The sequence below is a fragment of the Pelophylax lessonae genome, assembly GCF_965119305.1.
Source record: "Pelophylax lessonae genome assembly, chromosome: 2".
Taxonomy (NCBI): domain Eukaryota; kingdom Metazoa; phylum Chordata; class Amphibia; order Anura; family Ranidae; genus Pelophylax; species Pelophylax lessonae.
In genome coordinates, this window is record NC_138769.1 from 567,690,187 (window position 1) to 567,834,365 (window position 144,179).

At 42.9% G+C, this 144,179-nt stretch overlaps 1 protein-coding gene across 1 annotated transcript; it reads right to left on the minus strand.

Moving 5' to 3' along the window:
• Positions 1 to 13,687: 13,687 nt before the first annotated feature.
• Positions 13,688 to 117,857, minus strand: LOC309548187 (uncharacterized protein; the record flags this gene model as incomplete). The annotated part of the gene is made up of 8 exons (XM_082248143.1): positions 117,522 to 117,857; positions 114,617 to 114,875; positions 99,896 to 100,059; positions 89,351 to 89,564; positions 31,822 to 32,141; positions 28,899 to 29,157; positions 19,886 to 20,049; positions 13,688 to 13,905 (listed from the first exon to the last, which is right to left on the minus strand). Exons 1-8 carry the CDS (start codon positions 117,832 to 117,834, stop codon positions 13,688 to 13,690), a joined length of 1,911 nt encoding a protein of 636 aa, XP_082104269.1. The 5' UTR covers positions 117,835 to 117,857.
• Positions 117,858 to 144,179: the final 26,322 nt, after the last annotated feature.

Consider the following 144,179-nt stretch of genomic DNA (forward strand, 5'->3'; position numbering starts at 1 on the left):
CAGCTCCGTCCCCTCGAAAGAAGAGACAGAGCATCTACTGTATATATCCGGTTCATTCGAGTTTCATAAGAGGACACCACCGCAGCCTTAGCTGCTGTGGCTGCATTGTTTAGCTGAGGGAAAAGCCACCAATGCATATACACTAATTGGGAGGCATAGTAATAAAGGAGCAAATTTTGCAAGGCCAGGCCTCCATTCTATATTGGCTGTTGGAGTGTGGCAATGGAGAGTCTTGGCATCTACTATAAAAATGAGGAGAGGACAGAGTATATTTTCTTAAAAATCTTATTAGGGATAAATACGGGAGGGTTAGCCAGGATATATAAGAACATGGACAACATAACCATTTTGAACAGATTCACCCTCCCGGCCAGAGTCAATGGCAAATGTTTCCAGTTATCTATTTTAGACTTAAATAGGGTTATACAAGGCAGAAGTTTATTATCAATATACATAGAAAGAGGTTGCTGTACCTGGACTCCTAGGTATCTGAAGGACGTGGTGATCTGCAGTGGGCATTCCGCTGGTAGGGAAAGAGGGGTGTCCAAGTCCACTGGAAATAAACTCTACTTGGACCAGTTAACCCTAGGCCTGAGAAAGATCCGAAGTCCTGGATAATTTTAAATACCTTCATAATTTAATTTTGTGGATCCAACAAAAAGAGCAGCATGTCGTCTGCATAAAGGGAGACACGCTCCTCTAAGGTTCCGATCCGCATACCCCCTACCTCTATGGTGTGTCTGAGCAGTTGTGTTAGGGGTTCTATAGCAAGCACGAATAGTAATGGGGATAATGGACATCCCTGCCGTGTACCCCGATAGATATGTAAGGGTTTGGATATATTGCCATTTATACGCAGATGAGCTATGGGCTTGTCATATAAGATTTTGATCCAGGAAAGAAAAACTCTACCAAAGCCAAACTTCTCCAACACGTAGAACAGATAGGGCCACTCGACTGAATCAAAGGCCTTCTGTGTGTCACCACTGCCCTAGGCAAGGAGAGAGCATTCTGAGCCTGGATGTTAGTAAACAGTCTATTATATATTAATGTATGTTGATCGACCCAAAATAAAACCTGTTTGGTCTACTCCGATTATAACCGTAATCACCTTATTCAGCCTCAATGCAAGAATTTTGGAAAGGATTTTGAGGTCTACATTGATTAGTGAAATTGGCCTATACGAATCACAATACATTAAGTCCTTATTTGGTTTGGTAATCAAGACAATGAGGGCCTCTCGTAATGAGTCTGGCAGTTGTCCTGTTTCATAAATAGATTTGTACAGTGCCTTGAAAAAGTATTCATACCCCTTGAAACTTTCCACATTTTGTCATTTTACAACCAAAATTGTAAATGTATTTTATTGGGATTTTATGTGATAGACCAACACAAAGTGGCACATAATTGTGAAGTTAAAGGAAAATGATAAATGTTTTTCAACATTTTTTACAAATAAATATGTGAAAAGTGGGGTGTGCATTTGTATTCACCCCCCTGAGTCAATACTTTGTAGAACCACCTTTCCCTGCAATTACAGCTGCAAGTCTTTTTGGGGATGTCTCTACCAGCTTTGCACATCTAGAGAGTGAAATTTTTGCCCATTCTTCTTTATGAAAGAGCTCAAGCTCTGTCAGATTGGATGGAGAGCGTCTGTGAACAGCAATTTAGGTCTGGACTTTGACTGGGCCATTCTAACACATGAATGCTCGCAGTTTAGGTAAAAAAATCAATGAACTTGGGTCAATAATGGAATCTGAGAATGTAGATTTAGTGGCTGTTACGGAGACATGGTTTAATGAAAGAAATGACTGGGACATAACCATACCAGGGTACTCTTTATACAGAAGAGACAGAGTAGGCAAGAAAGGAGGAGGAGTGGCCCTGTATGTGAAAGATAGCATTAAATCTAACCTAATACAAGTTGGTGAGGCCAACATAGAGTCAGTTTGGGTTACGTTGCAGTTTGCTAATCATGCAGTAACTCGTGTAGGTGTGATATATAGACCACCTGGTCAAGTTAAAGAACTAGATGATCTACTAGTTGAAGAAATAGCTAAAATGACAATGAAAGGAGAAGTTATCATTATGGGAGATTTCAATCTTCCAGATATAAACTGGAAAACCAAAATAGCAAGTTCTACCAGGAGTACAGATATTCTAAATTCCCTACTGGGGTTGTCTCTGCAACAAGTGGTTGAGGAGCCAACCCGGAGGGAGGCCATTTTGGATCTGGTATTCACAAATGGGGATTCGGTATATGATGTCATTGTAGGCGAAACCTTGGGATCTAGTGATCACCAGTCAGTGTGGTTTAATATAAGAACTGTGAAAGAGTCACACCACACAAAAACAAAAGTTTTAGATTTTAGAAAAACAGACTTTTCAAAAATGAAATTAGTCATAAATGAGTCCTTATCAGACTGGAACGGATTACATGGAGTCCAGGAGAAATGGGACTACTTAAAAGGTGCATTATTGAAGGCAACAGAAAATTGCATTAGACTTGTCAGTAAAAGCAAAAAAAGGAAGAGACCACTGTGGTACTCAGCAGAAGTGGCCCAAATCATTAAAAATAAAAAGCTAGCATTTTGTAATTATAAAAAAACCCAGAGCAATGAAGATAAGGAAATCTACAAGATTAGGCAGAAAGAGGCCAAGCAAGTTATAAGAACTTCTAAAGCGCAGGCAGAAGAAAAACTAGCTCAGTCTATGAAAAAGGGGGATAAGACATTCTTCAGATATATAAATGAAAAAAGGAAATTAAAACAAGGAATAACTAAATTAAAAACAAAGGACGGAAGGTATGTAGAAGAAAATAAAGGGCTAGCTGACTGCCTTAATGAATACTTCTGTTCAGTTTTTACAGAAGAAAAAGAAGGAGAAGGACCTCCACTTGAAAGGATGACTAATGAATCATTTGATGCATGTGTCTTTACAGAGGAAGACATTCTAAGATTGCTGTCTAAAGTGAAGACAAATAAGTCACAGGGTCCTGATGGGATACACCCAAGATTATTAAAAGAGCTTAGTGGTGAGCTGGCAAAACCATTAACAGATCTATTTAACCAATCATTAGTAACAGGAGTCGTCCCGGAAGATTGGAAATTGGCAAATGTCGTGCCCATTCACAAGAAAGGTAGTAGGGAGGAATCGAGCAACTATAGACCAGTGAGTCTGACATCAATAGTAGGCAAATTAATGGAAACCCTATTAAAGGATAGGATTGTGGAACATCTTAAATCCCATGGATTGCAAGATGAAAAACAACATGGGTTTACTTCAGGGAGATCATGTCAAACAAATCTTATAGATTTTTTTGACTGGGTGACTAAAATAATAGACGGTGGAGGTGCAGTAGACATTGCATATCTAGATTTTAGTAAGGCTTTTGACACTGTCCCACATAGAAGACTTATCAATAAACTGCAGTCATTGAGCATGGACTCCCATATTGTTGAGTGGATTAGGCAGTGGCTGAGTGACAGACAACAGAGGGTTGTAGTCAATGGAGAACATTCAGAACAAGGTCATGTTACCAGTGGGGTACCTCAGGGATCTGTACTGGGACCAATTTTGTTTAATATCTTCATAAGTGATATTGCAAAAGGCCTCGATGGTAAGGTTTGTCTTTTTGCTGATGACACAAAGATATGTAACAGGGTTGATGTTCCTGGAGGGAAACGCCAAATGGAAAAGGATTTAGGAAAACTAGAAGAATGGTCAGAACTCTGGCAACTGAAATTTAATGTGGATAAGTGCAAGATAATGCACCTGGGGCGTAAAAACCCAAGGGCAGAATATAGAATATTTGACACAGTCCTGACCTCAGTATCTGAGGAAAGGGATTTAGGAGTAATTATTTCAGAAGACTTAAAGGTGGGAAGACAATGTAATAGAGCAGCACGAAATGCCAGCAGAATGCTTGGATGTATAGGGAGAGGTATAAGCAGTAGAAAGAGAGAAGTGCTTATGCCGCTGTACAGAACACTGGTGAGACCTCACTTGGAGTATTGTGCGCAGTACTGGAGGCCATATCTCCAGAAGGATATAGATACTCTAGAGAGAGTTCAGAGAAGAGCTACTAAACTAGTACATGGATTGCAGGAAAAAACTTACCAGGAAAGGATAAAGGACCTTAACATGTATAGCTTGGAAGAAAGAAGAGACAGAGGGGATATGATAGAAACATTTAAATACATAAAGGGAATCAACTCGGTAAAGGAGGAGAGCATATTTAAAAGAAGAAAAACTACCACAAGAGGACACAGTTTTAAATTAGAGGGGCAAAGGTTTAAAAGTAATATGAGGAAGTATTACTTTACTGAGAGAGTAGTGGATGCATGGAATAACCTTCCTGCAGAAGTGGTAGCTGCAAATACAGTGAAGGAGTTTAAGCATGCATGGGATAGGCATAAGGCTATCCTTCATACAAGATAGGGCCAGGGACTATTCATAGGATTCAGATATATTGGGCAGACTAGATGGGCCAAATGGTTCTTATCTGCCGACACATTCTATGTTTCTATGTTTCTATGAATATGCTTTGATCTAAACCATTGCATTGCAGCTCTGGTTGTTTGTTTAGGGTCGTTGTCCTGCTGGAAGGTGAACCTCCGCCCCAATCTTAAGTCTTTTGCAGACTCTAACAGGTTTAGGATTGCCCTGTATTTGGCTCCATTCATCTTCCCATCAACTCTGACCAGCTCCTCTGTCCCTGCTGAAGAAAAGCATCCCCACAACATGATGCTGTTCCACAATGGGGATGGTGTGTTCAGGGTGATGTGCAGTGTTTGTTTTCTGCCACACATAACGTTTTGCTTTTAGACCAAAAAGTTGAATTTTGGTCTCATCTGACCAGAGCACCTTCTTCCACGTTTTCTGTGTGCCTCACATTGCTTCTCCTAAACTGAAAATGGGACTTCCTATGTCCTATTGTCTTTCAACAATGGCTTTCTTCTTACCACTCTTCCATTAAGGGCAGATTTGTGGAGTGCATGACTAATAGTTGTCCTGTGAACAGATTCTTCCACCTGAGCTGTGGATCTCTGCAGCTCCTCCAGAGTTACCATGGGCCTCTTGGCTGCTTCTCTGATTAATGCTCTCCTTGCCCGGCCTTTCAATTTAGGTGGACGGCCATGTCTTGGTGGGTTTGCAATTGTGCCATACTCTTTCCATTTTCGGATGGTGGATTGAACAGTGCTCTGTGGGATGTTCAAAGCTTGGGATATTTTTTTTAAAACCTATCTCTGCTTTAAACTTCTCCACAACTAAAACCCTGACCTGTCTGGTGTGTTCCTTGGCCTTCACGATGCTATTATTTCACTAGGGTTCTCTAACAAACCTCTGGGCGCTTCATAGAACAGCCATATTTATGCTGAGATAAAATTACACACAGGTGGACTCTATTTACTAATTAGGTGATTTTTAAAGGCAATTGGTTCCACTAGATTTTAGTTAGGGGTATCGGAGTAAAGGGGGCTGAATACAAATGTATGCCACACTTTTCACATATTTATTTTTAAAAACATTTGAAAACCATTTATCATTTTCCTTCCACTTTACAATTATGTACCACTTTGTGTTGGTCTATCACATAAAATGTGGACAATTTCAAGGGGTATGAATACTTTTTCAAGGCACTGTATATAGCCAGCAAACGGGGCAGTAGAAGGTCCCTATAGATCAAGTACCATTCCACCGGAAAGCCATCCAGCCCCGGGGTTTTATGTTTGGGGAAAGTTTTGAGTGCTAACTATTTTTTCCACTGTAATCGGTTCCTCCAGAAGGGCGCTCTGAGTCTGAGTAAGCTTACGAAATGGAATGGTGTCCACATACTCATACAACTCCAGAGGAGTATAATGGGCCTGAGATGCATAAACGTTAGTATAAAACTGTAAGAAAGATTGCATTATTCCCTCCTGCAATGAATGAGGTTTCTTATCGTGGTCATAAATAGTGACAATGGCTATAGGGTCCGGAATGGGCTTCGCCAGGAAGGCCAGCAGCCACCCAGTCCTATCTCCAGATTCAAAAATTCTTTGTGACTGATACAGAAGTCTCTTCTGGGTCTTACCCACTAGGGCTAATTCATAGTCTCTTTGCATTGATTTCCAACTCCGATAGTTGTCGGGGGTGAGATCTAGGATATATGACCTTTCGGCTTGGTTCAGAGCATCCGCCATCTCTTCTATTTTGGCAGTGTTAGCCTTTTTAAGAGCTGTAACCCCTCTCATATAAGCTCCTCTCATTACTGCTTTAAAGGCATCCCATTGGACCTGATCAGAATCCTCCCCCTCATTTTCAACCCAAAAGTGTGAGATGGCTTCAATGCATGTACTCAAAACCATAGGTCCCACCAACCAATACAGGCTCATGCACCACACCTCCCGTGACGCGGGTCTGGCCACCAGCAGATCCATCTCCAGGGGTGAATTATCAGAGATTGCTCTGGGTAAATATTTCACTTCAGTGATTTTAGGAAGTAAATCTGGGGTTGTAAAGAACATTTCCAGCCTGGAAAAGGATCTATGAGAGTCAGAGTAACAGAAATATTCTCTACGCGTGGGGTATTTCCAGCGCCATGTCTCCACTAAATTGTATGCTGCTGCCCAATCTGCCAGGCCCCTCTGAGAACGCATCGTGCAGTGTAGCCTGTCCAGGACAGGATCCAACACAGCGTTGAAATTCCCACCTATGATAATGGCCCCCTGAGCAATTGAGAGGACTGCGAGCATAAAATCAGGGAGACGCTGCATCTCAACAAGTGGAGGAAGATACAAGTTTACAATTGTGAATAATTGATTCATATACAGTAGGTTAGCACTGTTATAACATAGCATCCAGAGCGGTCAGTTTTCACCACAATCTGCACCGGGCAATCTTTAGTAATCAGCGTGGACAACCCCCTGGAGTATGTCGAGTACTGAGCGTGAAACGCATGAGCAATGCGAGGTCTCTTCAACGCCCTCGTTTTGGAGTACATCAACTGGGTCTCCTGCAGAAGGAAGATGTTAGCTTTCGTGTGTTTAAAATATTCTAGTATCAAGGACCTTTTGATTTTTGAATTTAGACCCCAGACGTTCCCGGTTAGCAATTTAAGACTTATGACACAGCTTATTCAAACAATGGCTTAAAGACAGGCCCCGACCCATGATGAACAAAAATACACTTGGAGGGAGGGAACGTGTGAGCAAAAATTGTTTCATGACCTCATACCTGGAGTGCCCTGCCGCTGTCAGAAACCAAAAAATAGAAGAGACCACTTCTGTAAAGTTCTTAGCTGTTAAGAAAGAACAAATAAGAACAACAATTAACTTTCCCGCCTTCCCACCGGGCCCTCTGCTAAAAAAAAGTGCAGAGAGCTTTTTCCCATAAACTCCTACATCCCTTAGGGGCATAGTTCCTAGTCTGCAGAAAGGTTAAACAGTCCAGCATTCTATGAGTGCCCCTAATTATCAAGCAGGTAAAACCAATGCAGTGGTCAGAGTCTGCAATACCTCTGCTTACCACCAATTCTAACATGTTAGCCATACACAGGTGGATACAAATCATACATGCAATCTGGTACACTTTGGGAGCAGGCAGGCAATGGAAGTCACTGTTCCACCTCGCCACATTGTCAAATCAGAGAAGGTCTTGCATTCGTTGAGAAAAATGCAAGGTGTTTTCAGGAGGTAGGATTGCCACAGCTGGGCAAGGAACACAAGTTGACTGCTAGTGTCCCCTCCCACAGTGTCAATGCCTAAGCGGATTCACCCAACGCTACTCCCACTCACAGTGCCCATGACTCCCCTGCTTGGCCTGAGACCTCAGGTGCCTCCCTGGCCAATTCTCTCCTGCTGCAGGCACTGAGAGATATACAAGCCAGACTGGCCTCCCTGCCCCCAAGTCTGAGCTGGAGTAATGAGCTACCCAGATTGAAGTCTCACTGAAAGAGGAGGTTGAGGCCATAAAATTGCAAGTAACCACTAATGAAGCCAAAAATCCAGCTGTGGACACTGCTCAGGCTGCACATGGATCTCGTATCACAGCTCTGGAATCAGCCGCCAAACACATTTAAGGGTGACTTATCCATCTCCAGCTGGGAACTGAGGACAGCAAAAATAGGAACCAGGGGGATAACAATAATGTATGAGGTATCCCAAAGGCCACTTCTGTGGCAGACCTGAAACATACATTGATCGCAATTCTGAACAGGTACCTTGATTGGGATCCTACATCAGATATGGTGCTAGGCCGGGTACATGGGGTTGCTGGTCTGAAGAGTCCTCGTCTGGACTTCCCTCAAGACGTGTCATGAAGAGTACACTTCTTTGTGATAAAGGAAGAGATAATGCAAAGAGCCTGGTGCCATGGCCCCTTGGAATTTGATGGGGCCACTGCTCAGCTGCTGCCTGATGTCTCTCGCCTCACTATAGCAGTGCATAGATCCATTAAGCTGCTTGTGGATCTTTTGAGGGACATTAGAGTGACATATGGATGGGGCCACCTATTCCTCATTATCGTCAAGAAGGAGAACAACCGATCCTTGCTTCATATGCTAGAACAGCTAGTGTTTTGTTTTGTTTTTTGAACTACCTGGAAACCAACCCTGTTCAGGTCTCAAACTGGCTGACTTTTTATTTGTATCTGGAGTGGTTGTGGCTGCCACAGGATGTAAGTTTGTTTCTCAGACCATGAGTGCTCCTAGGTGTGAGTGCTGTGGTCGTTGGGGGTCATGATATAGCTCCTCACCCTGTTTTCTTTCCCATCGGTTGAGACATATCGGTGTTACAAGGACTTTAGTGAGGCCTGGTAACATCATGTGCAGTGGGCCGTGTGATGGGCAGAGTGGCTCCATCTCCCAGCACCAGGTTGACTAATGGTAAATGTTTGCCCTATGCAATTACTCTATATTTTCAACAGCTCCATCAGTTCATATGCAGGGTTAAAGTGATTGTAAAGTCTCGTTTTTTTTTTTCTATTAAAATAACAAACATGTTATACTTCCCTCCTCTCTGCAGTGGTTTTGCACAGAGCAGCCCAGATCCTCCCCTTCACGGGTCTCTCTTCGATGCTCCTGGCCCCTCCCTCCTGTTGAGTGCCCCCACAGCAAGCAGCTTGCTATGGGGGCACCTGAGCTGAGCTTCAGCTCCGTGTATCCATTCAGACACAGTGCTGCCGTTTGGACCCGCCCCCTCTCTCCTGATTGGCTGAGTTTGATTGACAGCAGCGGGATCCAATGTCTCAGTCAATCAGGAGAGAGTCCCGGATGGCTGAGGCACTCGTTGAGATTGCTGGATAGAGATGGGGCTCAGGGGGGTTGCTGCACACAAAAGACTTTTTATCCTAATGCATAGGTTGCATTAAGATAAAAAAAACCTTCTGACTTTACATCCCCTTTAAATTACTGATAGTTTGTGTTTTCTTGGCTGTGCTCATTAAGCTGGGGGTGATGAGGGATTTTTTTCCTATTGAACTGATCTTTGCCAACCTCCTGAGTCACAAGGCCCTGCTCATTGAGGGGTCATATGGTGAAGGACCCTCTTCGAGGCATCCTGTTCCCTCTGCAGTCCCCACTTTCTCCCCAGATAGGCTTTGCTCTCACCTAAGGTTGTATGGTGGGTTGAGAGCATGTATTCGGCATTGCCTTTCTCTTTTCTTTCATTCCTTTTGTTGTCTTCTACTCTTCTTATTTTTTATTGTCCCCCCTCTATTCTCCTTACCCTCCTTTTTGTGTGGCTGGTTTCTCCCCGCCCTCCTCTCTTTTTTCTCTCTAGCCTGTGGTTTAGGCCACTTGTTAGAATTATTTTTGGTATCATGCCTGACATAAAATTCCTGATATATAACATGCAGATACCTCATCCTATCAAAGGTGACCAAGTGGGCTTTATACCTGATAGAAATGCCAAGGGTTTTACTACTAGCATTGGTGTGCGCAGCCTATTGCATTAGGGTGTGCACCCCAGAGTACAAACACACATGCATGTATATCAGCAGAACAGTGAACAGAGTCAGTAGAGCAAAGATTGATGTCAGTAGGGCAGTGGATGGCGTAAGTCGTTTTTTTATTTTTATTATTTTTACTAATTTCTTTCCAATTTTATTAATTTTTTACAATTTTTTTTCAGCCCTCTTGAGAGGCTTTGGTGAAATAGCAAGGGTCCAAATTGACCCCTGATGTCTCACTTTTGAGACAGAGAAAGAAACTGAGGACATAGATTCCCCCAGTCCCTTTCTCTGCGACCTGCAGTAAACACAGTTTACTATGCTTCAGTTAAGAATGAAGACAGGAATAATCGGTACAGATAAATCACTGTGTTCATTCAGAAAAGGAAGGATGGTTAACAAAATATTTATCAGCCCCTTCTCCCTTTCTTGGAGGAGGAAAGCTGGTAGCACTGCAAAGGGGAGACAGGAAGCAGGGGGAATAAGCACTGCACAGGGTGATTAGGGTGTGCCCAGGCACACCCTGTGCGTACGCCTATGACTTCTAGGGTCCAGAGATGTCCCAACTCTGCTGATTTCAGAGTTCCTAAAGGGCATACTGCAACATATTGATCTTGGGGTGAATATGTGCAGGTAGATTCATGCACTGTACTCCCATCTTTCTGCAGCTGTTAAAGTTAATGAGGCACTCTTCCTCTACATTTAGAACCCCTTCTGTATCATGCAAGGGTGAAATTAAGGTTCTAGATTCCGGCAGAGATTCTCACAAAGTCGCAGCTTACGTCGATGACCCGATGTTCTTTGTTACACAATACCCATTATACCGCAAGAACTTTGACAGTATACATCTCTCTCGACCTATATGATTAATGTAGGGAAGTCAGAAGCAATAAATGTAAATGTCCCTCCATCCAGACTGGGGCCCATTTGAGAAAACTTCCTGTTCATAAGGGCAGCCACCAAAATCAAGTATTTAGATGTTAACATTATGCCATCTATAGCACAATTTTTTAAAGAAAATGTCCCACCCTAATTGGCAATTATTTGCTTGATTTAAAACAATGGCACTCCCAAACCTTTATTTGGTTTGGAAGGAATAACTTTAAAATGTATTATTCTGCCCAGGCTTTTGTACCTTGTACAAACCCTCCTGGTTCATATGCCTAAGACCATTTAGTCAAGACAGAGTTCATTTATTTACTCTGGTCCTAGGGGGCCAGAAGGATCTTTTATTGATTTACGATCTCTTCCTAAGACTTGGAGAGGCATGGAATTTCCTAACCCCTTTAAATACCACCAAGCAGTTCACATGAGTAGAGTTCTTTATTGGATCAAACACAGTGACATTGGCATTGGGTGGGGCTGAAGCAGGAAATGGCTTCACTACTCCTGCAAACTTTACCTCGGCAATACTCTACACTCCCCTCTGCAGTTAAACTTAATCTATTAATAGTTAATACTCTGGCAGTGCTAACTTCACCTTTTTGAATACTTTTTCAGGAAAAAATCCATGCATTTAATATATATATTATATTTTGTCAGGGGCTTGCAGAGCATGGCACCCATGATTAGTAGATCACAGGTGCAATGTCAGGCTTCTGCAGACACTGCCTCCAGCTTTTTTATGCCCGTACTTCCATACGGGTTATCAGTTTGAAATCTTGAAGAAGTGTCAAGGAACTACGAAAGCACTTATCAGTGCCCTAGCAGCGTATTGAGAACTACAAGTTCTGCTATGTTGAGACTTGTAGTTTCTTCATTCACAGATCCATGTAAGTGAGTGATAGGCTCCACCTATAAAGCCACATACTGTCCGGGGGGTTGGAAATCAGACGGTGCGATTCGGAGCTGAAGCATATTACAGTGCCTACCACATGCCTGAAGCATGTTACACGTTACACCCTAAATATATACTTAAGCCCTTAACCACTTAAGCCCCGGAAGATTTTACCCCCATTCCGACCAGGGGGTATTTTGCGATTCGGCACTGCGTGACTTTAACGGACAATTGCGCGGTCGTGCGACGCTGTGCCTAAACAAATTTGGCGTCCTTTTTTTCCCACAAACAGAGCTTTCTTTTGGTGGTATTTGATCACCTGTGCGATTTTTTGATCACGCGCTATAAACAAAAAAAGAGCGTCAATTTTGCAAAAATAGCAATATTTTTCACATTTTTTTATATGAAATTCCCCCCAAAAAAAATGTAAAAATCAAAATTTTTTAACATTTTTGGCCAATTTGTTTTATGCTACCTATGTTTGGTAAAAAAAAATCGCAAAAAGCGTATTTTGATTGGTTTGCGCAAAAGTTATCTCGTTTACTAACAAAGGGAAAGATTTTTGTAATTTTTGTTGTTTTTTTTTTTAACGCGTAATGGCGGCGATCTGCGATTTTTTTGCGGGACTGCGACATTGTGGCGGACAGATCGGACCCTTGACTGACATTTTTGACACTTTTGGGGTTACCAGTGACATTTCTACAGTAATCAGTGCTATACATATGCACTGTTACTGTAAAAATACACTGGTAGTGAAGGGGTTAACTTTATTTGGGAGGGAGGGGCTGTGTGTGTCCCTAGGGGCGTGCTTTCTACTGTGATTGGCTGTGGCTTCAGCTGTAAGGACACTGATCAACGGATCTACATAGTAGATCCGTGGGATCAGTGTCCTTACACCGAGGAGAATGACAGGTGGCTTGTTTACACAAGCTGCCTGCCTTTCTCCCTCTCCCCCTCCGATCGCCGAGTGACCGGCGGACATCGGGTCCACTGGTCACACGCGCGGGGGGGTCCGTGACCACGCGGGAGCGCGCCTCCGGAGGCGCGCGCTCGCTCCCTAGACCCTCACAAGCTAGTGACGTAGCCCTACGTCACTTTGCCTGTGAGGGGCTGACTGCCGACGTAGATCGGCGTTAGGCAGTCGGCAAGTGGTTAAAGCACATATCCAGGAAATTCCTAAAGCAGAAACTATACAACCATAAAGTCATGCTAATGTTTTTGCAACTTTAGACCACTGTACAGAAAAAAAATATTTACCCATTTTATTTTGTAACCATCTAGCTGTTCATGTGCTTAATAGGAAGTGATGACTTTACATTTATAGGCATTTCACTTTTCTCGTTCCATTCAAACACTTTTATACAACTTTATTCTCAAATAAAATACAAATTTCAGTAACACTATTTTACTGATTGTTTATTACCCACAAAAGTATTTGGTAACAAATGAAAACAAAATTAGTTTATTAAGAGTAACTAAACTCTGAAAATTGTACAGGAAAAATGCTAACAGAAAGATGTTTTGCTGTCAGACTCCCTGTGGATGATTTTTCCTTATTACTGACTTACTATGCCTTGTTCTGCACTGTAAAGGTTGCCATCTTGGTAGAAGCAGGAATTTGCTTCTTTATATCAGATCCTCTAGCATGGAGAAAAGTCAGCAGCACATACAGTAGTAATATCACCAAATTCCACTCCAATCTTTTGAGACTAGTAGAGACATGCTGCTGATAAACAACTATGAGGCCTAGGCAGTTACATGCTACAAAGCGCTCTGCTAGTTTTCAGGAGTTCAAGACAAAATATATGCATTTTTTTGTTTTTTTTTTGTTGCTGCTTCGGCACAATTAACATTTATAAATGTTCCCTATAATATAGAAAATCTTTAATTTTTGAGTTCAGTTCCACTTTGAAAAGAACTTCCAAGAACTATGGAATGCCCTTCTTGGCAGACTGATAGAAAAACATCACATTAGATAGATCACTTTGCTTGGGCTGGTTTAGGCTGTGCAAGGGTTAGGAGAAAGTCTGTGATAAATGTGGGAAAATAGGACAAGGGCAAATATAGGAGTGTAGCATCCCAGCCTACAGAATATCGTGTCCATGGATAAACAGCGGTCAGAGCATGTTCTACTGCTTGTGGGACCAGATGCACATTTTTGTTGACAACGTGTTTAACTTGTTCAGAAGCCTTGAGGGCTAAAATAAAAATATAACATAACATAGGTCAAAAAGGTTGCATCAAGTGGGTAAGCAAAAAACGTCAATGAAGTTTAACCAAAAAACAAAAACAAATTAGCTAGGCATCATATAATGGTTCTTATTCTAAATTTTTTGCATTTCATGTGGCAGCATACTTTATTCATAGAAGTTAAAGTGTTACTAAACCGACAACAGTAAAATCAGTCTGTATATGCAGTAAAGCATGCTTGTTATACTCACTGTGCAACCAAGGGGTTAATCCTCCGCATTGTGTAAAAATGATCCTGTCTTTTCTGGCCCACCCCTTTTACTGTCCCCAATCCATCTACTGATATAACAGAGCCCTAGGAGGCACTCTGAACATGCTCAGTTTGGTGTATATTGCTAGAGAGTTTTCAGCTGTCATATAAATTTCTCTGGCGAAAGCAACTGAAACCACTGAGGGGATTCTGCGAGTATCTATGAAGAAAAGTTGGCACAACACACTTTAAGGAAGACCTTAGGAACCAGTAACTGACCATCGGTGCACCTGGAAATATCACCACTAACTGCCAAAGTAGGAATCTCATTGTGAACAACAAAATGAAGCAGCAGCAGAATCCAAGTTGTATGAGGTCCAGTGTGAAGTTTCCATAGTCAGTGATGATTTGGGGAGCCATGTCATCTGCTGGTGTTGGTCTACTGTGTTTTATCAAGTCCAAAGTCCTCTACTAGAAAATTCTAGAGCACTTGATGCTTCCCTCTGCTGACCAGATTTATGGAGATGCTGATTTCATTTTCCAGCAGGACTCGGCACCAGTCTACACTGCCAAAAGTACCAATACCTGATTTAATGATCATGGTATCACTGTGCTTGATTGTCCAGCAAACTCGTCTGACCTAAACCCCATAGAGAATCTGTGGGGCATTGTCAAGAGGAAGATGAGAGACAGCAGACCCAACAATGTAGATGAGCTGAAGGCTCGTGCCACCACAGCAGTGCCACAGGCTGATTGCCTCCATGCCACGCCGCATTGATGCAGTAATGCAAAAGGAGCCCTGACCAAGTATTGGTATATTGCATACTATACTGTACATAGACACTTTTCAGTAAGCCAACATTTCTGTATTAAAAATCCTTTTTTTTTATTGGTCTTATGTAATATTCTAATTTTCTCAGATACTAAATTTTGGATTTTCACTAGCTGTAAGCCATAATCATCAAAATTAAAAAAAAAAAAAAATGCTTGAAATATATCACTCTGTGTGTGATGCATCTATTTAAAAATATAAGAGTTTCACTTTTTGAATTGAATTACTGAAATAAATTAACTTTTTGATGTTTATCTAATTTTTTGAGATGCGCCTGTACAGTTTTTAACGTGTATTATATGGCTGTTTAATATTCATAATACTTCTAGAGTGAGTTAGTAATTCTGGAGTGAACTTCCACTTTCAGTGAACAGAACAAGGAGTCCTGGAGATTATATGACCCCCACATAACCCTAATCTCAACATCATTGATTGATGCTGGGAATTGATGCTCTTTTAAAAGCAAATGATGTACACACCAATAATTGCTTTGATTTCGGGTTTTTTTCATTTTTTTTTTAGGTTGTTAATTGATAAAAGAAAAACAAACAGTCATCGCATTTTTTGAAAGAATCCCTACTTTACAGCATTTTTTCACAATTGTTGAAACCTTTTGCGCTGTACCATATGTGATAAAAAAATAGACTATGCTCATGATCTATTCTATGATATATTCTTCCATGAAAGCCATTGATCCTCCCTCTTCTACCTCCTACAGATTCAGTTGGGATTGAGCTCTGGGGAACCTCTATCGAACCTGAGGAATGGCGCAATGCCTGGTCTTTCATAGCTAAAGGTTTTTTCAATGCGACAACGTTGGAGGCAGCCTACAAGGTCCTTTTAAAGTGGTACTGGCAGCCGGCTCATATTGTAGGTTTGAACCCATCATACAGTGACAGGTGTTTCAGGGGTTGCGGACAACAGAGTGATGCACTTTATATCTGGTGGTCCTGCCAACGTCTAACAGGGTTTTGGTTCAGGGTCTTTGTGCTCCAATATACCCTATTTCTGTAAAGATGCTAAACTTGCCCTACTGCACTGCCTGATTCAGGACCTATTCTCATATCAGCAGAAGCTTGCAACTTACCTTATCACTGACTCCAAACTCGTTATCACTAAGGCCTGGAAGACACTTTCTGTATCGTTTGCAGCGGTGAGTAGCAACCTGACCACCATGATGATTAAAAATGTCCAGTATTTTACATGATTCCCACGCTAAATTTCTGAAAGTGTGCACTTCCTAGTGTTGGTATGCTCCCCCCCCCCCTGTATCTGACCAGTCTGGGTATTTTATAATTGAGATTACCACCTAAGCCTGCAGAACCCATTTTCCCTATCCTTCCCTTTACTTCCCAACCAACCTCAGTTGTTTTGTTTCCCCTTTTTTTTTTTTTCTCCTCTTCTTCGTTGACAGGCTAACTGGTTTGCCCTTCGTGTCCTCATAGTATGCCCCTAGATCTTCCGGCGTAGGCAACTTGCGGACTTACAGCTCCTTCCGCAAGGTCGGTTAGTTGATCTTTTGCTTTGCTAAAAGGTTTACTTGCACAAGATATTAGTCGTGCCTATATGTCTTGTTTCCTATTCATTTTACAACCCTTGGGTGGGTGATCAGCTGTCATGTTAAGTTACAGGTGCATCAATAAAAATTATTGTACCAGAAAAAAATAGACTATGCTCAGTTTACCTTGTTGATAAATGAGGTGGAACTTATCTCCACCTCAGTTAGATTTAGCCAGTGGTTCTTGAGAAAGGATCATATTTTTTAGAAAGAACCATTATATACTACTTATTATGAATATTGATCTGGAAAAATAATCAGCTTTCCTGACCAATTTGCTACTCTGCTGATTGCAGAATTAGGCTATACGTATTTGCATGGGCATTTTGCCATGGTGCAAATGCCAGTGGCAGGAATCTGATTCCTGCTTCTGTGTTTGTAACCTGCAAGTAGCTAGCTGTGGACACTGACAACCTGTCTCTGAAGTGTATGGGCTTTTAGGCAAAACACCCGAACAAATATAGCCTTATAGGTATAAGTCAGCAGGGGTTGTGTTGGCCCTCTGCAAATAAACCACTGCTTCCACAGTTTTGATGAACCTAGGATGTATTTAAAGTTGTGATATACAGTATCAGTGTTCTCAATCATGGGATTTGTAGATCATGTCCACGTCATGTTGATCCTCCATCAGTCGAATTCACCCCCCCATATGCAAAGCAGGGCAAGGAAGTGATAGTGAGACAGAGCAACCAGTTCTGCTACACTGGTGCCTGTGAATCTTCTCTCATGTCTATCTCAGGTGCTTGTATGTGCAGCTGACATAGATACCAGTGGCGTCAGTAGGGGGGTTTGAGCCGCACCAAGGTGACACCTGCCAGAGGGGTGACACCCAGGGCCATCTTTAACTTGGGGCAAAACCCCCACCAGTGGCAGAACTACCAGCAGGTCCAGATTACCTGGTACATTACAAGTCTACCACCAAATCCTGCCTGTCAAAAGGATTGGTTACTGTGCCCACTTAGCATCCAAGCAACCAACCAATCAGGTGCATGGAGGCCCCAGCATTCAGAGGAGGAAGATGTAACTTCCTCCTCCAGAGCTGCTCCACCTCCATCTCTAGTTTTGTACGTCTCTCTAACAAGGAAAGGGCCAGGAGTCTGAGGAGATTTGCTATCTGGACTGGGAACCTGCTGCTGAGCTGAATGGCCAGGAGAGGGGAGCTGAGTGCAATCCGGACCGGGACACTGCTAATGTGAGTGAGAGTCCTGAGGGAAAAGTGAGCAGAACTCCAGCAATAGCTGCACACAGAGGAAGGGGAGGGGTTCACACAGGTGTGTTCTAGAGGGAGGGAGGACAGTCTTCCTCAGAGCTATATACACTGACTGCATCGTCACCACACCATCCACAGTACTTGTAGGATGCCTGCAGTCTCTGGCCATCTCCTGAAGGATACCTGCATTCTCCTGTAGAACGCCTGCAGTCTCTGACCGTCTCCTGTAGGATGTCTGCAGTTTTAGGCTGTCTCCTGTAGTATTTCTGCAGTGGGTCCCCAAGAAAATGTTTTCCCAGAGTCCAATCAACATAAAAGTGGCACAGTAGTAAACCAACTTTTTCATCTTGTACCTACAGGTAAGCCTGTAATTAGGCTTACCTGTAGTTACAGTGAATATCTCTTAAACTTGTACAGTTTAGGAGATATTCTCACTGCATGCAGCTGGTGACATCACCGGCTCCTGCGGGAGATGTCATCGCGGCCCTGGCTACTCATGTAGCTGGAGAACACAAACCAAGAAGGAAGCCTGGGGGAAGATGGAAGCCCTGTCAGTGGTGACAACGCACTGCTGGAGGGCTTCATTTTAGGGCAAGTCTCTCATAATGTGCTAGCATGCAATGCATACTAGCACATTGTGACATTACCTTGCAGAGGAAGTTTTTTTTTTTTTTAACCTGCGGTTTACTTCAGCTTTAAAGATGGCCCTGGTGACACCATCAAGTATGAAGTGATATCTGACTGCATCACTTACAGGGGCTTGTTTGGGGTGCGCACCGTGACTGTGTGTTACTGGCCCGAAACTAGCCTGCCCACCGCCCTGCAGGGAACTTTACCTGGCAAGACAAGAGAGAGCCTGGTGGGGCTGGACACCATGGTTTACCACACCAGGTGACACCAACCCTAGTGTCCTCACTAATAGATACCAGAAGTGGATGGGCAAGGACCAGCACACCAGAATAAGCTGTTCCCCTGCACCATTCTATATATTGGAGGGAGGGAGATGTAAAGGAATATTTCATGGGAGATATGATGGTGGCACTTGAGGGACCTAAAAGTGGTATTGGAGGCATATTGCTTGCTTGCACTGGAGGGACATATTGGTGGCACTGGGGTAAAACGTGCCAGCACTGGAGGTAAATAATGGTGATGAGTTGACAAGATGGTGACACTCTGGGACAAAATGGTGGCAGTGGGGGTACTTACTAATGTTATCATAATGAGCAGCACAATGGTGAGGAGCAGTATAATTGCATTATAATGGGGGCTCACTGACCACCAATGTAAGAAGGAATGTTACTGGGGCTCCCCCTTGACCATAAATGTAAGGCAAGGAAATAATTTTTTTTTGGGGGGGGGGGGGGGGCATTTACAACTGATGCACGATTAATCTTATTGCCCCATCATCATGACCCACACCCACTTTATTATGACCATGTTACCTTTAAAAATGTGTCCACACCCCCATTTACTGTGATCTATATACTGTATGTTTCTATGTATTTAAAGTAGATCTTCACCTGACCTGGGTTGCCCATCCTTACAATAAATGTTTTAGCATTTTCATCTACTGCCCATTAACAAATATGCACCCTCTCTGTAGTGTTTGACCACCAACTTCTTTGTAAACCCCTTGAAAATGAAACATGGTGGTGGAGGCTGCTTGAGTCCTGTTTTGCTGAGATGAGTTAAAAAAAAAAAAAAGAAAAAGAAAAACAGAAGGACATTCCAACTAAACTGCTTTGTACCAAACTCAGCAAAACAACAAAGTGCTGAGGCACACAGCTGAACTGTTACTCTAAAGCTGGCCATTGATGAATCTTTTTTTTTTTTTTTTTGGTTCATACAGTGGGCTAAAAAAAAAAAAAAACTAGAATTTCTCCATCCACACAAGGGATGGACATTGTATTCTTCTGAACTAGCCAAACTTTGATTCATCTATAGCCAGCTCTAGAGTATATACTATAAGGAGAAGGGAGGGGGTCCTCTGCTAAGTGCAGCCTAATGCAAACAGGAATTGAGTAGAATTTTTAACAGCTGTCAACACAATGTCCCTATGGATTGATGGCTATAGTAAATGAGGTAAATAAAAACTCCAGTATATGATTATGTTATTTACTTCAATTTACATTTCTTACCGTATTTATAAAAGTCTTCTCCATAACTTTCTTTGACTTCTTCTGGAGCACCTTTCCAAGTTCTCACTAAATCTCCTCTTGTTGCTTCTATACTTGTTATTTGTGTGTCAAATGGTCCTGGTTCTATGATAGACACTTTCACATTAAAAAACCTCATCTGACGCCTGGAGAAAAACATGGCAATGACAATTTAGCAATTTATTCATACAACAATTGTGATGTAAGCAAAAGCAAAATCTCACACTCTAACACAATTTTATTGGTTTAAAAACACACTTAGGCCTGCTTGACATTGGCTTTAACTTGTGTAAGAGCAGTGTGAACAGCAAGCGTGGAAAAAGCATTTGCAGAGCGTTCGACAAGCTTTGTTGAAGCTTTAAAAGAGAAGTATGAGGTTTGGGGTTTTTGCAGATGTATTCAGACCAATGCTGAATTTGTCCCACGCCGGTTCTAACATTGAGAACTGAATGATCTAACAACGCAGAATGCTCCATTCTCTCCCTGACTGTCAGTCTCGGCTCTCTGCTCTGCCCCCTCCTCACTGGAACCAATGCTGTATTTTAGCCTAGGCCAACAAGGCCCAGGCCTAGGGCAGCACTTTGCAGGGGGGCGTCAAAAAAGGTGCCCCCACTTAAAAAAAACAGCCTCCTCCTGGCTCCTGCATGAAAAGAGTCCCCATCGTTTGCGCTACACTTTTCTCTTATGGGCCGGACGGGGCCAGGTGGCAGGGCCTAGGAGGCAAATCAGTCTGGTGCCCCCATAAAGCAGCCGCTGGCCAGCGGCCGATGACTGGCCTGACGTTTGGACAGACTGGCGCCCGCACTTAATAAAACTGGCGGCCGCCAATACTAGTAAGTGTGACACTGACAGTAGGTCTTAGCAGCCTAATGCTCCGCCTACCCTCCTCTGTGGCATACCGGGCTTTTGTAGTCTTCTAGATGAGAAGTAAAGCTGGAACATATTCTTTTTTTGCTCACAGTTTTTGCAACCTGCTGATTTGTCTTAGGTTTTTCTCTATAGGAACATTCTAATGCCAGGTAATCCTGTTTTATTTAGCAAACTGTATTGTAATTAACATACACAGGTAAAAGATCTTTCAGTCTGTGTGTTGACATATTTTTGGGTCATTTTTGGCCTGATTGAGTCCTAATGCTTTGACTGTTAAACTGGTTTGTGAATGTCACATGACCACCTTCAAATGTAACTGTAATTGGGCAGGTACCCATCCCCAATGTTCTTCCTGGGGTAAGTGGCACTGACAGCTAAGTGCGGAACCTGTGTTGTCAGATCACCATTGTATGTCCAATAATCCACAAATATGGATTTAGCCCAAGCCTATCTGCTGGCCCAATGCGATGTAATTTAGGGGTATTTTAGCAGGTGAATATGAGCACTTCCACCACTTGAAGTGCTTTTGTTATAACTTAACAATGGCATTTGTACTAACATCAGTTTGAGATGTTTCAGTGATCATTCAGAATTCATTGACAGGTGCACTTGACCTCCTTCTGACCTGCATTTACCTGTGCTTAATGCAGATTTTGCATTCCAATAGACTTGCATAGAAAGGAAAACCTACTTGAAGCAAGCAAAAGCCTCTCAACACAGCTTAGGGTCCATTCACGTAGTAAAACAAAACCTCCTGCACTCAAGTGCTGTCTGATGGAGTAGAAAGAGGTGCACTACAAACTCAGATGTAGAGAGAGCTGTTTGGTCTTGCTGCCCCCTTCAGGATCAAGGGTATCAAGGGTATCCAGAACCACTGGTAGAAAAGACAAAAAAGAAAAAGAGGGGCGCACCGACCTAGTGCATTACCATAAAACCATTTATTAAAATATTAAAAAGTGTACTTTGTACACTTTTTAATATTTTAATAAATGGTTTTATGGTAATGCACTAGGTCGGTGCGTCCCTCTTTTTCTTTTTTGTGTTTTCTACTAGGGTCCATTCACACCAGCCGCTGCATTGGCTAAAGAGGAAGGGGTGTGGTTTGCGGATGACAGGGGGGGTCTTAAACAGAAAGGGGTGTGGCCTTGGCAAAAGGAGGTGGGTCATATTTAAATTAAGGGGTGCACGGGTTTAGTCAGGCCTAGGGCAGCACAAAACCCAAATACACCACTGACTGGAACCCTGGGCCGTGGAGGAGGCAAGAGCTGAGCTAGGTGCCGGTCCAGACTTGTGGACAGATCCAGTCTCCAGTGTCGTGATCTTGCCCGAGCATGGACCGGCTCTATGACATCAGTGGATTTTAGCCCACTGTCTGCTGAAAATGGGTCACAGGAGTGCAAAACCAACTGCACTCATGTAATCTACAGGAGAAGAAGTACAGCCAAACAGGGGGGGGGGGGGTACTATTATAAGGTATTTTACCTTAATGCAGAGAATACACGAAGGCAAAGAAACTTTTACTTTTAGAACCACTTTAAACCATCCATAGTAGAACCATTGTACAACAATCGTTTACAGGTAATGACCTGAAAGAACAGTAGAATATCTGTTTAGTAACTGCCCCTATCCTTAAAACAATTGGGTCAGCATTTTTATGACATTTTTTTAGTGATTTTTTTTTTACAGAATTACTTCTTTATTGTTGTGCTGGGTTCACACAGTTCAGACTAAAAATTGGCTGAAAATGGTCGGTTCGGAAGGAACCAGCCGACTTTTGGCCCGTATGTACAGCTCCCTGTCAGACAGAAGTTGGCAGCGTTCCCGGAAGTGGACGCATTGGATGTATTATTGTGGTTATTCAACGCTGTATTACCTTATGCTCTTGTGAGTAGTTTTAATCTTTGCTAATTTAATAAATACTTTGCGGGCTTCACTATTTCTGGCTCCTTCCCTTCTTTTTTGAGTGCCTGAACGAGAGGGGACTGTAGTTAAAGGCTGGAGGCTTGCTGGAGGTTTGCTGACCCATTTATTCCTATGGGCTGTATTTTTTCGAAAACCCCTGCTCATTTGAGCCTTGATTATCTTTAAAATCTGGTGAGTGGATCCCCAAAAGGGTCTTTTGAAGCACCTTTGTCACAGTGTGGAGCACTTCAAGCACTTTTTGTCCAGCACTTTATTGATATTTTCAGTGGACTATTTTTTTGGACTGCACTTTATTTAGCGCCTTTGCACCATTAGCACTGCAAATAACTTTGATATTATTGCACCTTCATATGTATAAATTGATACATTTTTGTTACCACTAGTGCACTTTATATATTATCACATTTATTAATTGGATGATTTTGTATTATTTATTTGATGATTGCATCATTTATTTATTCACATTCCCGGTAGCGCTGTTTTTATAACATTTCATTCTGTCTTGGTTTTTATCTAAGTGAGCAGCAGCTGCAGGTAGCGCTGATTTATATTATATTTTTTAGCGCAAGTTTTAATTTAAATTTTCTATACATAGTACAGAGATCTGTCAATGTTATTCTGTCTGCTGGGTTGAGTCAAAAAGAAAAAAAAATAAATAAATAGTGTGTGCCAGCTTTTAGACATGGGATTAGTAACATATGCAACTGAATAACAGTGAAGATATGGTAATCATTTCAAAACAGCAGTCCTAATACATGATACAGATTGACAAGCAAATCTGGGTGGTTCTTTCAGACAAACTAGCTGGTAAAAACAAAAGTAGGAAAAAGAGAATGTAAGGGAAGAGCAGAAGAGAGATAGGAAAAGATGGGATGGGGATAGGAAGGAAGGGAGGAACTGTTTTAGTAAGAGAGATAAAGAGGCGCCATGCACCCAGAAGGAACATTGGTAGGTATACTACTAATCCATCCAAGCAGCCACATTTTTTCAAAATCTTTAGGACAATTTCTATAAATTTAGGTCAACTTATACATAGATAAAGCAGCATTAAAGAGGAAGTAAACCCTCCTCTACAACTTGTACCTATAGGCAAGCCTATGATAAGGCTTACCTATAGGTACTGTAAATATCTCCTAAACATGTACCGTTTAGGAGATATTTACCTTACATGTCGCCAGTGACGTCACTGGCGCATGCGCTCTGAAGGAACGGCCGATCGTGCCGTTCCTTCAGAGCCCCGTGCCGTGACTGTCGGCTCCCGCGCGCGTGCGCGGGAGTGACGTCACCGCGGCTCCGGCCAATCAGATGGCCGGATGCCGCGATCCCGGAAGACGGGCGACTAGACATGTCGCCCGTCATAGAGGTGAGTGAGCGGCACGGCGGGGGCTCGTTCTGAGGTAAGTATTGCATAATGAGCTAATATGCGATGCATACTAGCTCATTATGTCTTTCTTTTGCAGGGTGTAAAAAAAAAAAAAAAAAATTTATACGAGTTTACAACCTCTTTAACAGACGTTTCCCATGAGGATACTGTGGTTGCCAGTAATACTGTTTCAGTTGCAATCATAGTATAGATTCTCACCAGTGTTCACCTTACTTATTTAATTTCTACTTTCACCCTTGCACTGGTAAACAAAAAAAAAAAGTGCCATATTCTTATAATATTAGACTTTTTTTGGGCTTCATTAATTTCCGTCCCACAAGCATCTCTTGTAAAAATGTTTTTTTTTTCTTTTGTTACTTTCAGCTACGTATGTTATATTAGATCTATGCTTTTATCACTTTCAGTTCTTTTTATTAGAAAATATCCAGACAGTCAAGAGAGAATAAAATATAGGATTTCTTTTTTTTTTTTTTAAACTTTAAAATTTTTAGATCTCAGATCTCTCTCCTTTCTCCACTTACCACAACTGTGAGCCACCTTCCCGCGGATGCTGTGCGAATCGGGGGGACTTCATAGGGAATTGTCTGGATTAATATTATTATTTCTGGTTGCAAGCTGTTGTTTCATCTTCCAGTAGTAATTATATATACATATGTTCATGTTGCCTCTACATGTATAATTACTAATGGAGTGTATTATATCACTAATGTTATGTATATATTTCATAGAAAAAAATCCCCTGAAGAAGACCATGACTTTAAAAGTTCAAAACGCCTTGGGGTATTTCATGGTTTGGTAGCTCCACTATGGCTACCATGCATGTATGTTATTAATTGCTGGATGATTCCTTGTCCCTGTAACCAGACTTTAATTTTATGTGGCATCAAGCTTTTTATGAATTGTCAATAAAATAATTTTTATACTAATACAAGTTTGACTTAATACATTGCTGCTAAAAAAAACCCTGGGGGAACCTCAGCCCCAGGGGCCTTATTTAAAAAGGTAAGGAGCGAATAACTTTGCTTGTTTCTTCGACAGTAAATTGGGTCATTACGTTTTTTTTGATGTGTCAGGAATAACAGAGGGTAGATAGACTTTATTTAGAAATGTTGTTATTTTGATTAGAAGGGGTTGAGGAGTTTTGCTGTCCTTATTCAGGTTTTATAGGAGCTCATAATACTCTGAGAATGTATCCGCAATCTCTTGTGGATTATAGATGGTTTTCCTAATTTATGATGTATTCCTTTTAAAATTTTATGTTTGTTCTGTCTCTGTTGCAGTTGGGAGGCTAGTAATTTTCCTGCTTTGTTATTTTGGGAGTAATGGTTCAGTTTAAGTTTTTTGGAGATAATGCTCGTATTTAGAGATTACATTTGCTCTTAGATTATTTCTAGCAGTGTTTAATTGTTGAAGGAGGGCGGTATTATTAAGAGAGGTTTTATGGATTTTCTTAAGTTTGGATATGTTGTCCATAAGATTAATAATTGTTTGTAGTTTTCGTTTTTTTCCCTAGAGGCAGCTTGTACTAGTAAACCTCTAATACAGGCCTTATGTGTACTCCAAAGGTTGGCTGTAGAGGTTGAAGTTTAATTGTTAATCGTCAGAAATTCCTTTATTCCTGCTTTTAGAACAGACAGATGTTTCTTCTGGGAAAGGATATAAGTATTGTTTTTCCAAAGCGATGTATTAGTGGGTAATTGTTTTAATGCGAGTTTTAGTGAGATTGGTGCATGGTCTGTCCAAGAGATATGATGACATTTTTGGATCTGTAATTTTCTGTGATAAAGAAATCAATACGTGTATAAGACTTATGAACATTAGAGAAAAATGTAAAGTCCTTTTCAGTTGAACGAAGGCATCTCTGTGCATCAAAAAGGTCCTTTTGCGAAAAAAGGTCCTCTTGCAAAAAAAGGTCCTCTTGCAAAAAAAGGTTCCTCAAACCATTCCTTACGGTATGAGATCGTTTGGAGGTGTCAATGATCGGGTCCATAGGAGCGTTAAAATCTCCACAAATGATAAGATTACCTTTTTGTATTTTTCCTATTTTCTTCATAATTTTTTGGATGAACTGGTTGGGTTTTTTGTTAGGAGCACATAAGTTAGCAATTGTGAATGTTGTATTAGCCACCAAAATCAAATATCTTCCTTGTGGATTTGATTTAAAATCAAGTAGTTGGAAGATGACAGTGTCCTTTATAATTGTAGTCACGCCTCTTTTTTTTTTCTTCGAATAGTTGGAGAAGAACATGTGAGGGAATTCCTTTATCATTGAGGGAAAGAATTTTAAGTTGTGCCATATTGGGAATTGTTGTTGCTTGACTTTATCTTATCACTTTTGTACAGTAGGACGAAGGTGTTAGAAAGTATTCCTCACGAAATGAAGCTTACAGTGAGGAGGGGTAGGAGGGAGAACTTGAACAATAAAGTAAAGTTTAACCAAAACTTGTAAAAAGTGTAGAGTTGTAGTGCAACTTGTGGGTGCAGTAAACTGCACTGTTATCGTGGGGTTGTAGGCAACAGGCCGTCAACAGGAAGGTTCCTAAAAGCTTGTGGGACCCAAGACAGTCCTTTCCAAAAAACAAAAACAAAGACAAAACCAAAAAAATAAAAAAATCCATGAAATTGAGGAAAACATTTGGAAGGAGGACTTATAGGCTGGTAGTGAAAGAGAATAGAGACATTTATCAACCAGGGTTATTGTGCCATTGCTGTGGAATCTTCTCAGGAGGGTGTTTGTTGATAGCGTTAGCTTCTTCTTTTGGTAATAACCCCCAAGATTGGAGGATTTTAATGCCATCATTAATTTAGTATATTGTGTGAGAGTTGTTTCCCCGTTCTATCATCAGTTTTGTGGAAAATCCCCATTTGTAGATGATTTTGTGATTCCTGAGAATCTTGGTAATGGAATTCAGATTCTTGCATGCCATTATGGTCGCTTGAGAGAGATCCAAATATAGTATGATACTGCATAGGGGTCTGGAAGCGAAGAATATTGTCGGGCGATTTGCATTACTTGATCTTTAATGAGATATATAATGTATTTTTGCAATCACATCAAGTGGCAATTTTTTCCTGGAATGTGGGAGGGTTTTGGGAGCCTATGGGCCCCTATCGATCACCAATTCTTGGTAAAATGTCGAAGGCAATAAGTCTAGGATCATTTGTTGCAGGAATTGCTTTTAATCTGCTTTTTCTTACATTTTCTGCAATGCCACAAAATTTGACGTTGTTACACCTAGACCTATTCTCTAGGTCCGCCACTCTTAGCTTTAGCTGTTTAATTTAGTCTTCATGGTCAAAGTGGGCATCCACCAAATCATTATGTGCTTCAGGAAAATCCTCCATTTTTTTCTTTAATGTATTCTACTCTATTTCCTAGTGTATCTATTTCTCTTTTAGAGCTCTGCATGAACTCTCGCATGTAATGCTGAATTACATTTTTTAATGTTAGGAGTATTTCTTTCAAATCAGAGTCAATAACTGGCTGTCCTGTAGTGAGGAATGCATGTAGCTTATACTCATGTGGGTTATTTGTCATGGAGTCAATATCAGATGAGATTTCACTTACTTGTTCCCCTGGAGAAGAAATCCTTCTCTTCTGCTTTATGGGCTGTTTATGTCATGTGCAGAAATCTCCTTATTGCGGTCCAGCAGCTCTCTCTGCACACTGTCATCTTCTCCTGTGTGAGCAGCTTGAGAGAGGATGAGGAGGATGAGGACAAGGACAAGGACTGACAGTCAGCAGCTATCTGCTTGGGGAGCTGTCAGATCTGAGCAATGGGCGGTGTTCAATTGCTCGGTTCTCAGTGTAGAAGCGCTGGGGGACAGATGCAGCATCGGTCCGATGCTGCGTCTACCTAGGTAAGTATAAATGGGAAAAAAAGGAAACCAAATACTTCTCTTTTAAGACAGTCCGCTCATTTTGAATGGACTGGCAATGCACCTAATCATGGCATAAGTCACACCTGACCCCTTTTTAGGGATGTGCAATAGTGAGTTGCAGTGTCCTACAGCACAGGTAAGCTAGTCATAAATTGATCTTTTTTTTTTTTGGTTCACGCAATTGACTGAAAAACAAAATAAATAAAAATATTAACAAATTCCTCTATCCAACCAAGGGAGGTGGATGGAAGAATCACCTCCACTAAGACATTGTATTCTAACAACAGGACTCTTCACTGATTGACTAAGTTTTCCAACATTCCCATTTGACAGAAGTAATTCTAATGATTGACCTCTGCCAAACAGAGTCGACCACACATGAATCGAAATTCGCAAGTTCCTGTCAGAGGGGAAGATGGCAGTGCGGGACTAAGGCTATGGTACTGGAGCAGCGGATCACAGCAGAGCAACGCTGGATTCTCTGGGTCCGTGAGTATGTGAATCAAAGAAAACCCTGGATAATTGGTGAGAGAGAAAAAAAAAAAAGTAAAAAAATCTGGAGGTGGTGCAGATAGTGAAGTTCCTCTATGAAGTATATGTAACCAAATACTAAAGATGTGTAAAAAGCTCTATTTTTTTTCTTTTAAATATGTGTAAACAAAATGCAGCTGTGCTTTTATTTAATCCATTTCAGTCAATGCCCCCTGCTGGTTGATTACCAGATGATTTGGCCATAAAGCAGCGGAGACCTCCTCTAACTGCTACTTTTGCTGAGCAATTTGGCCTCTTACAGGAAGTGGAAAAAATAATATACTGGCAGGATCAACAGATGATACAACTATGTTACAATGCTACTGACAGACTGGATAATATATATTTGTATAAATCGCCAAATAATGCAGAGGCAAAAACAATTCTAAAATGAACTCAACTCACCTGATGCTGTCTGAGAAAGATTCTACTCCATACTTGGATAAACTATATGCTCCAGCAGTCATAGTCAATCTTCCTGCAACGCTAGCCATGTTAACCAGGCGCCCTCTGGCCTTCCGGACAAATGGCAAGAGATTAATCGTCACATCAATCATTCCTAACAGGTTAATATCAATGACTTTTGAAAAGTCTTCTTTGGTCATCCATTCATCAGGACTACATGGGACACTGACTCCAGCATTGTTTACTAGGCCCCAGAGCCCTGCAAAATGTAAATGAGTTTAGATATTCAGTAAGTTATGTATTGATATACCATTTTCATGAAGCAATGGTTACAAAAAAACCTACACAAACTAGAGAACATACAATTGCACTATATGTGCCGAATGTGTTAAAGTATGTTCCTGACACTAATTTGTAGGATACTTGGATGAGTGTCAAAAAGCTTCAACAATACAAAACAAATCCAGTTGAATGTGGTTAACTACCATTAGCTATACCATGACCTGGATGAAAAAGAACCTTTACAAACATAGCGTTACTGAATTTTTAAAAATTAGGTTTTAGACTGGTCATATGGAAATATAAGCTTTGTGCAGAGCTTTTCTATAGCCAAGCATTCAATACACCATTTATTAAAGTGACGGTTGTTGGAAGATTCAATTATTACCTTTTATACTACCTCTTATAAAGCCACTGACAAAGGGGCAAGAGCTCGTTTCACATAACTCACTATGTCAAAAATGGAACCCCAATTTGATCCTGCAACAGAAGATCAAATGATCCTGATCCTTTGAAGTAAAACTGTATTCTTTGTAGTGGCAGCTGGCACGCTCACCCTATATTGAACATAGAAAACTGCTTAGCAATCCTTTTTCAACCTATTTCATCAGGTGAACAAAAACTTTTCCCATTGAAGCAAATAATAGGGTCTGCTCTACCAAGTCATTCATAAAGCAGATTGTAGGGTCAGTTGTAGATATTCCAGCTTGTGGAAAAATTTGTGGAAACAGTGATGCAATTGTCCCACTTTTTATATGACACTTTCATTATCCACATAGTAAGATAGCCTTTGTCAAATCAATAATCAGCTAGAAGGTCTAGAAATGGCCAGCTTAGTTTCTCATGCATTTACATATGTATGTGATTGATGGGAATTGACTGGTTCAGATTCAGATGCACTTGGTGAATGGTGAGACAACAACAATTCATCAGCTGTGGAGACATGACTTAAACTGAAAATCTCTACAGTCCTATAAAAGGTGACACATGCATTAGCTCCACTATCCCACATGAATCTTCCTGCAACTTCGAAAAAGTGCCTATATTTTGTAAAAATGCCTATCCTACCTCTGCCCAACACCTCCTCCTCTTGAATAAAAATGGTGTGGTGAGCAGGCTCAGTCTGCATTCTTGAAGCCCTGTAAATGTTTAGGGAAACATTTGCCATCATTCTTTCTGCCATTTCTTCCTATTTGGGCATAGAATAGAACAAAAAGTAGTACTTTTTGGCCCAAAACTGCAATATTACCAGTCCTTTGGTAATTAGCCAGACTAGGAACCCGCCTTTCTACTGTTTACATTTTTTAATGCCTAGTTATTTGTTTTTTTTTAAAAAAAACCACAAGCCTACTGTTTAATTCCATTTGTTGACAATTTTTTAAAAGGATCATCATAACCATAATGATTCTAATCTGATAACTGTATTTGCCTAACACAGTTTCCACGCTCTCGTTCTGTTATAATTTAGAGATCATTACCAGTTGGTAAGGGAACTGGCAAACTTGATTTTAAGGTGGTTTGGGACTTATTCACGTGGATTTTAATTTATTGTCAAGATTTCACAGGTGGACTTGAATATAGGTTATTTGAAGCTTAGGGTTTTTTCATGCATACGTTTTAATATGTTCTGTGATGTACGCTACAACACGTATTTTGATGTATATTGTGTATGAAGTCTTTTATTATGAGTTATGATTATATAGTACTTTTACTGAGTTGTTGATATATTGTTTTTGTGCACTATTTAAGTCCTTGATCATGGAATATAAGTATTCTTGCATTATCAAACTTATTGCAAAAGTTATTGCTAAATCAAAAAACAATTGGGACATCACTCGATCACCTTGGCACCACATCCAAAATACAAAATTGAAAAAAGGAAAAAAGAATTGTACTTCGAAAATTCATAAAATATACAAAAGTTTATTACCAACCCCATTCGGTTAAAATTGATTCCATAAAAATCAATTAGGAATACAGGAATCAGTTGAAATACACCTATATGGATCTTGCAATTAGTCTCAATTGTTTCTCATACATTACATAGATCAATCAATCATTTGATCTATGTAATGTATGGGAAACAATTGAGACTAATTGCAATGCATTCTCCAGCACTAATAGAATTCCCCTGAAGAAGCGTGTTTGGGAAACACGTAGAGATCCATATCAGTGTTTTTCAACTGATTCCTGATAACAGGCCCTGCCTATGCAAGATGTCCATTGTTACCAATTTCTATGTAACATAAGTATATAGGGCTGATGCACACAGGTCGCAGGTTTTGCATATATACATATGGAAGATGCAATGTCTATAGTCACACCTTTTTGTACATTTTTTTATGGAATCAATTTTAACTGATTGGGGTTGTTAATAAACTTTTGTATATTTTATAAGTTTATTAAGTACTCATTTTTTTGACTTTGGAATTATGGCTTTCAACCAGTAAAGTCTAATTCTGTTTTCTTTTTTCATGAATGCTAAATCAGTAGACCGATAGATAAAATGTAAAATTGCTCTGGTCAATAAGGCCTATATTGAAACTCAAGTGTTTCCCAATGCGAAAAAATCCTGATCAATCAATTGTCATTTACATACGAGTTTCATATTACTAATATTTAAACCAAAAATGTTAAATCTAACCTTGTTCTCCAACAATAGAAGACACCCATTTGGCTGCACTGCGAACACTCTCACTGTCAGTGACATCTAAAATGACAGTTTGCAGTCTACTGGAGGTCTCTTTTTTTAGGCTTTCAGCTCCTGTGTCTCTCAGACATGCAGCCAGAACCCTTATTCCTCGCCTGTCCAGGTTCTTTGCTAGAATATTTCCAAATCCTGTGTCACATCCAGTAATGAAAACATATTTGTCTGTGAGATTGTCCAGAATTAGACTTTTCAGGTACCATCTGTACAAGAGGATCAAACCCAACACTACCAGCAAAGGGAGCCACATGATGAATCAGCAGTAGTATCCTTGTCACTGAAAAATACATTCAGAAATTGTGTTCAGTCATATAATATGCATATCAAATGTGTCTGTTCATAGAATAATACCTAATTTGCACTAATTAATGGAACAGACCTGAATACTGTAACTAACATAATTGGCAATTATCTTATACAAAATGGCCACTACTTATCCAATTCAACATGGGAGGAGGAACTGTGACCTTGTGTAACAATAATATGGAAAGTAAAAAAACTTGCCCATTCCACTAAGAATAGCAACAGCTAAACTGGATGAGGCTTTAAGAGAAATCTGAGAAAAATCTGAATATTACTGTAGTATGAGAACATTGGCAGTAATAGTGCATCAGTTTCTTTTCATCAACCTGACATATCCCAGAAGGTCTCAGGAAAGCATTTCTGATGTGAACAGGTAGAAAGCAATGGTTTTCTATGTCACCTGGTGGTGACCTGTGTTTTCACATGTGAACAAATACCCTACTTAGTATGCTGGATCCTGGTAGGACTTGGTAGCAAGGTTTTAAATAGATACGTGTTTTTTTTTTATTTTTTATAATTAATATTCAGACAGATTTTCATTATTCGAACAGTCAGGTATATAGCCAATTCCCGAATTATAGTACAAACAAATTTTACCCAATTCTCTGAATAATGAAACTAAAATAGCCCAAATTTCCAAAATTCTAATTTAAATTTGACTCAAAATATTACATCAAATTCAAACTGTAAACATATTGTTGAAATCATAGACTGTGTGTTTGTTTAGTGTACTATTTTGAAATAAGGCTGTTTTTGTTAAGCCAAAAGGTGATTTAAAGAGTCAATGTAATCATTTGATAAAGTTTTCTCTTTTGTTTGTTCACTTTGCATGTGTAAAATTAATAACATGAAACCAGTAAAATAAAAATATTTAAAAGCATTTGTACTTGACATTTTTTTTCCAGCTGGATAAAACTTCTGCACAGTATTGTACATAGTAAAATGTTGAAAGTAAGATACTACTTTTAATAATTAGAACACTTCGCATATTTTGAATAAATGTATTATTAATACAAAACAAGATCAACGTGTATAAAAAACAAACAAACAATCAGAGGTTTGATTACTCGGCTTTCGCATTTGAATAAAAAAAAAAAACATTTTTTTTAGATTCGACCAATTCAGAATTTATCAATTCAAATGTTTCAAAGTGAGAAAAAAACCCCCGTAAATTTGAAGAAAACTAGAAAAATACATAGAACAAATTCCAAATATGAATCCAGAATAGGAATCACGAATTGAACGAATCAACCAAATTGAACTAAACTAAATAACTAGATTAATGAATCTAAACGAAAACATTTTTTTCGTCATGCACATGTCTAGTTTTAAATGAAATATTGCAGCAAAACAATGTTTTAATTTTTGGTAGAACTACAATTTATAGAGCAGGTCGAGGCAATAACTATATATCAAACTATGAAGTGCACTCAATTATTTTTAACCTGACTTCTGTGTATGGCGTCTCAATGAGTCTCTCTTGCAGCTCCCGGACGTTCGGGCCAAGCTAGACGAGGTTCTGTCTAACTATTTTGCCGGACTTGTCTCTCTTGCCCCCGGTTGTGTGGGAGGTGCATAAATGCGTAGTACGGGGGGGCCCTAATCAGTGCCAGATCGTGATGGAAGAGAGAACAGGAAGGGGCGATTGCAGCCTTGCTTACCCGTATTGGGGACTTGAGTATAGTTACATACATAGTTACATAGTAGGTGAGGCTGAAAAAAGACAATAGTCCATCTAGTTCAACCTGTGTAGGTGTATGTGGCTGTAATCATCTCTCATACCCCTGAATGTTCTGATTCTTGAGATGTACGTCTAAGAGTCTTTTGAAAGCCACCATACTTCCCGCAGAAACCACCTCTTGTGGTAGAGAATTCCACAATCTTGTAGCCCTAACAGTAAAGAACCCCCCATGTTGCCTGAGGTTAAAACACTTCTCCTCTTATCACATTGTATGCCCTCTAGTCCTCATGCAATCCTTCCGACTGAATAGCTTTTTTTCTATGCTGAGATCACCATTGAGATATTTATAAATTGCTGTAATGTCCCCTCACAGGCGTCTCTTCTCCTGGGAGAATAAATCAAGCGATTGCAGACGATCTTCATAATTAAGGCCCTCCAATCCCCTAATTAGTTTAGTTGTCCTTCTCCGGACTTTCTCCAGCTCCAACACATCCCTCCTGAGGACCGGCGACCAGAACTGGACAGAATACTCCAGATGTGGCCGAAACAGAGTTTTATAAAGTTAAAGGATTATAGTTTTATCTCTGGAATACATCCCTTTCTTTATGCATGCTAATATTCTGCCGGCTTTGGCAACTGCCGCTTGATATTGCATGCTATTGCTTAGTCTATCCTCTACCAGGACTCCCAGATCTTTCTCCATTTTTGATTCCCCCAAAGTTCCCCCCCTAAAGTGTATTGTGCTTTTATGTTTTTAGTCCCCAAGTGCAAAACATTACACTTCTCCACGTTAAACCTCATTTGCCATGTCGTTGCCCACTCAGTTATTTTGTCCAGGTCATTCTGTCGGATATCTGCTTCATGCTGTGTAGTTATTGCCCTGCCCAATTTTGTGTCATCTGCAAAAACTGATATAGAGCTACTGATCCCGTCCTCAATGCGGTTTATGAATAAATTGAACAAGGTTGGTCCCAGGACTGAGCCTTGGGGGACCCCAGTTACCACCTCAGACCAGTCTGAGTATGCGCTATTTATTACCACCCTTTGGATACGCCCTTTTAGCCAGTTCCGTATCCAAGAGCAGACCTTGCGGTCGATGCCTGCAGACCTTATTTTATAAATTAAGCGCTTGTGGGGAACTGTATCAAACGCCTCAGCTCACCTCCTCGTAGAATGTTAAGAGATTGGTTTGACAAGAACGCCCATTTGTAAACCCGTGCTGGTTACTGCTGATGATGTTGTTGTCTTTAGCAAACTCTACGATATAGTCCCTTATCATCCCCTCCAGAAGTTTACATACTATCGATGTCAGACTGACAGGCCTATAATTTCCCGGGACATGCCTCTGCCCTTTTTTGAATATCGGTATCACGTTAGCTTTCCTCCAATCCCCTGGTACATTTCCTGTCATAATACTGTCAGCAAAGATCAGGAACAGTGGTCTAGATATAGTCTTACTAAGTTCTTTGAGTACTCTCGGATTTACGCCATCCGGGCCTGGTGATTTTTTTGTGTTCATTTTATCCAGCCTTTCCCTAATTTCACCCTCTGTTAGCCATAGTGGCAAGTACTGTGTATTACTACTAACCATACAGTCATGGTCAGTGTACCCCTCCTTTTCCTAAGTGAAGACTGATGAGAAAAAGGCATTGAGCACGGTTGCCTTTTCAGTGTCCTCTGTAACCTTCCTCCCATCATCGTTAATTTTGTGTGCAATATGCTCTGCCATAGTTTTTTTGCTGTTGATATACATTTAAATAATTTCTTTGGGTTCTTCGCTATTTGTCTCTCAAAGTTGATTTTAGCCATTTTGATTTCGTATTTACTTTTCTTATTTGCCTCCTTGTATTGCTTGAAAGCCGATACTGTGCTCTCTAATTTATATTTCTTGAAGGCCATTTTTTCCCTTAATATGTTTTTTTAACATTACGGTTTAGCCAGCCAGGTTTGGCTTTGTCTCTTCTAAATTTATTTCCCATAGGAATGCACTGCGAGATGCATTTGTTTAATATGTTCCTAAAGCAGTCCCATTTTTCCTCTGTGGTCAGTGTTCCTAGGGTTTGGTCCCAGTTTACCCTTTCCATCATTGAGCACAATTTGGGAAAGTTTCCCCTTCTGAAGTGTAGGGTTCCTAAGTTCCCCACTTGCCTTGTTATATTGTTATTTACGCTAAATGTGATCATCCTGTGATCGCTAGAGCCCAGGTTGTCCTGGACTCCTACCTCCGAGATTAGGTCTGGGTCATTAGTGATCAATAGATCCAGGACTGCATTTTCTCTAGTAGGAGAATCCACCAACTGAGACATGTAGTTGTCCTGGAAGGTTTCCATGAATAGACGGGCCTTCTGTGAGTGTGTCTTCCCAGTCAATGTCGGGATAATTGAAGTCCCCCAATATGATGAATGATCCCAGTTTTGCCACTTTTCCCAACAGTGATATAAATTCCAGCTCTACCTCCTCCCTTTGGTTGGGTGGCCTATAGCAAACCCCCACAATTACTTTTCTCTTTTCTTCTTCCCTGTGGAGTTCTACCCATATGGATTCTAACTCCATACTCATCCCTTCCGTAATATCACTCCTCTCTATCACCCTTACATTATTCTTGACATAGAGATATACCCCTCCCCCTCTTTTTCCTACCCTGTCCTTCCGGTACATCGAATATCCTTGGATATTGGCCAGCCAGTCATGTGAGGGGTCGAACCAAGTTTCCGTTATTCCCACAAGGTCTATGTCCTCCTCATGTACTAACATTTCCAACTCATCCATTTTATTAGCTAGGCTCCTGGCATTTGCATATACCCCTCTCAGTTTTGTGTAAGTTGATAGTGAATGGTGATTATTTTTATTCCTGTTTGGTCCCCCCATTGACGTTATGGAACTACTGTCACTGCTCACTTTAATACTGCCTTCTGTCCTTTGCTCCCTCCTGACTGACTCTACTTTTGAGCCCTCCCCCCCGTCTCCTAGTTTAAAAGCCCCTCCAACTTGGTGGCCATCTTTCTCCCCAAAAGAGCTGTACCATCCCCATTAAGGTGCAGCCCATCCTTACTAAAGAGCCGGTAGCCGACTGAGAAGTCAGCCCAGTTCTCCAGGAACCCAAACCCCTCCTTCCTACACCAATTCCTCAGCCACTTGTTAAGTTCCCTAATCTCCTTCTGCCTCTCCTGTGTGGCTCGAGGTACCGGCAGTATTTCAGAGAAAACCACCTTGGACGTCCTATTCCTCAATCTATTCCCTAAGTCCCTGAAATCATTCTCTAGGATCCTCCACCTTCCTCTTACTTGGTCATTAGTGCCCACATGCACCATGACCGCTGGGTCATCCCCAGCCCCGCCCAATAACCTGTCTACTCGATCTGCGATGTGCCGTACTCGAGCGCCCGGTAAACAACATACTGTCCGGCTACTGCCATCTTTTCGACAGATTGCCCTCTCTGTCCTCTTGATGATTGAGTCCCCCACTACCACAACCTGTCTAACCTTTCTTGAATCTCGGCCCCCCTTCTTCCTGGAGCCGCCACTCCCCTGGCAGCTGGGGGAGGGTTCCTGCTCCAGCACTGCCATCCCTGAGCTGATATCCCCATCAACCTGCAACTTGGGAAATTTGTTAGGGTGTACCAACTCAGGACTGGCCTCCCTATTGCTCTTCCCTCTACCCTTCCTAATGGTCACCCAACTGCCTACCTCTGATGCCTGCGTCTCCTCTACTCCTCCCTCCTCTATGCCGGCCCCTGCCAGCGTCTGATGGGTAATGTCCAAGCTCCTTTACAGGTTGTTGATGCTACGCAGTGTTGCCACTATGTTTTCTAGATCCAAGATCTGGGCTTCCAGAGAAACAAGTCGCACACATCCTGCACAGCAGTATTCACCCTTGATTGGTTCATCAAGGAACGCATAGATGGAGCAAGAAGTGCACTGAGTGGCATCCCCAATCCTGTCGGACATTATTACCCTCTACTCTATAGGGATAATTAGTAACAACCTACTATTCCTTACCTACTCTACCTCTATCTCCCCTGGTACTAAACCCGTGGTACTCATCAGTCGCTAAGATACTCACCAGTCCTCCCGGGTACTCAGTTGCAGAGCATGGTCAGTCAGTCGCAGAGCTCGGTAGGTCGCAGAGCATGTCGGTCACAGTCAGTCACAGAGCCCTATCAGTCTCAGAGCACAGTCAGTCAAGGGGCACAGACAGTCAGTTGCAGAGCACAGTCAGTCAGTCACAGTCAGTCAGTCGCAGAGCACAGTCAGTCAGACGCAGAGCACGGTCAGTCAGTCACAGAGCACAGTCAGTCAGTCGCAGAGCACAGTCAGTCAGTCGCAGAGCACGGTCAGTCAGTCACAGTCAGTCAGTCGCAGAGCACAGTCAGTCACAGAGCACAGTCAGTCACAGAGCACAGTCAGTCAGTCAGTCGCAGAGCACAGTCAGTTGGTCACAGAACACAGTCAGTCGCAGAGCACAATCAGTCAGTCGCAGAGCACAGTCAGTCAGTCGCAGAGCACAGTCAGTTGGTCACAGAACATGGTCAGTCAGTCGCAGAGCACCGTCAGTCGCAGGCACCGTCGGTCGCAGGTCAGTCAGTCACAGGTCACAGTTACTTAGTTACCCCCCCAATCAGGCGATCAGCTGATCAGTCCCCCTACTCATGTCCCTCAGTCCTCCGCCGCCACCACCACTCTGTCACTGGTCCCTTGAGTCCTTTGTACCCGCACCTGGCTTCCTCGTGTGGCTTCCCCACACGTGTCACCCGCGGCTCTCCTCCACACACAGCTCTCCCCCCCCACCTTGCTTGCAGCTGCTGCCTCGCACACTGGAACGCTCTCCTCCTCCTCCGCTTCCGGAAACGCTCTCCTGCCTCGCACACTCGAACGCTCCTCCTCCTCTCCTTTGAAACACAAACAATCCCTTACGGCCGAACATCTATTTCCCCTGACCCGAGCTAGGGAAGAGTTGAACAACTTACTCTTCCAGAAATCGCTTAGGGACATTTTTATGAATACTCCGACAAGCCAGGGACAATGCTGGCTCGCGCCCTCCGGGGTCCGCAAAAATGTACCTTCATCCCCCAAATTCAAATGTCGGGTGGCCGGAAGGCCCATTCTTCAGCTGCTATTGCGGGGGAATTTTACTCATACTACCGGGGCCTATACAATCTCCCCTCTCCTAACACTCCGCCCCCCCCAGGCCAGACGGTCACAGCGGGGCGGAAGACTACATTCGGGCACGCCCACCCTTACGCAAGCGCAGAGTCTCGCTCTTGAGGGTGAAATTACGGAGGCAGAACTGATGGCGGCGCTGGCTCAGGCTAAGCCCCACAAGGCCCCTGGCCCCGACGGACTCATCCTGCCCTACTACCAAACTTTTGTAGCTCGCCTGGGCCTTGTGGGGTATGGTGCACATTAAGGAAGGGGGTTGGTGTGGGTCACCAACTAAACCTGTGCAAATGAATGTGATAAATAAACACTAATAAATTAAATGTGAATTTGTGAATATAGTAAAAATTCCTTTCACTCTGTGAGCTGCAACATAAACGTGATACACATGAACAAATAAACCTGGAAAAAATATGGCGCTCAACAGATAATAAATCACAATAAACTTATAGGAAGCCACAAACGTGCTAATATAAAGTGCAAAAGATATATCAAATTATGAATCAAGTCTCTAGTGCTCCAAACATCAAAAGGTATTAATCCAAATAACAGCAGCTGATGGAAAATCACCGACCGATAGGAGTGTATTCCTTAAAGCCTGCACCTCCACACATTCACCCAGTGCTAGTATATATACTGCTTACCAGAAATATAGGACCCCTTAATTATAGGGGGTCATAAGCGCATATTTCATTCCTCATTTAATCCGACCAGACACTTCACCAATATTGCGTGGTACTTGTATGTAAACCAGGCACTCTCTCACCATAGGGAGTGTGTAGCCAGACCAAGGGTTAATTCAGGACCAAGCCAAAAGTAGAGAGAAACAAGAAGGCTCTCATGGTGCAGTATTTCATGATAAAAACCATTTAATGTTTAAAATCACACTTACTACAATCCAGACAATAAAAGCCTTCAATGCAGAAATCTCAGTTGCAGAGAGTGAGAACACCGCTGTCCGCCTGCGTTCCACTTAACCGAAAGTTAGGGTCTCACGTTCCCGATGTACGTTTCGTCAGTCCGTGCTGACGTCATGTTGCACCAATCATCATGTTGTGGTAAGCAGAATAAATACTAGCACTGGGTGAACGTGTGGAGGTGGAGGCTTTAAGGAATACACTCCTATCAAGTCCTTGATTTTCCATCAGCTGCTGTTATTTGGATTAACACCTTTTGATGTTTAGAGCACTAGAGACTTGATTCATAATTTGATATATGTTTTGCACTTTATATTAGCACGTTTGTGGTATCCTATAAGTTTATTGTGATTTATTATCTGTTGAGCGCCATATTTTTTGCAGGTTTATATGGTGTACATTACCCTAAGGAATTAAGTGTGGGAGACCCAGTGGTAAAACACAGGTCAAATCCTGAGGTGAGAGGCCATCCGCTTATGGTTGTGGGATCACGAGCACTGGTTTTATCCTTCTGAGCACTTGACCACTTTGCGGTTATTGAAGAGACTGCTATAATTTTTATCTGGACTATTAATGGTGATATAGCAATACTCATTGTGGTCACTGGATGTTATTTGCACTTTATCCCTTATTGTGTTTAATTTTCGGAAACCTATTATCCATTTGAGCACTTATATATTGCTTATTTTGCACATATTTTGATTTGAGGTAGTGTGTTTGTTGCTACACACCCACATATCATTAATTGGGTGGTATTTGCCAATTTACGTCTGACACTAGCCTTTTTGTCAGCACCGATACAGGCACTTTACCAATTGATTAAGCACTTTTTATACAAGCACCTTATTAGTTAGTAAGCACCTTATTGCTTATTTGCACAGATTCTTTTATCAGTGGTGCTGTATCTTACGATATAGCTATATAAATCTTGTATAATAATATTGCTGTCCAACTAAAATGTTATGTTTGCTTAGCTGATGTGTGAGTTAGCACCCCCTTGTGGTCACTGAGGCCACCTCACCTTGCCTCACACCATAAGGAACATGTCTTCACATATGTCAGGGACACCTGTCCCATCCTTGACACAGACTTTTTTTGAGTGAAACAGTGGAGAACACCAGTTATCCTCCACCAGTTCTTATACACTTTACTTTTATTGTAACTTGGGCCCAAAGCAGGGATGGGAGCCATCAAACACTTTGCAAGGCCTTGCATAGTTGTGGTCTAGACCTGGTCCTTGTGAAGCTGTGGGCTCTAAGATAGGGTCCCTACCCCTGAGAAGGGAAGATCAAACATGCATCAATCTGACAGAGGTATCCAAACACCAGCCACCACCACTGGTTTTCCCAAACTATGCAGATGTTCTCTCTTACTTTACCATCACCTTTATAGTACACATTATTCCCTTATAATATTCACTGTAGAAATATACACTTATTCCTTTTATGGTGACCAGAAATTCTTGAATATTAAAAATAATTTATTGAGGTTAAAAATATAGTCTTAAACAGCTGATTTCTTAGGGCTAATTCACAGAGTGTGTGGTGACAGATGTTTTACTGCATTGTAAAATCTATTTTACCGCAAGGACATACAGGAAACAAATTGTTTCCTATGTGTCCCATTCACACTGCAATTGAGCCTAGGGCTGCACTGCAGCGTCCTGTGATAAAATGCAGACATAATGCATTTTTGTTGGTCCATGTGATGTGGGCAGCAGTGTCAGCATAATCTCCCCGACGAAAGTGCGCCATGCTGTGGCATCAGCTGAAAAGCCTTCTAAAATGGCGGATGGTATTTAAAACAAGGGGTAAAACAAGATGGTTGATTCTGACTGAACCCTTGTGGGGCTACAACAGGAAGGACGGCCAACGCAGGCTTACAACCCCCTCTGTCTGTCTTCCAGTTAAGCAAAAGTACTGACAAGAACACAGATAGATGAGAAAAAGTCAACTGCTCTAAACTATAAATTACAGGTAGTAGCTGCATAGAGAAATATATTTTGTGTGCTAAATTTAAAAATGCTTTGTATTCAAATGAATGCTGCATTGCTGGGTATTGTTGTGCCTTGCTCCCTGCTGCTACTGTGAATACACTGAGCTCCCCACGGAAGGTAGAGGAGTCGCCTGTGGATGACTACTGTAGCCAGGCCAGCTATTGCCTGTTGGAGTATAGAACATCCTTTTATATTTTTTTGTGCTCTCCAGTTTCTCAGCCAAAAAAGAAAAAAGAGAAGCATGCTTTATGATTTCAACAGTTCCCTTGGGTGGTTTGTGTACATTGCAGAATATTATTGTAATTCTGTTGCAGATTCCTACCTTTTTGTTGCTTCTCTGAACAAAACCTTTTCATATCCTGCTCCCTGGCAGAGCAAGATTAGTCATTAACCAGCTGGTGGTGATCTAAGGGCTGTGGGCGGAAGCTGCAGTTTCAGACTTCCTCTAGCAGTAGTTAACCCTTTAGGGTGGGGGTCAGCAACCAGTAGATTGCAGCCAGGTGACTGGTAGATCGTGGTCTGGGCTTGCTGTCCCACTATAACAGAGCATCAAACAGAGTGCAATGTGGAGGGACTACTATTTATAAAGTTGAAGCTGTTGTAGGGATAGGGGAACAGTTCAGCCCGTGTATGAGTTTGGGCCAAACATTTGCCTGTTCAGCCGTTCACCGAACACCCGAATTTCCCAATCAGAACGCAGTGTAAGCTGGTTGTTAAGGAGCAGGGGCCGGGAATCTTAACAACCGATGATTAATCAGCTGTCAATGGGTTTCCTTTCAGACAGCTGAACAATAGAAAAATAAGTGCCAGTTTAGATTTCATAGGGAACCCCACGCCAAAATTTTAGACCCCCACAACCCTTGGCTGTGGTTGTGGAGGTCTAAAATTTTGGCGTGGGGTTCCCTATGAAAGAGACCATTGTCCCCATCAACATGGAAAGTTTTCTTTTTTATTGTTGAAAAAAATGATTCTTTTTATTGATACTTGTCCCCAGGGCAGTACCCAGACCCAAACCCAATACCACTTTTAAGGCCAATTACTTGCATATAAGCCTTCAAAATGGACACTTTTGAACTTTCCTGTTCGGCTCCCAAAAACTTCAATGGGGTTCCCCATTCGGGTTAAAATTTTTTCCCTGTTCGGGACTTCTGCTGTGAACCAAACAGAGGGGTGTTCGGTCCATCTCTAGTAGGGAGCAAGAGCTGCATAACCTGAAGTCCTGTAGTGCTGGCTCCTATCCCATCCCATGTTGAGTTATACCAACTGCACTCCATCTCTTATCCTGGCTAGTGGTCTCCAGAGTGGTGCCAGCAGCAGGAAAGAAGAGATCGTCAGGTTAGTGTGAAGCAATACACTGGGCATAATAGTATAAGGCTGCTTTCACACTGATGTGCTGCAGTTTACCCACACCCGCGGGTGCAGTGCGATGCACCTGGAGCTTTCCTGTTTGTTTGCTGCGCTTAGCCATAGACTTCTATTATATCCTGCAAGTTTGGTGCACTTTCTGAATAGAGGTGTTTTGGTGCACTTTCAGGAAGTGCACCACACCTGCAGGATATAATAGAAGTCTATGGCAAAGCGCAGCTAACCCAGGAAGGTCACAGATGCACTGTGCTGCACCCATGGTGCAGGTAAACTGCAGCACATCAGTGTGAAAGCAGCCTTATAGGGGCTCATAACAGTAAGGGTTCATTTACATTTGCAGTTTAGGGGGTGGTAAAACCCCATTGTTAAGATGTGTTTTTACCACCCCTGCCCCGACTGCACCCCCTTTAGCAGCAGTGGCCAGGGGTGTACACATGTAACAGCCGTAGCAAGAGTTATACGTCCTGTCACGGTTGGTGGGTGTAGCACCTGCCAAGCATAACCCACTCAAGTGAATAAGGCCACTCTGTAAGCTGCCCTGCAACCTTGTGCAGTACAGCAAACAACGGGTTAAAGCAGGCAGCGTTGCTTTGCTTTCTCACAACCTGCTTTAGCCTCTTGGACCCTGCAGATGCATGCAGTTGCAGGGCACTTGCAGAGTGGCCCCATTTACTTTAATGGGTCGCGATTGGCAGGTGGTAGCACCCATCAAAAGCAACGGGGGGCTGTGGCATGTGTACACCTTTTGTCTGCTGCCTCACTAGCTAAAGGGGGTAGTGATTGGGGACAGTAAAGATGTGACTCAACCGCAAGATTTTACCACCTTCCAAGTTTACATGTGAACGAGCCCTAAGGGTGCCGCTGCCAAATGCAACTAAGGGCTCATTCACAAGTGCAGCAGGCACTGCTGCTCCTTTGAAAAGCAATCAGAGTGCATTTGACAGGTGGTGAGGAGGTGATTTGTTGCCTTCTCACCACCTGATTTAAACCCATTATTGCCATGCAATGCACATGATTGCAAGACGGTAGTACAGCAATTAGAAGTTTAAATCAGGTGTGAGAAGGCGACACTGTGCACGTTGAGCATTGACTTCTGCAATGTTGTTCAGGTATATCTCCACCTCTTTGAGGTTGCCTACTCCTGCTTTAGAATTTGTTACCAAGCAAGCTATTTTCTACTGCATTGAATTATGTTTTGAGCTGCTTTGTTAAGCGGCAGGCAAAACCCTATGAAAGGGTTATCTATTCTGGAAATGAGCAGTCTCAGAGCTTTCTCAAGCAAAACAGCCCTCTTTAGGCTCTTCAAAAAAGAAAATGTGTATGAACGTTGCTTTGTTCAAGCAACCAGAGATGAGGATGATGACACCTAGCATTTGCAAATACATGCGTAAGCTGCAGAGCCACTCCACGGCACCCCAGTATTATCTGCAGACCTAACTCTGTAAATTTATCAGAGCCTCCATAGAAGCACATGCATTCTGATGGATAGATAGAGGGCAGGTGAGCCTGGTGGGAACTCACCCCATCCTTAAAGGCACAGGGGTGCACTGGAAACCTAGCACAATATTGCATCAGTACAAGCAACTGGCACCTGCCCCCACCTTTAACTGTTCTTCGCAGCATGAACATGGCTGTATGAATCTTGCTTTGTTAAAGCAACCAGAGATGAGGATGAGGACAACTAACAGGTTATCACATTCATTAAACAAGTGGCCAATACACTCAGAAGGAGTTGTTTCCACTCACCCTGTGAAAGGGTATACTGTATGTTCTGGCAATGAGCCGTATCATAGCCTTCCCAGGCAAAACAGACCTCTTCAGACTCTATAAAGAGGAAGATGTGGATGAAAATGACTGTATGTATCCTGCTAGTTCAAGCAGCTAGGGATAGAGACGATGACACTTAAAAGGATGTCACAATTAATAAACATGTTGTCAATACACTGTAAAGTTCTGATTTCCACTCACACTTTAAAAGGGATGTCTGTACTAGCAATGAGAAGCTGCCTATCCATCCCAAGCGAAACAGCCCTCTTCAGAGGATGATGCGTATGGACATGACTGCATGAATACTACTTTGTTTAAGCAACCAAGGATGAAGATGACAACACCCAACAGGTTGTCAAATGAGGCTAATAAACTCTAAAGATTTGTTTCCCCTCACCCTGTAAAAGGATTATTTATTCTTTCGGTGAGCAGTCTCCAAGCCTTCCAGGCAAACAATTCTCTTCCAAATTGAAGATACGGATGAGCATGACTGTAAAAGCCTTGGGATAAAGATGTTGATACCTAACAAGTAGTCACTACATTCCAAAGGGGTTGCTTCCACTCACCCTGTAAAGGGGTCATATATTTTGCCAGTGGGCAGTCTAAGAACCTTCTCAGGAAAATCAAGCCTTGTCAGATTCTTCCAACTTTGTTCAAGCAGATAATGATTAAGAAAATGGTGACCAAGTTGTCACAAATATTTTGGCATGTGGTTAAGGCACTCTAAAGGAATTGCTGAATCTGCCTTCTGCAAGGGCCATGTATTCTGGCAATGTTCAGTCTTCCTTTTAGGGCCATTAAAACTGGTCTCAGAGCCTTCTCAAGCCAATCAGTCCTCTTCAGTCTCTTCTGTACAAAAAGATGCGAACGTCCTTTGTCCAGGTTTGTTATTCCTTTTGTAAGGTTGGTAAAATGCCTTTAAATAAAAGCAAAGCTGTGGAAGTATTTCAAGTGCCTCCAGAGGACAACCGGGCAACTCCCTTATGGTTACTGAATCATGTGCTCTTTCTACAAGATAAAGCATGTTGTCACAGTAGGATGTCAAAATTATGCCCTTTTGAAAAGAAAGATGTTCAGGATTTGGAATCACCCCTTTGGTTGGTGTGTCCCTTTTGGGATTGGCCAGATACATGACTTTAACATTAGAAGATGCTGTGATCTTCAAGGACGTACTCAATCACTGCATTGTTCTTGATCTTAGAAGATGAAGCCTAAATTATTAGTGGTCAGTGGCTTCTTGCCTCAAGGTGAGAGTATATTGAGTTAAATGAGACTTAAGTTTAGGAGTCAGTTACCATGCTTATCCAGAGCGGTTAGCTTCTGCATTTTTGGCTGGGAGTCCAGGAAAAACTGGCAAGCCAGCACATAATCCAAGAAGTCAGCGAAAATCCATGTCAGGATGCTTTCTGGTATTTTGGGGATTGTGCAGCCCATACATGTCTTATGGGCACTTGGTGGCTCTTCTTTGTACATGGGTTCATCTTTGGTGATGGATGCGTGGTCCCTCAAGGCAAGCATGTCAGGCCATATTTGGAAGACCGTTCAGGATTCACGTCTCAGATTGGGCCACAGAAACCATATTGCTCCAGCAGGTCAGGTAAGCTCAGTTAAACTTTCTCCCCCTTTCAAGTCATGTTTCTGGACCAGTGGCAGTCAGCGAGCCTAAACTTGTGGTTGGAGAATCTTCTGCAATGTCATTCTCTTCTGATGAACTAGTGGTTCAGTCACAACAGCAGATTAGTTGGGAAGTCCTATTTCAGGAGCAATGGGCTCAGGGACAATGGTCTTTTTCAAGGGTCCAAGATGGTTTCCAACATCCTGGAGTTGAGAGTGGCATTTCAGACTCTCCAAGATTTCGGTCACCTCATCCGGGGTGGACCTGTCCTTGTGAAGTTTGACCTGAAAACAAGGGGGCATGCACAGTCTCTCTCTCTCCTGAAGGAGGTTTCTCTGATTCTAGAGTCAGTACAAATCAGTCTTCTGCAGCTATTTGTGGCCTATGTGCCTAGTCGGAAGAATCTTCAGGCAAATTATTTGTCCAATAAATGGTCCAGACTTCCGCAAGTCTTTTGAGAACTAACAGAGCTTGGTCATTTCTTCCAGAGGTAGACCTGTTCACATTCCCTGTCAACACCAAGTTGACGAAGTTCTATTACAGGGTCCAGCATCCGCAGACAATCAGGGTGGAGGTGCTGATCACAGAGCAGGTTTTCAAGACAGCTAATGCCTTTCTGCCGCTCGCTCTGATTCTCAGCTTCCTGCTGAGACTGTGGTGGGGGAAGGTGACCTTTTTGGGGATGAACCCAGATTGTCTGAAGGGGCCTTGGTACACTCTGCTCCTCCTAATGAGTGTCAAGGATCCACTCCCTCTGTCGGTAAGATTGAATCTTCTCCAACGTCCCATTCGTCCAGCACCCGACAGGCTCAAGCTGATGGCTTGGGTCTTGAGAGGCAGAGGCTAATAGATCTTGGGTGCTTTGTGAAGGTAGTAAATACTCTTACGAAAGCAAGGAAAAGCAACACTAACAGTGCCTACAGTAGAGTATGGAAAAAATGCACAGGATTGCTGCTGATCAAGGTTTTAAACTGGACTCTTCACAAATCGGACACGTTATGAAGTTCCTGTAGGCGGGACTTGATTTTGGTCTATGCGTAAGTACGCTATAGGCCAACATTTTGACTAGATCTGCCTTCACCAGCATATAGTGGGCATCCAACACTTAATTATCCTGTTCTTCAAGCTGCAACTTCGTTGAAACCTCCCTAAGGGATTGTTGTTTCCAAAGTTGGATTTTCCATTGGTGTTGGACTTTTTTGCATCTGATTCCTTCAATCAAAGTTTCCCCCTGTGGTACCTCTCGCTGAAAACTGCTTTCCTGGTGGCAATTACATCAGCCAAAAGTATGTCAGTATTAGCAGCCTTGGGGTTTAACAACTTGCTAACTGGGCATTTTCAGGTTTCAGCGCCGTCACTCTTTGAATGACAATTGCGCGGTCATGCAACACTGTATCCATATGACATTTTTATGATTTTTGTTCACACAAATAGAGCTTTCTTTTGATTGTATTTAATCACCACTGGGTTCTTTTCATGTTTTGTTAAACAAAAAAAAGACCAAAAATTTTGAAAAAAACAGAACAAAACTTTTTTTCATAGCTTGTTATGAAATTTTGCAAACAGGCAAATTTCAGGCACTGATAGGCGGCACTGAAAAATTACACTAATGGTAAAGCACTGATGGGCACTGATTGGCAGCACTGATGGGCACTGATAGGTGGAACTGGTAGGCACTATTTAGCAGTACTGATGGGCACTGATAGATGGCACTGATTAGCACACTGGTGGTCACTGAGGGGACCAATGTCCCTGTAACAGAAGCTGGTTAATGGCTTTCTTCTTTCTTCAGTGTGAGGGGGAAAAAAGCCGATAACCGGCTTCTGTTTATTGTTATTATTAGCTGTCATTGGCTGACAGCTGATCACATGGTAAAGGGCCACTGTGATTGGTCCTTTACCTCGATATGTGATCAGCCGTGTCCCAAGGATTCAGCAATCACAGAGCAAGCCGCCCGCGTGCTGCCGGGGGGTATGGGCAGCGCAAGAACGGGCGGATGTCCATGGATGCTGTCCTGGCATTTTAAGGCCATGCTGTAGTCATCTTTCAAAGTGGTTAAAGAACCCTTTCTTATGTTCTTCCCGGACAGGGTGGTATTCATGCCGATGCTCAATTTTGTGCCTAAAGTGGCCTTCAGAGTCCATATTACACAAGAAGTTGTCCATCCTACATCCCTCTTGGGAGTACCCAAGAAGTTAGTCCATCAGATGTGGGCAAAGGGTTAAAATGTTACAAGAAGGCGTTTTCGACCATTAGGAATTCGGAGCACCTGGTTGTCATTCCAGGTGGAGCGCATAATGATTTCACGTCTTCCAACAAGAATATTGGTTGGTGAAGCTCATTGCTTTGGCTTACAAGTTTAAAGGGGTGGCTGTACAAGAGGGATTGTGGCAGTCTCCACTAGAAAAGTTTAGAACTTGTGAGTGGCAGCAGGCTAAGTGTTTTCCTAGAGACGGTCTGCAAGGCAGCTATGTGGGCGTTAATATACAGCTGCAAAAAAAAAGTATGTGAACCCTTTGGAATGATTTATTTTTTATTTATTTATTTCAGGTACTTATATAGGGCTGTCAATTTTATGCAGTGCTTTACATATATATTGTACATTCACATCAGTCCCTGCCCTCAAGGAGCATACAGTCTAAGGTCCCTAACTCACATTCATACATACACATAGTAAGGCCAATTTTTATACAGGAGCCAAATAACCTACCAGCATGTCTTTGGAGTTTGGGAGGAAACCGGAGTACTCGGAGAAAACCCACATAGGCACAGGGAGAACATGCAAACTCCAGGCAGGTAGTGTCGTGGTTGGGATTTGAACCAGCGACCCTCTTGCTGCTAGGTGAAAGTGCTAACCACTACACCACTGTGCCGGAATGATATGGATTTCTGCACAAATTGGTCAAAAAATGTGATCTGATCAGCATCTAAGTCACAACAATAGACAATCACAGTCTGCTTAAACTAATAACACACAAAGAAGGAAATGTTGCCATGTTTTTATTGAACACACCATGTAAACATTCACAATGCAGGTGGAAAAAGTATGTAAACCCCTAGACTAATGACATCTCCAAGAGCTAATTGGAGTGAGATGTCAGCCAACTGGAGTCCAATCAATGAGATGAGATTGGAGGTGTTGGTTACAGCTGCCCTGTCCTATAAAAAACACACACCAGTTCTGGGTTTGCTTTTCACAAGAAGCATTGCCTGATGTGAATGATGCCTCGCACAAAAGAGCTCTCAGAAGACCTACAATTAAGAATTGTTGACTTGCATAAAGCTGGAAAGGGTTATAAAGGTATATCCAAAAGCCTTGCTGTTCATCAGTCCATGGTAAGGCAAATTGTCTATAAATGGAGAAAGTTCAGCACTGCTGTTACTCTCCCTAGGAGTGGCCGCCCTGTAAAGATGACTGCAAGAGCACAGCGCAGACTGCTCAATGAGGTGAAGAAGAATCCTAGAGTGTCAGCTAAAGACTTACAAAAGTCACTGGCAAATGCTAACATCCCTGTTAGCGAATCTACAATACGTAAAACACTAAACAAGAATGGATTTCATGGGAGGATACCACAGAGGAAGCCACTGCTGTCCAAAGAAAACATTGCTGCACGTTTACAGTTTGCACGAGAGCAACTGGATGTTCCACAGCAGTACTGGCAAAATATTCTGTGGACAGATGAAACCAAAGTTGAGTTGTTTGGAAGAAACACACAACACTGTGTGGCGAAAAAAGAGGCACAGCACACCAACATCAAAACCTCATCCCAACTGTGAAGTATGGTGGTGGGGGTATCATGGTTTGGGGCTGCTTTGCTGCGTCAGGGCCTGGACGGATTGCTATCATCGAAGGAAAAATGAATTCCCAAGTTTATCAAGACATTTTGCAGGAGAACTTAAGGCCATCTGTCTACCAGCTGAAGCTCAACAGATGATGGGTGTTGCAACAGGACAATGACCCAAAGCATATAATTAAATCAACAACAGAATGGCTTAAACAGAAGAAAATACGCCTCCTGAAGTGGCCCAGTCAGAGTCCTGACCTCAACTCGATTGAGATGCTGTGGCATGACCTCAAGAAAGCGATTCACACCAGTCATCCCAAGAATATTGCTGAACTGAAACCGTTCTGTAAAGAGGAATGGTCAAGAATTACTCCTGACCGTTGTGCTGATCTGCAACTACAGGAAATGTTTGGTTGAAGTTATTGCTGCCAAAGGAGGTTCAACCAGTTATTAAATCCAAGGGTGCATATACTTTTTCCACCTGCATTGTGAATGTTTACATGGTGTGTTCAATAAAAACCTGGCAACATTTCATTCTTTGTGTGTTATTAGTTTAAGCAGACTGTGATTGTCTATTGTTTTGACTTAGATGATGATAAGATCAAATTTTATGACCAATTTGTGCAGAAATCCATATCATTCAAAAGGGTTCACATACTTTTTCTTGCAGCTGTATATACATTCATGGCTCAATACTGTATAGAAGCAGCCCTAATCACAGTTGAGTTTTGCAGAGGCATCCTGGTTTCTGCTTTTAATCAGAATTAAGGAGTGTGTAGCATTATCCCTCCCATTGTGGCTAGTTAGATCCCAGCTGTGCTGACATAGAGCTGTCAGGGAAAATAAATAACTGAATAACAGATATTTACTGTAATTTTCTCTTTTCCTGAAGAGCTCCATGTCAGTGCAATTACCACCCAGCTTGGTAGGACTAGTTACAGATGCCTAGGCTGCAGGTGGGCTCAAACTTATGAGTTAGCGCCTGGAAACATGGGGCCCATACCCAGCTGTGCTGACATGGCGCATTTTAGGAAAGGAAAATTACAATAGATATCTGTCATTCAATATTCAATTTTATAAATGTAAAATATTGAATGAAAATAGTATAAAATACCCTTCTTCCAACAACAAAAAGACAGCGTTGTAGAAAAACCGTTTTTTTAGACTATTTATGTTCAATATTTGACATTTATAAAGATATTTTGTTTTGTCTTAATTTAACTTAGTTTTTTTTTAAATACCACGTGTGTCCTGTGAAAACAGCTTCCCTTTGACTGGTATTCCAGTCACCTTTTTTATTTTCATTGTTTCATAGTAGGTAAGGTTAACCACTTCAGCCCTGGAAGGTTTTACCCCCTTCCTGACCAGGCCCTATTTTGCGATTTTGGCACTGCGTTATTTTAACGGACAATTGCACGGTCGTGCCACACTGTACCCAAAAGCAATTTATGTCCTTTTTACCCACAATTAGAACTTTCTTTTGATGGTATTTGATCACCTGTGCGTTTTTTTTTTTTTTTGCGCTATAAACAAAAAAAGAGCGAATATTGTGAAAAAAAAAACAATATTTTTCACATTCTGCTATAGCACATTCCCAAAAAAAATTAAAAATCTAAATTTTTTAACATTTTAGGCCAATTTATTTTCTGCTACATATTTTTGGTAAAAAAAAAATTGCAATAAGCGTATTTTGATTGGTTTGTGCAAAAGTTATCGCGTCTACTAACTACAGGAAAGATTTATGTCATTTTTATTGTTTTGTATTTTTTTACTAGTAATGGCGGCGATCTGCGATTTTTAGCGGGACTGCGACATTGCGGCGGACAGACCCTAACTGGCATTACTACAGTAAGTGCAAAAAATATGCACTGTAACTGTAATAATGCCATTGGCAGGGAAGGGGTTAACCCTGTGGGTGATCAAAGGGGTTAATGTAGGCCTATATGCTTACTCACTGTGTGTGTGTGTGGGGGGGGGGGGGGGGGTTCTGTGACAGGCACAGACAGATCAGCAGTTTCAGCTCTGTGGTCCATGCCTACAGACCTCAGTTTGTAGATTAAGCGTTTATAGGGAACTTTATCAAATGCTTTTGCAAAATCCAGGTACACCACATCCACAGGTCTTCCCCTATCTAGATGGCAGCTCACTTCCTTTTAGGATGTTAACAGATTGGTCTGGCAGGAACAACCCTTCGTAAACCCATGCTGATTACTGTTAATGATACTGTTTTCTTCAGCAAATTCTTGGATATAGTCCCTTATCATCCCCCCCAATAGTTTACATACTATTCATGTTAAGCTGACTGGCCTATAATTTCAAGGTATATGTCTCTGCCCTTTTTTGAATATTGGTACCACATGAACTTTCCTCCAATCAGCTGGTACCATTCCTGTCAATATGCTGTCCATGAAGATTAGGAATAATGCTCTGGCTATAACCTGACTGAGTTCTTTGAGGACTCTCGGGTGTAAGTAATCTGGTCCTAGTGATTTATTTGTATTAGGCTTTTTTAGTCTTTTCTGAACACCGGCTTCTGTTAGCCACAAGGGTACATTCTGTGACATGTTACTAACAATACAATGGTAGTCGGTATACCCCTCTCATTTTCCTGTGTAAAAACTGAGGAGAAGAAAGCGTTTGGTACAGTTGCCTTCTTCATGTCATCTGTAACTATTCTCCCTTCATCGTCTTTTATGTGGCCAATGTGCTCTCGCTTTTTTACTGTTAATATGTCTAAATAAAATGTGGGATTTTTTTTTACTCTCCTCTGCTATATGTCTCTCATAGTCTTTTTTTAGCTGCCCTGATTGCGTTCTTTCACTTCTTATTGCATTCCTTATAGTGTTGGAATGCTGACAATGTCCCACCCCCTTTTTTTTTATTTTTTAAAGACCATTTGTTTCTCTTTAATATGACTTTTTATGTTACAGTTTAGCTACCCAGGTTTAACCTTCGCTCTTCTATATTTATTGCCCATTGGAATGCACTGCGTGATACCTTTGTTTAATATGTTCCTTGATGTCTTGTAGTATTGAGCGCAGTTCAGAAAAGTTTGCTAATTTTCAGCTGACAGCTGATGACTCATACCTTCGGGTCTGGTCAAAACTTAAAAAAAAATGGTGTGGGGTCCCCCCCAAAATCCAGACCCTTATCTGAGCATGCAGCCTGGCACCCGGCAGGTCAGGAAAGGGAAGGGATGACCGAGCCATGTCAGGCCACATGCCCTCAACATTGGGGGGTGGTGCTTTAGGACAGGGGGCTCTGCCCCAAACTCCAAAGCACCTTGTCCCCATGTTGAGAGTGACAGCGGGAAAGCCAATGACTCATCGGTTGTTAAGGATGCAGTGGCCGGCTTCCAGGCCCACTCATTAGCAACAAGCTATATACAGTGTTTAACCCCTTTGCGCCAATGGAATGCCAATATGTTGCTTCAGCTTCAGGGGGTTGTACCGGGGTAATGCCTGCAGCTAGAGGCATCACCCTGGTACCATTGTTTAGAGCCGACAGTCATCTTTCTTGTAATGACAACCGATGTGGCTGAGCAGCTGCTCAGCTGTCATTACAAGGAGCAGGAGGGGACATCCCCATTCCTGCCGTCTTCCGCGGCTCATTCAAGTTTCCCGTCCCACCGGGAGACCCAAGAAGCCAGCCTGCACATACGCCAACTGGCCGAAGGCCCTAACAAAGCCAGATTTGACTTTGATCGGGTCCCTGACGTGGAAACCCAGAAGCAATGTCCTTAAAGGCACCAGATTTAAAAAAAATGACAGCATTCAAAACAGCCAAACTTGGCGGTTTGAATGCTTTTAGGTACAAAGGAGGGATTAAGCCCCGGTTCACACTTGTGCGTGTGCGGGGTTCGCATGTAATATCGGAGCGCACTGCTCCGACATTACATGCGATCGGCTGTGCGGTGCGAGTTTAGCCATACAGTTTGTATGGCTAAATTCGTACCGCAGCCGCACCAAACACGCACAGGACCCTTTTTTCTAGCCGCATCAGGATCGGATCGCACAGCGGTTCACACTTGTGCGATCCGATCCTTTGCGAGCTGCACGATCGCACTGCGATATGCGATCAAACTGGGGGTGTCGTTAAGATTACATTGACACCCCCAGCGTATCGCATATGGCAGTGTGAACTGCCGGGGGTGCGTGTGCGATGCGGGAACAGGCTGCGAATTCGCAGCCTTCCCGCATCGCATATATGTGAACCGAGCCTTAGACCCCAGATCCCTCCATAAAGAGCACCCGTCACTGCCTATTACTGTCACAAGGGATGTTTACATTCCTTGTGACAGCAATAAAAGTGATTGAAATAATTAATAGTGTAAAAATTAAATAAAATTATTAACCACTTCTGGACCAAGCCCCTTTCTGTCATATGTTGTTTAAAAGTTAAAATCTGTATTATTAGCTAGAAAAATTACTTAGAACCCCCAAACATTATATATATTTTTTAGCAAAATAAAATGGCGGTCATTGTAATATTTTTTGTCACGCAGTATTTGTGCAGCGGTATTTCAAACGCCATTTTTTTGAAAAAATACACTTCACTGCATTTAAAAAAAACGAAACAGTAAAGTTAGCCCATTTTTTTGTATATTGTGAAAGATGATGTCACGCCGAGTAAATAAATACCTAACATGTTATGGTTTAAAATTGCGCACACCTGCGAAATGGGCGACAAACTACGATACATAAAAATCTTCATAGTCAACGATTTAAAATTTTTTAACGGGTACCAGTTTAGAGTTACAGAGTAGCTCTTTTTTTAGAACTATTGCTCTCACTCTGGCAATGGCGGTGATACCACACATGTGTGGTTTGAACATCGCTTTCATTTGCGGGTGCTACTTACGTATGCGGTTTTTGATCGGGACTCCAACCAGCCAGCGGACATGCCGGCTGGTTGCTCGGGTCTCCCGGTGGGACGGGAGACCCGGGCAAAGCCGCGTCAGGCGGCGGGAGGAGGGGGCATCCCCTCCTGCTCGCTGGGATAACGGACGAGCGGCTCCCAAGCCGCATTGGCTGTTATCACCTGAAAGCCGACCGGGATGATGCCTCTTGCTGCAGCCATCACCCCAGTACAACCACTTCTCTGAGCCGATGTAGGGCACGTCAAAAGGTGGGAAGAAAAAAAAAATTTAAAGCGCCCTGTCCCTCCATGTTTGCATGCAGAAGCGAACACATATACAAGTCGCGCCCGCATATGTAAATGGTGTTTAAACCACACATGTGAGGTATCACCGCAATTGTTAGAGCAAGAGCAATGATTTTAGTACAAGACCTCTTCTGTAACTCTAAACAGGTAACCGTTAAAGTTTTTTTTAAAGCGTCGCCCATGGAGATTTTTAAGTACCGAAGTTTGTCATTCCACGAATGTGCGCAATTTTAAAGCATGTCATGTTAGGTATCTATTTACTCGGTGTGACATCATCTTTCACATTATACAAATAAAATTGGGCTAACTTTACTGTTTTATTTTTTTTTTTTTATTTCATGAAAGCATATTTCTTCCAAAAAATTGCATTTTAAAGACCGCTGTGTGACATAAAATTTTGCAACAATCGCCATTTTATTCTCTAGGGTCTCTGCTAAAAAAAAAAAAGTAGTATACTAGTTGTTGGGCACTTTAAAATCCCCAAATTGTCTCCCGCCATTTCCGCCAATTGGGGGAGAGGTGGGTGCCTCCTTCTTCTAGCTATTTGGGATAGTGCCTCTGTGTATTTTTCAATACAGAGTCCCCCCTACTCATGTACTCAAAACACTCACCCACTGTGTTCATTTATAAGTGAAGCACACCTATGATTGCAGCATTTTCTTTTTTTTGATAGTTTTGCAATAGTTTTACAATATTTTTTTTTGATAGTTTTACTTTAAATATAATGGAAAACTGACGAGATCCAGTGTGGACAAGTATTATAATAGGAAACACAGCAAAAATATATACTTTAAGTAAAGAAGAGAAAAATGAGACATGGATGAGGTTCAGGTCAGTGAAGCACTCCTAATGTAGCTGAGAAAGTGATATGGTAAATTTTCCTTACCTTCGTATTCAACTGAAGTTCAAATAATTTGTAGACAGATGACAAGTGTTGCTGCAGTCCCTATGCAAATGCTGCAGTTTAGAAGATGAGCAAAGCAATCTGATGGTAACTTTCCCAAGGTAACGATATAGATTATTGTAGAAGGTCACATCCTTGACGAATTGTTATTTAATGTACCTTTAAAATAAACACAGTGGGTGAATATGCAATGTTGCTATCATTTCAAGAAACCTCTTTCTGCTGGCTGTCAGTGTCTGTGCATTCTGCAGTCTTTGTGATCTGGAAATCTGTTACTTAATGCATTTGCAGTAAACGTATCACCAGAGATGTATAGTAACGAAGTAGAACTACTTAAGTACTGTACTTAAGTACCGAAATGCGGTATCTGTACTTTCCTAGAGTAGAATTTTTTTCTCCTACTTCTACTTTTACTTCACTACATTTTTTCGATGATTTCGATACTTCTACTCAAGTATTTTTTTTTTTGTGCTGCATAGTTACTCGTTACTTTTAAAAAAATTACCACTGCCAGAACAGTAGATGGCAGGTTGCATAAAGCTCAAAAAAATGTGTATAATGTCATTTGTAAATCAGCGCATACGAAAATAAAGGCTGTGTATAATAAAAGCTGCTATACCAAATCTTTCCAATAAAAAGAAAATATGAAACAAACAAATAAATTGTGCTACAGCGCTTAAAGTGCATCAAGAAACTACTAACAAACACAACTTGGCTGTGCGAATAAAGTGCCTGTGCAATCGATATAATATCATCGTTTCCCCCAGTGCCCTGCCCACACTCCACACAGTATCAAAAATAAAGTGACATGAATGTGCTAAAGCCTAAATGCAGTGAAAATAATTATTCCCACAATGTAACAGTAAATTCAATTCATATAAAATATGACAATAAATCACAATAAAATAAGTTATGAAATAAGTTAGGTCAGGTGCGTGCAACAAGTTGAAGTGTGTAAACCTATCTATAACGAATAGTCCATAAATGAATTCCAGTGTGCAAATCTAAAGTGTCACTTCACTTGTCAGATGCTTCCACCTCCTTCAGTGCTCGAGTGACCGACCAACACACTTAATGGTGGTGGCACTGGTGGATAGTGTCTGGGTGGCACTGTGGCACTGACTGCACTGGTTCAAAAAGCCATATATATTTAATCATTTCAATTCTCAATCTCATAGGTCCTCTCCTCATAACATATTAATAACTTAGGTGATGAACTTCTTGGCGGCCCTGGCAGGATGACAGGGACACCCGCCACTTCTGGAGCCGAGCCGATGTGATTCCCCAACATGTGACAAAGTGACAGCCAGGAGATCTAGTGGCTAGTAGTGCTCAACAATACCACTTTTATATATAAAAATGAAATAAAATATACTGACTCACAATTTAGTAGTAGGTAGCGTGTAGCAGTAGGCAGCACAACTCAATTCAATCAATCCCACAGCCTCGCTCGCGCCACGGCCCGCGGAATCACGGTCATGATCATCAAGTTAAGACCGCACTGGAGGAGCCATGCTGCCGTCTTCCGGCTCAAGGTCTCTGCCTCTAGACGTGTTGTGTGTCACTCAGACTCCACCCCTTAGGGCCCTTACTGAGAGGAGTTGTGACACGGGCGTCGGGACGCGGGAGCAGGACTCGGAGCATTTTCTTTGTTATCTCATCTTCTTCTCTATGAGGTGAGTGAGGTGGACCGTGGAGAGGGCCTAATCCTTGCCATGGCAAATGTGCCATTTGAGAATCAAATAATCAATATACAGTAAAATATTAATATATTATATACACACGGGTCATGGGTGGCTTTTTTGAACCAAGAAGAGTGAGACTGACGGCTATGATGATTATCCGACCATCCATGGTCCATGGACCATAAGTGTTGTGTTGTGGTGGTGCCTGTGCTTCCTGCGGCCTGCCTCTGCCTGTGCGGCTGTGCCTGCACTGCAGTGGCCACTGGCAGTGGCACTTGACTTGAGCAAAGCAAATGAGCACTACTAGTGTAAAGGACAGGTGGTGGAAGCATGTTCTGACAAGTTCTTATAATGAAAATAATATAGACAGCTTTTTGAACCAGTGCAGTGCCAGTGCTACTAAGGTGAGAGGCAGAGAGAGAGGCTATCCAGTCCACCACTTTACTTCAGCAGATCACAGAAGAAAGGTGGAAGCATCTGACAGCAAGTGACAAGCACTTCTTGGATTGCACACTGGAATTCAGTTATGGACTTTTCGTTATAAAGTTTAGTTTACACACTTAAACTTGCACCTAACTTATTCACAATCACAACTTATTTTATTGTGGTATTGTCATATATATTTTATATGAATTACATTTACATTGTGGGAATAATTTGAACTGCATTTAGCACAGACATGTCACTTTATTTTTGATACTGTGGGCGATGATTTTGAAAACAAGAAGAATATATATAATTGCAGGCACTTTATTAGCATTTTTAGCACAGCCACTTTGTTAGTAGTTTTTGATGCATTTTTCATTTTAAGCGTTGTAGGTTTGATGAAGCTGGCCTGGCACATCATCATCAATTGAGCAAATCAAATCAAACCACGATTAAGAAGACTGCGCATGCTCCTGTTCTGCCTTTTGATCAGCTGAAAAGATGGACCGCCCAAAAACACCACCTTCCACCCCTGGCCCTTCAACTTCAAGTGATCTGCCTGGCTGTGAGAGTGAGGAAGCTCAGGAAGGAGACCACCCCTGGCTTTAAAAGGTGGATGCTTTAAAAGGGGAAGGGAGGGACATACTTTATCTGTTTTTTTGTTTACAAAAAGTTACAGCCTAAGGAATTGTGATTGTCCTTTAGGTTAATCATTTGAATAAATCATTTGAAATAATAAAAAACAATATGATGTTCAAACTTTTGACTTCTTTCTTTAATAACTACATAACACAGTACTTCTACTTCTACTTTCAGTACTTGAGTAGATTTTTTTTTTCAAAACTACTGGTACTTTTTACTTTTAGTACTTAAGTAGCAATTTTTTTGAAAAAACTACTTGCAATACTTAAGTAAAAAAAATGTTGAATACTTTAGTACTTCTACTTAAGTAACTTTTTCTGCGGGCACTTCCACTTCTACTCAAGTCACTTTTTGATCGAGCACTTGTACTTTTACTCAAGTAGAAATTTTGAGTACTTTATACAAGTCTGCGTATCACTGGTCCTACGGAATAGTTCCACTGCAATGCAACTTACAATTTTTACAAGTGCATCTCATAAAATTAGAATATTATCAAAAAATGAATTTATTTCAGTAATTGAATTCAAAAAGCGAAACTCATATATTTTATATAGATGCGTTACACATGGAGTAATATTTTTCAAGCATTTCTTTCATTTAATTTAGAAGATTATGGCTTACAGCTAGTGAAAACCCAAAATTCAGTATTTCAGAAAATCATGTGACATAAGACCAATAAAAGAAAGGACTTTTAATACAGAAATGTTGGCCTACTGAAAAGCATGTCCGTGTACAGTATAGTATGCACTCAATACTTGGTCGGGGCTCCTTTTGCATGAATTACTGCATCAATGCGGCGTGGCATGGAGGCGATCAGCCTGTGGCACTGCTGAGATGTTATGGAAGCCCAGATTTCTTTCATAGTGGCCTTCAGCTCCTCTGCATTGTTGGGTCTGGTGTCTTTTATCTTCCTCTTGACAATACCCCACAGATTTCCTATGGGGTTTAGGTCAGGGGAGCTTGCTGGCCAATCAAGCACAGTGATACCATGATCATTAAACGAGGTATTGGTACTTTTGGCAGTGTGGGCAGGTGCCAAGCCATGCTGGAAAATGAAATCAGCATCTCCATAAAGCTGGCCAGCAAAGGGAAGCATGAAGTGCTCTAGAATTTCCTGGTAGAGGGCTGCACTGATTTTGGATTTGATAAAACACAGTGGACCAACACCAGCAGGTGACATGGCTCCCCAAATCATCACAGCTAACTGCCATAACCCCAGTATTATTTTGTACTTTGGGCGATTCTGCATCTGATAAAAGTGGTTCCAGTGGTGGATTCACTGGGGGCTTACTTTCAGAGGGGGCAGGAGAGGTGCCCCCACTGCTTCCCAGTTGTCTCCGAGCTTAGCAGAGCCGTCGGTAAGCCCTTAGCCGATCTGATCCCTCAGATGAATGGGCACGATGTCCAGTTAGGGCAAGAGAGCACCCACTCGGCTCTATGCCCCTTGGAGGACCGAAGTGATGTGATGTGATGTGGTGTGATGTCACTTCCGCCTCTTGGTCTTAAAGGGATGATTTGTTTTTGTTTTTTTGGAAAAGGGAAAATGTCATTTTTTGTTTTGCTTCAAAGGGTAAATGAGAGATCTGGGGTCTTTTTGGAGGACCTGTCATACGTATTTCTTTTACAAGGGATGTTTACATTCCTTGTAATAGGAATAAAGGGGTAAAAATAAATAAATAAAGGGACACTGTGTAATGACAGAGTATGTAAACGGTGTTCAAACCACACATGTGAGGTATTGCCATGATCATTAAAGAGAGAGCAATAATTCTAGCACTAGACCTCCTCTGTAACTCTAAACTGGTAACTAATAAAAAGGTTTAAAGCTTTGCCTATGGAGATTTTTCAATACTGTATTTTGTCGTCATTTCACGAGCATGAAAAATTATAAAGCATGACATGTTAGGGATCTATTTACTCAGCATACCATCACCTTTTCATTCTACCTTTTACGTTTTTTTTTTTTATTTATTAAAGTGTATTTTTTTCCTAAAAAAATTGCATTTGAAAGACCGCTGTGTGACATAAAACATGGCAATGATCGCTATTTTATTCTCTTGTTTGGGGGTTCTAAATAATTTTCTAGCAAAAATACAAATTTAAACTTGTAAACAAAAAGTTTGAGAAAAGGCCTAGTCAGCAATTAATGTAGCTGAGAAAAGTGATAAGGTACATTTTCCTTACCTTCATATCCAACTGAAGTTCAAATAATTTGTAGACAGATGACAAATGGTGCTGCAGTCCCTATGCAAAGGCTGCAGTTCTTTCAGTTTAAAAGGTGAGCAAAGCAATCTGATAGTAACTCTCCCAAGGTAACATATATAGATTAGTGTACAAGGTCACATGGTGAGTGGCCTTTCATCCGTGATGGAATGTTATTTAATGTAAACACAGTGGGCGATTATGCAACTTTGCCATCATTTCAAGACCTTTTCTGCTGGCTGTCAGTGTTTGTGCATATTTTACCACTATGCAAAATTGTGATAAAAGATATAGAATTACCAAGCCTGAATCTACAACTGTAATCCTCTGACCACTGGAAGGTTTTACTCCCTACATGACCAGACCATTGTTTGCTTTCAGCAGTGTGCTACTTTAACTGGCGCATGCAACACTGTATGCAAATTAAATATATATATATATTTTTTTACACAAATAGAACTTTATTTTGGTGGTATTTAAATGCCACTGCGTTTTTTTATTTTTCTTAAAAAATAAACAAAAAAAAGCCCCAAATTTTTGAAAATAAAACAATATTTTCTACTTTCTGTTTTAAAAAACATATTGGATAAAATCAAATTTCTTTATAAATGTAGGCCAAAATGTATTCGGCTACATGTCTTTGGCAAAATAAATCCCGATTAGTGTATAATAATTGGCTTGTGTGAAAGTTATAGCGTCTACAAACTATGGTGCATATATACTGAAATTTACGCAGCTTTTAAGCCTCTCTGACTTTCTAATTGCCTATCACACTTCTTGAGGTGCTAAAATGCCAGGACAGTACAAACACCCCCCAAATTACTCCTTTTTGGAAAGCAGACACCCCAAGTTATTTGCTGAGAGGCTTGTTGAGTCCATAGAAGATTTTATTTTTTGCCACAAGTGTTTGGAAAATGACAAAAATGTATTTACTTTTTTTTTTCTTTTTTTTACACAAAGTTGTCACTTTAATAAGATATTTCTCACACATGCCATGGATATATATAGCCTTATACCCCCAAAACACTGTGTAGGGTGAAGTGGTCATTTTAATCATCTAACTGTCTACCATTTTGTATGAATTGCAGACATTTTAAGCCTGATCATATTATGTCTCAAAAAGCAGTTTCTGCATATATAGAATGCTATATAGTCATTTCAACTCATCACTGTGTGACAACCTGCAAGCATCTACAGGGGCCCACTCAGCTAACCCCACACCCTCAGGACTTATCTCAAGCCGAACAGATCTGACTTTTGCAACGTTTAGGCTCCATGCACAAGAGCATTTTTTATAAGCTCAAAAATGCTAGATAAAAATCAGTGGATGAAAAATGCTGCTTTTAGTGTTTGTGTTCCTGCTTGTAGTAGCATTTTAGTAGCCTTTAGAAGTGTTTAGGAGCATTAGCATTTTATTTAGGTTTTTACTGTACAGGAATAAAAAAAAAAAAACGCCTGAAAAAAGCTGTTAGGAGCGTTTTAGTAGTGTTTAGGAGTGTTTAGCGTTTTTTTCTGTTGGAAAAACGCTCCAAAAAACTCCACAACAACAATTTTTTTTCTGCTCCTAGATGCTAAAGCTCAAAAAACGCTAATAGCCTAAAGTAGTGTGCATGGACACATAGGATAACACGATTTAGCTTCTAGGAGCAGAAAAAATGCTAATTATAGCTTCAAGGAGACCACCCTAAACAAAAATGTTGCCATTCAGTCAGATGGTTTGAGGCTTGAACTTTCAGACCTCCCTAGCAACTTGAACTCTTCAAATAAGTGGCGCCTAAGTAAGTATTATCACTTTTATGTTTGGAGACTTCTGTGGTTGGGGCAGGTTTGGAACCTCAAGTCTATACACCATTCAAGAACCTCTGTGAGAAGTTATTTGTTTTAGGTTTATCTGTCCTTGTCTGGATTAACATCAAACAAAAGCCTAGTACACACGCAACGAATTTCCGCCGACCGGTCCTCCATCTTTTGTCCAGAGTTGTGTTTTGTTGGTTGGAATGTGCCTAGACTGCACACAAATTTTCCCGCACGACAAAATTCTACTTCAGAAGTGATGTCATGTGTTGGTTTGCTTTCTTTGTGTTCTTTCTTCTATGAGCATGCCCAGTCTTGCTCATAAGATTTTTCCCTGTCGAAATCTGTACTGACTGCACGAAAATCGGCCGTGTTTTGACGGCGGACAAAAATTTTATAGCCTGCACACCAGGATTTTTTCGGCCGAAAAGTCGGAGTCGGTTGTCGGAAGCATCATACTAACAAGCCGAAAATCGGCAGATCGGTCGTCGGACGAAAATTCCCGGCCGAATTTCGACGCGTGTGTACGAGGCTTAACCTTTTGATGTGTTGATCCCTAAAAGTAGCTACCATTAGGGTCGCTGCTTTACAAAGCTTCGGCCTCAAGAAGATCAAGGTATATTGCCTTAACGGCTGATATATCCACTTAGGCATATGAATCTGTAAATTGGATGTGGTAAGCGTTTGCATCCCTGGTAAGTTGGACACACGGGCGAAATTGTGAGAGTGGCAAATCTGCCCCTAATTACTAACACATTACCATATTTATTTATGTTACAATATAGCAGAGACTGTTGTGGGTTTTGAGAAGTCCCTATGGTTTGGCACTCCAGGTAAAGTGCATTTCTAGTTACCTGTTTCAAGTGTGAAAAGAACTCTATCTTTCAAGCTACTCCTGTAATTATGAGTTGCAAGAAACTGGCTGATTGCTAAATGACATGGTGATTTAATATGTTAACAGAGTGCAAAGGCTGGTACATGTAGTTCTACTGACAGAGAGAGCAGTGACCTTGCCTGAAATTTCCAATAACAAAGTGAGAGACAAATTCACTTACTTGTCTTTCTCCTCTTTTTCCACGGCAGTCTCCATAAGCTGTACTGAGTTGCTGTCTTCCTATCTCTGTCTATAAACTACAATGCCGCTTGTAAGCTGGTAAGATAAGGAGAATGTGAAAACGAAAGTAGTGACTAATAAATTCCGTGCTTGAGCCTAGTACACACAGGCTGAATGTCCGGTGACATCGATCGGTTCAAAAGAAACCGTCCGACATTCGACCCGTGTGTAATGCAGCCGGTCCGACAGAAGCTAGGAAGACGAAGTAAGGTCTGCCAATCAGCTCCCGATCAGCGCTTTTAGCCAATGGTTGAGATCACTGATCGGAGTGTTCTGGTGAGGGGGCAGTCGTCCCTTTCAGAACACAATAACTCAGCATGGGAGATCCCTGTACTAATGTCAGACAGTTAGTACAGCAGCTCCTTCTAAGCTGTCAGTTTGTTTTCTGTTCAACTCGCTGGGTTGAATGAAAGAAAAAAAAAAAAACTAGAAGTATGTACAAGGCTTTAAGCACCTTTCCTTATAGCTGAAAATTGTATTATCCACTTCAGCTCCAGAAGATTTACCTCCCTTCATGACCAGACCATTTTTTGCAATACGGCACTGCCTTACTTACAATTGTAGGGTCATGTGACGCTGTACCCAAATAAAATGTATGTCCTTTTTTCCCTACAAATAAAGCTTTCTTTTGGTGGTATTTAGTCACCTCTGCGTTGTTTTGTTTTTTTGCGCTATAATCAAAATAGACCGACAATTTTGGAAAAAAAAAAAACACAATTTTTTACTTTCTGCTATATAAAATATCAAATAATAGAAAAAAAAAATATTATCAATTTAGGACAATATGTATTCCGCTACATTTTTCTGATAAAAAAAATCCCAGTAAGCGCATATTGATTGATTTGCACAAAAGTTACAGCATCTACAAACTATGGGATATATTTATGGAATTTTTATCCTAGTAATGGCAGTGATCAGCGACTTATAGTGGGACTGCAATATTGCGGCAGACAAATCGGACCATAACTGACACTTTTTTGGGAACGCAGGATGCTAATACTGTGATCAGTGCTAAAAATATGCACTGTCAATGTACTAATGACACCGGCTGGGAAGGGGTTAACATCAGGGGTGATCAAAAGGTTAACTATGTCCCCAGCCAGTGTTAGTGTACAGTGTGGGAGGTGCTTTTAATAAGAGAAGACATGGATCCTTGTCCCTGATTTGCAGGAACACAGGATCCATGCCTTCCCTACTGGCAGAGCAGCAATCTGCCTTGTTTACATAGGCACACTGCCTTTCTGCCTTCGTAACGAATTATCAGCGGGAGCCGGCGGACATCGAGTCCACAGTACCCATTGATCGGCTCCCACTGTGTATATATACGTGATCCGGCACACAGCAGCCACCCTGTAGCAGTAAAACTCCTATGGGGTAGTCGTGAAATAGTTAAGTTATATTTAATATGCTTTGTTGAGGCACTGCTAGCAATAATAATAATAATTATTCCTTTTTGGTGAGGGAATTTCCAGACCGGTAAACAAGGGCTACCTAGGTTTAGCTGAGTGGGGTAGCAGACGTCCCAATGATGTGGTGCATATGGGGTAGATCGATGGGCCCAGTTTCCCTGTTTGGACCTTTGGGTGGAGGATTTTAAAGGGTTATCTGCCAGCTGTTAACCCCGTTACAGTGTTCGAGCCTAGTGCCAACTGATTTAATCTGGAGAAATTAGTTGAGTGGGGGTACGGAGCTCCACTCCCGCACCAAAAATTTAAAAAAAAAACGGCGTGGGGTTCCCCCTAACATCCATACCAGACCCTTATCCGAGCACACTGCCTGGCTGGCCAGGATGGGGGTGGAGGCGAGCAAGTGCCCCCCCTCCTGAATCATACAGGGCCACAAGCTCTCAACATGGGGGGGTGGGTGCTTTGGGGCAGAGGGGCTCTGCCCCCCCCGCCCCAAAGCACTTTGCCCCCATGTTAATGGGGACAGGGGTCTCTTCCCGACAACTGTGGGCTGTGGTTGTGGGGGTCTGTGGGGGGAGGCTTATCGGAATCTGGAAGGCCCCTTTAACAAGGGGGCCCCCAAATCCTGGCCCCCCATGTGAATGAATATCGGGTACATCGTACCCCTACCCATTAAATGGGGCTTCCAGATTCCAATAAGCCTCCCCCTGCAGACCCCCACAACCACAGCCCACAGTTGTCGGGAAGAGACCCCTGTCCCCTCCCCCCCATGTTGAGGGCATGTGGCCTGGTATGGTTCAGGAGGGGGGCGCATCGCTCGCCCCCACCCCCATCCTGGCCAGCCAGGCTGTGTGCTCGGATAAGGGTCTGGTATGGATTTTAGGGGGATTTTTTTTTTACATTTTGGCGTGGGATTCCCCTAAAAATCCATACCAGACCCGAGGGGCCTGTTATGGACTGGGGGGGGGGGGACTTCACGCCATTTTTTTTATATCTGTATTGCCGGGAGCTGACAATATATTACAGCCGCGAGAAAGTTTAAATGTCATTTTTTCCTTTAGAAATGTCAGTATTGCTGCAGCAGGCTACATACATCGCACAAATGCGCCACTTTACGGGCACATTAAGGGGCCCCCCCCAGGCACTATATTTAAGGGAATTTTTCAGTTTTTATTGTACCACTTTAAGCATTATTAAAATCACTGCTCCTGTAAAAACAATTGTTTTAAATTTTTTTTTTTTTTTTGCATTGATTCATGTCCCCCAGAGCAGTATTCAGGTCCCCATACACTTTTTATGGCCAATAACTTGCATTTAAGCCTTTAAAAATAGGACTTTTGATTTTTCATGTTCGTGTCCTATAGACTTTAATGGAGTTCGCATGTTCGCAAGAACCTTTCCCCTGTTCGGGTGTTCAGCTCATCACTATTAATCACCTTCTTAATGGCACGTGAAACCATTTGACTTTCAACTGTGATCATCTATGTTCATTTTGATTAGCCCAGCATGAAAAGAGCATTCCTGGAGCATTTCAGTCCCTCCCTGATAGTGCAACTGAAGCAAACAATCAACTATGGGGCACTGTCACCGGGATATCCAGGATAAAGTTGTGGACAGGGACAAGTCAGGAGATGGGTACAATAATTTTTCAAAAGCTTTATCAATGCCATGAAGCACAGTGACATCTATTATTGAGAAGTGGAAGATATTTGATACAACACAGACCCTCCCTGGATCAGGACATTGCTCCAAACTGAGAAAAGAAAAAATGTTAACCTAGCTCTACTGCTTGATATACATGTCCATGAACTGGAGTCTGGTGCTCTAGCCAGGGTGTTCAGCTCCCACAGATAGATATATTTGAATCAGGAAAGGCTGGCAACTCGGGTGCTCTTGAATAAAAGTACTTGTGCAGCAATGCTTTAATGAAGGCTTTATAGCTGAAACGCGTCAGTGATTACTCTGTACCTGTACCGATGTAGCAAATAAAGCATTTTTATTTAAGAGCACCAGAGTTGCCAGCCTTTCCTGATTCAAGATTGCTCCAAACTGGGTGAAAGAGCCAGAAGGAAAGAGCCAGAAGGTAAGAGAGGCTACGAAGAAGCCTACAGCAATTCCAAAGCAGCTGCAGGAATTTTTGACAAAGAGTGGTCATTGTGTGCACCATCCAAATAACACCATTCCTACAGTAAAATATGGAGGTGGTAATATCCTGTTATGGGGGTGTTTCTCTGCAGAAGGCACTGGAGTACTTGTCAGGATAGAAGGAAAAATGAATGGGGCAAAATACCATCAAATTCTTGAGAAAAATATGCTGCCCTCTGCCAGAAAATTGTCAATGGGAAGAAGGTTTACTTTCCAACATAACAATGACCTAAAGTACAGTCTTGGAAATTAATATACTCTTGATGCTCAAATAACACCGTAGTGCTAATAAGTGCACTTTTGGATATTAATATACGCCAAGTGCAGTCAATCCCATTGCGCTAAAAAGAACAGTTCTCAGCTCTTTCGTATAAGGTAATTGAATGCTCTCTGCATTCCCCAGGAATACAGACAAAGGCTGTTATCACTTTGGATGTGCTATAGAAATGTCCTGTTTCAGACAGGGAGCTCCGTTTATTTATGAGACAAAGGGACAATCAACAAGAAGTGATGACTATACTACATCAGTCAATCAGTTCCAATGTACAGTCACATGACACAAGTTATTCACATAGAATCAGCCAATTACTCACTTGTATACATTCAAATGTACAATAGAAAGGGGATACACAAACGTGGAATGAGCAGAATAGAATGCACTGCTTCCTGCCCCAATGAAACCAGCGTGTATAACCGTGAACACTGCTCTGATCAAACTCGCGCATGTATTCCCACCATTACTACTGGGGTGTATCCCATTTAGCAAAGCTTCTGAGAACAATGCCTAATAGGGTTATACTACTGTTCCCATAGACGTGAGGCATTTTGCAGGGAAAGAGCCATGCAGTTCCCACTATGGTGATCAGGCATAGAAGAAAGACATGAGTGGGTATCCCTTCATAGAGACAGATAGATATCAAAACGATATTGACTCCGCACCGCAATACACATAAATCTATACTGGCAAACAGACCTGCACCTGGAGTGTTCGCCTGTGGAGATGTCTATGTAGAGCGAACAAGTCTACACATCTAAGGGAAGGTTTTCACTGCCAGTAGTCTTCCCTTAGTTTCGGCTCGCCCGTACATGCTCTAAAGAGCGTATTGCAAGTGTAGCAGATTTTCCAGGCATTGGGCCTGATGTGGGTCTGCCATGGTCACCGGTAACACCTTCAGCCCATTTAAGCTGAATACCCAAGTGTGAGATTTGAGTCAAAGACCAGTCCGGCATCTTTGGTTTGTTTTGTTTATTTTACATTGTGGATGGGAGAATGGAATGAGGTACAAAATGGGACACTTGAAGAAAAATGCCTTTCAGCGCTGTCTTGACGCCAGCTGGGGGCCGACCAACGCTTGCTGGCGCTTCAAAAACACTGACGCTGTACTGTACTTGAAAATTGACTTCTGACACTCTGGTTAGCTCAAAGTCCTGGACTGCACTGAGAACTGACTTCTGACACTCTGGTTAGCTCAAAAGTCCTGAACACTGCTTCCTCCAGAACACTGCTTCCTCCAGTCCTCCCTGACTGAGGTAGCTTCTGTAAACTGCTTTTGCTGCTGCAACTCTCAACACTGTACACTGCACACTGAACACTTCAGGGCCCAACTGCTGGCACCCCCTCTACACTTCAGGATCCACACACTGGCACCCCCTTGTACACTTCAGGGCCAAAACTCTGGCACCCCCGTTACACTTCAGGGTCAACACTGGCACCCCCTTTACACTTGCTTCCTGCACCGGCTAGCTAGCTCCCGGATCCCTCTGACCTTCTCCGGAGTGGTCCCCTCTCACTAGGCAGACCCCCAGGGGCAGTATGCAGTACTCGCGAACTGGGAATGCTTTCCTGAAACTCGACCCCTCTCAGCTCCACTGGTCCTCGGCACACCGGATCCTCTCTGCAGCTCAGCTCAGCCCTTCTTGTCCCCTCAGACAAGCCGCCTGGGACACCCGCTTCCTCTGACAGCAGGAGAGACAGTCGTACTCTCCCTCCCGGGACTCTACTTCCCGCCAAAGACGCTGCGTCATGTGCTCCCCTCAAACTTATACCCACTCCCAGAATGCTGTGTGGCATGGGGTAGATACAAGCCTGAGTGAACAATTGGATGGGTTTCCTCCCCTTCATTAAGCACAGTGGGGAGACTCCCCAGTCTCAACAGCCACACCTGGGAGACATGACAGCCCTGCTGAAAATCATGGCCATGCTGTTAAGCAGACAAGGCCTACTATACTTTACCTAGCACCTACCTTGTAGGGTGCTACATCCACCCCACACCAAACTGAGTCATGTCCCCATTGACTCCGAGGCAGCCGCCTCCTATCAAAAATTCAGCCAAAAACCCAGGAGTATCCCACAAACCTGGAAAGGGGGAAAAGGGAAAGAACAAATGTACAAATAAATTATGCGTAAAAATATAGCTATACATTACTCTGCTGTACAAATATACAAACAATTTTACTCGCCGGGTATTTGACTGGCCGGGTCCACTCCTTCCGGGTAAGAAGTCTGTGCCCTAACACTGGCTAGCTATGCAGAGTCCTTTCTGTTTCTGAGAATACTTCTTGTCAGGAAATAGGGCAAGCCACTGAAGCCTGGATGGCCTGCAATCAGAGAAGTAATAACAGGGGTCTAAACAGGGAAGCCACTGAAGCCTGGATGGCCTGCAATCAGGGAAGTAATAACAGGGGTCTCTCAGGATACACACTTGAACTTGTATCAATCAGCTTGCTTCTTTTTGCTTGAACTGTGGAAGGTCTCTTCACACAGTATTTGTAATCCACAAATAGATCCTGACCCGATGGCCCAAGGGATCTGATATGGTAAACATTCTCCTTAAGACCCTGGCCCGATGGCCCAAAGGATCTGCAATTGAACTTGAACATTTTCAACAGGAATTTGTATTCAGCATTACATTTTTCTCTTACTCAATCCTTTGGTCAGTTGTAGTGGCCAGCCGGCCATAAATGCACAGTTTGAAATTTTTTTTGTAAAAGAGCACTTTTCTTTTAAATGTAGTAGTCAGGTTGGGGAACCCTGACATAAGCTCGTTGTTCAAACTTTACTCTTATGGACCAGGCCTGACCTGATCCATCTGGGCGGCGAACTTCCACCCTGTCAATATGAATGGGGCGCCCAAAGTTCCATTGAGCCTTTACAGCATTAAATCTTTCCTTAACTTTGCTTCTGGTGAGTCTCTATAAGTCTAGGAATGAACAAAAAGTCCCATATGACCTCATCACACCAGAGATCTCTGTATTTTTCAATGAGTAGCATTACCTCTCTTGGAGCATAGGGGTAATCGTACCCGTATTCAAGTGCCACCTTTCGTTGTATCCACCTTTGCATACGGGACAGCCGGGGCAGAGTCTTCCTATCGCCTCTCCCAGGTGGAGAAAATCAGCTACATATATATATATATATATATATATATATATATATATATATATACTGTATATATAAACACACACAGTATCTCACAAACGTTTGTGGACAAAACATTTTTGTAAATATTTTAGTATATCTTTTCACATGACAACACTGAAGAAATTACACTTTGTTACAATGTAAAGTAGTGAGTGTACAGCTTGTATAACAGTGTAAATTTGCTGTCCCCTGAAAATAACTCGACACATTAATGTCTAAACTGTTGGCAACAAACGTGAGTACACCCCTAAGTGAAAATGTCCAAATTGGGCCCAATCAGCCATTTTCCATCCCTGGTGTCATGTTACTCGTTAGTGTTACAAGGTCTCAGGTGTGAAAGAACTCTCTGAGGATCTGAAAAAAAAAAATTTTTAGCTCTACATAAAGATAGCCTAGGCTATAAGAAGATTGCCAAGACCCTGAAACAGAGATGCAGCATGGTGGCCAAGACCATACAGCAGTTTAACAGGTCAGATTCCACTCTGAACAGGCCTCGCCATGGTCAACCAAAGAGCATCATATCCATAGGTTTTCTTTGGGAAATGAATGAGTGCTGCCAGCATTGCTACAGAGGTTGAAGGGGTGGGGGGTCAGCCTGTCAGTGCTCAGACCATACACCGCACACTTAAAATTGGTCTGCATGGCTGTTGTCCCAGAAGGAAGCCTCTTCTAAAGATGATTAGTGATGTCGCGAACCTAAAATTCGCCGTTCGCGAACGGCGAACGCGAACATCGGCAAATGTTCGCGAACCTGCGAACCGGGCGAACCGCCATAGAGTTCAATAGGCAGGCGAATTTTAGAACACACAGGGACTCTTTCTGGCCACAATAGTGATGGAAAAGTTGTTTCAAGGGGACTAACACCTGGACTGTGGCATGCCGGAGGGGGATCCATGGCAAAACTCCCATGGAAAATTACGTAGTTGACGCAGAGTCGGGTTTTGATCCATAAAGGGCATAAATCACCTAACATTCCTAAATTGTTTGGAATAACGTGCTTTAAAACATCCAGTGTGTGAATACGATCAGGTATGATGTTTTATCGGTCAAGTAGTGTAAGGGTTGCGCCCGCTTCACAGTGACAGACCAAAGTCTGACAGACCAAACTCCCCGTTTAACAACAGTCAGTCCATTTGCACAACCGCAAACTCCCCATTTGCACAAGGTTGGATACCAAGCTAGCCATGTCCCGTTCCTTGTCCTCACTGACATCATTGAAGGTCTCTTCCTCCACCCAGCCACGTACAACACCAAGGGTTCCCGAAAGGTGAGAACAAGCCCCCTGGGACGCCTGCTGTGGCTGGTATTCCACCTCCTCAAAGCCACCTTCCTCCTCTGACTTCTCTTCTTCAGACTCCTCTGTCTGCGTTGCCACAGGTCCAGCAATTGACAACGACAAGGCTGCTTCTGGTGGTGATGGGGAGTGGACCACAACTCTTCCTCTTCATGCTCATCTACAGCCTGATCCAGTACTCTTAGCAGGGCACGCTCCAGAAAAAACGCATATGGGATGAGGTCGATGATGTTGCCTTGGGTTCGACTGACCACCAGGGTTGTCACCTCCGCAAAAGGACGCATGAGCCTACAGCCATTGTTCATGAGCATTCAGTAACGCGGCCAAAAAATACCCAGCTCCGCAGAAAGAATGAAAGAAAATGAATGTTTTTTCTATGAAAAATTATCCTGCGGATCGCTTTTGGTCTGTTCACAATGAAGCAACGACCTTATCATCTGGGGTGTGCCAACACACTCCTAGAGGTGATCGCTTCATTGTGATACGCAAGCCCCTTCACCACGACAAGGTAACAATCACGAAGGGGAATTGACACATGTATGTGCCTTTTTTTTTGTTTTTTGTTTTTTTGCAGCCACAGAGGCCAGAAAAATTAGGCATGTACACATGCATGAAAAAGCAGGTATTGCTACTGCTGTAGCAGCGGCCTGAAAAATTGAGGTTTTCAAGGCAGAAAGTGCACTAAAACATTGCAGCTTGAACCATAGTTGGTGGCAGAGACGTCACGTAAGTCATCCGGCATGCAGAGAATGATTAAAGACAGCAGCGTGTGGACCATTTTTAGGCCAAGGCATCTCAGTCATCACCAGGCCTTTTTTAGTCAAATGCATCCCCCACTGTCAGTCCCTTCGGGATCCATGCCTCATTCATCTTAATAAACGTGAGGTAATCAAGACTTTTTTGACCTAGGCGACTTCTCTTCTCAGTGACAATACCTCCTGCTGCGCTGAAGGTCCTTTCTGACAGCACACTTGAAGCGGGGCAGGCCAGAAGTTCAATGGCAAATTGGGATAGCTCAGGCCACAGGTCAAGCCTGCACACCCAGTAGTCAAGGGGTTCATCGCTCCTCAGAGTGTCGATATCTGCAGTTAAGGCAAGGTAGTCTGCTACCTGTCGGTCGAGTCGTTCTCTGAGGGTGGACCCCGAAGGGCTGTGGCGATGCATAGGACTAAAAAAGCTCCGCATGTCCTCCATCAACAAGACGTCTGTAAAGCGTCCTGTCCTTGCCGGCGTGGTTGTGGTGGTAGGAGGAGGATTACTTTCACCTCTTCCCCTGTTGGATTCCCGTTGTGCTGTGACATCACCCTTATATGCTGTGTAAAGCATACTTTTCAACTTATTTTGTAGCTGCTGCATCCTTTGCGACTGCCGGTAATTGGGTAACATATCAGAGACTTTCTGCTTATACCGGGGGTCTAGTAGCGTGGCCACCCAGTACAGGTCGTTCTCCTTCAGCCTTTTTATACGAGGGTCCCTCAACAGGCATGACAGCATGAAAGACCCCATTTGCACAAGGTTGGATGCCGAGCTACTCATGTCCAATTCCTCGTCCTCACTGATGTCATTGAAGGTGTGTTCTTCCCCCCAGCCACGTACAACACCACGGGTACCAGATAGGTGACAACGAGCACCCTGGGATGCCTGCTGTGGTTGGTGTTCCTCCTCCTCAAAGCCACATTCCTCCTCTGACTCCTCTTCCTCACACTCCTCTTCCAGTGTTGCCGCAGGTCCAGCAAGCGATGGTAAGGCTGTTTCTGGTGGTGGTGATGGTGACCACAACTCTTCCTCTTCCTCTTCACGCTCATCTACGGCCTGATCCAGCACTCTTCGCAGGGCACGCTCCAGGAAAAAAACATATGGGATGATGTCGCTGATGGTGCCTTCGGTGCGACTCACTAGGTTTGTCACCTCCTCAAAAGGACGCATGAGCCTACAGGCATTGCGCATGAGCGTCCAGTAACGTGGCAAAAAAATACCCAGCTCCGCAGAGGCTGTCCTAGCACCCCGGTCATACAAATACTCGTTGACCGCTTTTTCTTGTTGGAGCAGGCGGTCGAACATTAGCAGTGTTGAATTCCAACGTGTCGGGCTGTCGCAAATCAAGCGCCTCACTGGCATGTTGTTTCGCCGCTGAATATCTGCAAAGTGCGCCATGGCCGTGTAGGAACGCCTGAAATGGCCACACACCTTCCTGGCCTGCTTGAGGACGTCCTGTAAGCCTGGGTACTTCTGCACAAAACGTTGCACAATCAGATTCAACACATGTGCCATGCACGGCACATGTGTCAACTTGCCCAAATTCAATGCCGCCAACAAATTGCTGCCGTTGTCACACACCACTTTGCCGATCTCCAGTTGGTGCGGGGTCAGCCACTGATCCACCTGTGCGTTCAGGGCGGACAGTAGTGCTGGTCCAGTGTGACTCTCTGCTTTCAGGCAAGTCAACCCCAAGACAGCGTGACACTGTCGTATCCGGCATGTGGAATAGCCCCTGGGGAGCTGGGGGGGTGCAGTTGGTGTGGAGCAAGACGCAACAGCAGAAGAGGACTCAGCCGAGGAGGTTAGCAAAGAGGATGGAGTAGGAGGAGTAGAGGAGGTGGCAGCAGGCCTGCCTGCAAGTCGTGGCGGTGTCACCAACTCCTCTGCAGCAGAGCCACGCATTCCATGCTTGGCAGCCGCCAGCAGGTTTACCCAATGCGCAGTGTAAGTTATATACCTGCCCTGACCGTGCTTTGCAGACCAGCTATCAGTGGTCAGATGGACCCTTGCCCCAACACTGTGTGCCAGACGTGACATGATTTCCTTTTCCACAATAGAGTACAGGTTGGGGATTGCCTTTTGTGAAAAATAATTTCGGCCGGGTACCTTCCACTGCGGTGTCACAATAGCGACAAATTTTTTGAAGGCCTCAGACTCCACCAGCTTGTATGGTAAAAGCTGGCGGGCTAAGAGTTCCGACAAGCCAGCTGTCAGACGCCGGGCAAGGGGGTGACTCTGTGAGATTGGCTTCTTACGCTCAAACATTTCCTTGACAGACACCTGACTGTGGGCAGGTGAGCAGGAACTGCTGAAGGTGAGAGGCGGAGGGGCGGGTTGTTGATAGGGGGCATGGAGGACAGCAGTGGTTGACGTGGCTGAAGATGCTGGACCAGGAGGAGGATGGTGGCTTTCAGTTTGTGTGCTGCTTTTACTCATGTGTTGATCCCATAGGCGTTTGTGATGTGAGATCATGTGCCTTCGCAAAGCAGTTGTACCTAGGTGGGTGTTGGACTTCCCACGACTCAGTTTCTTTTGGCACAGGTTACAAATGGCATCGCTGATATCAGAGGCAGACACACAAAAAAAATGCCACACTGCTGAGCTTTGCAAGGACGGCATTCTGGTGGTGGCAACAGCTTGCGTTGATTGGCGTGCTGTCTGGCTGACCCCGGGTGCCGAATCTACATGCTGTCTGACTGCGCCACTAGCTCCTTGCGATGACCTCCTCCCCCTGCTTCCAACTCGTCTCCTCCTCCTCTCTGTCTCCCCATCTGAACTTTCCCCCTCTTCTTCTGCTCTTCGAGCAGTCACCCAGGTGACATCCACAGACACATCGTCATCATCAGCCGCTTCACTTGACAACTCAGCAAAGGCAGCAACAGCAGGTACAACATCATCATCATCATCATCACAATGTACGTCCATGTGTATAATGCTGCCTGACTGAGACATATCCCCGTTATCTACATCCTCTGGCACTAATAGTTGCGCATCACTTATTTCTTCCAACTGATGTGAAAATAACTCCTCTGACGGATCAAGTGAAGCGGCTGTGGTGCTAGTGTTGGTGATGGTGCCGGCGGGCTGGCGAGTGGTAAATTGAGAGGTGCCCGAAGCTGAGCTGGAGGAGGATGGTGCATTAAGGTTCCGAGCGGAAGCTGTAGACGATTGGGTGTCCTGTGTAAGCCAGTCAACTATGGCCTCAGAATTGTTTGAGTTCAGGGTCTGTGGTGGCCTCTGAACACTGGGCATTATTCTAGGGCCTAAGGAAATCACAGCACCACGACCACGACGGCCCTTGCTGGGTGGCCTGCCTCTGCCTGTCATTTTTTTTTAATGTGTTGTGTACTATGAGTGCAAGGTGCTGTGCCACCCTATAGGAGTGTTGGGCAATGGGTACAGTACACTCTGTGGACCTGACAGTCACTGGCACCCAGGCAACTGCAATTAAAAAATATATATATTTTTTTTTACTTTGCAAGCTGCTGTGCCACCTTATATATCAGTGGTGGGTGGGCAGTGGCACAGTACACTCTCTGTGGACCTGACAGCAGTCACTGGCACCCAGGCAACTGCAATTAAAAAATATATATATTTTTTTTTACTTTGCAAGCTGCTGTGCCACCTTATATATCAGTGGTGGGTGGGCAGTGGCACAGTACACTCTCTGTGGACCTGACACTGACAGCAGTCACTGGCACCCAGGAGACTGCAATTAAAAAATATATATATATTTTTTTACTTTGCAAGCTGCTGTGCCACCTTATATATCAGTGGTGGGTGGGCAGTGGCACAGTACACTCTCTGTGGACCTGACACTGACAGCAGTCACTGGCACCCAGGCAACTGCAATTAAAAAATATATATATTTTTTTTTACTTTGCAAGCTGCTGTGCCACCTTATATATCAGTGGTGGGTGGGCAGTGGCACAGTACACTCTCTGTGGACCTGACAGCAGTCACTGGCACCCAGGCAACTGCAATTAAAAAATATATATATTTTTTTTTACTTTGCAAGCTGCTGTGCCACCTTATATATCAGTGGTGGGTGGGCAGTGGCACAGTACACTCTCTGTGGACCTGACAGCAGTCACTGGCACCCAGGCAACTGCAATTAAAAAATATATATATATTTTTTTACTTTGCAAGCTGCTGTGCCACCTTATATATCAGTGGTGGGTGGGCACACAGTGGCACTGCAGTGGGCACAGTACACTCTGTGGACCTGACAGTCACTGGCAGCCCAGGCAACTGCAATAATAAAAAATATTTTTTTTTTTCAATTTGCAACAAGATGCTGTGCCACCGTATATATATCAGTGGTGGGCAGTGCACTGCAGTGGGTACAGTGCACTCTGTGGACCTGACACAGCACTCACTGCAATTATGACAGAGGAAAAAAAAAATATTTTTTAAAATGCAAGGTACTGTGCCTGTGCCACCCGAAATGAGTGTGGTGTGCACACAGTACAGTCTGTGGTAGGTCTGTGGCCTCTCACACACAGCGGGCAGGCAACTGCAGTGTACAATAGATATATATATATATATAAAGAAAAAACTCTATTACCTTACCAGCCCTTAAAAGGGCTTTTGGGGACACTATATATATATATATATATATATATATATATATATATATATATATATATATGTATATATATAAATAAAAAAAATCCTCAATTACCAGCCCTTAAAAGGGCTTTTGGGGACACTAGATAGATATAGATATATATATATATATATAAGAAGAAAAAACTCAATTACCAGCCCTTAAAAGGGCTTTTGGGGACGCTAGATATATATATATATATATATATATATATATATATATATATATATATATATATATATATATATATATATATATATAAAATTACACAAATACCAGCCCTTAGAAGGGCTTTTTGGGGTGCTGTCCTTACAGCAGTAGTGGACCAAGAACACTGCAAGACAAGGAACACTGACTAACTGTCCCTAGCTTAACAGCAGCAGCAGCAGCTCTCCCTACTCTCACTACACACACTGCTTCAGAATGATCTAAGATGGATGCTGCCCTTGCTTATTTATAGGAGGTGGGAGGGTGTGGGAGGGAGGTATGCTGATTGGCTGGAAATGTGCCTGCTGACTGTAAAGTTCAGGGTCAAAGTTTGCCTCAATGATGTATTATGGGGGGCGGACCGAACATCGCATATGTTCGCCCGCAGCGGCGAACGCGAACATGCTAAGTTCGCCGGGAACTGTCCGCCGGCGAACAGTTCTATACATCTCTAAAGATGATGCACAAGAAAGCCCGCAAACAGTTTGCTGAAGACAAGCAGACTAAGGACAGGAATTACTGGAACCATGTCCTGTGGTCTGATTAGACCAAGATAAACTTATTTGGTTCAGATGGTGTCAAGCGTGGTGAGGAGTACAAAGACAAGTGTGTTTTTGCCTACAGTCAAGCATGGTGGTGGGAGTGTCGTGGTCTGGGGCTGCATGAGTGCTGCTGGCACTGGGGAGCTACAGTTCATTGAGGGAACCATGAATGCCAACATGTACTGTGGCATACTGAAGCAGAGCATGATCCCCTCACATTGAAGACTGGGCTGCAGGTCAGTATTCCAACATGATAACAACCCCAAACACACCCCCAAGACGACCACTGCCTTGCTAAATAAGCTCAGGGTAAAGGTGATAGACTGGCCGAACATGTCTCCAGACCTAAACCCTATTGAGCATCTGTGGGGCATCCTCAAATGGAAGGTGGAGGAGCGCAAGGTCTCTAACATCCACCAGCTGCGTGATGTCATCATGGAGAAGTGAAGGAGGACTCCAGTGGCAACCTGTGAAGCTCTGGTAAACTCCATGCCCAAGAGGGTTAAGGCAGTGCTGGAAAATAATGGTGGCCACACAAAATATTGACACTTTGGGCCCAATTTGGACATGTTCATTTAGGGGTGCACTCACTTAGGTTTCCAACAGTTTAGACATTAATGGCTGTGTGTTGGGTTATTTTGAGGGAACAGCAATTTTACACTGTTATACAAGCTGTACACTCACTACTTACATTGTAGCAAAGTGTCATTCCTTCAGTGTTGTCACATGAAAAGATATAATAAAATATTTACAAAAATGTTAGGGGTGTTCTCACTTTTGTGAGATACTGTGTATATATACGTGTGTGCGTGCGTGTGCGTGTGTGTTTGTAAATATAAATATCCTGCTCGCAAGGTGTCATTTTCTAAAGGAATCCTTTACATTTGAAGATTAGCTCCTTTTGGCTCTTATCTGTAGGAGCAGATTGAGTTGCACTGAACATGACATTTGCAAATTTTCTGAGAGCTTGAAAGTTTTTTTGTCCTTTTTGGCAAGTTCTGTGTTCAAATCCTTGACATATCTTGGACTCCATTTAAAGGAGTTGTAAAGTCAGTAGATTTTTTTTATCTTAATCCATTCTATGCATTAGGTTAAAAAGCTTTCTGTGTTCAGCTGCCCCCCTCAGCCCCCCTAATACTTACCTGAGCTCCATCTCGCTTCAGCGATGTCCACGAGTTCCTCGGCCGTCCGGGACTCTCCCTCCTGATTGGCTGAGACACAGCAGCAGCACCATTGGCTCCTGCTGCTGTCAATCAAAATCAAGAGGGAGAGTCCCGGACGGCCGTGGAAATTGTGGACATCGCTGAAGCAAGATGGAGCTCAGGTAAGTATTAGGGGGGCTGAGTGGGGCTGCTGAACACAGAACGCTTTTTTAACCTAATGCATAGAATGGATTAATATAAAAAATCAGGAGATTTTGGAATGGATTAAGATAAACTAATAAGAAGAGCGAGGGGGTGGGGTCTGAGTGGAAGCTCTGTGTCTGAATGGACAAACGGTGCTGCAGCTCGGCTTGGGTGCCCCCGTAGCAAAAGCTGCTTGCTGCGGGGGCACTTGACAGGAGAGAGGAGCCAGGAACACCGAAGAGGGACCCCAGAAGAGGAGGATCCAGGCCACTCTATGCAAAACCAATTGCGCAGAGGAGGTACTGTAAGTATAACATGTTTGTTATTTAAAAAAAAAAACCCACAAGACTTTACAATCACTTTAATTAAGTAAACTGGAGTTTGGAGGTTCCACTGTGTTTGAATCTTGTGGACTAACTTTTAAATGGTCTATTTCCATCACACTAAGGGATTGTGTTTAAAATTGTATTTAACATGAGTTTGCTCACTAAGCCTATTTTCAATTTATCTGAGCATTTAGCTCAACTAGGTCTTATCTTTGTAGGCCAAAGGTTACTTTAAGCAAGTAATGTATAAGCCTTAGTCCTAAAGAAATATTAACCATTGGAATGCATGCTTATCCTATATGAAAGGAAAAGTGAGGTTTTATGTTAATATAGGGCAACAACAGCAATTGCATATTTCATTCGTTTTTACAGTCAGAAGTATATAATGATGTAGCACCCTGGTGCTAGAAGAGAGTAGAGTTTTTGGGTCGTTTTGCTTACCAGAGAGATTGCCAGGTAAATTTATATTGCTCTCTGCCTACCAGAAAGCAGGACTCGTTGGTAGGGTCTGCTCATGGTGCTTAGGTGCAGCTCAGCTTGTCTGAAATGTTCTACACTGGTCCAATAGGGAGGCATATTGGAGAGTGGGAGGAAACCTGACAAGTAAGGACACAGGCATTGTTACAGCCCTGGCTATAGGAAAGTGCCTCGTTGCATGCTGGGTGACTGTATAAATGGCAGGGTCACATCTGCTTGGGGATCTTGGGCTAGGGAGTGGGGTCCCGGAGGGAGGGGCCGGCTGCCCCTCCTCTGTAGAAGCTGCCATGCAGCCTCGGGTAGTTGACCTTAGTGCCTGAAAGTCAGATAGGAGCTGAACCCCGATGTCTTGCAGAGCTGACTGGAAGGAAGACACTGGAAAGGATCTGATTCTGCCTACAGTGAGTACAGATCTGTGTCATGGGGCCTGTCATGTGAGGGGCACCCCTTCAGTGGAAGATTCAGTGGATGGGTATCAGACAAGGGAAGAGGGAAAGGAGAGTGCTTCAGGTTGAGGCTTAACCACTTGCAAAACGCCCCACGCAGATTTGTTGCGGCAGGGCGGCTCGGCTGCGCATAATCACGTGGATCTACGTGATTATGTGTATGCTGTCTTGGCGGCAGGCGGGAGCCAGACTGCGGGAGGAGCGGGCTCAATTGCCGCCGACCTCCTGCGATCTTCAGGGAAACTGACAGGAGAACCGCCTGCCTATGTAAACAAAGCAGGTGGCTCTCCTGTTAGACAGGCACAGTGAGATTGTGTGTCTCAGCTAAGCTGAAACACTGATCTCTGTGTGCCTTTCACAGAGCCCCCACCCCCCCACAGTTAGTAAGCACAATTCGGCTCATACTTAACCCCTTGATCACCCCCAGTATTAACCCCTTCCCTGCCAGTGTCATTATACAGTAGCAGTGCGTATTATTTAGCACTTATCACTGTATTGGTGTCACTGGTCCCCAAAAAGTGTCAAATTTGTCTGCCGCAATATCGCAGTCCCGCTAAAAATCGCTAATCGCCGACCAATACTAATAAAACAAAAATCTATCCCAAAGTTTGTAAACGCGATAACTTTTGCGCAAACCAATTAATATACGCTTTTTGGGATTTTTTTTAACCAAAAATATGTATCAGAATACAAATTGGCCTTAAGTGATAAAAAATTTGATTGGGAATGTTTTAAAGCAGAATGTAAAAAATATTGTGTTTTTTTTCAAAATTGTCGCTCTTTGTTTGTTTATAGCGCAAAATATAAAAACCGCAGAGATGATCAAATACCACCAAAAGAAAGCTCTATTTATGGGAAAAAAAGGACATCAATTGTATTTGTGAACATTGTCACACGACCGCACAATTGTTATTTAAAATAATGCAGTGCCTATTCTCAAAAAATGGCCTGGTCATTAAGGGGGTAAAACCTTCCAGAGCTGAAGTGGTTACGTAAGAGTTTGCAGCAATGTAAATCACAATGTATGTGACACGTCACATCAATATGGTTGATAAAAGCCATAAAAGTTAATTGTCACATTAAAACCAATAAGGCAATGATTACAACAAACGCAATGGATCACATTCACAGGATGGAAAGGGTACCAGACTGTGCCTGTCTACTTGCAGCACAGCAGTAAGTCCATGGAGAGATGGTGAGCTGCTAATGCCACTTGAACAGCAACCCGCTGTGTCGCCTGGGCGGTGAAGCTGGTCAATTTGGTGTGGATGAATGGAGCATCGGACAGCGTGGGACACCATCTGTCAGGTGGGGGCGCCGGTGATGACGTCAATCACTGGGCACAGGAAGCAGGCTTCAGCCAGGGAGCCGACTGTCAGTGGAGAGCAAGCCAGAAGGAGAAAGGTCCCGTCACCATGACGACATTATTATTCATTATTTATTTGTAGCTATTCTTTATGTATTTAATATATTTTTTATTTTATTTTTGGGACAGAGGTCACTAGGCATGATGGGCCCCCTACTACCAATGGATGCAGGCATCTTAGGTAAAATGTTGTTTTGGGTTCATGTGTCTCTTGTACTTTTCTGAGGGGGCCCTCAGAACGAATGTCACTACGGGAGGGTTTAGCCCGATCTGTGGGATTGTTTTGGGGTTGTGTGGGTGGTGGGCCTCTATCCTTCTTGTTGTTTAACTGGTGATTCTTTTTGGAATTCATAGTATCCCTAGGATGAGTCCTACTACGTAGGGCATTTGAGGGGATGGGGCGCTTGGGGCATCCTACAACTGGACCCAAAACTGGCAGACACATTACCTGCTAGTCCCCAAGTTACTTTTAGGAGGGCTAGAGCCCTTAAAAACACTACAGCTCCAAGTGAATTAAAGGTACCAACAAGATCGAATGTACCATGGACATTCAATTTTATTTTGATAATAGGGTAGGCATCTTCCAGTGCAGGAAGAGAGGCTGCCTAACCTGCCAATCTATCCCTCATGGCAAATCCAGTTTTTCCAGCAGCAAGGGCCTGAATTTTAACATCAGACAGTTCATCACCTGCTCCTCTGAGTTTGTAATTTATCTACTAAAATGTCCCCGCAACCTTCTCTATGTAGGCCGTATCACGCGCACATTGTGCAAACAGGTAGACGATCCTAAAAAACGTATAAAAAGGAGGGTGAGATAAACACAGTGTGCCCAGACATTTTCTGTAGCATCACAATAAGGACTTCAAGAGTCTGGTGGTCATGGCAATTGAATACATCTCTGTTAAGACCCTAACTGACAATGAAAAGTTCACCTTACTTTGCAAACGCGAGGCTTTTTGAGTTTTTAAGCTCAATACCCCAAATAGGCTGAACGAGGAAATAGAAATATACAATTTAATTTAACATTCTGGCTTTATAATTCATACATCACCGTCACAGTCCCCCCCTCAGGCTTTTTCTCCCTTCTGTAATCCATTAGGAGTACTTATATATGCGTGAGTACAGAGAGACACGGATGGCTTAGGTACACATATTTGTACAGTGATATCCATAGGTCTCATATGTTATTAAAATTGTCTCTGGGTTTTTTTTTCACATTAATGATTGAACAAAACAACTAATTGCTTGATCCTTCAATATGTTATTATTCATTATTTTTTTTAATTTATTCTTTAGTATATTTTTTATTTATTTATTTTTTTAATCCATTTCAATTTGAATTATTCTAATCCTTTTTATTATAATTAATTTTTATGCACATCATGTTCCTTTAATTTATGTTTTACACTGCTGTGTCAGGGTGCCCATTGCTTTCTACTCGTGTCACAGCAGTGCAGCTCCACATAGAGGTGTTTGATCTCTTGCATAGTTTTATTCCTCTTCGGCTGTCCCCCTTCATCCCTTGTGCCCCATAAATTGAACAGATTGGTCTGTCCCGTCACCTAACTTTGACAAGGCATGGAAGAGCGAAAACATGTCATCATGGTGACGGGACCTTTCTCCTTCCAGCTTGCTCTCCACTGAAAGTCGGCTCCCTGGCTAAAGCCTGCCTCCTGGGTAAGGTGATTGACACTGCCCAATACCACCCGGGCAACACAGCGGGTTGCTGTTCAAGTGGCGTTAGCAGCCCATCATCTCTCCGTGGACTCACTGCTGTTGGTCAATTAGACAGGCACAGCCTGGTACCCTTTCCTTCCTGTCAATGTGATCCAATGCTGTTTGTTATAATCATTGCCTTATTGGTTTTAACGTGACAATACACTTTTGTTGCTTTTTATCAACTACATTGATGTGATGTGTCACATACATTGTGATTTATATTGCCGCAAACTCTTACTTAAGCCTCAACCTGAAGCGCTCTCCTTTCCCTCTGCTGACTAACAATTCTACTCTCCATCCCAGGAGTTTTAAAGGGGCAGTTGTGGTTTTGTACAGGCTTCATATTCAACTTTATTCATCACTGGGCACCTGCGTTCCTTTTCTGTGTTTTTTATCAGACAAGGGGATGCTAGAGAGTTTTCAGTCCCTCAGGTTTCTGCCCCCTATGGTTCATTCAATAAGGTTGCACATTCTCCTCAGGCAGATTGGGATTGCAGACCACTAATGATGGTAAGTAAGGTATCAGGGGAGGCTCTGCTTGGCTGAGGGGGACTTCCCTTAGTGCTATATGATACTACGGGGGTTGTTTTTACTGTCATGTACAGTATCTCACAAAAAGTGAGTACACCCCTCAAATTTTAGTAAATATTTTATTATCTTTTCATGTGACAACACTGAAGAAATGGCACTTTGCTACAATGTAAAGTAGTCAGTGTACAGCTTGTGTAACAGTGTAAATTTGCTGTCCCCTCAAAATAACTCAACACACAGCCATTAATGTCTAAACCGTTGGCAACAAAAGTGAGTACAACCCCAGGTGACAATGTCCAAATTGGGCCCAATTAGCCATTTTCCTTCCCTGATGTCTTTTGACATGTTATTGTTACAAGGTCTCAGGTGTGAATGGGGTGCAGGTGTGTTAAATTTGGGGTTATCACTCTCACTCTCTGCCTTACTGGTCACTGGAAGTTCAACATGGCACTTCATGGCAAAGAACTCTCTGAAGATCTGAAAAAAAGAATTGTTTCTCTACATAAATATGGCCTAGGCCAGTGATGGAGAACCTTGGGACCCCAGATGTTTTGGAACTACATTTCCCATGATACTCATGCACTCTGCAGTGTAGTTGAGCATCATGGGAAATGTAGTTCCAAAACATCTGGGGTGCCTAGGTTCACCATCACTGGCCTAGGCTATAAGAAGATTGCCAAGACCCTGAAACTGAGCTGCAGCACTGTGGCCAAGATCATACAGCAGTTTAACAGGATAGATTCCTCTAAGAATAGGCCTCGCCATGGTCGACCAAAGAAGCTGAAAGCACGTGCTCAGCGTTATATCCAGAGGTTGGGAAATAGACGTATGACTGCTGCCAGCATTGCTGTAGAGGTTGAAAGGGTGGGGGGGGGGGGTCAGCCTGTCAGTGCTCAGACCATACGCCACACACTGCATCATATTGGTCTGCATGGCTGTCGTCCCAGAAGGAAGACTCTTCTAAAGATGATGCACAAGAAAGCCTGCAAACAGTTTGCTAAAGACAAGCAGACTAAGGACATGGATTACTGGAACCATGTCCTGTGGTCTAATGAGACCAAGATAAATGTATTTGGTTCGGATGGTGTCAAGCGTGTGTGGTGGAAACCAGGTGAAGAGTACAAAGACAAGTGTATCTTGCCTACTGTCAAGCATGGTGGTGGGAGTATCATGGTCTGGGGCTGCATGAGTGCTGACGGCACTGGGGAGCTACAATTCATTGACCATGAATGCCAGCATGTACTGTGACATACTGAAGCAGAGCATGATCCACTCCTTTCAAGGACTGGGCCGCAAGGCAGTATTCCAACATGATAATGACCCCAAAACACACCTCCAAGATGACCACTGCCTTGCTAAAGAAGCTGAAGGTAAAGGTGATAGACTGGCCAAAGCATGTCTGCAGACCTAAACCCTATTGAGCATCCTCAAACAGAAGGTGGAGGAGCACAAGGTCTCTAACATCCATCAGCTTTGTGAGGTCGCCATGGAGGAGTAAAAGAGGACTTCAGTGGCAACCTTGAAGCTCATGTCCTTGGGCCTTTGGATTGTCACATGAAAAAATATAATAATAATAATAAAAAAAAAAAATATATATATATATATATATATATATATATATATTTTATGTATACAGAACATTTCTCTTTATACATATATAGTTGTTGGTTTATGCATATATTTCCCAGGAACGATATGTATTAGAAACATGCATAGCTATTATACAGAGTAAGAGTATGCTGGCGAGTCTAATCCACTTAGTGTGCACACCCAGGGGCCTGAAGAAGGAGCACATGCTCTGCAAACGAGTCTCTGACCTCCTCACGTCATTAACGTGAAGTGAGGTCACATCGGCCACACTGTGCATTCCACGAGATCCGGAAGTGCCGGAAATCTGCCGGAACACCGGACTGCGGACCCCGAGCCTGGTTCGGTTTATCCACATCAGCGGACGTGTGTTCCCCCCAGCCTAGATGATGCAGAGGATCAGATGTACAGTGTCACTACATTGTGCCTGTGATTTTATTAATTTTGTGAGTAATACTCCTTTTTAACACCTTAAAGTCTCCTAAAGCTACACTTTGTAGGCGCTTTTGTTTTCTTTCATTCAGTGTCCTTCCCTAGAGCGGTCTTCTTGTGGAGCGAAAAACAGAGATGGTGAGTTTTCCACGGCTTCAACTGTCCGGCGCAAGTCTTTCTTGTATCGGTCTGTGTACCGTTGGTCCACCTGGAGCCTGCTGGCGATGTTGACTGGCCAGAAACCCAGCTAGCAGTACATCGGCGATTGGGGGCAAGCACACGGGCTCAGCCCGACGTCTGACCAGTGTGTGTATTTAACTTCTATTGATTTTATGCAATAAACTGTGTGTTATTGGACCTTTCCCTGGAGTGGAGCCTTTTTTAAGTTTTTTTCCACCACTATGCCATTTACCATCAGGTATTTGTGACTGATTTCATTAATACAATTGTTACCAGAAGCGCTCCCTAACTTCCAGCCTTCTCACTGATCTGACTCTGCACCCAGGAGTCCCCATCGGAGCTGCTGAGGTTATACACAGGCTTTTCATCCACTGATTGTTTGGGCGCCTTGTCTCTTTGTCTGCCCTCCACAAGTAATAAAAATAAAAAATGTTTTTTTAAATGTACGAAAATATCGGCCAATATCGATGTGCATTGGCAAAAATATCGGTATCGGCAACGAAAAACCGATATTGGTCGATCACTAATTGAAACTACAAGCCTGGCTGCCGTGGTGGCAGACAGGACTTGTAAATTATTTATTCAGTGATCTCTGTGAATGAATAACATGGCTATGTGGGCAGAGGCGGACTCCCCCCCCCCCCCCCCAGCTGTGCCAATTTAAATTGTGACAGCGGGAGGCACGCATCCCAACTTTTGAACTTGAGACTGAGGGACATTACAGGGAGGCAGCGACCTGCGTCGTGCCGAAGCAGAAAGTTGGCATGACCAAACATTATAGTGGGAGGGGCTTAAGGGCCATCGTTAAACAAAACCTGAGCTTTCTTGTACCTATAAAATATGCTTTGATTGCTGTGCCACAAGCTGGAGTCTCAGGGGATACATATAAACCTCAACCCAATAATTTAGAAAATTACTTCCAATACACTTGGTTTTGTATATACTCAAAATAGACAGAGAGAGAGCTTAAAATATAGCACGCAGGTTGATTAAGGGGGTCTCTGCTGCGGGACTCAGCCCAGATTCGTGGGAGACCAGGATTTACTTGAAATCCCAGGATGGTCCCGGTGAATCCAAGACTGTTGGGCGGTATGGGTGTAGGGAAGTGCTGGTGGAGGGTTGCTGCTGGAACAGGTTACATATAAAGCTGGCCATACACTAGCCGAAAAATCGTTTAAACTCATTTTCGAAAAATGAAAAATCGGCCGTGAGAGCAGACGATCGTGCCATCATTCAAATTTCAGATGATAAATCATTCAATGGACGTTTTTCGTTCAGTTTGTCACATATGCCTAGTGCATAAAGTTCGGCCGAGAAACACATTAACCTTTCAATTTATCGTTCGTTCGGCAGAATTTTCCAAACTGTTCCTTCGATTTTTTGGTTCTGAAAAGTTAATAACGATTTTCTATTTGTGCCCATAACTTGACAAAAAACGAACGAACGATCGGACCAAATGACAGATTTTCAAATTGTTTTTCGGCTAGTGTATGGCCAGCATTACGCCCTAAATACGGGTGTAACACGCTCCAAAGGTTTATTTAGCTTTTAAAACCTGCATTTTTCTACATTTCCGAAAAAAAAAAAAAGTGACAACAAAATAAGATCACATTGGGGTGTCCATTTTTAAAAAGGCGTCATTTTGCCTGCGTTTGTATTGTACTCACATTTTAATTTTACGTGTTTTGGACTACTTTTGTTTTTTGTTTTTCCTTCATATAGTAAAAAATTAAACACCACCAAAAGGAATCTCCAACTATCAAACAAAAAAAAAAAAGAAGAAGGATATACAATAAATGTAGGTATATTTTTGCATGAATAATTGTAAACATAAACATCACAGAACTAAAAAGTGAAATGGTATCCAGGTGGTTTAGCAGGGATGAATGAAAGAGGCCAAATCAAATACAGAGCTCCCTCTAGTGGTTAACCTATACATCTCTAATATTATTCTTTATGCAGTATTAGGACACATATGTTCTCACGTTCACCTTAATGTAATTTCTAGAAATATTCAAAGGACTTATTTGATTGTGCTTCCAACTGTTTCCTTGGCAGGCTAAGATAATGAGTGTTCATATTGATTCATATTATAACATTCCTTTGGTATAATAGCTTAGGACAGTCTAAATATTAGGACAATCAAATACACAATCACTTTGCCTGTGCTGGTTTAGGCTGTGCAATGGTTAGGAGAAAGTCTATGATAAAAGTGGGAAAATAAGACAAGGGCAAATATACAAGCTTAGTATCCCAGCCTACAGAATATCGTGTCCATGGATGAACTGCAGACAAAGCATGCTCCATTGCTTGTGGGACCAGCTGCAGATTATTGTTGCATACCAGCTTCACGGCATCAATGCACTTTAGACCTAAAAAAAAATAAAAAAATAAAAGCATAAAATCGAGTAAAAATGAAAATAACGCATGTGCCAAAAACATGTCAAAAAACATGCACTGGCCTTCTGAAATGTCCTTTTATGGCTCAAATGTATGCAGGAAAATTATTTAAATGACATTTACATGCATTAATGTAAGAGGAACATTATATATATATATATATATATATATATATATATATATATATATATATATATATAAAGCCAAAGTTGTTTAGCATAAGAAAACGGTTACAACTCCTAACTATCCAAAACTGGAAATACGTTTTGCTTTAGATACCCTTAAACCACTTCCCACCAGGCCTATAACACAGTGACGGCTGGGCGGGCCTCTCATCGATCTGGGTGGATGTATAGGATGTCCTCCCAGATCCCGTCCAGCGCATGGCCCCGATCTGTCACCGGCTGCGTCCATCGGACACGGTCGATGACTGATCAGTGTACTGGCTCCCTGCTGGTACCATGTGACCGCTGTGACCAATCACAGCAGGTCGCATGACAGTTGTAAACAATGGATGGCTTCTTTTCATGCCATCCATTGCGTAAAAATGTGTTCCTAGCTGTGATTGGTCAGTATGATCACATGGTACAGACAGGGTCAATCACAGCCCATCTGTACCATGTGATTATCTCTGGCCAATCACAGCTAATCAAAACAAAAGCAAACTGAATTAATCAGTTTCATTCAGTAAATCCTTGCTTATAGCAATACAATACACTGCTATAAGCAATCATAATGTGTTAAAAAAAAGAGTTTCTATGGTAGCATTATATTGCTCTGGTCACAGTGTATTAAAAAAAAATCATAAAAAAAGAAAAATAAATGTAAAAACATATTGAAAAAGAATGATTACATTTTTTGTACTGTCACCAGTGTCCCTGAACACTGCCACACCACACCACACCACACCAGTTATATGATGATGCTGTACTGCACTAGTGACAGTTTTTTTGATTTTTTTAATTTTCAAAAAAATTACAAAAAATTACAACTTCAAAAAAACTCGCCATGCCTCTTACTAAATACATTGGACTGTCATTTTTCCAAAGAGGGGTAATTTGAGGTATATCTGTACTGTCCTGGCATTTTTAGGGCCTCTAGAAATGAGATAGGCCATCAGTACATCAGGATTTATCAATTTTCCATATATACAGTATACCATAGTTTGTGGACTCTATAACATTCACACAGACTAAATATTATACACTGATTTGGGTTAAAAAGAAATGGAGCAGAATGCACTTTGACAATTTTTTTTCTAAATGTTCAGTCTATTTTCGTCTATTTTGCAAAAAGTAAAAAACCCAGTGGTGATTAAATACCACCAAAAGAAAGCTCTAGTTGTGTGAAAAAAAAAAATTATAAAAATTTTATTTGGGTACAGTGTTTCACGACTGCGCAACTGTTATTCAAAGTGCGACAGCGCTGAAAGCTGAAAATTGGCCTGGGCAGGAAGGGGTTAAAGTGCCTGGTATTGAAGTGGTTAAGCATACTTTAGATCAGCGGTTGTCAACTCACAAGGTAAAAGGTATTGTGGCACCTAAATTCCATCAATGGGCTAGTTCAGTTTATGTAATGTTACATGTGAAGACTGACTCCAATATCTCCCGTGCATATGGCAAGAGGTGTAATAAGAGTATTCTGTTTGGCATTACTTTGGAATATAACCAGAGCTCCTCATTTGAAATCAAGTTTGTTAGTTCCTAGTTGTCCATGATTTGGGCCTTTGAATTAATGCATATGGCATTTTGAAAATCTAGTAAAACCTAGGAAGACAGAGTGGTGGGAAAGAAAAAAAAACACTTGTGGGTTTAAGCAAACATTTGCATAATTTATTTATGAAGTCATGAAGATAGATTACTTTGCAGATTTTATATAGAAACTTTTTTTTGTTCTCATTCAGCTCTTGAGCAACCAGGCTTCATCCAGTACTAGCCCCACACATACGATTAATTTAGAAGTGGGACTGTTTTGCTGCCCATTACCACATGACCACTAGGTATATGTGAAAAAAAAACAAACAAAAAACGGATTAATTTATGTCCATTGAATGATTTATTGGTCATTAGATGATGCCATTATCGTTTACTCTCACGGTCGTGTGTTCATTTTTCAAAAATTCGCTTGAACGATTTTGCGTATAATGTATGGCCAGCATTACTCATCTCTTGCCATAGCAAATGTTGTATTCACAATTAATTGTTTCCATAACACTATACCACTGCCTACCAATCAGTGGCGGCTGGTGCTCCATGGGCTGGGGGACGGCAGACAGACCACACCATACCCCCCCCCCCCCGGACTACACCAGCCCACACACCAGTCGCCGGCTCACTCACCCTGGACATGTGGAGGGTGGAGGGCAGCCGGCAGTCAGCAGCAGCGGCTTCCCCCTCGCTCAGCAGCGGCGGCGGATGTGACGGCTTCCTCCTCGCTCCGTCTCCTGCGTCTCCTCCCTCCTCCTCCACCAAATGGTATGGCTTCTCCTTTCAGCCAATCGGGAAACAGGTCTCAGGACCAGCTTCCTGATTGGCCAGGAGGAGAATCAGTGTGACAATAACGAATATTCATTCGCTATTGTCACACAACTGGATGGGCTCTGCGCCCCGAGCCCACCCTTTTTTGAAGCTTATTAGAGCCTCTGGCTCTAATCACGTGCTTCAAAAAAAAAAAAAAACATGGAATCCATGCGCCCTGCATGTAGATTAGGGGGTTGGACGCATGGATAGAGGGGGTGGTCCCCCTGCGCCCCCAATGGACGGGCCACCCCTGCTACCAATCACATCAAAGTCCAATCACAGGAGCTTTACACTAGTCCACTACTAAAACCTGGGGAGCGAATTGATGATATTCATTATTGAGAACAAATCTAAAAGGTGCCAACGATGCAGGGTAGAGACGTTCATAACCCAGGTTGAGGTGTAGGTGTTATCTACTGATCCTGAACAAAAACACTCTAAATTAAATTTTCTTATTTTCTGATGAACCTATCACATGTATAATACAAGGATATTACAAATCTTTAGATTTAACTGTAAATTGATACTAGAATACACATACAGCTCCATCTTGAATGTGTCAGATTATGTTAAAGGACACGTATAGTTATTTTTGTATCTATTTAAATGTATAATGCTCATGGTTAAAAGGTTAAACATTGTCAAAAGTGTATTTATTTATTTTAGTTTGGGTTTCGTTCTTATTTTAATCCAGAAGAGCAGTGCAGTTTAGCCAATTCTTTACCATCTCTGTTGGGTTAAAGTATTTGTAAATTAACAACATTGAACTTCCATTATTTGGGATTTGTTTGGCATGTTAAATATGCTATTGAAAGCATTGAGTTATGTTTAAGAAGTTCAAAAATACCTGTTGATCTTGCCAGAAATCACATGGACTGATAACTTGTGCATTCTGCCTGTTTTTTCAGCATTTACATTATTCTCTTCTATCTGGGGACTAAAGAACCATGGCCTTCTATGTTATGGAGAATATAAAGGGTTGGAATTTCATAGTCCTAGATTTTTCTATCAGCCTAATACAGAAGGGTAAGTGTGGTCACCCTAGGATTGGAAGTGTTGTCACCCTAGGGCTGGAAGGGTGCACCTAACAGAATTACCAGGTAATTCAACGAATAAAAGGAAAAAGCCTAAAAAAAAAAAACACCTAATGCTACCACTACACCCACTAAGTGCTAAGTCGAAAAACGCTACATTTTTGTTTTTAGGTTTAGGTTTGCTTAAAAGCATTTCTCTATCGCTCATTGACAGACGTAGTCTTCTTGATTCTCAAGAGCTGGGTTATGTTGTCTCCGCAGGAGTAGGACTAGGCAGAAAGACAAAACGTTCTGGCTCCACCTTAGGGGCAGTCCCTGAGGGTATATCCTCCCTCTCTCTGCTACAGGGAATCAGTTTTTTTCTGTCTAGCAGCCTTCCTGCATCCAGGGGATGTCCTAGCGTCCATAGACATCAAGGACGCATATCTTCACATTCCCATTTTCGCAGGACATCAGCGGTTTCTACGCTTTTCCGTAGAAGAGAACCACTATCAGTTTGTGGCGTTACCTTTCGGTCTCGCCACGGCTCCGCGGGTCTTCACGAAGGTGTTGGCCCCAATGTTGGCACTTCTGCGCCAAAGAGGCATATCGATCCTTGGTTACCTATACGATCTTCTGCTTCATGCAGAGTCTCCTCAGACCTTGCCACAAAACATAGAAATTACTATGATTTCTTTACAGGAATTCGGGTGGCTGGTGAACCAGCAAAAGTCATTTCTGGTTCCCACCCAGAGGCTCGAATATCTGGGTCTAATTCTAGACACAGTCAGGACAAGAGTTTTTCTTCCGGTAGGGAAACTCCGAAAGATTCAATCAGCAGTCCAGTTGTTACTGTCCAACAGCTGGTCTTCCCTTCGGACTTGCATGAGGGTTCTGGGGTTGATGGTGGCTTCGTTCGAAGCAGTCCCATTTGCCCAGTCCCATACCCGAATTCTTCAGCAAGAGATTCTTCTCAGATGGAATCGGAATCTGGAATCCCTGGACAATCAGATCCGATTGAGCAAACAGACCAGAGAGTCTCTGGTCTGGTGGCTTCGGTCTCCGATGCTCAGCCAGGGAAAGTCATTTCTGCCAATATATTGGACGATAGTGACCACGGATGCCAGTCTATCCGGATGGGGAGGAATTCTCGGTCAGTTATCTGTCCAGGGACTTTGGTCCCCGGAAGAATCCAGGTTACCGATAAATGTATTGGAACTGAGAGCGATCAGACTTTGTCTGATTCACTGGACCGAGCAGCTCCAGGGCAGCCCGGTTCGGATCCAGTCGGACAATGCCACGGCCGTGGCTTATGTCAATCACCAGGGGGGCACCAAGAGTGTCCGAGCGGCCAAAGAAGTGGCTTGCATTCTTCGCTGGGCGGAACGATTTGTTCCAGCAATCTCTGCGGTGTTCATTCCGGGGGTGGAGAATTGGCAGGCAGATTATCTCAGCCGTCAGACTCTGGATCAGGGGGAATGGTCCCTCCATCCAGACGTTTTCCACCAGTTGTGCCTACGGTGGGGCACCCCGGATGTGGATCTGTTGGCATCACGATTCAACAGGAAAGTTCAGAGATTCGTGGCTCGCTCCCGCGATCCTCTAGCAGAAACCGCAGACGCACTGATCGCCCCGTGGGGGCAATACCAGCTAATGTATGCCTTCCCTCCTCTCGCGTTACTGCCAAGACTTCTTCGCAGGATAGAGGAGGAAGGAATTCCAGTAATTCTGGTAGCTCCGGACTGGCCTCGTCGAGCTTGGTACGCCGACGTGGTCAGACTGGTGGCGGACGTCCCGTGGAGACTTCCTCTCAGGGAGGACCTACTGTCTCAGGGACCGATCTTCCATCCTGCTTTACGATCGCTGGCTTTAACGGCCTGGCTATTGAGACCCAGGTGCTGAAGGACAAAGGTTTGTCAGCTTCAGTTATTCCTACTCTAGTTGAAGCAAGGAAAGCGACTTCCAGAAAGATTTATCATCGCACATGGAAGTCCTACATTGCATGGTGTGAACCTTTGGGGTTCCGTCCTCGGTCTTATTCGATTAGTCGAATATTAGCTTTTCTGCAACAAGGGGTTGAGCAGAAACTGGCCTTGAGTACTATCAAGGGTCAGGTCTCAGCATTAGCTATCTTCTTTCAGAAGCCTTTGGCTACTCATTCCTTGGTGCGGAATTTCATCCAGGGGGTGCGACATCTGGCTCCGCCAGTGCACGCGCCGTTACCCCCCTGGGATCTTAATTTAGTGTTATCGGTTCTTCAGAAACCTCCCTTTGAAGATATTAGGGAGATTCCTCTACCTACGTTGTCCCAGAAGGTGGCCTTCTTGGTGGCTATTACTTCTGCACGCAGGGTGTCAGAACTGGCCGCATTATCTTGTCGTTCACCATATCTGGTGGTTCATAGAGATAAGGTGGTTCTTCGTCCGAATCCATCCTTCCTACCAAAAGTGGTTTCAGAATTTCATCTGAATGAAGAAATTGTGTTACCTTCCCTGTGTCCTAAGCCCAGTCATCCTCGGGAGTTTGCTTTACACTCCTTGGATGTGGTCCGGGCGATCAGGGTATACTTGAAAACGACAGACTCGTTTCGCAAGACGGATTCACTTTTTGTGATCCCGGATGGACCCAAAAAGGGGTTGCCTGCATCTGCCGCGACCATTTCCAGATGGATCAGACAGACGGTAGTACAGGCTTATTCTATTAAGGGTCGGGAGCCCCCGTTCCCTGTTAAGGTGCACTCCACTCGGGCGCTTAGTGCGTCATGGGTCTTTCGCCATCAGGCGTCAGTGGTCCAGGTGTGCAAGGCGGCTACCTGGTCGTCGGTGCATACCTTTACAAAACATTATAAAGTTGATGTAATGGCATCGTCTGATGCCTCGTTTGGCCGCAAGGTTTTGCAGGCCGCAATTTGAGGAGACCAGTGGTCTACCTCGAGGGTTTTTTCCGTTGGAAATTTTTCTTTTAGTCTCATTCTTTGTTTATAATGAGCCTTTAAAACTTCTAGTTTGGCACCGGTTGGGCCTTCTAGATTGGATTTGATTTTGTCAATCCCACCCCTCATTTGTGGCACTGCTTCTGGATGTCCCAGCTCTTGAGAATCAAGAAGACTATGTCTGTCAATGAGCGATAGAGAAAAATGGATTTTTGTAAGATCTTACCGTAAAATCCTTTTCTCTTAAGCTCATTGACAGACGTAGTACCCGCCCCTCTATCATTGAGTTGGGTTGGGTTAAATTCTCTGTTACTGCTTTAGAACAGAACTGATTCCCTGTAGCAGAGAGAGGGAGGATATACCCTCAGGGACTGCCCCTAAGGTGGAGCCAGAACGTTTTGTCTTTCTGCCTAGTCCTACTCCTGCGGAGACAACATAACCCAGCTCTTGAGAATCAAGAAGACTACGTCTGTCAATGAGCTTAAGAGAAAAGGATTTTACGGTAAGATCTTACAAAAATCCATTTATCTACGGCTAGAGAAGCGTATGGGATGGTTTAAATCCCTTATTTTTTTTTTTGCTTTGTCCCCCTTAGGAGATTACTCTTAAATTCAGAAAATGAGAGGAAAGCCCTCTAAATTTAAACGGGAAATCACATTTTAGAAAGCGGTCAACAGAACTGGTGTTCACCGTGGAAAATGTAATCTCATCCTCTACTCCCATGACAATTGTAAAAGGTTGTGTTTCTCATCACTTTCTTCCCCAGTGGCAATGGTCATCAAAATAACGAGAGAACACAAATCTCCTAGTAAGGACACAGGCAGGCATAAAAAAAAAAGAAAAAAGAAAAAAGAAAAAATGAAAGAGGTTTTAATACTTCCATTTTATATCCAAAATTAAAGAACAAAGTTTTGGCCATAGATTTCTTTTAAAGTGGTTGCAGATTTCAGACATGAAATATGAAAAAAGACATATCCGTCTATAGCAGTGATGGTGAACCTTTGCACCCCAGATGTTTTTGAACTACATTTCTCATGATGCTCGTGCACTCTGCAGTGTAGTTGAGCATCATGGGAAATGTAGTGCCAAAACATCTGGGGTGCCAAGGTTCGCCATCACTGCTCTATAGTGTGTACTAGTCTTAAAGCGGAGTTCCACCCAGGGGATACTTTTTTTAATAAAAATACCCCCGGGACAGTCAGGGCTAGTACATTCCACAATGGCTAGCCTCCGATCTGTCCCGGGTTGCACTTACCTTTTAGGAGAAATACTTACCTTGAAAAAGTATTCTCCAGCGCTGCCATCTCAGGTGTGGGCAGCTTTAAGCCAGCGCGATCCTCTTCGGCGTCCTCTTCCTTCTTCTTCGGTCCCACGATGCACTGTACCGCCCCCGCCGTCACTTCCGTTGCGCGCGCGTCATCCCTCCACAGCTTCTGGGCATGCCCAGAAGCTGTTTAGAAGGGAATGACGCACGCGCACCGGAACTGACGTCGGGGCCGGTGCAGGCGCATTGATTCCTGGGAGCGATGACGTTCAGCTCCCAGGAATCATTGCAAAAGCCAGGAAGTGACGAATCGCCGTGGCCGCCGAGGGGAGGAAGAAGGAAGTAAGGTAAGTATATTTTCTCTACAAGGTAAGTAAAAAAAAAAAAAATTGCGATTATCCATTTGTTTTTCAGGTGACCCGGAGCGAGAAGATGGAGGTAAGTATCAATTTAGGGTGGAACTCCACTTTAATTAGGAGCACTAAGTGTCATTTCTGTCTGTTCCTCTGCTATCTGCAGGAATCACTTCTGACAAGTTTCCCTGACACCAAGAGAAATACAATGACAAGGGAGGGATTTCTAGCGGACAGCCTTGACTCAGTCGCCCCCTCCCCTCCAATCAGCTTTAAGAGCTCTCCTCACTAAACTATGCAGTGTGTAATTTCAGCTTTCCGCTCCCTATTTTCTGACAGCTTAGACAAGCTTCATAAATTCTGAACTTTAAAAGGATGTAGAGAAGGGTAGACTGCAAATAAACGGTACAATTTATGTAGGAGGATTAGTTTAATCTCTGTGTATCGTTTGAGGCCAGTCACTTCACTGTATATATGTTTACAGCCACTTTGTGTTTTGAACAGCCTGTAATTTGATCTCTACCTATGCAGAACACACTCAAACAGATGAATGAATCAGATGAGAAAACAACCCTTCCAAGCTCATAAGGCTCTGTACGAAGACATAGACAAGGAAGGTCAAAACGTGTGCAGTCATGGCTTTCTTGTTAACATTTTGTGTTTTCCTCTTTACCTTAAAGTGTTTTTTACCCTAAAAAAAAAAAATTGATCCTGTTCCCCTAAAGCATGTTATACAGCACAGTGCTTGTGCTGGGTCATTTGGCCCCCTGTATTACTTGAAATACCTGGGTGATCCTGCCTGGTTCTGCCCTCCCCCCTGTAAACTGACCATGGTATATCATGGCTGCTGAGCCCTGACACCGTGGTCAGTTTATGTGCCTCCGTCATCCACAGCCCTGCTCTTTGCTCACCGGTGTCCTAATCCCCCTTCCCTCCCTACCTGTCAGCTCTGTGGCATCGCCTGCCCCTCCTACTGCTGAAATAACTGTTAATGTGTTATATAATCTGCTTTGTTTCCTAAGCTTCTGTCTATGTCTTTTTTAAAAACTGCTGTAAATATCTGATTTCAGTGTGCTGCTCGGCGAACACGTGACTGGAGGGCTCTCTCTCTCCTCCTGAGTGACGTCAGCGGGGGAATCTCGCCCACGACCCCTGCAGCTGTCAGACGGAGAGAGCTGGCCGGTCACATGGTCGCCGAGCAGCACACTGAAATGTGAGGTATTCACAGCATTTTTATTAAAAACACAGAGAAAGAGGAACACAGGCTTAGGAAACAAATGGGATTATACAAAGTCATGCAAGTGGCTTAACAACCACTTTAATTTATTCCATGCCAGCCCAATACTCCTCAACCTCCCTGGCGGTCTGATTATGTCCAAATTTCTGTGCTTAAAGCAGTAAATTGTTTTGCAGAGAAATCTGATTTTACATTTTAAAACTCACCTTACCCTGCGATCCCCCACCGTCCTCCCCCGCTGTCCTCCCGCTGTGTACTCGGCCGATGCCGGCACCTGTCTTCCGCCCCCTCGCCGCATTCCACGCCTTCCGTCCCACCGGGATACCCGGGCATCTTACCTGCAGGGCCGCCGAAGAAAAGGCACCGCATTCGGCTCTGACTGGGTCTCCATTTTTTTTTAATTCAGCGGCGCCGAGTACCGGGAAGTGATGTCATGACATGACTTCCGGGTACTGGCGGCGCCGAATTCAAAAAACTTACAGCATTCAAAACAGCCAAACTTGGGGTTTTGAATGCTTTTAAGTGCAGAGGAGGGGGTTTGGGGTCTTTTAGACCCCCAGATCCCACCACCACAGTACCTGTAGACATTAAAAAAAAAATTAATGTCCGAAAATATCAGCCAATATCGGCCAATACCGATATCCGATGACCAAAATATTGGTATCGGCTTTAAAAAAACGATATCGGTCGATCAATAATATTAATTTTACCTACAGGTAATCCTTATTATAGGCTTACCTGTAGGTAAAAGTTAAAAAAGTGGAGTATACTACTGCTTTAAGCAGACAGCTTCCAAATGTGCCTATCTGTCTCCCTGTTAAGCAGAGAAACCAAAAACTATAGACACTCACTCTAGCACCTACCTAGGAGGGCGCTACATCAGTATAAGTGTGTAAATAGTCAAAAGCAATTCAATAAAATTAAACCAGAATAATTATATATTTTCCCTATACTGAATCATATTTACAATTGTTAAATTACTCACTTTGTAAATAATACTCCTCTCCATAACTTTGTCGTAGTTCTTCTGTAGTGCTTTCCCAAGTCCTTTGTAAATCTGCTTTTAAAGCTTGTGTACTTGTTATATGGGTGTTGAAAAATCCCGGCTCAATGATGCACACCTTCACTCCAAATGGCTTCATCTCACGCCTGTAGAAACACACATTATAATCATGTTTGAAGATTTATTCATATGCCAGTATTGATATTTTGTGGATTTAAAGTAGTTCTCCAGCCTCACCTTCTTCTGTACCATCTGCTTTTGCCAGTGTGAAAACAATTGTTTCCCTTTTTAAATTAACCCATCCTCTTCCTTTCCCAACGTGAGCAGTTGACTTTTGGATAAAGGACATTGCAGCAGGCACAGATAGAAACATAGAATGTGTCGGCAGATAAGAACCATTTGGCCCATCTAGTCTGCCCAATATATCTGAATCCTATGAATAGTCCCTGGCCCTATCTTATATGAAGGATAGCCTTATGCCTATCCCATGCATGCTTAAACTCCTTCACTGTATTTGCAGCTACCACTTCTGCAGGAAGGTTATTCCATGCATCCACTACTCTCTCAGTAAAGTAATACTTCCTCATATTACTTTTAAACCTTTGCCCCTCTAATTTAAAACCGTGTCCTCTTGTGGTAGTTTTTCTTCTTTTAAATATGCTCTCCTCCTTTACCGAGTTGATTCCCTTTATGTATTTAAAAGTTTCTATCATATCCCCTCTGTCTCTTCTTTCTTCCAAACTATACATGTTAAGGTCCTTTAACCTTTCCTGGTAAGTTTTTTCCTGCAATCCATGTACTAGTTTAGTAGCTCTTCTCTGAACTCTCTCTAGAGTATCTATATCCTTCTGGAGATATGGCCTCCAGTACTGCGCACAATACTCCAAGTGAGGTCTCACCAGTGTTCTGTACAGCGGCATAAGCACTTCTCTCTTTCTACTGCTTATACCTCTCCCTATACATCCAAGCATTCTGCTGGCATTTCGTGCTGCTCTATTACATTGTCCTCCCACCTTTAAGTCTTCTGAAATAATTACTCCTAAATCCCTTTCCTCAGATACTGAGGTCAGGACTGTGTCAAATATTCTATAGTCTGCCCTTGGGTTTTTACGCCCCAGGTGCATTATCTTGCACTTATCCACATTAAATTTCAGTTGCCAGAGTTCTGACCATTCTTCTAGTTTTCCTAAATCCTTTTCCATTTGGCGTTTCCCTCCAGGAACATCAACCCTGTTACATATCTTTGTGTCATCAGCAAAAAGACAAACCTTACCATCGAGGCCTTTTGCAATATCACTTATGAAGATATTAAACAAAATTGGTCCCAGTACAGATCCCTGAGGTACCCCACTGGTAACATGACCTTGTTCTGAATGTTCTCCATTGACTACAACCCTCTGTTGTCTGTCACTCAGCCACTGCCTAATCCACTCAACAATATGGGAGTCCGTGCTCAATGACTGCCGTTTATTGATAAGTCTTCTATGTGGGACAGTGTCAAAAGCCTTACTAAAATCTAGATATGCAATGTCTACTGCACCTCCACCGTCTATTATTTTAGTCACCCAGTCAAAAAAATCTATAAGATTTGTTTGACATGATCTCCCTGAAGTAAACCCATGTTGTTTTTCATCTTGCAATCCATGGGATTGCAAGATGAAAAACATCTTTGTGTTGTCCAGCCAGCTACAAGACCCACTGACTGTCACAGACACTCCTCCATTGCTAAAAGGGGTGCTCACTATATGTAATTGCTCTGTTGTTTCTCAGTGAACAGGACTGACTTGCACTATTCCTTATTGTTTTAGGGAAGAAGGTGTGCTGTATTGGTATGAAAGTAGCTTAGATTAGTTTCTTTTGCTGTGAAATCCGGTCTGGACTGAAAATACTTTACACATATTAGGCTTGTCCCAAAGTTCTTTCTATATTTACAAGTAGCATAAAATAATTTACTTTAGGCCTCTTGCACTCCTGTTTGAGCATCTTGTAGCTTGAAAAAGCTCAGTACAGCTTTTTTTTTTTCTGAGCTAAAATACAGCCCATTTATTGTAATGTGCCTGTGCACGCAGGCAGCGTAAACAAGCGCTGTGCATTCTTTAGTAAGAACAAAATAGAAAAATCTGCATTTTTGGTCAGTAATTTAAGCCTCAATGCAGGCAAATATGCACAAATAAGCATGAATTCTCGCAAATACATGAACAAAAAAAAAAAAAAAAAAAAGGTCAAAAGGCCAAAAGGAGATGCTCAAACAGGAGTATCGTGTGCCAGAGGCTTAACTGTTGTCCTTTGGATGATCAACTCTCAGGTGATGGGTTGTGATGTGCTGACGTCATCTGCGAGTTAAGAGAGATCCCGAAAGGACAGGCATAGCGGAGGGCCGGCCGGCTCCTAAATTTTTCATTGTGTGATATTTCTACATGACACTAAGCGCAATTTTAATTACTTAATAAAGCTACCTGTATGTTTTACACTATGGAGCGTTTTATTCTTTTTGGAGATATTCTGTCTGGAGATGCTTACTTGGCAGAGATGCATAGTAACTAAGTAGAACTACTTCATTACTGTACTTTAGTACCGAAAGGCGGTATCTGTACTTTCCTAGAGTAGGATTTTTTTCTCCTACTTCCATTTTTACTTCACTACATTTTTTCAATGATTTCAATACTTCTACTACGATATTTTTTTTTGTGCTGCATAGTTACTCGTTACAATTATAAAAATTACCACTGCCAGAACAGTAGATGGCAGGTTTCATGAAGCTCAAAACATGTGTATTATCAGCGCATACGAAAATAAATGCTACTGTATGTATAAATAAAAGATGCATTTGAAATAATAAAAAACAATATTCAAACTTTTGACTTCTTTCTTTAATAACTACATAACACAGTACTTGTACTTTTACTTTCAGTACTTGAGTAGCAATTTTATTTTCAAAACTACTGGTACTTTTACTTTCAGTACTTGAGTAGCAAAATTTTTGAAAAAACTACTTGCAATACAAGTACAAAAAATGTTGAATACTTTAGTACTTCCACTCAAGTCACTTTTTGATCGAGCACTTGTACTTTTACTCAAGTATGGGTTTCGAGTACTTTATACAACTCTGTTACTTGGCCGCAAGACGGACCTAGAATACACAGAGGATCAGTTCCATTGTAATTTCTTTCATGTGGCGCTGTTGACCTTTAAGGTTTTATTTTTCTGGTAAGCAGGTCTTTTATACGGTGGTGGATACACACTGGCAGTGGAGGACATTATATCATGTGTGTTTTTTTACGAGGATATCAGGCTCACATCAATCACAACTTGGTCTTTCTTTATGACGCGTTTTGAGGATTATCCTCTTCTTCAAGAGCCACATAGACCTATTTGAAGTGAAAGTTATACTGCTATGGACCAGTGTTAATTTCGTCGACTAAAACGTTTTCGTCGACTAACACAATTCAGATGACTAAAATACGACTAAAACTAAAATGGCATTTTAGTCTTAAGACTAAAATACAACTAAAACTAAAATGGCATTTTAGTCAAAAGACTATAACTAAAACTAAATCGAAATTTGCTGCCAAAAATTAACACTGGTGCATGCTCAAAGCATAAATAATAACATATTCGATTTTTCACTCCAGGACCAGCAGTAGTATATAATGAGTTTGGAAATTGTAGAGAAATGCTTAAATAATGCATTGCAAATTACAATTGAACTACACCCACTCGATTATAGATGACTAAAATGAGTTTTAGTCGACTAAAATGTAGGGCGTTTTAGTCGACTAAAATATACTGGAGTTTTAGTCGACTAAATACGACTAAAACTAAAACACTTGCAGAAGACTAAAATAGGACTAAAACTAAAATGCCATTTTAGTCCTAAGACTAAGACTAAAACTAAATTGAAATTTGCTGCCAAAATTAACACTGCTATGGACTAGTGAAGTGATTCTCAGGTCTGCCTTTATCTTTTTGTGTAGCACTAAACTGTCTCTAGATTAAGCTCATCAAATCCCTTTAATTCTTCCTGTGAATCTTTAATGTTGTACTGTTTTAAGAGGCTAGTAGATTTAAATGATTTTAAAGTCTCTTTTTTCTATGCATCTATTTGTATCTTAATGCATTGAATGCATTAAGATGAAGAAACCTTCTGACTATACAAGCACTTTAAGTCCCAGTCTTTGAGGACTCTCAAAAGGTAGCAATGAATTGTTTGAGAGCACCCTTTAGTTGCGGTACCTCATAAAAAGGGTGAGAAAAAAATAATATTTAATCAACAGTTTTAGACCATAACTGCTTGACAGTTACCTGCTGTTTTTCTTTATCAGCTTTTTAATTCGGAGTTGGATTAACCAAGTGTTTACTGTGTCTGCTTACTTCCTGCATAGCTCTCAACTGTCCGTGATATGGAGGAACTGTCCCCAATTTGTAACAAAGTCCCTCTGTCTCTCATCCTCCTCATTTATCCCCCATTTTGGTCTGATCAATATAGTGTATATAAAATGCACTATTTATCTTTCGAAACTTATTTTACAGTGCTAAACCTTTCTTCCAAATTCTCTATTTCTGCATTAGAAAATTTCAAAAGCAAGTAAACAGGAATAGTAGCGAAGAAAAAAAAAAAAACGGCACTTGGGAGTTTAACTTCTATTTTTTTTTTAAGTCTCCTTTAATATAGCGTGGCGGAGGAGTTGGGGGGCTGGGGGGGGGGGTCCAATGCCTAAATACTTTGCTATAGATGTCCCTCATTCACATTTCAAAAAGTTGGGAGGTATGCTTCCTGATCCTGAAAAAAGTCTGTCTCTTGCGATGTTTCAGCCTCCAAAGAAAATGTAATGTCTTGCCGTGACATTATGTTGACAATGAAAGTTACCAGAGAGTCTCTGAGAATCAGCGGTTTAACACTGTGTGCTTGTGGAGAACAGACTGCTTTCAGACAGCTTCTTCTATATACATGCATAAAGCACAACTTGACCTGTATAGCACTGTCCCATTAGAAAAAGACTGGAATATTTCTGCCTTGTAAGCAGCCATGATTAGCTTTCAAGCATGTACAGACTTGTATGACAGTGGCTGTGTAGCACCCTCCTAGTGTAGAGTAGGCTGCTAGTCAAATTTTTGTTGGCTCCTCTATGAGCAGAAAAGCAAGGCATGAGTGTCCGCATTACTTTTTTTCGAGGGGGGGGGGCATAATTTTAAAAGGTCACCAATGCTTCTCCCCTTTTTGACAATGTCATTAAGGGGAGGGGCTTAGTCATATTTATTTTCGAGTATTTATTTTTGAAGTGTTTGTTAAACAAAAAAAAAAAGAATATACACACACACACACATTTTTTTTTTTGTGATGCTGTTCCCTTAAACCATGTTATACAGCACAGTGCTTGTGCTGTGTAATTTGGCCCCTTCTATCGCCTAAAATACCTGGCTGATCCTGGCTATGTCCTCCCCTCTGTAAACTGACCACAGTATACCAAGGCTGCTGAGCCCTGACACCATGGTCAGTCTACGTGCCTCCGTCATCCGCAGCCCTCCTGTCCTCTCTCCCCCCTCCCTCCCTGCCTTCTCCTGTGTCAGTGCCCACCCCTCCCCTCCTTCTGCTGTAGTTTCATTTAAAGTTTCATATCCTGTCTATAGTCTAATAATCCTGTGTGCCCCTGTGTCTGTTTTTTTTTTTAAATAAGCCGTTCTTTACCAGTTTTCAGAGTGCCCTTTTGCCGCTCACGTGACCCGCTTCCTCTTTCCTCCTACCCTCTTAACTGATGTCAGCGGAGAATCCTGGGCCCCACCCACTCCAAGCAGTTTTCAAACAGGGAGAGGAGAGAGCTGGCGGGTCACGTGAGCAGCAATCAGCGCTCTAAAAACTGGTAAAGAACAGCTTATTTTTTTTAAAACACACACAGACACAGGGGCACGGGCACACATGATTATTAAACAGACCAGACAGGATGGTATAAATTGGCTTAAAATCCACTTTAAAGGGGAAGTTGAGATTCCAGGGGGATCTCAACTAACTACTCTTTTAAAAAGTACTAAAAAGTATAGTGGGAGGGGGAACAGAACAAGCAGCCCGAATATTTATGGGTCTCCTGCCGATCCCTGGAGGGGTGTTTCCAGTTGGTGGTCAGAGAGCCTATAAATATTCTGAGGCCTGCCAGAAGTTTTACTAAATAACCAGATGAAAGTACAGTGCAGCCTAAGGTTGTGCAACACAGCTTGCGATCTGTACACAGCAGCCAGAAACCTAGCAGTCCTTAAAGTGTTACTAAACCCAGGAGCCTGCATTCACTATATCTGGTCTCCCACTATACAAAGAATATGGAAATGCAATTATTTTAGTAAATATAAACTGCTAAATACCATTTCTCATCAGCAGGTATAGCAGTCTCGTGACTTCTATCAGTGTCTGGTAAAGCTTGTAGGAGGAGTTTTCATTCTATGACTGTCCTATAAGGCTGCATGACCCCTGACCCTCTGTCTGGACAGTGCTGAATGGCCCTGTGCTAATCAAATACACTCTCCCTAAAAAAAAAAAAAACTCTCTAGCAATACACACTAAACTGAGCATGTGCAGCTTGTCCCCAAGGCTCTGTGATATCAGGAGATGGTTTGGGGACTGTGGAAGAAGGGAAGGGTCAGAGATGACAGGAACAAACAGCCTTTTTACACAAGTGAGCATAACAAACATGCTTTTCTGCATATACAGACTGATTTTACTGTTGTGGGTTTAGTAACACTTTAAGATCCACCATTCTACAGTTTAGGGTACCCCATGCTCTCATCCCTATCCAAGTCACTGTGCCTGGCTGTGCATGCTGTGAGCGAGGGGCAAAAGGGCCCAAATTACCAGCAGCTCCTGCAGGGGTAGCAATACAGCTGTACTATCCTAAGCTGATTTATATCCAGGGTTATATCACATTTCACAGTATATACCTGAGATAGAGAGGGTGACTGAAGCTACACACGTTTTTGACTATTTTGCTTCTGCAATCTGAGCACTGAAAGTGTGATCTCTATAACTGATCCAGTTGTGTTGAGATAACTTATCTTACAGTCTAGTAGCTTGGCAGACAGTGACTCAAGCTAAATGGCATCCAAAACAAACTTGTGCAGATCAGAACAGATTATCAGATAAAAAAAATCAAAGTGTGTCTAGCTCCAGCAAAATATAGCATATGTGATTATTGGAGACTAAAGAATGAAAAATAAGGGTGGAACTAACTACATACAGCATTCCCTAGCTTTTGAGTGAGGAAAGGTCAAAATTATTTAAAGGAAAACAAACAGCAATGAATGTAAAACAGGATACATATTCCTGATGTCTGCACTTGGCATTATACAGCATACTCCTCCTGAGCTCTGTGTGAAGAATTTCTCACTGCTACACCCTTTGCACACTCCTGAGCCCCTCACTTTACAAGCTTCCGACACTGCACTCTCAGTTATGCAGTCTGGACCCCATGCACGCTCAGCGTTACAAACTCCTTGTCCCTGCTGTCTGTATGTTAACTATTTCTGAGAGAAAGAGAGAAAGAGAGGCAGAGAGAAAGAGAGGCAGAGAGAAAGAAAGAGAGGCAGAAAGAGAGGCAGAAAGAAAGAAAGGCAGAAAAAAAGAAAGGCATTACCATCAGCCCATCCCCACATGCCAAGGTCTTAGGTGCAGGGCCGTCTTTAACGCAGGGCAAAAGGGGCAGCTGCCCAGGGCCCAATCGTTGTCATGCAGCTGCTCCTTCTGCCCGCAAATAGCATACACCCAGATTATGGATTTGTCCCGGGATTGCAGCTCAATAGTGTTGCTACGGTTCCCAGACCCTCACTCTGCACCTTCCGCCAAAGGTTCTATGGCGGTGACTGCAGTGGAGTACGAAGTGGAGATGGGGGGGGGGGCCCGGGTGCCGCGCACTGAGGGGTGTCAGGCTGGTGTCCTGGCGGCCAGCGCCGCTCAGCTGCTCCCTCGGTCTGTGCTGCTGACAGTGCTGAGTGCTTACCCGCGCTGCTTACGGGGGCGGGGACAGGAACGGGAGCGTGGGAAGAGGTGAGTGACCGAAGCCCGAGCAGCCTCCCTTTCTGACAGGATAGGAGGAATTGGTGGGAAGCTGCATATACTTTAAAGGAATCAATCTTTCCTTATCCCTCCCCCATGCTCTCTTACCCCCTCGACTCCGTGCTCTCAGTCCCCCTAGTGCTTTCAGTCCCCCTAGTTTTCCATGCCCCCCCCCCCAGTGCTCTGCAGAGAAGTACTGGGGTGGGGGGCAGGGATATGCTAGAGGTATAGAGACTTGCACAGGGAAAAGGTGTTCTGGAGGTAGAGATGTGCAGTGGTTATGGAGAGGTGCAGAATATATGGAGGGGTGCAGAGGGTATGGATGGGTGCAGAAGATATGGAGGGGTGCAGAGGGTGTGGAGGGGTGCAGAAGATATGGAGGAGTGCAGAGGGTATGCAGGGGTGCAGAGAGGTGCAGAGGGTATGCAGGGGTGCAGAGAGGTGCAGAGGGTATGCAGGGGTGCAGAGGGTATGGAGGGGTGAAGAGGGTATGAAGGAGTGCAGAGATATGCAGAGGGTATGGAGGGGTGCAGAGGGTATGGAGGGGTGAAGAGGGTATGAAGGGGTGCAGAGATATGCAGAGGGTATGGAGGGGTGCAGAGGGTATGGAGTGGTGAAGAGGGTATGGAGTGGTGCAGAGATGTGCAGAGGGTATGGAGGGGTGAAGAGGGTATGCAGGTGTGCAGAGGGTATGGAGTGGTGAAGAGCGTATGGAGGGGAGAAGAGGGTATGAAGGCGTGCAGAGATGTGCAGAGGGTTTGGAGGGGTGCAAAGGGTATGGAGGGGTACAGATGGTATGGAGAAGTGCAGAGATATGCAGAGGGTATAGGATATGAGGGGCTGCATAGGGTACAGAGGGGTGCAGAGGGTATGCAGGGGTGCTGAGGGTACAGAGGGGTGCTTGGGGTATGGTGGTGTGTTGGAGGTACAGAGATGTGCTGGGTGTACGCTGGTGTGCTGGGGGGTACGGAGGTGTGCTGGGGATTGAGAGTGAAATTGCATGGGGGGGGGGGGGATTTTTTTCCAGGGTCCAATCAATATTAAAGATGGCCCTGGTGTTGGGCTATGGGGGCCCCAAGAAAATTTTTGCCCAGAGTCCAATCAATATTAAAGACGGCCCTGCTTAGGTGTTGTCCTGGACTCTGAACTCTCCTTCAAACCCCACATCCAATCGCTGTCCAAATCTTGCCGCCTCAGCCTCCGCAACATCTCCAAAATACGACCCTTTCTAACCAAAGACACAACAAAACTCCTAGTTCACTCCCTGGTCATCTCGCGCCTCGACTACTGCAATTCCCTTCTCATTGGCTTACCTCTACACAGGTTATTCCCCCTTCAATCCATCATGAATGCTGCCGCCAGACTCATCCACCTTACCAATCGCTCAGTGTCCGCTGCTCCTCTCTGTCAAGCCCTCCACTGGCTTCCGCTCACCCAACGAATTAAATTCAAAATACTTACAACATCTTACAAAGCAATCCACAGCCTAGCCCCCAGTTACATCACCAGCCTCATCTCAAAATACCATCCTAATCGCTCTCTTCGTTCCTCTCAAAACCTCCTGCTCTCTAGCTCACTCATCACCTCCTCCCATGCTCGCCTCCAGGACTTTTCCAGAGCCTCTCCAATCCTATGGAACTCCTTACCCTTATCTGTCCGATTATTTCCCACTCTATTAGCTTTTAGGCGATCTCTGAAAACCCTCCTTTTCAGAGAAGCCTATCCTACCAACCCCTAACAAATGTACCTCCTTTTTCTCCATCAACCCATCCCCCACGGTTATTGCCTTTTGTTTCACTTCACCCTCCCTTCTAGATTGTAAGCTCTAACGAGCAGGGCCCTCTAGTTCCTCCTGTTTTGAACTGTATTGTAACTGTATTGTCTTCCTTCACATTGTAAAGCGCTGCACAAACTGTTGGCGCTATATAAATCCTGCATAATAATAATAATAATAATAAAGGTAAATCTATATTGTTCCCTGCCTACCAGAGAGCAGGATCTGCTACTGAGGTCTGCTCCATGTGCAACTCAGTCTGTCTGCAGAAGTGTTTCACACTGGTTCAATAGGGAGGCATACTGGACCAATGAGTGCACAGGCATTTAGTACAGCCCTGGTGATTTGGCAGAAGAAAAGTGCCTCAGTGCATGCTGGGATACTGTATAAATGCAGGGAGCACATGTGCTCGGGGTCCTTCGTCTGGATAGCAGAGACCCGGAGGGAGGAGGCAACTGCCTCCTCCTCTGCAGAGGTGCCATGAGGCCCCAGGTAGTCGACCTAAGGGCCTAAAAAGAGAGCTAGAGAGAAACTGAACCCGGAGGTCATGTGAGGCTGACTGAGAGGGGAGACACTGAAGGATTTGATTCTGCAGTACAGGGAGTGCAGATCTGTGTCAAGGGGCCTGTCCTGAGGGGCCATCTCTGCAGCTAGAAGAGTCAGTAAATGGGTGTCAGTAAAAGGGGATTCCAGAGAGTGTCCTGAAGAGAATATAGATCACCAGGTCTATTGCTGGAGAGAAAGAGCAAGGACACTTTCCATACATGTGGCAGTATGGTTTAGGCAGTGAGACTGCTTCCACAAGTAACCTGGTGAGGGCAAGTGAGAGTTGTCCTAATCCAATGTACATACTTCCAGTTGGAGTATTCCACTATTCCCTTCTCCCAACCAAGTTCTACAATAAATACTAAAAACCAAAACCTCTGGACTGTTTATTGAGCAACAAGCCAATGTGAACTGTACCCTAAGTGACTGTGTTCTGGTAATCAGAGCAGGCCCAACAGGTCATCATACAGCAAGCCCTATGGGGACAGTGCTACACACGCTCGGTGCATTACACATTTCTCAGCCCTGTACTCGTCGTATTACATATTCCTGAGCCTTGTACTTTGTGCATTACACAATACTGACTACTGCACCAATGTTTGTTTAGTTGTTTGTTTTTTAGGGACTCCAGCCCCCTATATTCTGTGTGTGGCGGTACCCCCGCAGGAGTTGCTTTGTTTTTTTCCCCAGGCCTCCCACTGATTACTCTGCAGCCAGTTACCGTGTATTTTCACACAGCCAAGTGCACACACTCTTCCGATCGTTCTCTTAAATGACCAATCTAGGGGATTTGTTTGTGTTTTATTTGGAAAACTTGGATAGGAGATGGGATTTAGTAGGATACTCCAAATTATCTATTCACATGCGAGGACAACTCTCTCAATAGAAATGTATCGCAGATCATCTGCAGGACCATACAGAACCTGTATGGGATGAAGAAGTCCCTTTTTAGCTGAAGAAACTCAGTAAACCTTGCCTCTTCAAGACACTAAAGCTAAAGTGTCGCCTTTAGCTTGCACCCAGTATCTGACTTCTAGCACCCAGAGGGCGACAAGTCCCAGGGATCCCCTATGAGGGTCTCTCCTCACAAGGCTCCTCAAGCACATATTGTAGCCCTCTTCAATGATAGCAGACAGGATACGTGGACATCCTCCCCCAGTCAGCTCTCATAAGGAACATGGGTTGCAACTTCAGTGTTTTTTTAGGCCCTCAGGTCAACCACCTGAGGCCGCATGGCAGCCTGTGCTGGGGGAGAGGCAGCAGCCCCCTCCCCACCCGAACCTCTCTCTGTAGAGGTAGACTGGATTATGAGCCCATGTGCTCTTCAGATAAAAATGCAGGTACCCAGCATGCCTTGGGGCACATCCCCCTCTAATTGGCCAGGGCTGTAAAGACATCCATGCTCTCATCTGCTAGGTTTCCACCCACTGTTCAATATACTCCATAGCTACTGGATCGGTGTGAAACATCAAGACAGTATAAGCAGTACCTGAGCACACTGAGAAGACCTCCCTAAACAATCACAGCTCTCGGTTAAGCAGACAGCATATACATTTCCTTAGCTGTCTCCCTGTTAAGCAGAGAAACTAAAAACGATATACACCTACACCTAGCACCTATCTAGGAGGGCGATACATGTGCATTACAAATTTCTGACTTCTGCACACTATGCGTTGCATACTTCTGTCACTCTGCTTGTTTTGCACTCCTGATCCTTGCTGTCTGTTCTTTATATACTCCTAAGCCTTGTAATCTATGCATTGGGCACTCTTGACCCCTGCAATCTGTGTATCCCCACTCCTGACCCCTGATCAATGTATGTTACAGACTCCCGACCCCAGTACTCTGTGCACTGCCCACTCTTGACCCCTGCACTCTTTGTGTTACTTATGAGCCCAGCACTCTGTACATTGCACATTTCTGATTCCTGCACTTTGAGCATTATACACTTCTGACCCCTGCACTGTTTATGTTATGTACTCCTGAGCCCTGTGCTGTAAACATTATGCATTCCTGATCCTGACTGTGTGTTACGCATTTCTGATTCCTGCACACAATATAGACTCCTGATCACAGCACACTCTGCATTACACATTCCTGACCCCTGCAGTCAATTAATTATACACTCTGCACCCCTGCATTCTGACGTTATGCATTCCTGACCCCTGCACTTTGTTTATTAAATAAGAAGTTTGGGGTGTGTTGGGGTGTGTAAAAAATAAACTTACATGCTCAACTCTATGCTGCAGCATCAGTGTGATGCTTCAGCTGTCCCCTCTGGCACCAAGCCTGAGAAATGAGCAATCACATGACCGCTAAATATTCAGTTCTCGGTCACGTGCTCTTTTCTGCCCCTCCAGCGATCACTGTGGATTGGGGATAGGTGCAGCTGGCTTCAGCGCTGAGAGTGGAGCCACCTGTTAATCAGGCAGCTGGGTGGATCCCGACTATAGTTGGGATCCTTCCAAAGCCTAGGAGCAGATCAGTGATGTCAGCTGACAGTGGGCTTTAGCCTGCTGTTGGCTGATTCAGGCTCACAAAAGTGCAAATGTAAGTGCACTACTGTGATCCAGAAGAAAAGTATGACCAAAAAAAGCTTTGACCATACTTCTCTCCCTTGCACCTTTTGCATAAAAAAAAAAACAAAAAAACATGAGCCCTGTGCTCTGTTCATTACACAGTCCCGAACTCTGCATGTTACACATTTCTCACTCCTGCACTGTTAGCATTGCACTCCTGACCTCTACCCCCTATGCGTTACGAATGCCTGACCCTGCATCGGTTATAAAATTCTGACTGAGATCTGTGTGTTATGTATTTCGGATACTGGCTCTTTGTGTGTTACACACTCAAAACCCCTGCACCCTTTGCTTTGGGTACTCCAGATCCCTGCACTATTTACAGTATGCATTCCTTATACCTGCGCTCTGTGTGTTACACATCTCTGACCCCTGCACTCATTCATGCACCCCTAACCCCTGTACTCTGAATTACGCACTGCGGACCACTGGCCTCTGTGTGATAAGTACTGTTCACTTCACTTATGCCTTATGTACACTTGAGCCCTGCACATTTCACATTTCTGAACCCTGAAATCTGTGTTATGAACTTCCTGACCCATGCACTCTATGCATTATGCATTCCTGACCCCTGCAAAATACATATCCTGGACCCTGGTATTCTGTGAACAATGTATTCCTGAATCTTGCACCGAGTAAAATTACAAACTCATTACACGCTCCTGACCCCTGCGCTATATGCATTAAGTACTTCTGACCTGTGCACCCTTTTAAGTGCATCTGAGACCTGCACTCTGTGTGTCTTACACATTTCTGACCCTGCACCAGGTTTGTTATGTACTCCTCTGTATGATACAGATCCCTGCTCTCTGTGCATGATGCACTTCCGATCACTGCATTATGCATTTTAGGTACTTCTGTCCCCTGAACCATTTGCATTATGTACTAGTACTCCTGAGCCCTGTGTTCTGTGCATTATTCTGTATGTTTCTAACCCCTATCCTCTGTGTGCTTTCTGTTATAGACTCCTGACTTCTGAAATCTGTGTTCCATATTCCTGATCCTGGAACTCTGTGTGTTAAACACTCAAGACATCTGCACTGTGTACATTAAGCCCTCTTGACTCTGTGTGTTAAGTACAATTGACCCTTGCACTCTTTACTCTAGGTCAGGGATCCTCAAACTACGGCCCTCCAGCTGTTGCGGAACTACACATCCCATGAGGCATTGTAAATCTCTGAGATTCGCAGACATGATTAGGCATGATGGGAATTGTAGTTTTTTAACAAATGGAGGGCCGTAATTTGAAGACCCCTGCTCTAGGTACTCCTGATCCCTGCACTTTATTCATTATGCATTCCTTATCCCTGCACTGTGTGTAAAATGTTTGTAAAAGGTTATTGTACTGCCATGTGTTCTCTCTTCACAATCACTGCAAGATCTGCCTGTGTACAGCTTTCAATCAGAGCTACTCATAACGTACAAATATTTACAGCGTGTTTTGTCAAATTTTACAAAACAGAAGTCTGGGACTAGGTCCAATATGTACAGCATAGCTCCCAGCGATACATTTTTTGGCACCAAAACCTTTTGATGCTCTTTCCTCCTCAGTTGTCCCTCCTTCTTGACAGATATATAGACTTGTATAAAAATGACCTGTATATTACCTACTTTAGTAAGAATTCCCTTCTTGTGTCCTAGTACTGTAATATTTTCTTATTTGGGTCCTTATATTAAAAATGTTACATTTCTGAGCTACACAATAAAACGTGTATGCAATTACATCTTAACCCATTTTTCTGCAGAAATAGAACAATTTAAAAGCTCACCTGAGACTGTCTGAGAAAGATTCTACTCCATACTTGGACATGCTATATCCTCCAGGAGACAGAGTAAACCTTCCTGCAATACTGGCTATGTTGATCACACGCCCTCTGGCTTTCCGGATAAATGGTAAGAGATTGAGTGTCACATCAACCATCCCTAATAGGTTAATATCAAGGACTTTTGCAAAATCAGTCTTAGTCATCCATTCATTGGGACTGCACGGTACACTGACTCCTGCATTGTTTACTACGCCCCAGAGCCCTGAAAGGGAAAGTGCATATACATTTAGTCATTATTGTGTTCATTGATACATAATATTTCTGTGAAGCAATGAGAACAAGATTATATAGTGTACATTGTGTACACACAGTATACATATATACAATGTGAGAGAGATAACAAATTAATTCAAGACCATGTTCCAAAAATGAATACACACCAAACAAAGTCATAGGGCCCTTTCACACAAGCTTTCTGATGAGGTCCGCCTGTCAGTTTTTCAGGCAGACCTGATCGGATGCTCCATGCACCCCTATGGAGCAGCGGATGTTAGCGGTGACATCTCCATTGACACCCATTGCTATCCGATCCAATCCGTGAAATCCAGACGGATTGAAACCCTATTTTCCATCCGTCTGGAGGATAGAATTGGATGAAAATGGACAGGCGGTCTGTTTTTATCCAATCTCCCATAGAGGAGAGCGGGGGATCGGATAGGTCTGTCTCTGGAAAGTAAGCGGAGACAGACTTGTCATCTGCCTGCCCAGCGGGGATTGAGCAAAATGGAGTCAGCGGGGCGGAAAGCCAGTGTGAAAGGACCCTTAGGACCCTTTCACACTTGGCGCTCCGTCGGCGGACTCAGTTTTTCTCAGCGGGGATCGATCCACCGATCCCCCGCTGAGCAGGCAGATGGCAGATCTGTCTCTGCGCTGTGTGCGGAGACAGAGCTATCAGGTCCCCAATCTTCTCTATGGGGTAATCGGATGAGAACGGACCGCCTATCCGTTCTCATCCGATTCGATCCACCAGATGGATGGAAAATAGGGTTTCCATCCATCTGGATTTGACGGACAGGATTGGATTGGATGTCAGCAGACATGTCTCCGCTGACATCCGATGTCCCATAGAGATGCATGGGGCATCCGTTCAGATCCGCCTGAAAAACTGACAGGCGGATCTGAACGATCTGCCAGTGGGAAAGGGGCCGTCGATCCGTTTATCTCAGCGGGGGATCGATCCGCCGATTCCCCACTGAGCAGGAGGATGACAGCTGTGTCTCCGCGCTGTGTGCGGAGACACAGCTGTCAATTCCCCATACATTTCTATGGGGTAATCGGATGGGAACGGACCGTCGGTCCGTTCCCATCCAATCCGATCTGCTGGACGGATGGAAAAAAGGGTTTCCATGCATCCAGATTTGACAGATCGGATGTTAGCGGACATGTCTCCGCTGACATCTGATGCCCCATAGGGATGTATGGGGGAACCGTTCAGATCCGCCAAAAAAACAGACAGGCGAATCTGAAGGGTCCGCCTGTGTGAAAGAGCCCTTAGGAGCAAAGCTACATTTTAGACACCAAATTCTAATTAACAAGAATTCAACTACAGGCAAGTCTAATTATTCATTAAACAGATGTCCAGCAGACAGTTGATTATAAAAAGGGCATTGCTTAACAAAGAAAACCCCTTCCCATTTCATGCTGTCAGCAATGGCATCACATGGAAGAGAAATTTCACAAGGCCACAAGGCCTGAGAAAGAAAAAAATATTTCTTTACACAAAAACAAAGTGAAGGCTACAAGAGGATCAGCAAATATTTACTTGTCAGAATACTGTATCAAAAATGATACAAAAATGTAACAAGGATGGAACTGCAACCATCGCACAAAGATGTCCAGGCCGTCCACGGCAGTTAACAACTCAGCAGGAGCATCTTCTGATGTGACGGGTTGAAGAAAGTCACCATGCAAGTTCACTGCTGTTAACTAAAGAAATAGAAAGCCAAACTGGGGAGATTGTTTCCCGTGACATTATACGGCGCACACTGCAGTGGAATGGCATGCATGGGTGTCGTCCACGAAGGAAGCCTCTCCTAAAGCCCATGCATAAAAAAGCCCACCCAGAATTTGCCAGGGCCCATGCTGAAAAAGAAGACTACTGGGACTCTGTACTCTGGAAGGATGAGACCAAGATAAAGGTTTTTGAAACTGATGGCTTCAAAACTGTATGGCATCGCAAAGGTGAGCAATACAAATTAAAATGCATGGTGCCTACAGTGAAACATGGTGGTGGCAGAGTCCTTCTGTGGGGCTGCGTAAGTGATGCTGGTGTTGGGGAGCTGCATTTTATTGATGGTATCATGAATTCACAGATGTACTTCTCTATATTGAAACAGACAATGCTACCATCACTCCGTGCCGTTGGTCATCATGCACTTTTCCAACATGACAATGATTCAAAACTGACATCCAAGACCACTGTTGCATTTTTGAAGAACAGGGTGAAAGTGATTCAGTGGCCAAGAATGTCTCCTGATCTGAACCCAATCGAACACCTATAGGGAATTCTGAAGAGACAAGTTGAGCATCACTCTTCATCCAGCATCCAGGCTCTAAAAGAGGTCCAGGTTTGAGATGAGAAGTTCTCATGTCACTGCCAGAGCACAAGGTTATATATATATTGTTTGTAGCTTAGGCTACATACAGTTTATAGACTGCACCCAGCGGGTGCACCTGCTCATGTAGAAAATACTTTGTTTGGGGCAGCCTGGCCCAAAAGAACTAGTTAAAGAGACATTTAACCTGGAATTAAACTTTCCTTTAGCTAGAAGTGCTAATGCACTGCCCCCACCATATATTACATGTTTCATATTGCTTATAAAGAAATTGAAAAAATAAAATTTCTGACCTTGTTCTCCAACAATAGAAGACACCCATTTGGCTGCACTGCTAACACTTTCACTGTCAGTAACATTTAAAATGACAGTCTGCAGTCTACTGGAGGTCTCTTTTTTCAGGTTTTCAGCTCCCATCTCTGTCAAACATGCAGCCAGAACCCTCATTCCTCGTCTGTCTAAGTTCTTTGCCAGAATATTCCCAAATCCTGTGTCACATCCAGTAATGAAGACATATTTGTCTGTGAGATTGTCCAGGATTAGACTTTGTCGGTACCATCTGAACAAGAGGATCAAACCCAACACTGCCAGCAAAGGAAGCCACATGATGAATCAGCAGTAGTATCCTTCTCACTGCAAAATAAAATCAGAAAGTTAGCCTGATAAAAGGATTCATAATCGTAGCATGTGCCTGTTAAAATAATGCTGCCCGTCTTGTGAGTAATGATGTGTTTTCATGTCTACTTTCTGTAATGCACACAAGAACTTTGGGAATGTATTAGGCCCCTTTCAGACGGGGCGGATCTGTTTTGACGGACTCCACTTGCTCAGCGGGAATCTCTCCACGGATCCCAGCTGGGCAGGCGGATGACAGGTCTGTCTCCACTCACTGTGCAGAGTCAGACCTGTCAGAGTCCCGCTCTCCTCTATGGGGAGATCAGATGAAAACAGACAGCCTGCCTATTTTCATCCGATCCGACCCACTGGACGGATGGCAAATGTATCGCTTTTCATCTTCTTTCAGCAAAACTTGTCAGATCGGATGCCAGACGGATGTCAGCGGACATGTCCGCTGACATCCGCCTGCCCACAGAGGTCAATGGGTGGCCTGATCGGGGCAGCCTGAAAAACGGCCAGGCAGACCTGATCGGTCCGACAACGTGAAAGGGGCCTTAATTGTGTGAAAAGGGAGAATGTAAGGGAAGTCTAGGCAAACAGTATATAAATAAGGAGGGATACCTAAAGAAAGCACCAGATGATATAGTCCACTAGCATGCTAGGAGGGTACTTGTACAGGCTTGCTGCTGAGCCACACTGTGTGTGTCTATTGACACAGAGGAGAGAGGAGAGAGGAGAGAGGAGAGAAGAGAGAGGAGAGAGGAGAGAGGAGAGAGGAGAGAGGAGAGAGAGAGAGAGAGAGAGAGAAGAGCCTCTGTTCTCAGGCAAAGCACTGCACTGAGATAGAGCTTTGATAAGTACAAGGTAGGGCTGCAACTCAAAGGCTTTTTACACTAATGCAAAAACTTTTAGGCTTCACAACTAGTGTTGGGCCGAACCCCCTCCGGTTCAGTTCACCACCAGAACGCTCAAACATGGAAAAAGTTCTGACCAGAACCCTAATAAAGTCTAAAGGACCCAAACTCAAAAATAAATCAAGAGTCTCCATTTTGAAGGTTTATATGCAAGTAATTTGCCACAAAAAGGGTATGGGGGCATGGGTACTGCCCTGGATAGCTTTTAAAGGAGCAGGGTTTTTAATGATGCTTACAGTGAAGCAAAAAAAAAAAAAAAAAAAAATGAAAACAATTTCTTTAAATACAGTGCGTGGGCGTCCCCTTAGTCTGCCTGAAAAGTGGCACATCTGTACAGTGTATAGAACCTGCTGCAGCAGAACAGACATATATGAAAGAAAGAAAAAAGAAAAAAAAAAAAAGAAAAAAACTACATTTAAATTGATTTTCCCAGCTGCAAGCAAAAAAAATAAAAAATAAAAAAAAGCTAAATAAAATGGCTGGCAATACAAAAATGTGAAAAAAATGGCATGGGGGTTCCCCCGAATCCATACCCGGCCCCCCCTCCTGAACCATACCAGGTCACATGCCCTCAACATGTTGAGGGGCAGGGGGGCCCCAGGTCAGGTGGGCAAGGGGGCCCCCAGATCCTGCCCCCTCCCCATGTGAACGAGTATGGGGTACATTGTACACCTACACATTTACCCAAAAAAAAAGTGTCAAAAAGAAATAAAAAACACACAGTTTTTGACAATACCTTTCTTAAAAATAAATAAAACAATGTCCCCCTGACATAAATTGATCGTCAATCAAGATGCCCGCCGCATGACAAAGGCTACCGTTGTCTGCCTGCTCCGTCGTGTGACAGTTCTTAAATAGGTAAGGGGCGGTGCCACCTGGTGACTTCACCTGGTGGCACCGCCCCCTTGAGACATCCCTGACCCAGCATTCACTGTCGTTTTTTTTCTTTTTTCGTGTCCATCAGTATAGCGTGACTGACGACGACATCAGGGGAACATTTTTTTTTTTTTAATAAAGGAATTATCAAACAACCTGTATGTGTTTTTATTTCTTTTTGTCACTTTTTGTGAATGAGTAGTGGTACAATGCTTTGAGGTGGAGGGAAGCACGCCATTTTTTAAAATGGGGAGAGAGAGAGTGCAGAGGTGGGGGGGGGGGGGGGAGGAGAGTTAGCAGAGAGAGTGCAGGGGGGGAGAGAGGAGAGAGAGAGAGTGCGGTGGGGGGGGGGAGTGAGGAGAGAGAGAGGGTGCAGAGGGGAGGGGGAGAGTAAGGAGAGTAGAGAGAGTAGAGAGAGTAGAGAGAGGAGAGAGAGAGAGAGAGAGAGAGTGCAGAGGGGAGGGGGAGAGTAAGGAGAGTAGAGAGAGTAGAGAGAGTAGAGAGAGAGTGCAGGGGGGGGGAGAGAGAGAGAGAGAGAGAGAGAGAGTGCAGGGGGGAGAGAGAGAGAGTGCAGGGGGGAGAGAGAGAGAGAGAGAGAGAGAGAGAGAGAGTGCAGGGGGGGGAGAGTGAGGAGAGAGAGAGGGTGCAAAGGGGGGGGGGGAGTGAGGAGAGAGAATTGCTGTGGGAATTATTCATTTTGATTTAAGTTTCCTGGGCGTGGGGAGAAAAAAGTTGAATATAACAAAAGAGTAAGAATAGAAAAAAAACCCGAAAATAACAGAATAAAATAGAAAGAATATAACCGTTTTATGAAATTTGAATTTCAAGTAGAATAAATGTGAGTAGAATATATTAGAATAGATTATAAAAGAATAGAAAAAAAAACAATAGAATAGAAAGAAATTTGAATTGAAGGAATTTGTATTTGAACAGAATAGAATAGAAAATCGCATAATAGAAAAGAAGAGAACAGAATAGAACAGAGTTTAATAGAATAGAAAAGAATATAATCTAATCCACCAATTGTATGATTACATGCAGAATATGCAATGATTTGTACACGTTAATACATGACTGTTATTTTAATCTTCTTGTATTATTGAATTAAATTGACATATATTTTTTAGCCGATCTTTTATTTTTTAGTTATTATGGGCACACTCAAAATCCCCAACTCCCAGTGTCCTTGTGGTTTTTCTCTCACTTCCCTTTTTCCCTCCCCCTTGCCTTCACTCCCCTTCCCCCAGTAAGACCTGGAATATACTTTACACTTAGAAAGAATATAATCATTTTCCGAAATTTGAATTAGGAATGGAATAAATTTGATTAGAATAGAACAGAAAAAAAAAAAACAATAGAATAGAATTCAATTGAATAGAATGGAATAAGATAGAAAGAATATAGCCATCTTCCAAAATTCTAATTTTGAATAGAATAAATTTGAATTCAAATGTCAATTTGAATGTTACCGATTTGGTAGAATTTAATTAAATTTGATTGAATTCAGAAAATTGAATTGAATTAGAAAATGAATAAATAAACCAAATGCCAAAAACAAGATTAGCTAAAATGAAATGATTTAAATAAATAATCTAAACTAAATAAAAAACATGTAGCAGAATACACACTGGCCTAAATTAATGAAGAAATCAGATTTTTTTTCTATTTTCTTATTAGATAAGTTTTATAATAGAAAGATCAAAATATTGTTTTTGCTTTTTTTTTTTCAAAATTGACAGTCTTTTTTGGTTCATAGCACCACTAAAGGAAAGCTCTATTTGTGGGGAAAAAAAAGGACATACAATTTATATGGGTACAGCATTGCATGACCACGCTATTGTCAGTTAAAGTAACACAGTGCCATATCGCAAAAAATGGCCTGGCATGTGCTTGTTGCTTACAGTGAATATTAAATGAAATCATGTTATGGTCACTGCTACTCAGATGTTCTTTTATAAGAACATTACCTGACCCTAAAGGATTATGAGGTATAAAAAGGGAAAAAAAAGAAGTTTCATTACCTTAATGTAAAACCCAAGCTTAAACGAGGGCCTTTTCTGTACTGACTGCCAGCCTCTGTGCACACTTCTCCGGTATGTCCTAAAGAGGAGCAAAATGGATCTACTGAACTAAAGTGGTAAAACTTGTTGTGCAAGTGTCATTAACTTACAGTTATAACAAGTAAATCAACAATAGCAGCCTACGTGGATGTATGAGGGCAGCCAACTATCTTCAATCTCTTTTCTTAACTCATTTATTCAGTGTATATATATATATATATATATATATATATATATATATATATATATATATATTGCAGTATTGACAGACTATTTTTTTGGTATACATTATGTTCAACATTATTATTATATATACATATATTACATTATGTTCAACATTATTATGTTATGTGAACATTAAAGCAGCAAACAAAGACGTAAAGGGGACTACACTTAACTTTTCAGACAACCTCTAAATTATTTGAATTGTTATTTTTAAAAGCCACTATAAGTAAAAAAGTAGTAGTGAAAAAATCCCATGTGACCCAAGCCAATCATTTTTTTATTTATTCATTCTTCATGGTCTATGTAACTGGCACATGAGAGGAATGTGTTCTTTTACTACAAGAAAAAAAAAAAAAAAGGTCCTCACGCCAGAAGGTTGGAAGGTGTGGCACAGGCCCCTTTCACACTTATGCGACCTAAAAGTCGTGCGATTTTACCACGTTTTTGACTGGACTTGAAGCTATGTCTATGGACCTCAAAACGCATTAAAATCGGCCCAAAGTAGTGCAAAGACTACTTTGAAGTTGTTGCGACTTGAAGTCGTACAGATATCAACGGTACTCATTGGAAATCATAGAGTACGACTTGTCATGCGACTCTGCAGTCGCAAATCGCTGGACAAGTGTGAAAGGGGCCTTAGGCTATATTCACACTTGTACGACTCCACGACTTTGGAGTGCAACTTTTCGATGGGTGCAACTACGAATTTGGCTTTGACCAGTGATAATGGACAACTGTTGCACACAAGTTGCATTGTATAACATTCAGGTACGACTTTCATGCAGCTTCTGAGGGTTAACATTGAAGTCTATGGCCCTCAAGTTGCGTGAAAGTCGGACCAAAGTAGTGTGTAAACTACTCTGAAGTTGCTGCAAATTTAAGTCATGCATATACTAATGTTGTCATTGGAAAACATGGGGAACAACTTGTCATGCAAGTTTGATGTCCACAGTATTATAATGAGGGTTTGTAGCACAAAGATATCAGTAAAATCTAAGAAAAAAGTGTAACATTTGCGCTATAGGCAAATGACGGCGGGAAGGTGGTTACATTATCCTGAACGGACGTCATATGACGGTGGCAGGCTAATGCCTGGGGGCGCGCAGAGTGGCAATCGGTGATGCGGCGTGTCACTCTGACACACCGCATCTCCAATCTCGGTACAGAGCCTACTAACGTAGGCTCTTTACCATGTGACCAGCTGTGTCCAATCACAGCTGGTCACATAGTTAATAGGAAGTGCTGTTGATCGGCTTTCCTCAGTGCGTGCCTGACAGGCACGAGTAGAGGAGAGCCGATCTGCGGCTCTCCTGACAGGGGGGGTCTGCACTGGTAATCAGAGCATTGATTACCAGTGCAGACCCTTGGGGGGGGGGTGCCACTAGAACCACCAGGGATGCCCACCCATGACCCCAGGGATGGCAATCAGGGCTCAGGGAGCCCGCCAGTGCCCATCATTGCCATCTATCAGTGCCACCCACCAGTGCCCATTATTGCCTAACAGTGCCCATCAATGCTGCATATCAGTACTACCTATCAGTGCTGCCTATCTGTGCCGCATATTTGTGCCACCCCATCAGTGCCTCCTCATCGGTGCCTGTTAGTGCGGCCTCATCAGTGCAGGAAAAAAATTATCTATTTACAAAATTTTATAACATAAACAAAAAAAATTTTTTTTTTTCAAACTTTTCGGTCTTTTTTTGTTTAGCAAAAAAGAAAAAATCTTGCGGTGATCAAATACCACCAAAAGAAAGCTCGATTTGTGGGGGAAAAAAATAACATAAATTTGGTTTAGGTACAGTGTTGCATGACCGCGCAATTGTCATTCAAAATGCAACAGCGCTAAAAGCTTTCAAATGGCCTGGGTGGAAAGGGTTAAAAGTGCCCGGTATTGAAGTGGTTAAAAAGGGTGTCAATCATCAAAACAAGTGTGTACATATATGTGAATTCAAATATGAGGATAGCAGCATTTAAATATATTGCACATAACAATAGAAAATACCATGTATAGAAGATAAATGCGCTTATCCAAAACAACACAGTGCTAAAAAAAATCATCAATAACATCAATTATAAAAAGGGGTGAAATAATTAAACCAAAAGTGAGTCCATGGTTCAAACAATAGATGAAAAAAAGTCCCATGCACAAGATAGTGTGATCAGGTGTAGATTCCCAACAACCATTCAGAGGTGATTCTTCCTGTATACAATTGTGAACCTATTTAAATACACCATGCTCCATTGCACACAAAAGAGGATCTGCCTCTTACCAGATGGATCAACCTTTGTAGATCTAACACAGCCTTTTTGCAGCTTTTTCAATGCAAGCAAAGCGTGCCTCATCTATGAGATGAGCAAATCCAGGCTCTCAGTATGGATGGATAAACCACATCTCATTAGCATCAAGCTGTGCTAGTAATCCACACTCCAGCTCGTTGTGTCACACATGAAAAAGGAGGAAACAACTCATTGTGCAGACATCCATAAAAAAACTATTTATTGGTATAGATATGTACTTACAAGAAAGAAGGATATTCTAGGCAAATCGGTTACACACAGCGTCTGGCTTCCTTACAGACGATAAGACGTCACCACTACCACTAACCCGACGTATGTTTCGTTCTACTGAACGTCGTCACTGGGGCAACATCAACATCATCTGTGACACAACGAGCTGGAGGGTGGATTACTAGCACAGCTTGATGGTAATGAGATGTGCTTTATCCATCCATACTGAGAGCCTGGATTTGATAATGCTAGCCATACACTATATGAAATATCGGCCGAAATTCGGTCATTTGGACAGTTCTTTCTGTTCCTCGGCCCGTTAATGGGCACAAATCGGTAATCTGTTGTGACATTTTTGGGCTGAAAAAACAAAGGACAAGTTTGGAAATTTTCTGCTGAATGAATGATAAATTGAAAGGTTGATGTGTTTCTTGTCCAAACAGTTTGCACTAGGTATATGGGAAAAAACTGATTCATTTATGGCCACTGAATGATTTATCGGTCATTACATGATGGCACTATCGTTTGCTCTCATGGCCAAGTGTTCGTTTTTCAGAAAGAGGTAGAGTTTGAACGATTTTTTGTATAGTGTATGGCCAGCATAAGAAAGTGTCATCTCATAGATGAGGCACTCTTTGCTTGCATTGAAAAAGCTGCAAAAAGGCTGTGTGAAGCCCCGTACACACGCACAGATTGTTGGCCAACCGATCGGCCGTCTTTTGTCCAGTGTTGTTTGTTGGTTGAAATGTGCTCTAGAGTTGCACTGGACTTTTGTTGGCCAATAAAAACCAACTTCAGAAGTGATGTCATGTGATGGTTGACTTTCCGTGTGTTTTTTCTTCTCTGAGCATGCCCAGTCTTGCTCATCTGATTTTTGTCTGCCGAAATCTGTACTGACCGAGGAACAATCGGCCGTTCTTTGTTGGCCAACAAAAATTTTATAGCATGCACACCAGATTTTTTTCGGCCGAAAATTCACAGTTGGTTGTCGGAAGCATCATACTAACAAGCCTACAATCGGCAGATCGGACGTTGGCCGACAATTTACGGCCAACAATCTGTGCGTGTGTATGGGGCTTGAGACCTACAAAGGTCGATCCATCTGGTAAGAGGCAGATCCTCTTTTGTGTGCAATGGAGCACGGTGTATTAAAATAGGTTCACAATTGTATACAGGAAGAATCACCTCTGAATGGTTGTTGGGAATTTACACCTGATCACACTATCTTGTGCATGGGACTTTTTTTCATCTATTTTTTTACCCATGTACTTACTATTAGTTTAACCTCCCTGGCGGTAATCCTGAGTGTGACTCGGGGTTAATTTTCAGTACCAAAAGCGGTAACCCCGAGCCACACTTGGGGTTACCCTGTAGTGATACTTACCTTGTCCCTACGATCCCTGATGTCCTCTGTGCCAATGCCGGTGTCCTATCAGAATACCGCTACCTATCAGATTCTTCAACCAAAAGTGACGTTCGTACTAGAAAACCTACTGCGCATGCAGCATGCGCTCCAACATGGCTGCTATGCGTTCCAATAGTTTTCCTAATGACAGAACACGAAGCAGCAGCAGCAGACATGTTCTTACACCTGAGCAACTCTTGAATTTCAGACTGATTTTAGCAGTAAAGTCACCTTATATACTACTACCGCGATCGAGTGAAATAGTCTATTTCCCTATATAATCAGTTTGTCGCTGAGCAGTGCGGGGTGTACCAAGATGGCCACCGTCACCTTATACCTGCAGGTTTCTCGCTATATTTACTATATTACAATAATAATAGAAATGTAATACTGTTATTCAGTATATAAGGTAAGTTTACTGGTAAAATAAATGTAATATTCAAGACTTGCGTGGGTGTAAGAAGATGTCTGCAGCTGTTTCATGTTCTGTCGCATTAGGAAAGCTATTGGAACGCATAGCGGCCATGTTGGAACGCATGGTGCATGCGCAGTAAGTTTTTCTCGTCCGAACCTTACTTCCGGTTACAGAATCTGATAGGTAGCAGTATTCTGATAGAACACCGGCATCCGTCTTCTAGGTTCCCTTCCCTGCAACGCCGCGATACAGGGGGGCGGAACCGGGTGGGGAAAAAAAAAGTACACAAAACATGACATGATACATTGTACTTTGTTAGTATTACATTACTGTATCAAATTATTTCACCTCAGTTTTGTCCCTAGTGCTTTGTCCAGTGCCCTGCCTGCGCTTTTACTGTTTTATTCCTTTTATTTTTATTAATAATTTTATATTTTGTTTACATTCATTAATTTATTAATAATTTTTATTCACTTTTACTTTTTTCTTCTAAGAATTACAGGCCTACAATATAAAACAACAGATTTCCATGCAAAACAATGTACCGCTTTGACATTCAAAAATACTAACATAATCAGACCACCAGGGAGGTTAATTATTTCACTTTGTAAGAAACACCCTTTTTTGATTGATTTTTTAGCACTTTTGTTTTGGATAAGCACATTTATTTTCTATGCAAAGATATTAGTACTCAGTGCTTTAACCCTTTCACTGCCCGGCCCTGTGCTCCATTTTTAAACTTAGCTGGCCAGGACATTTTTGCAATTTTTCTATTGCTTTTTTTATTTTTCCCTTACAGCTTTCAGAGTTTCTTAAAGACCCCCCAAACCATATATTTTCTGAAAGCACATGACCAGTAGAATACAAATAAGGTGCTACTGATTTTTAGGGCACAACTATATTTGCATAAATGTTTATCAAACAATATTTTCGCAAAAAATACACTAAAATCATTATTAGCAGATAAAAACACAGCCCATTTTACAAAATTCCTACTAAATCTAAATGCTAACTTGTATGGAGTTAATAAATAAGCACACGTTGTAAATTTTAGATTGCGCCTGTTTGCGAAATGGTAAAAATCAAGCATATATGCAAAAATGGAAATATTCAAATTTCTCTAAAAATCTAGGAGGTTTTCATTGTTCCCTTAAAGCTGTCAGAGTTTGTTTAACTGCTTGCCGACCAGCCGCCATAGTTTTATGGCAGCAGGTCGGCTCTGTCCCGCAAAACGATGTACTTGTACGTCGCTTCGTAGGACCGCTAGCGGGGACACGCACACGCCCATTCGTCACAGGGGAAGCTAATCAGCGGGTCCGGCGGCTGCGATTGCCGCCAGGCACCCGCGATCACTCCCCGTGGAGACAGAATGGTGGTCTGTCATAGTAAACACGGCAGACTGCTGTTCTGTCAGTTATGAACACAGGTATCTTGGGGGGGGGGGGGAGAGAGAGAACACGAGAGCGTGGAGGGAAGAGAGATAGCAGGGGAGGAGAGAGAGAAAGAGCAGGGGGGAGAGAATGCAAGAGCTTGGGGAGGCGAGAAAACACAAGAGCTTGGGGGGGGGGGGTGTTGTGGAGTGAACGCAAGAGCTTTGGGGGAGAAAGAATACAAAAGCTTGGGGGGAGGGGGAGCGAATGTGAGAGCTTGAGGGGGAGAGAGAGCACACGAGAGCGTGGGGGGAAGAGAGATAGCAGGGGAGGAGAGAGAAAAAGAGCAGGGGGAGAGAATGTGAGAGCTTATGGAGGCGAGAGAACACAAGGGCTTTGGGGGGAGTAAGAACGCAAGAGCTTTTTCGGAGAGGGAAAATGTGAGAGCTGGAGAGGAGGAGAAAAGAAAGTGAGAACTTGGAGGGGGGAAGAGAGAGAACGCGAGAGCTTGGGAGGGGTGAAGAGAGAGAATGCAAGAGCTTGGGGGGGGGGGGGGGGGGAGAGAGTGAATGCGAGAGCTTGGGGGGGGGGAGAGAGTGAATGCGAGAGCTTGGGGGGGGGGAGAATACAAGAGCTCAGTGGGGAGGGGGGGGAAGAGAGAACGCAAGAGCTGGGGGGAAGAGAGAAAGCCAAAGCTCCGGGGGGGGGGGGGGGGGAGAACACAAGAGCTTAGGGGGGAGGGGATGCAAGAGCTTGGGGGGGATGTGAGAGCTTTTGGGGGAGAATGCGAGAGCTTCGGGGGGAACCCAAGAGCTGAGAGGGGGAGAATTTGAGAGCTAAGAGGGATTTTCTTTATGGGGATTTCTTTGTGCACTGGTGTGCAGTCATGTTGGAACAGGAAGGGGCCATCCCCAAACTGTGCACACAAAGTTGGGAGCATAAAATTGTCCAAAATGTCTTGGTATGCTGACGCCTTAAGAGTTCCCTTTAATGGAACTAAGGGGCCAAACCCAACCCCTGAAAAACAACCCCACACCATAATCCCCCCTTCAGCAAAGGATTTGTACCAGTGTACAAAGCAAGTCTCATAAAGACATGGATGCGTAAATTTGGGGTGGAGGAACTTGACTGGGCTGCACAGAGTCCTGATCTCAAGCGGATAGAACACCTTTTGGAATGGATTTGAGCGGGGACTGCGAGCCAGGCCTTTTTGTTCAACATCCGTGCTTGACCTCACAAATGCACTTCTGGAAGAATGCTCAAATATTCCCATAGACACACTCCTAAACCTTGTGGACAGCCTTCCCAGAAGAATTCAAGCTGTTGTAGCTGCAAAAGGTGGGCAAACTCAATATTGAAAACTACGGACTCAGATTTTTATGCCATTAAAGTTCATGTGCGTGTAAAGGCAGGCATCCCAATACTTTTGTAATATAGTGTGTATTAGGAGCAAAAAGGAATGATAATCGCGTGCAATACCGAAGAAAGAGTGCTCCTAAAGTCGGGATCTCTCCAGAGTCTGAACTGGCTCTGTGAGGTCATATGACAGCAGGCTTTAACCTGCTATAACGGGCCACAGAAGAGCAGAATGAACTGCACCCCTGTGATCCACAGAATTACTTCTCCTTTAATATCAACTGTGAGATAAGTTAGAGAGGTGCCATAAGTGTGAACTGCAGCCGGGATTTCTTTTAAAGAAGGTTGTGGATACATCATTAGTAAACAAAGAATGCAATATTAGATGGCCTTAGGCCCCGTTCACATAGGGGCGACGCTACTTCGCACCACGACCTCGGAGCGGCCGCCACGGACTTCATAACATTGAAGTCTATGGCGGTCGCCTCCTGGTCGCCCCAAAGAAGCTCCGGACCCTTTTTCTAGGTCGGAGCGACTTGTGTCGCTCCTATTAGAACGGGTCTGCAGCTTCCCTATGGGAGGCGACCTGCGGCGACCTGTGAGGCGACCAGGTCGCCCTAGTGTGAACCGGGACTAAGGCTCCATGAACACCGGGCTTAAAAAAATGTCTGTTCCCTTGGCAGAAAAAAAAATCATATAGAGCAGTTTTTGTACAGAGTTTAGGCAAGTTTAGGAGAGTTTTGCAATTTCAATCAGAAATGCAAACCAGAAGGTTTTTTTTTTCCTGCCTCTTAACGTTAAAATATGCCTTTAATCATGCTAATGTGCTACAGACACAAAGTGTTAACATTAAGCTGCTTCTACAGGCAAAACACAAAACTCCTGTAGACACAGCGATTTTAAGTCAGTGTGCATGGAGCCTTACTCCGTGTTTGAGGGGGGAGGGGGGTGCCAAGGTATGCCGCATGACTCGTGCAGCCTGTTTGTGCTCTGGAGATCGTGAAGACTCTGCAGGGGGGATAAGTGACCAGTGCAGCAGGAGAGGGTTGGAGCCAGGGGGAATCCAGAGTCTAGTCTCGGGAGGGGCACTGCCAGAAAATAAGGTGTTGCTTAAAGAACAGTAAAGCCCGAAGCAAAAAAATAAAAAATAAATTAAGCGCAGGGTTAGCATGACTAGGTAGACAGTGTAAGCAGGAGAGCTAGGGTTAAGAAAGTTCACTAGAAGTTCACTCAGACTTCCACCCAATTGGGGGTTTTTCTTTAGCGTGTGGGAGGGACTGGAGAAGGCAGCACATCTTCCCAGCATTCCGTGAAGCACGTGGGGAGGAACGTTCCCGCCCACTGCCCATATATTGGATTTATGCTTATGTACGTAGTCTTCATGATTTGGCGGTTGGGGTCTTTGGAGACAATAGAACAATCTGCTGTGCTTATCAGTAGTGATCGACCGATATCATTTTTTCATTGCCGATACCGATATTTTGCCGATCGCATATTGATATTGGCCGATATTTTCACACATGTAAAAATTACCCAAAAAAACACAAATTTCGACACAAATCTCTTAACAAACATGTTAATCTTTATTAACATTAAGTGCTCGTTCTTCACACCTTAACTGCATAAAAACTGATAGGAAAACTTCAATTGCAAGGAGTTGGACATTAGCATTTCACATCATCTGATTGTGCATTATGTATAATAAAGTGCTGCAGTAGTGGACTCACTCACTGCAATATAAAAATCTTAATTCACTACTGCAGTGCAGTCAGCGCAAAACTGCTAGGAAAAAAACTAGGCAACAACAACAGCTACACAATAAAATACACATACACACTGCACAACTGCTATAAAAAGAGCAAGGCAACAGCTACACATGTCACTGTGGATTGGACTGGACAGGACTCTGAGTCAGTGGAGGACTATCTGCACTGCAGTATGGCACTCTCTGCAACTACTGCAGTCAGTGCAATACTGCTAGAAGAAAAGCAAGGCAAGTAGGCAACAGCTACACATGTCACAGTGGATTGGACTGGAGTCAGTGGAGGACTATCCTGCACTGCAGTATGGCACTCACTGCAACTACTGCAGTCAGTGCAATACTGCTAGAAGAAAAGCAAGGCAACAGCTACACAGTGGATTGAACTGTGTATACTACCCCTGCAGTAGGGCACTCACTCATTGGAATCATTTTTGTTTCAATGATTGTTATTGAAAGTTTTTTAGAAAGAACATCAAAGGTACAAAAAACTGTAAACATAGGCACATCAGTCCCAATTGTTCCCCAGCAAGCAAAAAAATAAAAGGAGAATGAACAAGCATAACAAACAATCATGGTACACTATAGTGCTGTGCATTTGGATCTGTTGCCCTGAGTAAGTGAAAAGTCTTTTAACAGTGTAACGTTAATCAAGATCAAGTATTGGTTGATACATGCAACAGGCTACAATGAGCTTTAGGAGCGAGAAGGAACCTCAGTATTCCGAGGTGGAGAGAAAAGAAAAAAAAGTCAACCAATTTTTCAGCCTACCACTGTGTCCCAGCTCCGGGGTAGCTAATGCTAGCACACATAGGTAATGGAATTGGGAGTACCTAATAGGGCGTATGTTATAGAGCGATGACGCCAAAGAGATAGAAGTAAAGAAGAGTAGTAGGAGAAAGGAAATGGAAGAAGAGGAAAAAAGAAAAAAGGGGGGGGTAGTAAAGAGGAGGACCCCACTCCGCAACCTGCGCCCCACGTCCCCGGAACCCAGGCGACTAGAGATCTCCTAAATGCCACCAGTAAGGTAACGGAGCCATGGTTCCCACACTTAATCAAACTGTTTCATTTTAACATTCAGCATAGCTGACATACGTTCATTGAGCATTATCGATGAAAGCTTGTGTCGGAGCTGCTCAAATGGCAGGACAGGGGACTTCCAAGACCGTACAATCGTAATTTTCGCAGCAGTGAAAATAAAGGTAATAAGTCTTCTCTTGGCCCTCGTGGCTGTCTCCACCTTCAGACCCAATAAGGCCTGTTGTGGGGATTTGGTCAGGTTAATTTGCGAGAGGGTGTATATAAAATTGTACACCCGTATCCAAAAGCGGCGTACCTTGTGGCATTGCCACCAGATATGGAACATTGTTCCTTCCTGACCAAAGCCCCAGAAGCACAAAGGAGACGCCCCAGGTACATATTTCGATATCAGCACCGGTACCAAATACGAGCGCAGTAGTACTTTGTAGTTCACATCGCTTCTATAATAGAAGTATTAATTAGCGATCTAGAGGCGTCCTAAACCATAAGTCGACAGTCGGCCAGCTCAATACTATCCCGCATGTCAGCTTCCCGCTGAACCATATAAGACAACTTCACAGAAGAATCCGACAGTATATTATATAATGTGGAAATATAGCCGTGCAGCTTGTCGTATTTCCGACACAAAAATTCCATAGTGGTCATTGTTTGTGATATCTGAGAGCTGGGATAAAGTACGTAGATAATGTGCGATTTGGATAAATCGATAGTATTCAGACACAGGCATGGCGTATTTCTCAATCAATTTCTGTGTTGTTAGAATTCCCCTATGTTCACAAAAATCTGCTATGCGTATGAGCCCTTATTCGTCCACCACATGAAAGTTCTGGGGGAGAGACCCGGGGGGAACCTGCTATTGTTGAGCACAGGAGCCAAGGGGGTGTGGAGTGGTTTAAAATTGTGAGCTTTAGACAGTCTGTCCCAAATAGCCAGGCATAAAATGGGGGGTCGCTCTTTAGGCGGTTGCCATAAAATTTGGGAACTCGGCTTGTCAGGAACAGAGCGCGCCTCCAGCTGCATCCAGATAGTAGGGGAACAGGTCGAGTGAAACTTCACTAGTTGTGCAGCATAGTAATACTTCATCAAATCTGGCACCCCCAGGCCACCTCTGCATCTAGGAGTAAATAGCGTCTGTTCACCCTAGGTCTCTTGTTCCCCCAGATAAAGGACAACACTTTACCCTTAAACTTCTGTACATCAGTTCTATGCAAAGCAATAGGCAACATGCGAAACAAATATAACACTTTTGGTAGGATATTCATCTTTACTGAGTGTAGTATGCCAAACCACGAGGGGGGGTCGAAGCAGCCACCGGTCCATGTCAGCCAGTAGACGAGCAAAGAGGGGTGGATAATTGCTAGCATATAGCGTGTGCAAGGATGGCGTCAAATGTATGCCTAAGTAAGGCTGTGCTTCTGCCAAATAAATTTATAGGACTGTTATAAGACGGTGACCTTCGATCCCTCCAGAGAGATATTCATCACTTGAGATTTGGCTTGATTAGTTTTCAAACCCGATATATGTGAAAACTTGTCAAGCAGCACAAAAAGGTTGGGAAGGGTTGTGATCGGTGATGAGATCAGGGCCAAAATATCATCCGCAAACAGGATGCCCTGGTGCTCCGACCCCCGCAGACCACACCCCTAATACCTGCAGATGCGCGGATTTTGATTGCCAGTGGTTCTAAAGCCAACACAAAAAGTAGGGGGGATAAGGGGCAACCTTGACGGGTTCCCCTACAAATGGAAATGGGGCCCGACGTGTAACCCTTCAACATGAGTGTGGTTGTGGGGGAGCTATAGAGAGTGAGGAAGGTGAGGAACAACAGGGTGAGGAAGGGCCTGCCAAAGCCATATCTCGCCAATACATCAATTAGGTATTCCCATGAGAGGGAATCAAAAGCTTTATGGATATCTAGTGAAAGGAGCATACTCTTTTGAGGGCCCTCCCCATCCCAATCTGAGTGAATTGCGGAAATTATGTCCAATACCCATCAACTTTGGTCAGAGGTCTGACATCCCGGGACAAACCCAGCCTGATCAGGGTGAATATAACGAGACATGAAAGAACTGAGTCTAGTTGCCATAATTTTAGCCAAAATCTTTAAGTCTGAATTAATTAAGGATATCGGGGCGATAATTCTCGCAAGTACTGTGATCATTGGAATAATTTTAAATCACTACTGCACTACTGCAGTAGTGATTTAAAATCATGGCAGCAGTGAGTGGCGTTCTACTGCAGCAGTAGTCCACTGGCACTGACTCCAATCCACTCTCTACGTCTTTTTTTTTTCTATCACTTTTGCACTGACTGCAAAAGTGCTTAACCACTTGCCGACTGCCGCACGACTATATACGGCGGCAGTCAGCCCCTCACAGGCAAAGTGACGTAGGGGTACGTCACTAGCCTGTGAGGCTCTGGGGAGCGCGCGCGCCGCCGGATGCATGCTCCCGCTCGCTCATGGACCCCCCGCGCGTATGCCCGGCAGACCCGATGTCTGCCGGGCACTCGCGATTGTCTGTTACACCGGGGGAAAGGCAGGCGGCTAATGTAAACAAAGCCGCCTGTCATTCTCCCCTGTGTAAGAATAGTGATCATACAGTTCTGCTATGTAGGACCGTTAATCACTGTTAGCCACATCTAATCACAGTTAGAAGCACGCCCCTAGGGACACACTTGACCCCTCCCTCTCAAAAAAGTTAACCCCTTCACTGCCAGTGTCATTTTTACAGTAACAGTGCATATGTATAGCACTGATTACTGTAGTAATGTCACTGGTAACCCCAAAAGTGTCAAAAATGTCAGTCAAGGGTCCGATCTGTCCGCCGCAATGTCGCAGTCCCGCAAAAAAAAAACGCAGATCGCCGCCATTACTCGTTAAAAAAAAATGACAAAAATCTTTCCCTTAGTTAGTAAACGCAATAACTTTTGCGCAAACCAATCAAAATACGCTTTTTGCGATTTTTTTTTTTTTTTACCAAAAATAGGTAGCCTAAAACAAATTGGCCTAAAATTTAAAAAAAATTTGATTTTTACATTTTTTTGGGGAATTTCATATAAAAAAATTTGAAAAATATTGTTATTTTTGCAAAATTTACGCTCTTTTTTTGTTTATATTGCATGATCAAAAAATCGCACAGGTGATCAAATACCACCAAAAGAAAGCTCTGTTTGTGGGAAAAAAAGGACGTCAAATTAGTTTAGGTACAGCATCGCACGACCGCGCAATTGTCCTTAAAGTCACGCAGTGCCGAATCGCAAAATGTAAACATATGAGATCATCTCTCATCGCCAGCGCTCCTTCCTCACACAGAGACTGCAGTGTGAGGAAGGAGCAGAGCCGATCAGCCGTCGGGGACACAGAGGAATGTAATCAGGGCACTGATCACCAGTGCCCTGATTACACAAGGTAAATGAAACACACTAAGTGCCCACCATCAGTGCCCACAGTGCCCGCCATCAGTGCTGGCAGTCAGTGCCCATCAGTGCCTGCTCATCTAGGCACTGATGAGCACTGACTGGCCCCACTATGGGCACTGAGTGTGGGCACTGATGGTGCTGACCATCAGTGCCGACCATCAGTGCTCATCAGTGCCACCCGTCAGTGTCCATCAGTGCCACCCGCCAGTGCCCATCAGTGCCGCCCATCAGTGCCACCTCTTAGTGCCCAGCAGTGCCACCTCTCAGTGCTCATCAGTGCCGCCTATCAGTGCTCATCAGTGCCGCCTATCAGTGCTCATCAGTGCGGCATATTAGTACCTCCTCATCAGTGCCACCTCATCAGTGCCCATAAGTGCCACCTCATCAGTGCCCATAAGTGCCACCTCATCAGTGCCCATCAGTGCAGCCTATCAGTGCCCATCAATGCCGCCTCATCAGCGCACATCAGTGAAGGAGAAAAATGTATTTATTTTCAGAATTTACTCGCAGAAAATAAGAAAAACTTGTTTTTTTTTCAAAATTTTCTGTCTTTTTTCTATTTTTTTGTAAAAAATAAAAAACCCAGAGATTATTAAATACCACCAAAAGAAATCTCTATTTGTGTGAAAAAAAGGACGAAAAATTCATATGGGTTCAGTGTTGCATGACCAAGCAATTGTCATTCAAATGTGAGAGCACTGAAAGCTAAAAATTGGTCTGGATGGGAAGGGGGTTTAAGTGCACAGAAGGCAAGTGGTTAAAATTGATGGGAAGATGGATGGAGCCAAATACAGGACCATTCTGGAAGAAAACCTGATGGAGTCTGCAAAAGACCTGAGATTGGGACGGAGATTTGTCTTCCAACAAGACAATGATCCAAAACATAAAGCAAAATCTACAATGGAATGGTTCACAAATTAACATATCCAGGTGTTAGAATGGCCAAGTCAAAGTCCAGACCAGAATCCAATCGAGAATCTGTGGAAAGAACTGAAAACTGCTGTTCAGAAAACGCTCTCCATCCAACCTCACTAAGCTCGAGCTGTTTTGCAAAGAGAAATGGGCAAAAATTTCAGTCTCTCGATGTGCAAAACTGATAGAGACATACCCCAAGCGACTTACAGCTGTAATCGCAGCAAAAGGTGGCGCTACAAAGTATTATCTTAAGGGGGCTGAATAATTTTGCACACCCAATTTCTCAGTTTTTTATTTGTTAAAAAAAGTTTGAAATATCCAATAAATTTCGTTCCACTTCATGATTGTGTCCCACTTGTTGTTGATTCTTCACAAGAAATTACAGTTATATATCTTTATGTTTGAAGTCTGAAATGTGGCAAAAGGTCAAAGTTCAAGGGGGCCGAATACTTTCGCAAGGCACTGTATATGGTGGACTGGAAACATTTTGAAATTCCCATTTTATGTTTTGGAGAGAATCTATAATTTTATATATTGATGTAGGAGTCTGGTATATTTCACAATAGGATACATAAGTAACTGCTTGGCACTGTCTTTTTGATTTAGTTATTATTTGTTAAATAATTGTTTTATGTAGGAACAAATTAAGTGTCAACAGCAGTATACTGTATAAAGCAGGGATGGGGAACCTTTTTTCTGCCAAGGGCCATTTGGGTATTTATAAAATCATTCGGGGGCCGTACAAAATTATCAACTTAAAAATGTGCCTGTTATATTTGGTCAAAAATGTAATTAACTCACCCCTAATGTGATGGCTGCAACTGCTTCTCTTTGGTGAGGTGTGTGATGTTAGCTGGTATTGATGATGTTGCTACTCGCAACTGGTTTTCCAGGTTTGCGTCGGTCAGTCTGGAACGCAGTCGACTTTGTGGTGGTACGTTTTGAAAAGAACTGCTGGCGGGTAATGCTGGTGGGTATAGCTGGCTGGTACTGCTGGTGGGTACAGCTGGCTGGTACTGCTGTGGGTAATGCTGGCTCAGGCTGGTACTGCTGGCTTGTACTGTGCTGTGGGTACTGCTGGCTCAGGCTGGTACTGCTGTTGGTATTGCTGATTCAGGCTGGTACTGTGCTGTAGGTACTGCCTTGGGTACTGCTGGCTCAGGCTGGTACTGCTGGCTGGTACTGTGCTGTGGGTACTGCTGGCTGGTACTGCTGGCTAAGGCTGGTACTGCTGTGGGTACTGCTGGCTGGCATTGCTGTGGGTACTGCTGGCTGGTACAGTGCTGTAGGTACTGCTGGCTGGTACTGTTGTGGGTACTGCTGACTCTGGCTGGTACTGCTGTGGGTACTACTGGCTCTGGCTGGTACTGCTGTGGGTACTGCTGGCTCTGGCTGGTACTGCTGTGGGTACTCCTGGCTCTGGCTTATACTGCTGTGAGTACTGCTGGCTCTGGCTGGTACTGCTGTGGGTACTCCTGGCTCTGGCTTATACTGCTGTGGGTACTGCTGGCGGTGGCTGGTACTGCTGTGAGTACTGTGACTCACTCAGACTGTCAGAATGGAGCCGGAACTATACAGGAAGCTTAGGCTCCGTTCTGACAGATCAGCTGAGAGACACAGACTCAGCTGCACGGGGGGCCGGACCAAATGACTTTGAGGGCCGCATACGGCCCCCGGGACCTAGGTTCCCCACCCCTGGTATAAAGGGAACACAATACACTCAGGGAGTGAACATAAATGGGCTGGAGTTTTTATTGATTATTTTCAGAATACATTATTTCCTACATTTATGAAGAATGATTATTTATTTGTAAAATTTTATAACCGAAACGAAAAAACATTTAGTGAAAGCTGAACACAATTTTCCCCTATGTAGCGCTTCCCCTGTAGGAACCAATGATTAGGAGGGTCCTCTGTTCTTTGCCTTGACCTTTTCCAAAAAAAACTCAGCCCCTCCCTCTAACAAACCGGGTTCAGTGTACAAATGTACACTAACACAGGAAATCACTGAACGTAATACTTAGAACCCAGTAGTATCACTATATAAAAGAAAACAGACACCAAACCAGGTAGTAAAGGCAATCTTTATTTACTGTCACCAAATATGGTTGGTAACTAGGCAAGCATAAAATGAATTAACAATGGTAATAACACAATGTAGCATACAAAGTGATTAACAGTAAGGACTAGGTATTTGATGACATTCAGATCAGATCAGCATAAACAGTAGCAAGGCCACCTCAAGTGCAGCAGTGAGCAGTAGTAAAGTTTAATCTATCAAGTGCTGGAACTATACTACCAGAGCCCATTTATGGCAGCAGTGCTAGTCCTGGACCAGCTGGTTTATGCACTGTCCAACAGAAAAGGAGGATGGTAGCAGACGGGGCAGGGAAACAAAGGGGGCTTGCAAAATATTTTTTATGGGAGAGGCAGTCCTTTCAGATGTTCTTCTGCCAGCTATTGTTGGGGCCCTTTAAGAGCATCAGTGCACTTAACGAAAGTCCAAGTTAATCTGCATGCAGTATAGCTACAGTATAAGTATGGTAAGGTCTTGGCACAGGTGCAAGACAGATGTGGTTCAGGTACGGTAAATGTTGGGTATATTGCAGTATAGGGTTGGTATAGGTGCAGTCTAGGTTTGGAATAAGTGCGGTATAGAGTGTAGTATGTGTGCAGTGTGGATTGGGTACACATGGTAGCCTTGCTCTCAATGGCTCAGTCCCTGCTAGCAGTATCAGCAATAGGCAAAAAACCCTTTCACCAGGACCTGGGATTCTGCAGTGACCTTTCACAGAAGAAGGGAGAGCCCACTCGGTCACTCCCTGAAATCCTCTTGTGGGAAGCAGATGGTAAATGGACTCTCCAGTCTCCCTGCTGCAGCTGTGCAGGTGCCATTTTGCGAGCGGTACTGTGCTGTGCCCGGGTGTCCTCACTCCCAGTCTTAGGCTCGGATCTTCGCTGGCATGTTCTCCCGCTGGCAGGTAAATATCCCGACAGAGGTGCTCTCTCTCTAACTCCCTTGGTGCCTAGAGGAAGAACTTTACCAGGCAGTTTAAAAAAAAATCGTCTTCACTCTTCCTACTGCACAGTGTCTATTGGGATCTGTAATGTAAGGAGTCTATTCATTCCATTTTATGGCTGCCATCTCAGACTGCAACTGCCAGGATTCTCAGAACTCTGCATAGAAGCCTATATGCTTGATGCATTACCCCTGCTGACCAGAGGAGAATGGTGCAGCATAACATAAGTATCTCAGTAGAGGGAGAGAAGAATAAACAGCAATATCTCCTTCTCCTCCATATTGCTGTATCTAGAGCCTGGCTACAATTATTTTTTTCTACTATATTCATTTCTGTATCATCATCCATTTAGTGGCCAAAATGCGATGTTTCAGAAAAATATACTGCATTTTGGCCAGTAGATGGAGATGATGATACAGGTCCCAAAGTGTTAAAACCCTGCCTATTTTCTGTTTTTGTTTTTATAAAATGATCTTTTAGGTTTGTATACCTAAGAGACTCTCATTTATAGCACAAAAAAGATGTATTTTATGGGTACAACTGTGGAGCAGACTGTCTAATAAAAGTGCCCCAGGCGTCGTAATATCCACCTCCTGTGTCTCCCATTCTTCAGTTAGAGTGGTGTTACCCTTGCTATGTGGGTTACTTGCCCCATGGGTATCCAGTGGTAAGTAAACTCAGTAGCTGGGTCTACAAAGGAGATATCTCCACCAAGTCTTCAGTTTACCTAGTTAATGCCCACCCACAGTACATTTACTGTGGGCGGGTGGCACTGGCAGGCTAGATCATGTATATGAATGTCGCCAGCTGATGGGCAAACACTTTGCCCCTCCTGCCAGTGGATTGTGGCTCCCAGTACCCAGCCACTTTGAGCAGCTTGGATATCACATAATAGCTTTACGACCACATGATCACAATGTAAAAACAACGTGAAAAGTGTTTCATTCATAACAGCTGTGCTTAGTATTGTGATGCTGTGATTGGCCCACAGCTATTACATGGTACCTGGGCCACTCACAAAACCCTGTACCATGTGATAGCTGCAGGCCAATCACAGCACACAATAGTAATCACAACTGTTATGAATGTAATCCATTCACGACAGTTCAAAACATTGCTGTTACAGTGAAAAACACATTTAATTTCATTTTCCAAAAAATTGGCGTTTTAAGGGTCTCAAGAAATTAGATAGGTCGTCACTACATAAGGATTAATCAATTTTCAAATATATATATATATATATATATATATATATATATATATATATACCAGAGTTTGTAGAAGCTATAATGGCCCATATTTATTAGCAAATTTGATTTTGTTGAATATTTTTTATAACAAAAAATAGAAAAAAATAATATATATATATATATATATATATATAATTTTTTTTTTTTTTTTTTAATTTCCAGTCTTTTTTCATTAATATAGCAAAAACTAAAAATAAAAACAGTGGTGATCAAATACCACCAAACGAAAGCTCTATGTGTGTGAAAAAAACAATATAAAGTTAATTTGCCTACAATGTTGAATGACTGCGCAATCGCCATTTATAGTAGCACAGTGCTAAATAGCAAAAAATGGCCTAGTCATGAAGGGGGTAATATCTTTCCTGGAGGTGAACTGGTTAAAAGACTGCAGTTAGACCAAAGGAGGTAATGTTGCAACCTGAACATAGAATCATCCGCCGGGGAAAATCAGCAGGCTGGACAGGACTAAAAATACATAGAAGGAAAAAAAGGCCCAGTATAAAAGTGAGAAGAAAGAAAGAAAGAAAAAAAAGGGGGGGGAGCTCCTCCATTCCCTTAGGCCTACAGAGAGAGCATTTCACTTTGTTCAGCTGACCCAGGCATAGGTTTGAGTCAACTGCTCCGGTAATAAGCGGTACGTAACTCAAAAGGGTCTGGGATTCTCTGAAGTCACTACTTCATCAACAGTTTGTTTTGACCTCTAGTGGACTTTAACACCGAGCCTGGCTGTATGGATCATATGCATTACTACAGATTTATGGTATAAGTGGACAGGGATCTTTGAGAAGTACAGAATACATTTCACTGATGTGAATTCCAGTGGTAGGGTAGATACTTCCAAAATTGTGGCGTGAACTTTCCTCCAGTACCCCTGAATCTCAGGACAGGCCCACTAAATGGAGCCTTCCTCTCGACCGCATTGCCAACATCAGTCTGACACTGAGAGGGAGACTTTATGAAGTACCATAGGTGGCTTATACCAGCAGAATTTAAGCTTGTATCCATTTTCTTGTATAGAAACATTTATGGGCCCTTTTTGCATGTAAGAGCTGATAGCCTCCCAATCCTCGGTCAAGTCTGTACCCAACTCCCTTTATGGGAAATACAGTCGGTTCCTGATTTCGCTGCTGACCACTGAACTTAAAAAGGTAGATTGAAGAGATCAAATGCCCCTAGGGTGATTTTTATTTATTTTTTGTGCACAGCAATTCAAACATTGTCTAGCAAAGAGCGCCCTCTGACTAGAATTGTGTAAATGATTAATTTTGAATATATAGACCGAAGGAAAATGAGTCAGAAGCCATGGAAAGTTCATCCTGATGTAGGAAGCTCCCAATATGAAAAAAACTGTTTCACAATTATATCGGTGCGTGGCCACTTACCAAGAAGGAGCTCAACACTCCAGGTGGTAAGTCCAGGTTGTGCCTGACTGGGGCGAGGGGGCTAAGTTTGGACAATGAAGCAAATGTGGAACATGCTGAGTCAAAACTATGTATAAGTGGACCCTAAGGTCAGGTGAGACATCAGGTTCCAACTGACGTGCGCTCACAAGATCCAAAGAAAAGAGTTCGAATTCTAGCCCAGAGAAAGAGTTTTCTAGGCTAACCAAATCCTTGTGGCACCAATGGATCCTCCAATTCCCTACCTGAGTTAGCTGGGCTGTCCAATAATATATATTCAAGTCCAAAAAGGCCAATTCCTCCCTTGGATTTGGGTAGTACCAATCTAGCCCAGGTGATCTGGGGGGGCCATGGGTGTTCTATTTAATAGAAAATTCCTACACATCGCCATGTATTTTGAAAAAAGTAGGGGGAAAGCAGATTGGAATAGTCTGTAGTTTGTAAAGTACCCATGAGGGCACTGTTATTTTCAAAATGGATGCTCTCCCAAACTAGGAGAACGTTGGTTTGTTCCACTGTTGGTCATTTTTGCCTTCCTCTTTATTTATTCTCTCTTGTCTCTCTTTTCCAAGTTCTGATGTTGGAAGGATTTGCAGCTCTAAGTTTAAAATATGCTAGTAACTATTAATCAATCTCACACAAATGGTTTGACCTTTAACGGTATAACAATGTGACATATTTGCTGTGGGTATTAACATTTCTATACTGTTAATATTGTTATTTAGCTTCTGTCATATTCCAGGTTGTTAGTAAAATGAGTATGGTAGAGGCTGGCAACCCTGATACTGAAGATCGTGTAATTTAAATTGTATAATGAGATCACATGATAGAAATTCTACTTTATTCTTAATGTGTTATTAAACCCAGGACGCTGCATTTACTATATCTGGTCTCCCACAGTACACAGAACATGGAAATGCAATTATATTAGTAAATATAAACTGCTAAATAGCCTTACTCATCAGCAGTATATAGCAGTCTTGTGACTTCTACCAGTGTCCGGCAGAGCACTGGTTAAAGCTTGTAGGAGGAGTTTTCATTCCCCTGTGACTGTCCTACGAGGCTGCATGACCCCTGACTTTCTGTCTGGACAGTGCTGATTGGCCCTGTGCTGATCACATGCAATACACACCAAACTGAGCATGTACAAAGTGCCCCCAAGCCGAGTCTGTACTATCAAGAGATGGATTGGGCACAGCAAAAGAAGGGGAGGATCAGAGAAGACAGGATCAAACTGTCTTTTTACACAATGCGGAGGATTAACACCTTAGGTTCCACAGTGAGTATGACAAGCATTCTTTACTGCATATATAGACTGATTTTACTGTTTAAGGGGTTTAGTAACACTTTAAGAATGTGTACCATTAATTTTCTTGATAAGACGTGTCTTATTTCTTTAAATGACGTGTCTGCTTTTAATATGACTTGGATTTCAGGATTGGGGACCTAGCTCCCCCACCCTTTACCCCTAGCACTAGCACAGCACCTGGAAAAAAAGGGTGGAGCCACCCCTGATTTTGTTTGTGTATACTAGAGTTTTACCTGGAGGTTTATTATACCTTTCTTTGCAGAGCATTAATGTAAACAGTTTCTTAAATGTAATTATATATATATATATATATATATATATATTAGTGGAAATGTATTTTATGAATTTGTTGAAATATTTCAGTTAAAGCAAACAAAAACAGTTAAGCGCAGAGGGCAAGTAGTGTTTGTATTTACCTTTTGTATCCTGCTATGATCTCTGGAAATCTCAGTATATAAAGTACTCTGAACATGGAACTATGACTTGCACTCTGCCATGTGCACAATTCTCTATATGTCAGGTAAGACGTGCTCATTCAATTAATAGGGGTGGTGCAGCTCCAGCTTTCAGCTTAATGTAACAACCTCCCAGTGCCTCCTTTCTTCTTCTGTAGTATGATCATACATGTAGGTCCTAACTGGCAAATACATCTCTTTGCTACTGATTTAACCACTTATTGACAGAAAAATATACATACACCCAGAGAAGGCAAGAGACAATATAGTGACTAAGTGCCAAAATTAATAATGTGCATAAAAATCTCTCAATCTGTTGTATATATGGCACATTTATATATGAAATCTCAGGGCCACGAAAGAATAAAATAGAGAAGTGGCCCCATGGGATTGTCACTCCTTACACCCATTTGTTTTATAAATAAATTTTATTTTTAATAGATGGCTATGATGATTGTTAACGCGAAGTTCCGGCTTCAAATACCTTTTTTAACTAAAAATACCCCTATAATACTAATCCATCGCCCTTTACAGAACCACTATTCTCATACTTACAAGGTGTACAGTATTGGATTTTAGTCAAAATCGTACTTTTAAAAACGCTGTTTGGGCGCGGCCATCTTAGACGTGGGCAT